This window comes from Cibotium barometz, chromosome 35 (assembly GCF_041138505.1).
Source record: "Cibotium barometz isolate CiBa-2024 chromosome 35, ASM4113850v1, whole genome shotgun sequence".
NCBI lineage: Eukaryota > Viridiplantae > Streptophyta > Polypodiopsida > Cyatheales > Cibotiaceae > Cibotium > Cibotium barometz.
This window is the reverse complement of record NC_141080.1, coordinates 3,586,386-3,730,564: the sequence shown is the minus strand read 5'-3', so window position 1 is coordinate 3,730,564 and position 144,179 is coordinate 3,586,386. Positions and strand designations below refer to the sequence as shown.

At 44.7% G+C, this 144,179-nt stretch overlaps 2 protein-coding genes across 2 annotated transcripts; one reads left to right on the top strand and one right to left on the bottom strand.

Moving 5' to 3' along the window:
• The first annotated feature begins 32,818 nt into the window (after nucleotides 1-32,818).
• Nucleotides 32,819-138,098, top strand: LOC147618065 (uncharacterized). Its single transcript, XM_086775309.1, has 31 exons — nucleotides 32,819-33,079; nucleotides 33,181-33,676; nucleotides 51,197-51,380; nucleotides 51,532-51,750; nucleotides 51,877-51,966; nucleotides 52,340-52,433; nucleotides 52,537-52,600; nucleotides 75,449-75,508; nucleotides 75,616-75,791; nucleotides 79,176-79,293; nucleotides 79,400-79,535; nucleotides 92,276-92,587; nucleotides 92,981-93,066; nucleotides 94,275-94,303; nucleotides 94,465-94,660; nucleotides 94,768-95,007; nucleotides 95,230-95,469; nucleotides 96,353-96,542; nucleotides 97,221-97,375; nucleotides 97,458-97,526; nucleotides 110,318-110,460; nucleotides 119,968-120,031; nucleotides 127,642-127,858; nucleotides 127,950-128,162; nucleotides 128,283-132,292; nucleotides 132,440-132,980; nucleotides 133,088-133,732; nucleotides 133,827-134,316; nucleotides 134,405-134,651; nucleotides 135,266-135,406; nucleotides 135,504-138,098. The coding sequence occupies exons 2-31, from the start codon at nucleotides 33,359-33,361 to the stop codon at nucleotides 138,036-138,038; spliced, it is 12,222 nt and encodes a 4,073-aa protein (XP_086631435.1). The 5' UTR covers nucleotides 32,819-33,079; nucleotides 33,181-33,358; the 3' UTR covers nucleotides 138,039-138,098.
• Nucleotides 110,573-113,530, bottom strand: LOC147618066 (uncharacterized). The gene is made up of 5 exons (XM_086775039.1): nucleotides 113,197-113,530; nucleotides 112,329-112,548; nucleotides 111,924-112,245; nucleotides 111,492-111,794; nucleotides 110,573-110,683 (listed from the first exon to the last, which is right to left on the bottom strand). Exons 1-5 carry the CDS (start codon nucleotides 113,528-113,530, stop codon nucleotides 110,573-110,575), a joined length of 1,290 nt encoding a protein of 429 aa, XP_086631165.1.
• Nucleotides 138,099-144,179: the final 6,081 nt, after the last annotated feature.

The following is a 144,179-nucleotide window of genomic DNA, read 5'->3' as shown; positions in this document are numbered from 1 at the left end:
CTCGCAATTTTTCATTCTGAGGCGACCACGTAACCAAGAAAACACCCATGGCAACTCTCCTACCAGTCGGCACCACATCTTGCCATAGCAGCCCATCGAAACAAAAAGAACCTGCTCTTACATCACCAGCGCCAACGCCACTCTGCGCTTCACACCAGTCCACATGAAACACAACCACCTACTCTTTTTTGCAGCCCCAGTCCCTCTTTCTTGCTACCATCAGTCGCCAGCAAAGAACTCCATGTTTTGGAAGAACCCGCCAGCCTGGCCTTGACGTAGTGAACGCTTTCCTCTTCTCTACTATCGACTGCAGTTGGCGTTACCACCTTTGCTACTCAGCAACCCTCAATAGCATATCCCGGCGACACCCTCCAGCTGCGATGGCCACGATCAGTTCCCCTGCTCGCCACATGTACTCTGCGCTGCACCTCAACTGAAGGCAACCATCTGCTGGTAGCCACCATCCTCTGCCAGCTCCCCTGGCAAAAACCCAGCAACCCCTCTATCATCAACTCTCTCTCTTCAGAGGCGGCCACCACCAACAACCCATCTCCCTCTTTCTCTGCAAGCCAGTGCCAAAACAACTCTGCTCGTCGGCTCTACTCCTTCTATTTGTCGCTCCAGCCCCCACCACCTTGGACGTGTTCTGGAAGAGCCCACCCACTTGCCTTCTCTGTAGCCCAAAAAACCAACGCAACCCTTCGTCTCACTGCATCCAGCGGCAGTCTCCTTCGCTACCAGCTTCTCCCTCTGCCAAAAAAATGAGAACTAACTAGAAAACTCTCCCCAGCCGTCACCACCCTTGTGCCATCCTTCTACCATGTGCTTACTAATTTTAGCCCAAAAATCCTTTTGCTACTATGGCCGGCGACCATAGTTATCCACCAAGAGCACCGCATTCCGCGTACATGATCACTAGAGCATATGAGCATCTTCCAAGCATCCCCTTGGCACAATATCATTGTGTATGCTAGTGCCTCTTGCAAGACCTTTGTTCCGGGTACAGGCCACCATAAGTGAGGCCGCAAGGGCATCTATTTGAGGCTTTGATAAGGTAGTACCATGTCATGGGTCTCCTATAAATACTTGACTTCTGAGCTCTTCAATAACCCAAGATGGAATATTCCTGCTATCCATCCACTTCAAGCCATCCTCCTGCTTTTCCAAATGTCCTGCCAAGATTTCACTTATACCACATGCATCCCGGGGGAATCCAGACCATAAGTAAGCCCCTGGAGCCATACAAGGCAATGTCCACAAATAGAGCTTTGGGCATCCTTTCAAAGCAACCTTTGTCGGCTAAGAAAAACAGAGAAATCACCAACTATTTACACTGTACACGTCGGTGAGCTAAAAGCTCGCACTTCATGTGCCAAAGAATCTCCATTCATCCCATGCTAGGAGGGTTTCCTTTGGCAAAAAACACCCAACATATTTTGCCAACCCCCTTGTCTGCTAGAGCATTTATGCTCAGCAGCAAAAAGATAAAGTCCAATAGCTATCCACCAGGATCAAAAGGAAACTGCTGTAACTCACCATCCCATTAACCAACATCTATGAAACACAATTGCTGAATCACTACATACCAAACATCAACCATATGTGTCACAAAATCATTTTTGTCCATCATTTGATAAGCATTCACAAACTCTGACCACACAGCATCACCCTCAAGCCTTTGCTCTTCAAATAAACCATAAGAGAACACTTCACGCACAACAAACCTCCTTGTCTTCAAAACCTGTGGCATTGAAACATCTAGCATCCAATTCATCAATACCAGTGAAGGCCAAGTTCCAACATTTTGACCTTTATGCACACAAAAATCTAGATTCTTTCCAACAGCAGTGTCCACAAACACTTCCAACTCTTGTAATTCAGGCATCTCTTCATAACCATATAACTCAACTGGTTCAGAATCCTTGTCATCTATAGACTTTGTTGTTAGCATTTTAACAACACGCAAAGTAGCCTTAGTTACACTCTCGACCATGTTTGCATCCATGTCTTTTTCTGGCTCCTGTTCATCAAGGCTAGCAACTTCCCACATATCATCCTCAAGCACAATACTCACATCACAACGCTCTTCATCAGCCCAATCTACATGCATACCTTCTTGAATGTTGCCAACCCCCCTAGTATCATCGTCCAAAGACTCCTCAGCACATAATGCATCAAATGGAAAAACATCCACATCATTCATCGCAAGTACCAGACCACCATCAAGCTGTCCAAGAAAATCCATAATAATAGGATCTTCCTCCATGCTCTCCACATCTGCATTGCAAACCATCTTCACTTCATCACAAGTCTCTACCCCATCCTCCTCCCTTGCAAAATCTGGCAAAGAATCATCCTCAAAGCATTATGTATCCAACTCCTCTTCCTTCTTATCGTCAGCCAATCCCAAGGCATCATCCTCTTTGCTTCCATGTGCATGCATGTCATCGAGATCCGAATGCAAATGATCTTCAATAGAAAATTCCAAATCACTGTCATGCATAGCCATGACATCCAAATCCAAAGAAGAATCCACTGGCAACTCCTCATCTGCAAGTCTCAAACCTTGACCTAGATTCCTCATCCTACTTTTCATCCACCTTCACATGCTTTAAAGACTTTGGAAAAAAATCAGAAGGCATATAGAACATCCCCCTTTGCACCTGTATAGGCCTTTCCCGTTGTGTAATTGGAATATCGGCTATGCGTTCAGCATAGCGAATAGCAGCTGCAAGGTTGACTGGGTCATATTTGTGAAGATCCGTGCGGCGCAATGTGGGGGAGTAAGTTCCTCGACAAAAGCATGTAGTTTGTCTTCTGGGGACAATGTTGAAATCTCCAGTACCAACTAGTAAATTGCGAGATATAAGAGGCCAATGATCCAATTTGGGCCAAATGGCGTAAGCGAGATCGTGCTTGAAAATCTGCATTAGCAGGTATGAACTACTTACAAATGATGCGCTCGAATTTTTCCCACGTGCTGACGGTCTTCCCATCCGACAATCGTTATTGCCACCATAAGAATGCATTGTCTTTTAGCAAAGACGCGACGAAGATAATCTTTCTTGCATCGGTGAGGTCCATATAATCGAAGTACAAGCAGTGCAAACTTTGCATAGAACTCTTATCCACCTCAACCAAATTTACATGCATATCCCTTGTAGACACAACACCTTCATGCGAATAAATACCCATCTCCATCTGCTTCAAAATCTTGCCTTCCTTTTCCCTTGCAACCCTAACTGCATCATCAAATGACTTGGGATTCTTCAACTCAACCCTGACCTTCAAATGGGGTAGTAAACCATCAATAAACAAGCTCTTTTTCAGAAACATAGGAGGAACAAGGTCTTTTTCAGAAACATAGGAGGAACTTCCTGCTTCAATGTCATACACCACTTACCCCACAAACATATAAATACCTTCACAAAATCATCCCAGTGATTGTCTATGGACCTGCTTCAAGATGCTCAACTCCTGCCAAAGCACACTAGGCTCCTCTGCTTGTGCTGAAAATGCTCCAAAAGGCCTTCTTTCAACCTGTCTAAGTTCAAAACACCATGTAGCTCATATGTCGCATCCTGTACTTCAAAATCCTTAAGCTAGCTTCGAGCATCTCCCTTCAAAAAAATCTTTACTAGCTTCAAAACCTGCTCTTTATCTGTAACATGGTTGCTAATGCATGCCAACTCCATTTGCTCCAAAAAGTCAAACACATCTTCACCCTTCCTTCCATGAAATTCTGGATAAGACCACATCATGAAAACCTGTAACAATCCTTGAGCTATCCTCAGTGGGGGCACCAGAATGCTGTCGAAAATTCTGGACACGGAATCACCTGCCTCTATAGCTGTCCATCCAACAGCCTTGGAAATACTAACACCAAAGAGGGCACCACCAGCCACCGACTGGAACACTTCTCTCACGGTTCACCACACCACCCACACCAGAAAGACAGCACAAAACAGGGGCACCATAATCAAAGTAAACACCCAGCAAACACATACGCTTCCACTGTGAGCGTGACGAGGTAATCGAAGGCTGGCACAAAGTGCGCTGTGAGAGTGTAAAACCGTGGACTACACCACCAAACACGTCAATCATGCCTTCTCCTGCAAATCAACACACACAGGATACCAACACACAACCATAGCTAGATACATCACCAGTGTCATTCATCTTTAATTCCAGACAAACACTTCATACAAGCTTCTTCCGACACCTTCACATCAACACACAGGATGTATACTCACAAGGCTATCCCCCATTCATCTTGGCTAAACCCTCTCTCACCTCCACCTTGCTGCAGTTGATATCACATCATCTCTACTGTAGCTCCGGCCACCCACCCCTTCACTCTTTTGCTTCTCAGTAGCCGACCCCTTCGTTATCCCAAGCGGCCCCCTCTACACGGACTCCTTCTTCCTTGCTACCCCCAAGCGGCCCACGACAAAAACCAAAGCAACACCTAAACCTCTCCGCATATCAAAGGCGGCAACCTCCATAAAAGTAGAAAAAAACTCTCTCACTGGCGTCGTCAGCATCCGCGTACATGATCACTAGAGCATATGAGCATTTTCCAAGCATCCCCTTGGCACAATATCATTGTGTATGCTAGTGCCTCTTGCAAGACCTTTGTTCCGGGTACAGGCCACCGTAAGTGAGGCCGCAAGGGCATCTATTTGAGACTTTGATAAGGTAGTACCATGTCATGGGTCTTCTATAAATACTTGACTTCTGAGCTCTTCAATAACCCAAGATGGAATATTCCTACTATCCATCCACTTCAGGCCATCCTCCTACTTTTCCAAATGTCCTGCCACGATTTCACTTATACCACATGTATCCCGGGGAAATCCAGACCATGAATAAGCCCCTGGAGCCATACAGGGCAATGTCCACAAATAGAGCCTCTGGGCATCCTTTCAAAGCAACCTTTGCCGGCTAAGAAAAATAGAGAAATCACCAACTATTTACACTGTACACGTCGGTGGGCTAAAAGCTCGCACTTCATGTGCCAAAGAATCTCCATTCATCCCATGCTAGGAGGGTTTCCTTTGGCAAAAAACGCTCAACACTGGTAAAGCCAGTGGTGTTCTGGGTGCCGGCAGTTGTGCTACAGTTTGGAACGTTGGATACATGCACATGGAGGTGTCATGATTCCCTAATTTTACACAATGAGCACAAGAGTAATGGCCTTACTCTTAACTGTGGGCATTCAGTGGTAGTGTGATTCAATCTGCACATAGAACACCATACCAAATATCTACGAGGGTAAAGATGCCCATGGCCAAATGTTTCTCTTTCATCCTTCACCTTCAATTTGTCCAGTATGGCATTACTGAGTTTGTTCACAGTCATTTTCCCAGCTTGCTTACTCCGAGTTCCTATTTCTTGGTGACTCAAAACTCGCGAAGTCGTCGTTGCCAAAGATATTTTTACATCTTCAGGTTGTGGTGATTCTAGCATATTATCTTCATATTTGATTGCCAACTTACAACATGCATCCAGAGTAGCCGATCGGACTAATACTAGATAATCATGCATTTTGTGATCTCAGAGTCCTCTCCGGAAGCATGGCAATAACTGATCATCAGTTAGCCTCTCTCGTAGTTTACATCTTGAATTCAAGTGCTTTAGCCGGGACACATAGTCTCGCATAGACTCATTTTCTTTCTGTTTGATGTTATGCAGTTGTGCCATAGGACTCCATTTGTCGCCACTTTGGGCAAAGCTTGGCACAAACACATTCTTAAGCCGAGTGAAATTGATCTTATCTTCTGGCTTGAGGGCTTGAAAACATTGATGAGCTTTTCCTTCTAGAGTCAGTGAGAAAGTATGAATCATGGTTACATCACTTATTGGCTCATAGGTTTCGCATGTGGACTCAAAGATCTCCACATGTTGGATCGGGTCCCCATCCCCTCAGAACTTTTGTATGAGCTTTGAAATGATGTATGGCTTCATTTGGGATGGTCTGGATTCTAGAGCAATGCCTAGTTCCTTGACCATTCCTCAGCCCATTTTCGCAGGCATATTCAATAAATCTGTCCTTGTGGTCGCATTAGGATCTACATTTGGATCCACCCTTGGTCTTTGAGGAGCTACTCCCCCCCTAGCTAGACCTCATCCTCTTTCAACATTGGCTCTTCTAGGCATTTCTGGTCTATAGGTTGGTCGTCCGGTCACTTTCATTCTGGACTAGCACATTATTAGCAGCCTCCGTACGCCTTTGTAGAATCAAGAGCTCCATGTCCTGTAAGAATGTGGGATGATTGATCATTTGCTCAATGTCCTTCTTGGTGTACAAGCAGTCTTCTACTTCACCAGTTTCCCTCGATAGGTTATCTCCTTCATCTTGGGTCACAAACCCTTCCTCCACTCTTGGCTCTTCATTAATGGGCTCTAAATTTGGAATGTCTCCCTTAGTCATGCCCATAACTATTTTTGGTTCCTTGCCACATGATTGAAATTGATCCAAATTTTCCATTTCCTTTTGTTGAGCCCTAGCCCTTCGAGTATTGAGATCTTGTTTCCTTAAGCTCAATACTCACAGTTTTCGTTCTGCTTCAACCCTTTTCAAATCTAATTCCACTTCCTCTGAGGTTGGGAAAAATAATTGACTGGTCGCTACGCTTTCCAAGTCTCTTCTCATTATGGGGGTGCCAGTGTTAGACAACTTAGAACTTGAAGGTTGGGTTGGTAATTCTTGCCTTGGTGGACCTAGTCCAGGACTGGTTGACGGACCCCATGCCCACAGATTTTGCTTCCTCATCGTTGCTGGTTTGGAGACCGAAAAATCCCCGGGCTATATCAATGATACCACTAGATATTTTAGGAGAGGGTTAGTTATCTGTGCATGATTTGATTATCAGTGGTGGTAGTGATGCTGACATATATGATGTCAAGAGGCTTTTGAAGCAAAAGTTTGAGATGAAGGATTTGGGTGAGTTTCGGTATTTCTGGGGCATAAAGATGGTGAGAAGGATCTGTTGTTAAGCCCAGAGGGGGGAAGTTTCTGTGTGAGCTTACCTATTATGTGAAAAAATATAAAGTTTCAATAAATACTCTTATAAATCAAAGTTTATTGGAAATAAGCCAAGACAAAAAGCTTACCAATTCATGATGTTGTATTCATAGTTCTACTTCCACATAAGGCATAAGTGCACTCAAATAAGTCTCCCCACAAGAACTCTTTCGTACGACTCCAGGAAACTTCACATGACTCTCTGCAGGTTTCACCCAACATTGGCCATCATGTGCTTGCTCCATTCCTTGCATTGGAGAGGCTGAAGGATCATGTACATTCGGCAACTTAAAAGCCACATTACCATTATAGATTTGAGGAATCTCTTCTACTTTCTCAATATGTGTGCTTACTAATAACAATCTACGAAGAACATATTAAGAGACTAAGGTTATGTAAAAGGGGAGGAGAAGGGTATGTGTGTTAAGGGACTTTTGAATTTGAATTTCAAATTTGGAGGAAAGTGAGTGGAAGACAACTAAGATCCCCTCATTAATGTAAGGTAGGTGGAAAAAGGTAAAAGTTAGAGGTCACCTCTAAATTAGTGCTTTTGACTAATTTAGAGGTACTCTAACTTAACTAATGATTAATCTTCTTAATCCTACTATTAATCACCTTTTAACCTTCTTCTTTGCCCTCTAATTACTCCTAAATGGTGAGGAGTTTAGGGATGGGGATTTAATAGATAGATTAGTAATGTTTAAGCTAATCCAAAGATGTGATCACCCTTAATTAATTTCTTTAATTATGTCTATAATTAATTTCTCTAATTAGTCTATAATTAACCCACTCAAAAGAGAAAAATTTAAGAAAATGAGACCTAATTAGTGCTAATTCTTGCTAATTAATAGCTAATGGGAGTGGACTAAACATGGATTTGGGTCAAGGCAAGTGTTTATAACACTAATGTCACTCCAATTAGTCTGTTTACAAGCAATTAGGCTTAATTTTTTTATTTTTTGCTCTTTTTAAGTTTACTAATCACACTAATCAATAGATTAGTGATAATTAGTTAAAAAATAAGAGATAGTTTATGGTTTTTTTTTGGGTTTTTTGGTGGATTAGGGTTCTATCTAATAATGCTAACCTACCTACGTAAAGTAATTAAGTCAAAAAAAAAGATTAAGCTAAAAATTAAGAAAATTAGTCTAGGTTTAAGCAAAATCCTCTTGATTAGACACTCTAATCACCCAAATCTCAAGTTTTTTCACTAAAACAAGTAGTATTCCTACTCTAAACACAAAGCTGTGCATGAATCACAATAAAAACCTCAAAAAAAAACCATAGCAAATATCAAAATACATCAAAAAACCAAAAAACCGCATGCCAAAGAGCTTACCTGGCACTGGGCTATGGAGACTCCATCGGATTCGAATTAAAGATGGCTTTGACAAGTAGCAAATTGGCGCTCCCCGATAGCGGCGCCAAAGATGTTAAGGAAACCCTACCCTAACGTGTCTTGGGAAGTTGCCTATCCGCTAGGCTTAAGAGCTCCACCATAGTCGCTCATCACGGCCATCCTCCTGCACTCGATGTCACCCTAAGGGCGATTGCTCTAATCCAATGGGTGATGCAACCTCTCTCACAAAGATCGTGTGAGATCTCCGATCGCAATGGTACCCTAATCACTCAAGCAAGAGGGAGAGAAGAAGCAAGAGGGAAGCATGAGGAAACAAGTGATTAGGACTAATCACTCCCAAATCCTAACCCTAAGCACACCCACATGCTAGATTAGAGTTGCAAGAGAGAGAGAGAGAGAGAGAGAGAGAGAGAGAGAGAGAGAGAGAGAGAGAGAGAGAACACTCCACTTCTATTGCACAAATGGGAGAATCCATTACAAATAAGAGAAATTGACTTTTATAGTTTAAGCCTTTTTCCACTAGGCCACCCGAGAGTAAGTGACCTGGGGCACCCAAAACATAGTTACAAGGCTTTTCTTTATGGATTGGCCAACTGACCAAGATCCTCTTGTATGTCCTTCAAAGCTCAATACTTGTTGGGAGCGTCTTTAGGGCATTTCCCTTATCAAATGAAGGATTTACAATATATAGTGTTGACGCCCATTACATAAGTGTGTGGACATAGGTTTCATAGGAATGTGTTAACCAATATGTGGTTAACAACGTATAAGTAGATTATTTAAGGCACAAGGGCTATGCATAATTATATGGTTTGGACTACGATGAAACCTTCGCATCATTGATTACAAAGATGGCAAATAATAAGGAGTGTTGTGGATATTTCATCAAGCAAGGTTGGATTTTACATCAACTAGATGTCAAGAATGCTTTTCTCAATGGTTATTTGCACAAGGAAGTACATATGCATTAGTCTAAAGAGTTTGTAAAAATGTCAAGAATGCTTTTCCCGATGGTAATTTGTAACATTGACTGGGATGCAAGGACTACCACCCTACAACTAGCCTCAGGCCAAGTTACAGTCTTAATGAAAAATGGACGAAGAACCCGTGCTCGCTGCTCCCTCATGCCAAGATGATACTCCTCCCCTCACCCCACCGTTATCCCACCCTCCATATCGCTTAAAAAGAGACCGCTCCCCACTCTTCTAGACACACCACTGTCTCACATATCCTCCCCACTCTTCTAGACACACCACTGTCTCACATATCCTCCCCACTCTTCTAGACACCACTGTCTCACATATCCTCTCAACTACCCCACTTGGCCATAGTCCTTGGCCGTAGTCCAATTCAAACTCTCAAAAGCCACCACCATTGCTGACCCCCCCCACACACACACACACAAAACAAACAACACTAACCCTTCTAACAACTCTAACAAATGCACACAAGGAAAGCATTCTCGATAGTGGGTACCTAAAAGGCTTCCAACAATGCAAGGGTAGTATGAAGGTACTTCCACTCTATGGATCCCTCGACAATCTACTTCCTATACTCATATACCAGCGATACAAGCTCCTTGTCCCTCTCAAAGGCAACCAATTCGACAACCCCAAGCCCATAGGGTATAGGACAATCACCAGCCCAAATTCTCCCCAAGGCTAAACTATCCTCGTTCACACCCTAAGCCTTGCCCAACAACAAATTATCGGTGGATCAAAAAACCTCTACTTCGGGCTCATCATTACTATGAGGACAATCACCAAATTTGGGTCCCCAAATCACCAAGGTACAAACTCCCTACTCTTGTCATTCCGCAGTTACCAACCCTCCAATGGATGCCTAAAGTGGCCTTTTCCCCACTAATACTGCACAAGGGAAAGGCAAGCAAAAACTCAACAACAACCCCTTACCCTCCAATAGAAGCGTCCATAACCATGATATACCCTCGACTTTGGCTACTCCCCCACCCGTCATTATAAGGCTACCTTAGAGTACTCCCACTTAGCCCTTAACCTCTCCATTCTCAGCTACTCCCTTGATACAAGCCTCTGAACTCCCCAGGGACATACCAACCTTGCCATCACCCAATTGGAATCGTCTCCTCCATTTGGCAAACTGAGCACGGAGTCAATACAAAACCCGCAATGGGGTGTTGGCTACATAGCATAGGGGTGTTTTGCAAGGTGCCAAAAAAATGCCATGGCCGTCCCATTTTCATCCAACTTTGCCACGGCTATACCTCAACCTTGCCACGACCGACCAAACAAAGGTATATGCCCATTCCTTGAAGTTGCCACCGTGGCCGTACCAACCTCAACCTCAACTAACACAACCATACCATTCTCATCCAACTTTGCCACAGTCGTACCATTCTTCATGTCAACCTTGCCATGACTGTATCGAACAAAAGTGTATGCCGGTTCCTTGAAGTTGCCACATCCGTACCAACCTCAACCTCAATTGCCACCACAGTCGTACCATTCTCATTCAATTTTGCCATGGCCGTACCAACCCCAGCTCAAAGACATGGCTTCCAACCTCTACCTCCAATGGCATGCCTATACCATTTAAATCATAGGCCAGTACCCTGGAGCTTCCATGCTCGTACTAACTTCTACCATGGTCGTGTCCTTCTAAAAGCCATAAATATGGGCCCACGACTCCCATTTCCTCACTTTTTACTTTGAGCCTACCTAAACTCTTGCAAAAAAAATCTTGAGCTCTCACTTCCTGTCCCCCATCCTTTACCCCATGGTAAAGACTTCTGACTCCTCCTTGGAGGTTCACAAAGCACCCCACCGTGTGAAAAAGAAGCACCCAGTAGGAGGATGCTTTGAGAAGTATGGCTGCCATCCCACCCAGCTGTCACATCTCAGAGAGAACCTACTGAAGCAGGGTAGTGGACACATTGTCCACTCCCTTATGAAGAATAATCATAAGGTGTCTTTCTCGATGACATGCGAGAAAGCTATTCCATGCAATTGGCCACTATGCTAATGACAACATGCGAGAAAGCTATTCCATGCAATTGGCCACTACACTAATGACAACCCAATGCTCATCTGTAACATTACCTTCCACTCCTCCCAGGCCCCAATCCTTACTAGTGGCACCACCCCAAACTAACTACTTGCACAAAGCGCCACCATGACCTTCACCAATGCCAATCTTTCCATTCCAACCGTTGCCTCTCTAGGCAAACCCTATTGCTCATGGAAAGATTCAAACCAAGTCCATTGCTAAACTTGTGGAGCCCATGTGCTTCGCCATCCTTGAGGCACCCATAAACACCTCATCTCCCTTTGTCGGTGCCTCGCATGGACCCTAAACCAATTGTTCACACTATAGGTGCACCCGCCAGGGAAAACACCTCTTTTGTGTTTCCTCTGCCAAGGCCCCCATAGAGTGATTGAATGCCCTCAAAAGAAACACCTCCCAAAATGAGACCACAATGTCATGGCTATGGAATCGACCATTACTTCAAAGATTGCCCTTTGTAATCATTTTCTCACTCCATAGTTAAAGGCATGCCATCCCTCAACGTATTGAGCATTCAACATGGGAAGATATCCACTGTCCCATTAAATGTCATCACACAGTTGCAGGCCAAGCTAAAGAAGGCCACATCCCAAAAGAAACAACACTCTAAGCACATTGGCCATAGAGAAGATCGGGTTATCATCCGCACGGGCTCAACAAAGACCACATCCTCCTCCTCCAAGAGCGATGATCATGCTGAACCACCACTCCCCCATGCAGCCCACCAGAAACTCACCAAACGGGAAAAATGACTCACCATACATCCCGATTCCATCCTTGAGAAGCAACATCTTCAGAAGGCCCAAGCATTGGTAGATCAATACGAGGCTCAACTTGAACCACCACCCGTTTTTGTCACCTTTGACCCAGTGCCTGAGTGCGCACCGTCCCCTAGAGAACCTGAACTTTCACAGGAGCCCTCGCTTATGCTCAAGGCTGAGGAAGATCTGCTCGCCAACATGATGATGACAAATGAAGATTTTGTCCCACATGCGCCTCCTAATCCTCCAGTGCCTACTCCACAAACGGCCAAACCCAAATCCCACGTTCACATCGAACAACTCGTTGAAAATAGTGACACAGAGTCCGACACAGACTCACATGGTGCCCACACAAGATTTGGTAAGGTCTTTTACCCTCCTACGGCACCCAAATCTCAACCTCCACACCCATCAAATAAGGACCAAATTAAACTTCCATATATTAGTGCTGGTCCACCTTATGATCAAGGCCCCATAAGGGGAGCACCCAGATTCATCCAAATACGTGTTAAACAATTGGGGATGTATTTTGAGAGTGATGATATAAACACCACAATTCCAATGGGTACCAAGAACTTGTTATCCTAGACGGTGGTGTAGGTGTGAGCATTATCCTCACAAAGCGATGTTGGGAAAACTGGGGAAAACTAGAGTTGGAAAAAGAGCAGACCTAATCATTAAAATGGCAGATAGAACATCCTCAAGACCAATGGGGTTATTGAAAAACATTAGGCTTAAGGTCTTTTCATTCTGTTACCATCATACATTTGTTGTAATGGACTTTATGCACCAACCAGATCCATATGGTATTATCTTGGGTACACTCTTCATGAGGGAAGCCAAGGTGGTGTATGATTGGGCATTAGACCAAGTGTACATCCGAAAGGATTTGCAAATTTTGAAGATCGATCTCCATACATGGAAGGCACACCCCATGGAAGGAAAATTGTTTGGGAATGATTAGGTCACAACTGAATGAACCACATCCTTGCAAGTTGCCAACCAATTAAAGAACACTCATGGGAAGAAGAAGATAACAAGATACACACATCACTTCCACCTCCGGACTTTAGTGAAAACTGGATGCATGTACTTGCCACCATAGATGTGTTGCCTCCCAAAGGAATAAAGTATGTTGAATCGAGAATGATTCCCACAATCTCAGTGTGCATGGTGGATGCGCAACTCATGGAAGAGGAAACGGAGGATGAAGCCTCAAGCACATAAGTACTTTGAACCGCATGGTCACAACATTACTCAACGTCTCATGAAGTGGCGGAAACAAAAGAGGTATATTGCTCGACGCAACGCCTTGTTTGCAAAGTAAACCCACAGACACCCAGTGGTGGCTAAGATATGTCCAAGTCACTAAGGTGCACGATGAGTTCTTTAAGAACTAGGGTGAGGAGATAAGTAAGATAACCTTGGAAGGAAAACAAGAGGACAGAGTTACGCTTCAAGAGCCTGATATGCTTAAACTGACTAAGTCAAGATAAAGAAAATGAAATAAGGCTCTAGCTGAAGCCGAGCAAGAGGTAAGGAAGGCGATGGCTCGGACAAAGGATGATGAGGACGACAAGAAGCCATACCTACTCTCAATGCCGGACCATTTCAAGAACTACACCATTGATGAACAAAAATTTGTCCAATTGATGGCCAAAAGAGTAAAGGAAAATAGCCAATCCATGTCTTACAATGGGCCAGCAAAAGTTAAGGAGGTAGACATTACAGAGCCGAGGGAGGATCCCAAACCTGTCTACATCGCTAATGACTTAACTACTACTGAAGAAAAAGAACTCGTTGCTCTCCTAAAAGAGTTCAAGGATTGTTTTGCTTGGAAACATATGGAAATGAAGGGTGTACCACCTGAGACGGTTCAACACACTATTTCGATCATGGAAGGATCTAGACCATCCAGGTGAAAACAGTATCAGATGAATCCTAAATATACAGCTATTGTAAAGGAGGAAATTGATAAACTCATAGCTATAGATTTCATCTATGAGATTGAGCACACAGATTAGCTATCACCAATCGTAATTGTGCCGAAAAAGAATGGGAAGCTAAGATTTTATGTTGATCTCAAAAAGATCAATGCAGTTACCCAGGAAGGACCACTAGCCATTACCATATACAGAGCATGTATTAGAATGGGTAACAAGTGAGGAAGCCTACAACTTCTTAGACAGGTTTTCAGGCTACAATCAGGTGTTCATTGCACCACAAGACCAACACAAGATGGCCTTCAACACGATGTGGGGGACCTATGCTTATAAGGTTATGCCTTTTGGCCTCACTAAAGCACCAAGATCTTTCCAATGATTGATGTGCACGGCCTTTAAGGACTACTTGTTGCAAAGGTGGTTTGAGGTGTTCATTGACAATCTTTGTGCTCACTCACGATGAACAAAACATCTGGCTTGCTTAAAGAAGGTGTTTGAGAGGTGTCGATTATATCACATATCCTTAAACCCTTTAAATGACAATTTTGGGTTAAACATGGTGTTATCTTTGGGCACATTGTCTCTAAGAATGGTATTTCCACTGATGAGGGCAAGATGAAGTTGATCTTGGAATTCCCCCACCAAGAAACTATAAGGGTGTGCAGCAGTTTATGGGGCACGTTGGGTATTATCGATGATTCATCATATTCTATGTTGAAATTGCCAAGCCATTGTACAAACTACTCATCGTCTTTGAATGGACTAAAGAATACAAAGAAGCATATGTCAAGTTGAAGAAAGAACTAGCTAGTGCACCAATTTTGAGACCACCCAAATGGGATCTCGTATGCCATGTACACATTGATGCATCATTTTGCTATAGGATGCGTATTGGCACAACCTGGGGAATTCAAATTGGATTGCCCATTTTTCTTTGCCAACAACCGACAATTAAATGATGTAGAAATAAACTACACCACAACTGAGCATGAAGGGTTGGCCATAGTTTATGCAATTAAGAAATACAAACATTATTTGGCCAACAATTTTATATTCTTTGTTAATCATGTGGCCTTATTATATCTAGTGAATAAGCCATGCACCACAGGGAGAATCACACAATGATTGCTTTTACTCCTGGAATTTGACTTTATAGTTTCACGGTAAGAAAAGGAACACAACATGTTTTGGCAGACCATATGTCTAGACTTCCAAATGGAGAACCTGCAACCAACATTGACGATGATCTCCCAGATGCATGTCTATTCAAAATTGATATGGTGCTTGAGTGAAGTGAGGAAATATCTGAGTACATAGCTCATGGTTTTCCACAAGATCGGCCCTTAAACAAGAATCAGATGCATCGGCTTATCAAGCTGGCCACACCATATCAATTGATTGTTGCGGGAGAACTATACACCATATTAATTGATTGCACGAGAACTATATAAGCTTGGCATAGACAATATTCTCATGAGGTATGTGCAAGAAGATGAGTTCGTCTCACGGTATTAGAAGAAGCACACTCGGGAATAGCCATAGGGTATTTTGTTGGAGAAGTTATCTCTTGCAAAGTACTTCAAGCAGGGCTATGGTGACCTACGTTATTTGGAGATACCATAGAATTTGTGAAAATATGTGAGGAATGTCAACGATTTGCTATTCTACAATAGAAGGACAAAATGCCACTTACCCGTTATGTGATCATGGCCACTGATTATTTCACCAAGTGGGCAGAGGCAAGAGCCTCTAAAAAGGTTGATGCTCAAACTACGGCCAAGTTCTTGTATGAACAGATCATTTTCAAATTTGGCTCCCACTAGAATTAGTCAGTGTGACCAGGGTTCACATTTCATCAATGAGGTGATTGAATAATTACTCACGAGATTCCTTGTAAACCATAAGAAATCATCACCTTATTATCCACAGGCAAATGGCCAAGCTGAGAGCACTAACAAGATTTTATGTGCTATCTTGACCAAGACCTTAGAAACTAGTTGAACGGATTGGGAACACAAGCTAACTACAACACTATGGGCCTATCGTAATACAACACTATGGGCCTATTGTACGTCGTATAAGGTAGCAATGGGATACATTCCCTTTGGTCTAACTTAATGTATTGATGCGGTAATGCCTATGGAATTCTTAGTTCCGAGCGTGCGTATTGCAATACAAGAAAGGCTTACAGAAAATGCGTTAGCCGAGAGGTTCATTAACTTAGAAAAACTCGATAAAACCATGCTTATTGCATCACATGGGCTTATGGTCGAGAAATTACGGAGAAAACATTGGTTTGACCATAACCTAAAAAGCAAAGAACTTGAAAAGGGGGACCTTGTCCTCATGTATGGTGTTGGAATTACCAAGAAAAAGAAATTGAAATACAGACGGTTAGGACCTTTTAGAGTGTCTGAAATCACCCCTCAAGGGTCAGTTCGAATCGAAACCATCGATGGGGTGGAAATGAAGGGGTATATCAACAGAAGTAAGTTGAAAAAATATTATGTACCCCTGACCCAAGAAATGCTAAAACAAGAGCATCTTCTGAAACAAAATAAAGAGCTAGCAAAGGAAAAAATTAGACAAGCTCAGGAGGAAGCCAAGGCAAGGGAAGCCAAAACAAAATAGAGACTTCAAGGAAGAACACTACATGTAACCATGGATTCACTCACCTTGCTTGAAGAAGATGACCTGCATATTGAGCCTACACACCTCAATGTACATGTATCTACAAAGGGTCGCCAAACAAAGAGCATTGCATTGATTGATATGGGGTCAAGTCATAACTTGATGCCCTATGAAACATGGGTAGCTTTAAACAAACCCAACCTAGAGGCAACTAATGCACACGTTCGCAGTGTACATCTATCAGCTACGCAAACAATGGGATTTGTGAATGTTAACATCTCCGAAATGTATTTTTTATGCTTGCAAAAATATTGGAAGAGGAGATGATTATGGAATGATCCTGGATTTGCGCTAGCAACTGTAACATCCAATGGGAAAAACGGACAGTACAACTCAACGATGGCAATGAAACCATGACGATCCCATTATGGAGTCCCTTGAATAAGGGAAAGTAGGCAATTACATATGACATGGAGCCACCAATTCCAAGCAAAAGGAAGAAATCCATAGAACAGGCATCCTCCTCGAACCAACATCATCACTCAAGAGGACCGCAACAAAAGCACTATATGTATCTAGTACGACAACAATGGGTTCCCAAATCCCAGCTTCAAGCCTAAGGATACTATGATAATGACAAAACCTCATGGGTGTCAAGGCAGAGAAATAAAGCTCCATGCAAAAGTTATGAGAATCAAGCCAAAGAGAGAAAGCAGTGACCCAAGCGCACCCGGCATTCAAAAGATATGGGTAAGGAAAGACTTACTAGCAACGCATGGGCTATTATTAGGGAACGTCAAAAGTATGGGTACCAAAGGACAACATAAGATCCATTGCGGTGCTTACCTCCAAAAGAAGAGAAGAAAACTATAGGCCCAAGCAAAATCGAAGCCCAAATATGTCAAGTGTCAAGACAACACCAAAACTGGCTTGGACAAAGAAAGCTAAGCACACCCAAGTAAACAAGGGAGTGCAACACCACCAACGTCACCGCAGAAAATAATCAAGCAAAACCAAAATCTTGAAAATGAAGTGAACCCACATACACAGGTAGCACAACAGGTTCACGAAGATTTGATAGATGTACTTCTCCACTGGGTGAAAGGGAAACTAAGGAGTTCTCACTCATAACTAAAGCATCTACAAACAACACATACTCACAAGCTCCAAATTACCAACTTGGTTCCCATGGCAATAAGAAACAAGGAGGGCTACAAAAATTACGTAGATACTAGGTCAATCACTTCAATTGTTAATGGGTACAAGGTAAACGGTTAAGTGTTCACGCTAATGCCTACCCCATTTCATGCCGTGAAACAAGTTCATACGTTTCACGTGCTCAGTTATACTCCTGTAAATGTATATTCCTTGTTGTGGAATGTTTGAGCATATAGGACTCCTTAGGGTATCAACAATTGCATGAGGGAACGCGAGTTATTTCACTTCGTGAAACACTCCAATTCAATTCATGCCGTGAAACGGTCAAAAATCAATCAAATCATCTCTGGCCACATGGCATGCCCAATTAAGGCGGTCGACAGCTAGAGCATAAATATGTTGATTTTCCTCTTTCGTGCACTTCTGCTTATCATCATCTTGTTCGTCAATCTTCTTCTCCCGTGATCTTTGCTCGTCATCTGTGCTTCACAACCCTAGCTTTTTGTCGCAATACATTCTCAGATAAGGAGCTCTACAGTCTCCTTATGTGTGCTTCCATTGAATTCTTAATTGGAAAACCTCGATAATGCTTGCACAATATGTTTTCCAATAATACAATGCTTGTATTGGTTTCTTTATTCTCCTTCTTAATATTTTTTCCCATCATCTCTCCTTCATAAGACACTAGGACTACCTTTAGCTTGTTCAAAGAATAAAAATTGCATAGCGTCGTGGAACAGTAGTCTGATGTTTCATGACTTGAAATAGGGCCCTACACTTTCACGAATCATATACTAACTAAGAAGTCACTTATTACGGGTTATAAAATCACAAACTTTCCACTGTCACAAAATTTCACACCGTGAAAGAGCAGACGGTTGTTTCATGGAGTAAACTCTTTCACGATTTAATAGTTCACGTAATAACTTTTTCACGCTTTAACATTTCATGCCGTGAACAACATTCCGTTGTTTCACGGAATCACTCTTTCACGGAATCACTCTTTCACGCAATAAAGTTTCATGGACTAAAACATTCACACACTAACCATTTCACACAAAAAACCTTCACAACGTGAACATGCATTCTGCTAGTTCACAGAATAACAACTTCACAACGTGAACTTCCTTGTGCTTGTTCACGAACTAACTTCTAAGTCACGTATATCTTCTAATTCACCACATCACAACACTGTCCATCTTGATCACCATACTGACACTCTTCCCATCATGCATAAAGAGCTCCTACCAGTCAAGGGGGGACTCGTGATCTCTTGCTAATATTACAGATGGCTACCACTGAGGACTCTGACCCGGAGTTCGGCCGTGACTCAAGCTAACACCACAGGATTATCGGTCGTGAAGAAAAAGAAAGAACCACGGGGCAAAAATAAACTAACTTATCTGGGGCCTTATGCCAAGGATCTCAATGGTACCAAGCTCCAGGAAGCCATCCAAATAGAACAGGGCAAGGTTCTCTTTCAGTACCATAGCCTAGAATGCCTGAAGATCCTGGAAGATACAGATGTCCTATATAAGCTGGAAAAGGTGGGGCTGGGGAAGATGGCAGAGATACTCCCCCACACATTCAACCAATCCCTATGTGTGGAATTTCTAAAAATACCAAAAGGGGGATGATCACAAAGTCGGATGGATCCATAGAACAAGTACGCATCTCTGAAACAATGATACGAGAGGCGCTTCAACTGCCACCTTCCATTCCATCACATCTTCATCACATCAATCAGATGCCAATGGAAGATATGTTAAAGAAAGTTGCCTACAATTTGTTATATGTACATTATGTGTGCTATGTTATATACACATTATGTGTGCAGATACTAGGAGGCTAACCCACATTAGGCTTGTGAGCATGGGAGCATGGGAACAAGCTCTAGTGGAGCATGGGTTAGGACTAACCTTAAGGGTTAAGGTTAGGGTCAGGCATCCAAGGGTCACACATGGGAAATGGAAAGTCAAGAGTCACTTGAGGGCCCTCCTATATAATAGGGGCATGGGGCACACTCAAGGGGGCTTGGAGGCTAGGAAGCTTGAGGCTTATGCTATGGTCTCTTGTGTAGAGGTCCATATCTACTCATCTACCATTTCACACTTTAGCTACATGCTATTGGATTGGAGTTATACCTCTTGATGGTATGGGACATCAAGGTAGAGGTATCATGTAGTTCATTTATGATTCATGTGTGCATCCCTTGGGCTCGGGGGTGGTTGGGTGGTTGAGTTATGCCTGATTTTATGCATGTTTATGCATAACAATTATCTAGAGAGATCTTAGGGTTTTAACAGTGGTATCAGAGCAATCTCTATTTAATTGTTGATTTTTTTTAGTAAATTTTAATATTTACTAATAAAATGTTATTTTTTGTTGATTTGTGTTGATGAATTGCACGTGGATCATCGATTTGGTGATTGAAACGTGTGTAACTACAATTCAATGGACGAATCGACGTTGCGGGGAATTCCGTGATGAGTTAATGCTATTTTTTCCTATTTTTTATGGTTAAAATCAAGCATTAATGGAAAGTTTTTACAAAAATACCATAGAGTTGATGGTGGATATTTTTGTAGAATGGATTCCCTGAATTTCTAGAATTTCTAGAATTTTTTTTAATTTTTTAGGAGTTTTTTGAGCATTTTTTATTTAAAATGTATTTTTATACATTTTTTGCAGGTTTTTTCCGCGGGAATGCGATCAAATTTTTGTCAATTTCTACTGAAATTCAGTAGCTAGGGGACAGCGTGTTGATGCATGAGATGCTCTCGTGTGTGCGTGGGACTCTCTCCACCTCTCAAATCTGATTTTTCCTTCTTTTTTCATGAGAAAATCTCTTTAAAATGATTTTTTTAAACATTAATCATAATTAATGATAATTATGATTTAAAAAGTTTAATTAAAAACTTAATCATGGATTAAGTTAATCTCTCTGATTAAGAGAGAGAGAGAGAGAAGAGATGGGAGGAGAATGAATTGGAGAGGAAAGATAATGGAGAGGGTGGAGAGAAGAGACTATCTCTTCTCTCTCACATCTCTCTATGCGCAGGCGACGGGAGGGGGGGCTGCGCACAGCAGCCGGCGGAAAAAAACGCCCCCCCCTAAAAAATCAAATTCTAATATAAGCTTTAAAAAAAGCTTATTTTTTCATTTTTTTTAAAATGAGTTTTTTTAATTTTTTTTAAAAAAGCTTTTTGATAATATTTCAAAAAAAGCTTGGAAAATACTGAAAAATATGGGATTTGAGAAAAAAAAATCTCTGAAAATTCCTGGAAATTTCTTCTTGAAATTTTTTTGGCTTTTCATCTTCTGGAAAACCTTTGGCTTTCCGTTTTTCCGAAACCTTTTGGCTTTCCGAATTCCGGAAAAACTTTTGACCTTCTGTATTCCGGAAACCTTTGACCTTTCACATTTCGATTTTTTTTGTCTTTTCATTTTTCCAAAACTTTTGGCTTTCCGTATTCCGGGAAAACCGTTGGAATTCTGAAATTTTTTGACCGTTCGTATTCTAAATGCGTTCGAGGTAATTTAATTTTTTTTAAAATTCCTAAAAATTAGTGAAAAATTAGACAAAGGTTATTTTAAATTTTGAAAAAATGTGGGGTTGGTGTTTGGCATGTGGTGTGTCCATTCGGGCACCCGTGACCATTCAAACTCCTTTAAAAATATATTTTTAGACCCAAAAAATTAGAAAAATCCATTAAAATTAAAAATTTTCATTGGATTTGAGAATTCTCCCATACATAAGCATAGAAGAGGTACATGCACTAGAGTACACACACTCTCTCTCTCTCTCCCCCCCTCATACACAAGACAAGACAAAGAGCTCTCATAGCATAAAGGGGGATTGTGTGTGTCCATTATGAGAAATTTCCTTATATACAACTGGCCCTTATTCACACTTAAGCGCCCAAAACTTACTAACTAAAGCCTTGGCTGGCCAATATCTCATAATGTACAACCTTTATAGTGCCTTTACATAACACTTATTAATGTCCTCAAATGGAGGAGCATCTTTGTTAATCCAAAATGGGATTAACATCCCCCCTACCTGATGCAAGTTCTATCCTCATAACCTTTACTTAGGTTGAAAGACGTGGTCGACAAACTCATGTCTGTAGAAGTTTCAACGTGATTGAAGCTTTTTGAGGGTTCTTCTAAATGCTGAGTGTGATGTCTAGAACCCGGTGTTTACCATGTCTTCAAATGTGACATGCATGTATCTTGGTAGACACCTGAGGTGATGATAATAAAGCATCATTCCACGTTCATCGGGGCCTTTGTTCATGTCGAAGCATAGCTGCTCTGCATCATATCCATCATACCATTCCTTTGGTTGATTGATAAGAACTATGATCAACTTCAAAAATATTATGGCAACCACTATGTCGGCATCTGGTATTCTGCGCCATGCTCGTATCCATGTCAACATCTGTTTTCTTTGACTCGTTATATCTTGAAATGTTGATGGCGAGAATTGAGGGAAGTTGTAGCAAACGTGGGAATCTCGTTGCTTTGCTTCATGGAACTGTAAAGGAGTGAGCCACCTTTTGATTGGCATGTGTAGTGGGTCCACTCTCTGTGTTAGTGGGGTGCACTGGTATTGAAAGCTGTAATCTCGCAATGTGAGATACTCATTTCACTAGCCATGCTATATTCCAGGCGAAGGTTGGTATCATCTGTTACTATTGTTGTATATCCACCCTATGTACGGACTGGATGCTGCTTGCACCACCTACGAAAACAATAACTAATCATAAATGTGACGATGAGTATTTCCAATAAGTCGGCCAAGTGTGGGTTTGCCAATTTGGTGTGCCTTGCCACATTTTTCCACAAAGTGCCTTCACCGCCCATTGGTAGTAACTCTTCTAAGTCTAGCATTAGGGCTCGGAGAGGATATGGCACATATGGTTGCCGCCTGGACTCCATGGTAGAGTAGGCCTCTGGTAAGATTTTTCGTGTTGGCTCAAAGGGTGTAATATACATCAACACCTTGAACATCAATTTGGGCTTTAGGAGGGGATTCCCTGCTCGTATGAGGCCCTCGTATTCTGCCAGTTGATAAAGACTCAATGACATTTTCATCAGTAAAATTTTGTAAATCATCACGAGGAGGTAGATTACGTACCTCATCGAGCTGCCTTGGTGGTGGAGATAGAGTAGTTGTCGGCAACTCCTTGGGGTCGAGAGGGTTAGTGGGAAATTCAACTGAGGGGTAAAAGAGTAACAAGAAAATATACAATCTGCCTCAGTTTGGTTATGTGAGATATACTAGGATAGGGATTTAGCAATTTACTTCAAAAGGAAGTAAACAAGAAGTAAGTTACAGAGGTGGAGGATCCTAGATTATCTTCTTGCCCTTCCCCTGAGCTAGAGGTGGGGGTTGTGGGGGTTTCACAGTTTTGATAAACTCATGGAGGTCTTTGATCTCTTCTTAGGCTATAGTTGGATATTCAATATGTTCACAATCAAAATCATATATAACATTAGTTAACATTGCCTCCAAATGTAGATAGTTTTATAATACTGAGGGGATGATATAAGGTTGATTCAGATAGATTTAGATATTGGCGTGTCTCATAAACTTCAACCCACCCATGGCTAATGATCCACTCGTAGCTTCGAGCAACAACCTCATAGTTGGCTGGTGTGGATTGCATGTCATCTGGCATGAACAGGTCAAGTTTGTCGACACTGTCATCCAGAATGACAGAATGTTATAACCCGACACCAACTATAAAGGTTGAGCACGATGGGGTGTAACTAGAAAAAGAAGATATCAATTGGGTTAGTAACAATTACGTCTCCCCTTAGTATTCCCATTACGAGTGTAGGGTCAGCATCTCTCTCTGTATTCTGATGTATAAGGGTTAGATCTCCTAAACTGAGGTCTTATGTGAGATTAATTTCATATTGAAGGAGAGAGAGTGTTAGTGTAGATAAAAACAAAGTTGAGTTTAAGGAGGGGCCCGAGGAGTCACCAGCAAAGAGCCTATCTCCAAAGCATGCTCGATGAGTTGACGAAGCTCGTCTCCCGAGGAGTCACCAACAAAGAGCCTATCTCCAAAGCATGCTCGATGAGTTGACGAAGCTCGTCCTTTTGGTCACTCCCTTAAGGGCATTCTTGGATTGCAAGCCTTCATTCCAGTTCCTAGATTCTAGAGTCCTTGTCATTGAGGACCGTGGAGATGGCTGCTTCACGTGCATCCCTAGCATAGCTTCTAGTTCTGTGTATCTTCGGTTGGCTTCTTCTTTAGCACTCCTATTGGTGGTGGCTTAAGCTTGAGCCTCCTCTACCTACTGTAGGTGCTCCTATGCCAAGGTGCATCTCCATATAGTCTAAGAAGGACATTGCACCTTGGATGTTTTTGGAGTCTAGTCTTCTTCTCTTGTTGGGGCTGGGACCTTCTTCATTCCTTTTGCGCTTGTCAGCCTCTTGCTCTTGTTCTTCCCGAGAAACTTCTAGATGCTTTGATGAGGCTTCTTTGTCCTCCTTTGCTACATTCGCTTGTGACAATTGCTATTCCTTCTGTTCTTGAGGCGCACCTATTTTAGCTGAGGTGGGTAGATCTAAGAGTACTGGATCATGTCGAGGTGATAGGTTTTGAAAACCAAAGTGGCTAGGCTAGGAGGGGCTCTTGGGAGTACTGATTCTTGAACCACGGATTCTGTGGGACAACTTTTATGTGAAGCTTATGCTTTCGATTCCCAATTTTGGGTCAAGGGTGGTGGTTACCTTCAATGGTGTTTGTTGTTTTGCCAGCGCTGCCTGATATGATGCAATATCCTTGGAAACCTCCTCTTCCAGGCGCTTGGTTTCCACTTCTACTTGCTGCACATTGCCTCTCATCTTTTTTAGTTTATGTGGCTTCTTACCTTCCTTGACTCCTTTGGTTATTTCCTTTAGAATCTCTTTGGTATCTTTAAGGACTTGCTGCATGTCTGCCTGCTGTGAGGTGTGCAGGATCCGCCATGACCCCCTATTGCATTTGGGTGTGTGAAATTTTATGTTGGTGAGTTCCTTGGGGTATTGGGATGTCGCTTACATGGCAAAGTATCTTGGTTATTAGGAGGTAAGAGTTGCACACCTTTGACTAGTGGGACTTGAGTTAGTGCTCCATTTCTTTATGTATGAACCAAGCCCAATCCTCTTCCTTGTCTTCATGCACCTTTGCTATTTGGTGAAGAGAGATTTTGTTGTACCTATCCATCAATTTTACCTACATGATCATTGACATGGCTCTGCAGGCTCTTTCATCTATCTCTTCCCTAATGTTTTTATATTCAACACCATTTGAATTGTGTTAAAACCCTAAGATCTCTCCAGATAATTGTTATGCATAAACATGCATAAATCAGGCATAACTCAACCACCCAACCATCCTCGAGCCCAAGGGATGCACACAAGAATCATAAATGAAATACATCATACCTCTACCTTGATGTCCCATACCATCAAGAGGTATAACTCCAATCCAATAGCATGTAGCTAAAGTGTGAAATGGTAGATGAGTAGATATGGACCTCTACACAAGAGACCATAGCATAAGCCTCAAGCTTCCTAGCCTCCAAGCCCCCTTGAGTGTGCCCCATGCCCCTATTATATAGGAGGGCTCTCAAGTGACTCTTGACTTTCCATTTCCCATGTGTGACCCTTGGATGCCTGACCCTAACCTTAACCCTTAAGGTTAGTCCTAACCCATGCTCCACTAGAGCTTGTTCCCATGCTCCCATGCTCACAAGCCTAATGTGGGTTAGCCTCCTAGTATATGCACACATAATGTGTATATAACATAGCACACATAATGTACATATAACATACTTCCCCTCTCTCAAAACATTGCACTCTTGCAATGAAAAGAAGGAGAACTGCGCTGAACAATCTTAACCGACTCCCAAGTCGAATCCTCAATTTTCCTATCTTTCCACCTAATTTTAACCTCAAGGATAAGTCAACTACAAAGTTTCCTTTCCCTAAATTCATGTACCATATCAGGTTCATGTGGAACATAGGATAAATCTTCGACTTCAACGAGTTCTTGAGGATAGTTTTAGTTCTTACGCAACCGTGCCAATCTGATGTATAACTCGAAATGGACCACAATATCTAGGAGATAAATTCGAGAATTTTCCCATTGACAAAGTCTGAGAATATTTAGGAACATTAAAATAAACCAACGCTCCTGGTTCAAAAGACCGAGATGAGCATCCCCTATCAGCATAAAACCGTGCCCTATCATGAGCACTCCTGATAGAATCCCGAGCTTCAGACCGACATCAATAGGTACCCTGGGTTGATACCCATACATAAGTATGCACGGACTAAAAACCAATAGCTGTATATGTAAAACTGTTATTATAGGCAAATTTCATCATTGGAAGATATTTTTTCCAATATGATGATTTTCTAGAGACATATACATGAAGCATATACTCTACAATCTGATTCATACACTCTGTTTGCCCATCAGACTGCGGATGATCAGAGTAATTCACATTCAAAGTAACTTCCTCGTTGTAAACCATTCGGAGAATAAAGTAGGAAAACATGGCATTATAACAGCAAAAACCAGGGATTCATCGGCGTCCCGACATACCCACATCTGCATATAGAATAATCGACGTCTCGAGTTACCCATATCAACATAGAGAGTCATCAACGTCTCGATGAGTCACATATGTCAATCCGTAAACAATCAGGTTGACTATATAAATCACCTAAAGTACGGAACTAGAGAAAAAAAATGCCAACAAAGGAAGAATCCAAATTTCCTTATCCGAACACAACAAGATAAACTTGTTTGAACTCTAAAGAAAGAGATTTCAACAAGTGAAAATGCCGACAAGATTACCCTCATCAAAACATGCAGGCTATAGATAAAAGAAATTTATCTAGAGAATGCCCACAATATAACTTCAAATTTAGAAAATAAGATTGTCTTTGAATGTTGAGATCAACATGCTAAGTGATGTCAGCAAAGCAACAATCTTGAGCCCAAATTATCCCATAAGATAATATATGTGAGGGATCACTAGCGTCCCATACCACCATGATTTGAAAACTCCCTAGTATGCCGTCTAGGAAAATATGAATAAAATCCTGTATAAAAGGAATAAGATGGCCTTATCTAGACTTTCACATACTAAACCTGTCTCTATATACTTGAGACTACATCAAGAAATAACCCTTATGGAGTACATCATTAGAAAAGAATTTTGAATTATTGGTGCCTTTCTAATGATAACTACCCAAAACACAATAAAGTTAGGGTAGAAAAATAACTCACCTAGATACATAAGCAACTATGTATCTGAGTTGGAATATATACAAGAGTATAAGAAATATACTCCAAAATTACGTGCAAAAAACGAAGGCAAATGCTACCTTCAAAGCACATGTAATTATTCAAAAGATCAAAAGATCCTTATAAAACCATGGATAAAAGCATAGAAGCTCCTCGAATCCATAGAGACCATAGTTGATCAATGCATACCATCTAATGGACATTAATCATGCCAAAAGAAGCATCTCAATAAAAAACCCCTAGACACAAGTGATCTAGGTAGAACTTGACGAGTCTATATAAAACTTGGAAAACATCAAATAAAAATCCACCAAAACAAATCGCTTAAGAAATTAAGCACAAACCACACTTAAAAAAGTGAAAAAATAAATTATCATGGAAAAGTGTCAAAGGTGAAACACGCTTTGAATGTAAATTATAGCCATCAAAAGAAATTAAGGAACATGTCCAAAAAGGATGGCTAAACAATGGTAAAAAATCATGAATACATCGTTTAGAATTAATCCAAATATAAATATCCATTAATACCAGATATAATCGTATTAATAATTATGTGAATAATCCGCATCTATCTAATGTCAGCACGAGAAAACGTACTTCTCAAAAATATTAAATTCTCGAGAAAAAAAATTATCATGATTTTTTTCTTAATTTTTCCTAATTTTACAGGGTCTCAAAATATCATAATTTTGAATTCCACCAAACCTATCTTATGGCATTCCAAACCTATATTTTTCCAAAAAAAATTTAGCAATTAAATTTGCCAAAATACCATTGATATTTTAAAAATACCAATTTTAGGATTTTTAAAAATAATTTCAGAATATTCCTAATTTTTCTTGAGAATCCCATCGTTCACGAAATTTTCAATTCCGCCCGACAATCAAGGGTGGAAACCCTAACTTTCTAACTTTAGGCCTGCATTCCTTCATCCTACTTTGTCGACAAATATCAAAGCCCCTAAACATGGAGGATACACATCGTTCCCTTACACCCACTTCCCCTTCAACGCGGGTCTAGCGTAGCTCCTGAGAGACAGGAGGCCAGCACACCCTCCGACGTACCAAGCCCAAGCTCTTGTTGGGTTGTGTCATGGTCCTCGTCCCCCCAACTGAAATTCTTGGGACATAGATGAGAAATAGCTGGCTGATGCATGGGTTAGAAGTGGTTTAGAACCAATATCTCCCTAATAACTACTTTTGTTTTCTTTTCCGCACAGAAGCTATGGCCCTCAACACCTTGGCTAATGCATGGGTTAGAAGTGGTTTAGACCCAATATCTCCCCAATAACTACTTCTTTTTTATTTTACATACAGAAGTTATGGCCCTGAATACCCTGGTTTGTGGGATGATAAAAAATTTCCCTCTCTCCCTCTTCAAATGGACACTTGATTTCTACCCTCATGGTCCCAAGCCCATTAGATGTCTAGTCTAATATAGAGTTGTCTGATCTTCCACTTCATCTCTACCCCCTTCTTAAACTGATTGTTGACCTGCTAGGGCCAAAGACTTCCAAACAGACGTGAACCCGAGATGGCATCCTCAAGCATTGGTTGAAGTGGATATTAGTAACAGCAAAGACCTCCCTCTAAAATAATTTATGGATCTTGGGAGCGAGGTTGGATCCCTTGAACCTCCCTAATTCTTGCTTCCATGGTGGAGCACAAGGGAACTACATCAGAACTTGCCCTTCAAAATTGGGTAACAATGTTCAAACCCAAGAAGAAGAGAAGTAGGCAGACCCCCCCAAAGAAGTGGATGTCGAAGGTTTTCAAGCTGTCAATAGGAGAGGGAGAGCGCCCATGCTCGGCAACCTCCCAAAAACCCTTCTCGACAGAGAAATACCAATTGCTTCTCTCCCTACTATGGTAGATTTAACAAACCTGGCCCAGCCTACTAAGGAGCTAGAATCTAAAGATGATCTGGAGATGGTTCAAAATATCCAACCTAACCCTCCACCAATAGTCACTGAGGTATTGGAAAAGGAGGTGGATGGTATGGATTTTTAGGATGCTAAAACCCTCCTCTTTGAGGAACAAAGTCCTCTAGCTGAGGAATAAATCCTCCCCAGAGAACGAGTCAAGAATAAGTGAAGTACAAGTGCAGTGATATGATAAGGTCACTTACACATTCACCCACAAGAGTGAAGTACAAGTGCAGTGATATGATAAGGTCACTTACACATTCACCCACAAGAGTGTGTACACATGCTCGGGGGAAAAGCCCTTGTTTGAAGGGAAAAGGTGTCCTAGCCCATTATTAGCCTACATCCACACATCACTACCATATAAATACACAATAATTGAAGTGAAGGCATACTCACAATGGGACATAGAGTGTAATGAGCATTTTGTGTTGGAGTCCTCAAACTGTCAAAGAGGTATGTAATTGTTCAATATGCACTAATGGCACCTGATAGTGCAGATAGTCTCATTTGATGAGCCATGGCCTTCAAGATGCATGTTGACAATATACTTGATATTAAAGATCATGGGGAGCCAAAGGGTGTTGAGTCCATCCATTCTATGTTTAATGACAATGAACAAAGGCAATCAAGTGGTGTAAGGAAAAGCTTTAAAGCATCACCTTTTGTGGAGGTTAATGGTTCAGAGATCATTGACTCAGAGAATAATAAGGTATTTCAACAAAGAATGAAATAATGTTAGGGCATCAGAAGCTTCACAGTTTGGGGTGTCGAGTGGCAAGATAGAGACTCTCCATATTGACCTTAAAGAAGACATTGAAGTTAAAATGATTACCAGGTTAGTTAAAGTATTATGCCTTGGATCACAGAGAATAATTCAACCAACATTTTGAAAACAAGGATCACAAATATAAGGAAGAGGGTTCAAGTGAATAAAATACCAATGGGAATATTATCATGGAGTTTCCTCTAACCTTTGGAAAAATCAATGGCATGGATGGGATGGACTCATATTGATGATTTGCTGAGTCAATCAGCAGCTGAAGAGTAAAGATCTTCTCTAACCATTGATACATTCAAAACTACCTTCACAAGTCGCTATGGCCACTATGAGTTCACGGTCTTGCCTTTTAGCATGACAAATGCCCCTGCAACCTTCATGTGTCATGAGTAATGTGCAAATCATGAGTATCTAGATGATTGCATTCTTGTTTTCTTAGATGACATCTTTGTTTATTCTTCTAAGAACAAGACTGAACACGAGATTCCTTAGATGACTTCATTCTTGTTTTCTGAACATGAGTATCTAGATGGTCTTGTTTTCTTATTAGAAGACATCTTTGTTTATTCTTCTAAGAACAAGATCGAACATGAGGTTCCTTGAAGGAAAGCCTTGTAGAAGCTTAGAGACCACATACTTTATGCTAAAATGTTTAAGTGTTTCTTTGCTAAAGAGAAATTTGTCTATCTAGGCCGTGTGATATCCATAGATGATATTCACATGGATTAGGAAAAATTTAAGGCTATCCTTGAATGTCCAATTCCAAGTGTGCATCACAGATGTGCGAAGCTTTCAAGGCTTAGCATAGTATGAGAGAAGACACATTAGAGACTTCGCAAAGATAGCTAGCCCCTTGACATGTTTGACCAATCATAGTTCTATATTTATTTGGTATGACAAATATCAATAAGCTTTCTAGGTTAGAAAAGATGTGATAGGCTAAGAATTGTATTCTTAAGATTCCCAAGATTAAAAAGCCATTTGTTGTCATTTATGATGCGAGGGGGGATTGGATAGTGCTTTCTTAGCATGTGAGAGTCATTCCATATAAATCTCAAAAATTCAAAGACCATGAAAAGAAATGTTCCACTTATTGTTTCAAGTTAACCGCCGCAATAGTACATTGCCCTAAAGCATTGGCACTTCTTGCTTAGTGTGAAGTTTGAGTTAAACCGATAACCAAAGCATGAAGTACTTGTTTATGCAACCTAAATAATCGTCAAAGAAAGTCGATGGAGCTTCTTTACAATTCTTCCTATTTTTTTCACATCGATAGATGATTACAATAGGAAGATTTGGGTGTCTCAGGCTTTTGAAAAGTTTAAAGAATGGCTTGCATTGGTTGAAGCTAAGATAGGAAACATATTGCAATAGGAAGATTTGGGTGTCTTAGGCTTTTGGAAAGTTTAAGGAATGGCTTGCAGTGGTTGAAGCAAGATAGGAAACACATTGAAGCAATTTAGAACAAATTGAGGGGCATAAAGCAATAACTCACTACCACTCACACTACAACAAAATGTGTTGCAAAGTGCAAGAATAGTGTTGCTATTGTGGATATGTAAAGGAGCATGCTTAATGGTAGGAATTTTCATAAATCCTTTTGCGATGAGGTAGTTAACACCAACAAAAGACTGTCAAGGGATGAATCTATTGTTACAGGCCTACTAGGGTATGAAACCTTCAATTGCACACTTGAAGGTTTACATTTTATACACGTTTCTTATGCTGAAGCCCAAGTATGGATAAATGGTAAAGGATGAGCTTCAAAAGCTCATAAATGTGATATTTGTCTATGAAATTGAGCATATTTATTGTTTGCAAAAAGAACAAAAAACTCAGTGTGTGTGTTAACATCAAAAAGATTAACGCCGCTTTGTTAATGTATTTAGGATCACACCCCTGAGTCAAGCAAACATGCAAGACACCATAATATCACGAGATCGTCTCCTAAAGGAGATCCCAACATGGAGATGTTGTCACACATACGAGCACACTAAATCCAACGCTTAAAACCTTATAGCCCCAGGACTACAAAACAGATTGCACGGAGACAAGGAGGTTTAGTGCTAAGATCATCATGCAATAATGAGAGGTCTAGAGAGAGATATGTGCTAGGGCCCAGGGGACGTCTTCTTACTATAAGCACCTGAAAATGCTTTTTTGGCTTGCATTAATTAATTAGCATCGTGTAATATTAATGTCAAAGGTTACACCATAAGAATGTAAAAACAACAAGTTTCTTATTTTAGCAACAAAATCAAGAACAATCTACACATGTTCTCTAGTGGTCTCTCTCTCTCTCTCTCTCCTCTCTCTCTCTCTCTCTCTCTCTCTCTCTCTCACACACACACACACACACACACACACACAAAAGCGTCTGAAGTAGCCGTGCGGTGAATGAGCAAAATTCCTAGGATAAGGAAATGGGTGGGCTCGACAAGGAGAGGTGGGTGGCATGGAGAACGTGAATGTGGGCATGTGAAAGGTTGCACAGCCCGGTGAGAGGGAGAGGGGCGGGTATAGGGTTGTATTAATAAATGCCACGTCAATTGAGATAGATGTTGTGAATATACAACCCAGATAGAGATTTCAAAGATTTTGACAAAGCTCATAGAAATCAACGTGTCAAGTAAGAGGTTAATTATGTACACTCGAACTTGGCAAGAGACCGTCACTTGTAAGTTGTATGGGGTTGATAAAAATAGCTGGTCCGATTCTCTTGTAAGTTGTATGGGGGTGATAAAAATAGCTGGTCCGATTCTCCCAAGGGGTGGAAAAAAAAAGTGTGTTCCTCTTCATCAGAAAAAGAAAAAGGTTGCATGTGAAACCGTCCGAGCCAGGAAGCCGTTCCACGTGGCCAGAAGCGAGGCCTACACTTTTAGCGGGCAAATTGTCTTTGAAGCTGCTTCCCATCGAAGGTTTTGCAGTACGCCTGTGTTTCTCGATCAAGCCTAGGGTTTCTTAGAAAGACGACGACAGATTCCGTCTTCATTGTAACTCTACACAGCAGCAGCATGAAGTTTCTGGTTCCATCATGATCAAACCCTTTGAATACTCGCCATAGGCATACCCAGCTACCAGGTACTTAGTCTTCTTCACCGAGTTTGGTCTCTTCGCGACATGGCTATCAAGGTCCGATGTCTCTCTTCATCTCAAGCTTTGCTTTAGTCCCCGCCTGCATGAAGATGAACCGACTGAAACCTGTATGAAACCCTAGTTTTTCTTCTCTGCAGCCTCCTCCATAGCCAATCCTATTCACGGGCGGTCTCATCGGAGCGCTTTGAATGATGAAAGAGTGCTTTTCTGGAAGGACTTCCTAAGCTTACAGAACTGTTATTCATGGGAGGCTGGTTATCATCCGACCATGATCAGAGACTTTGGAAAAACTTTGTGACAACTTTTTGATTAGCAATGGATCAAAAGCTTTTACGGTATTTTGCATCCCTCAGAGAGGAGGCAGAAGCTGCACAAAGAGGCGCTTCAGCTGACGTTGCTGAAATCATAAGCGATATCTCACGGCTATGTGAAGACTTGGTCACAGAAGAGGATATATCCTTTGCATTAGCTGCCGTGTTTGATCGGACCATTGGAATATTTGATGTGGTAGAGAGGTTGCTGCTCAACCGTGACAGGAGCATACAGAAAGGGCGAGAAAGTTGTTTGGTCTTTGTTGCCGAGTTCATAAAAAAGACGAGCACACGGGCTGCATCTTATGCTCCTTTCATAAAGGTATGCACTTGTCTATACATATATTACATTACACCTGAAGCACTCACTATCATCATGTAACATAAGTCTGCGTATGAGGTCATGTACAAAACGTTACCATAACATAGATTGTTAGATTTGTATGTATTTCTTAGCTCATATAGTCATGGTGTCGGATATTGACACACGGTTATAGCCTGATCTAGGTCCTGATTTCCTAGGAGTTCTGCAATGACAAATCCACTCACCGACTTGGAGTCAGTAATAAAAGCAACAGCTAATAAAAGCAGTCTTAAATCACTTCACACTGAGCTTGATAATTTTAACCCTAACCTTGTTCATAGTTATCTCCATTGGACACACAGATTTCCACATAGAACTATTGTGCAGGTGAAGAGGATGTTTGCGTGGCTATTTTTGACTAAACAACTAGATCTTCCAATGTCCAAACTCGGCCATCTACGGTGTTGTTGTAACCCCGAGTGGAGCGGAAACACTTGACCATTATGCAATTAAATACTTAAATCGGCCACAACCTTAAACATATGCCACTTAATTTCACAAAATTGTAAAAGAGAGATGTGCACATCTTACACCACATAGAGGTCGAGACTCGGAATCCCCCCCCCCCTTCCCTGTGCCTTGCGTGTGCCCTTGGAATATTCTATTACCCAAAGAGAAAAATATCATGTACAAGCTTTGAGGGTCTTACTCTCCCCATGGGAGATACGGGATTATCCTTACATGAGAGCTATCATCAAAAGAAGCCTCAAAATACCATGAGTGTGTAAACCACCTCTTCTCGTAAAGGCACCGATCCTCCCCATGACTACGGGTCTTCAAGATGCCATCTGTGGTAGAAAAACTCAGCTGACGCAAATAATACTTCCACATATACCATAAATCCAAAACACCGGTAGACAGTCTCATAAATAAAATATAACTGAAAGAATCCAGGTCCTAAATAAATGGGCGAGACTAAATCGGTCCCCATAATACCAACACCAAAATCATGTCCAAATAAATGGGTGAGATAAATTAGTCCCATAAGTCGAGATATCATAACCATGGTTCAATTAAATGGGCGAGACAAATCAGTCCCATAAGTCGAGATATCATAACCATGGCCCAAATACATGGGCGAGACATTTCAGTTCCATAAGTTAAGATATCTAACCATGGTCCAAATAAATGGACAAGACAATTAGTCTCATAAGTCGAGATATCATAATTGTAATACCATCGGCTAGGTGTGAACGTTGCTGGTGGGCACTGTCTCATGAACAACAAGCTTGTCAACACTTAAATATGGACCAAACAACAATGCAACGGATAGCTGAAAATACATCACACATTGCTCAAGGCAATACTGTTGTATATTATTGGAATATTTAATATGTATACAAAGTTCCAAGCGCTTTCTAGCGAGATGTTTCATGCAATGGAAATAGTGTCTCACCATTTGGTCCCTCACCCGTCTCGACCAGTGTTTTATACACTAGGTGGAACCAAGGTGTGAACGGGGAGTTTTCCACATAAGAAAGCGGGAGCATATACCGGCGAAGTTTTGGCCTCAAAGATGGACAAAAGTACCATGGGCTTTTCATCATTAAAGGAAGGAGATAGTGTTTTCCACAAGGGGAGGACATATTATTGTTTTTGGACAGGTCTGTGTGGACAAAACAAGGCGCTTAGCTGTAGTTTTTGGAGCAAGTTTGGGGGAAAAGCTTAAAAGGTACTATTTTAAGCAAACAAGGTCACTTTTGGCAAAAAGGGGATATTTTAAGCAAGCAAGGCTACTTTTGGCAAAGAGGAAAAGCATGGACCATATTTATAGAGCTGGCTGACTCTATCTTGGGGGGGGGGGTGCTGCTGGCTGTGCAGATCCTTCAAGCAACAGTTGGCGTTCTCTCTCTCTCTCTTGCGCTTAGACCTTCAGCCAGCAGAAGCTATTGGACTCTTTCTACAGTGCTGGCCGTACAGGGCCTCTGTTTACTCTCTTCGCCCAGTCTTGAGCAGACCGGTAGTTTTCTCATTCTATGCTGATCGTACAGGTGGACTGTGGACAGCAGGCCGGCAGTTCTCTCTTCCCCTTACACTGGCCGTACAGGTGGACATCAATGCTTTTCCTTTTCCCCCTTGTGCTGCCTGTACAGTGGACAGTTGTGGGCAGCTCCTTCCTTCTCTTGTGCTGGTCGTACTGTGGACAGCAGGCAAGCCAGCTCACCACCTCTCATGCGCTAGTACAGGCTGCAAGTACAACAGCATGGACAGCCACCTTCTCCCTCTTCTGGGTGACTGGCGGGCAGCAGTTTGACATTCTCTCTCTTGTTCCTGAAGTGCAGACCGTACAGTGGTACAGTGGTCGGGCGGATTCTTCTCTCTTTGCTCAGGTTGTACAATAATGGTATGGCAGCTGGGTCTTCTCCCCTCTTCACCACTCCCTCTTGGGCATTGGTTCAGGGGTTGTGTTTGGAGGTTTCAGGGACTGTTTTTGAGAGCTTTTTCGGGACTGTTTGAGAGCCTTTTCAGGGCCATCCTGAGGTTTTTAGAGGGACCACATCACTTAGACAGATTTGGGAGAGATTGGACTAGAGACAGCTAGGCAGACTACTACTAGCACTATAGAGACACAGGGACATCTTACTTCAGACACCCGCACATCATAGCGGGGGAAGACAGTCCCAGTTGACTGACTTCTTCCAGAGATTGGCACCAGTAGCCTAGCCACACACATTGGGAGTGACATCTCAGCGAGCGGAGGAGATTCGAGCTAGGCGACGACCCAGACTAGCCGGCTACCAGACACCACGGCTACACCACAGAGAGATCGCGGCCATCCGGTCTCGACACCAGCAAGAGGTCCAGGAGCAGCTGGCACATTTTCGCTCTGATCCAGGACGCATGTTCCAGACATTTACGGCATCCTCAGATCGGATGTATGACATTGTACCCAGACTATGGGACTGGATGGAGTTAGGAGTAGATAACATATCATACTTGTATCACCCCTTCAGCATATAGAGATGCATTAGTAGCCCTAGTACTCCATCCACACCCTCTCGTTTGTACACCACTATTGAGTCCCCTATGGTCGTGTTGTCATACTTGTACATTTTATTCTCACTCCACATTTTCCTCTTGATGGCTGGAGGAACATCATTGTACTACTTGTTTGTCTCATAGGCCAATTTTGGCCTTTTGCAGACGTTAATATATCTTTCTTTCTTTCTTTCTTTCTTTCTCGCTCCTCTCTGCTTGCCTGTGGGAAGTAGTGCGGAATAATCTCGAGGAATGGCTTTGAGTCTCCAAGAGAAGCTTGAGGCCCTCGAGACGGCAATGAAGGCACTAATCAAGGAAAACAAGAAGACATCCGATTCCAACCTCAATGAGGTGGAGAACAAGTTACACCGGCACATCATGGCCCTCGAAGTACGGGTCACGGAACTTGAACAAGAGAACACGGCACTCAAGGAAGAGGTGAGTGCATTGAAAGTGGAACCGGTAGCCATCAAGAACACCGAGAAAGAAGAAGGGGAGATCAATGGCAACACTCTCACGACCATCAAAGCAGAGATCTCCAAGGAGATCACAAAAGACATGGAGGGGAAACTCGAAGCCAAGCAATCAGGATGGGACGAAGCTCGGCTACAGGGAAGAGGATCCTCTCCCCTTCACCAAAGCATGGAGAGCCGGGAAAGACTCAACGTGCAAGCGAGCCCTTATCCTACAGTTTGTAGGGGAGACGGAGAGGGCCACCTTCATGAGGAAGAGGGTGATTCTACGAGGATTACAGGGAGATCCCATCTATTTAGATGACGACCTTACAAGGATGCAGATAGAACACAGGAAAACATGCATGTCGAGAGTCCTACAGGCCCGGAAAGAGGGCAAGAGAGCATTCTATCGTGATGGTCGTGTCATCATTGATGGCAAGGCCATCGATTAGCGCCAGGCAGCCTATGGGACATCGGCTGTGGAGGATCCAGATTCACAAATACACATAGCAGTTTGGAACTGCAATGGAGCACTTTGGACACATCCTGGGAGGATGGAGGAGGTCATGGAGGGACGGGACATCATACTACTTACAGAGACACACCAGAGCCCAGGAGGGGGCTACCCAAAGTAGAGAGTTATCAATGGGAGTCTACACACAGGGGGACCACATGGCAGAGCACATCGAGAGGATCTGGAGGTATAGCGGTACTCTTCAGGCGAGAGCTACATGAGCGCCTATGGGTGGTAGCACGTGACCAGGAGGCTAGATACATGTGGATCAGACTGCAGCTCTCGGCAGAGGGTGTTATACATTGCTCTATGCTACTTCTCTCCTAGAGGATCGAGATATGCTGTCAAGCAGAGGAGGAGAGTAGAGAGGAGGAGGACACAGGGCCATTGGGAGAGTCACCATATGCAGCCCTTTCAGATGAGATCATACACTACTCCAACTTGGGGAAAGTCCTCCTTATGGGGGACTTCAATGCATGGACACAGAGCCGATAGTGCGACATTTATGATTTTGAGCACCCTGAGGTGATGCACATACTAGAGGTGGAGGACACGGGAGCTTGCAGGGTGTCAGAGGACATGGGGCCGGATAACACTAGATATGGTCATCACCTACTTGAGTTGGGAGCCCGACACCATCTCGTTATTTATAACGGGATGAGACAGTGGCGGGATTCAGGAGCACTGACATGCTTTCCACGGTCAGGGGGAGGTACCACAGGTGGACTACATCATGGGGTCCATGGAGACCACACAGGCAGTGACATCTTTCACCATCCCTCCCTGTCCTATCGGTGCGGATCACACGTACCTCTTGTTGTCATTGGCAAGCTCCACACCAGCCCCCACACAGCCCACATAGGCATCGCATACCACTTTCTACTTCACCCATGACCTGGCAGACATATATGAGCATCATGTATATGACGGGCTACTCCAGATGGATCCGTTGTCATCCCTAGACACACTCACCACTCAGATGTCATCTCTACTACACACGGCCGCCACCCGCAGCTTCCCCCATCACACACACATTGCGCACACAGATAGATCTGGGAGCATGCCCCAGAATCGGTGGTATGATGAGTGCAGAGAGCTCTAGAGACACCTTCGTGCCCAGAGAGCACTGGGGACCATTACACAGAGACAGGTGAGTCGACAGATACGGACCCTCACACGCCGTAAGAGGCGTGCATATGAGGAGGCACATTACTGGGATATGTACCACCTTCTTATGAGCAGAGATACAGAAACTGCATGGCGCAGGATGAGAGAGCCTCGCTCTCGTACCCCGATTGAGGATCGGCACACATATGGAAAGAGCCTCGACCATATCCCTGAGCAACCGCCCATACCACAGCCACAGGAGCCCCGTCCTACCACCACCTCTACTTTCTTTACCGCCTCGATGGTAGAGAGAGCTATCCGTCGGTTACAGCATGGGAGATCGGCTGACCACACATACAGAGTGAGCATCTTATTTATGCAGCTAACACACTGGCACCCTTTGTTGCTCACCTCTTTAATAGGGCACTAGTGGAGGGCCTACCAGCTGAGTGGACTATGCACACCATCGTGCCTCTCCACAAAGTGGAGACATGCTAGACCCCAGCAACTACAGGACTATCATGATTAGTCATACATTGGCCAAACTTTATGGCGCAGTGCTCGAGGCAGAGTTGAGCTCATATGCAGAGGAGGAGGGATTGCGGCACCAGGGCAGGCTGGATTCCGACATCTCAGGTACCACAGTCCACATTATGCTATATGCAGATGATATTATTTTGGTCTCTGAGTCGCAGATGGGACTACATCATCATCTCCATGCACTCGATGACTTCTGCACACACAGAGGAGACTTACAGTGAGCCTTGGGAAAACCAAGGTCATGATTTTCCACACCTCAGGGCCGGTTCGATGACAGGCTATCTTCACACTAGCAGGAGGACAGGTAGAGGTGGTAGACTGATATGTGTACTTGGGGATTACGTTCGCGACTCCGCCAGGAAGATTTACTATGGCACAAGCAGCCAGGGATAGACTCACACGAGGGTATGCAGCTCTGGCCGTGCTAGAGAGACAATGTCACCAGGCACACTTCCAGGAGCCTCGCACGAAGGGGTGGTTGTTTGACACACTAGTCACCCCTGCTTTGATGTATGCTGGAGCAGTATGGGGACTTGGGCTCGCCACCTCCACATGGTCTCAGATAGAGAGGCCTTAGATTCTCATGCTCTCACGGATGATCCGCAGCAAACCCTCTGTCCTACATGACATTGTCCGAGCGGAGTTTGCTGCACCTCCTATGCTAGTAGAGGCCCTCTTCAGACGATCTGCTTCATACAGAGGATCAGAGATATGCCATCAGATCGACTCTCACATAGAGCTTTTGAGGCGTCCAGTGGAGATAGGAGATCATGGTATTCACAGATGATATAGTGGCTCACTCAGCATGGTCTCAACATAGATCACCTGCCACCTTTCCAGTATGATATACATGCACCACACATCCAGCTCTCTCACAGTCAGAGGAACAGAGTCCTTCGGCAGGATTTATGGCAGTGATACACTTAGGAGACTTGGATTACACCTAGTCAGCCTCTACCGCCGAAGATGCTATACTACAGAGATCAGTTTATGCGTATCTCAGTGGATGGATTCATTCAGTGACCCGGATATATGGATGTGTACATGCCTCACAGTGCCCGAGTGGTGATTGGCCAGCTTAGAGTGTCATCACACCAGCTTGGGATTGAGGCAGGTAGGGCAGCACGGATCCCCAGAGCAGAGAGGCTATGCCAGGAGGAGGTTGAGAGTGAGGAGCATTATGTATGCAGATGCAGAGCATATAGTGTCATTAGAGAGAGAGACACCACCATCTTCAGTGGACGTCCCTCACTCCGCTAGATCATGGAGTCCGCAGACCAGCGCAGATTTGGCCAGTTCTTGCTAGAGACAGCGTGCCACAGAGAGATACTGTTACGGACTCATACCACAGGGAGAGGTGGGCGACAACTCCAGCTCACTGATTTCTTCCAGAGATCTATCCCAGTGCCTATCTTGACACAGGAGGGGGTTACACTTCAGCGCGTTGTGGACCTCCGAGCAAGACGGAGACCGAGAGCACCAGGCTACCAGACTCCCAGACTACATCAGAGGGAGATCACAGAGATATGGATTCGACATCAGCACCATATTCAGGAGCGGCTCGCTCACTTACACTCACACCCGGAGATCATGCTCCAAGGGATTTTTGCCTCGCCATCGCCTATGTATCACATATTACACCCCCATTATGGTACTGGTTGGAGCTATACAGATATGCATTGCATTCTTGTATACCCTACGCATATAGGTTGCATATTGAGCCTCTAGTAGTAGTAGTACTTTCATAGTTTATTTCATGTTCATTTTGTCCTTTTTTTTGGACATCCAGAGGACATTGACAGTTGTACATTGATTTGTCTCATAGGTCGAGTTCGGCCTCTAGTAGACGTTAATACAACTCTCTCTCTCTCTCTCTCTCTCTCTCTCTCTCTCTCGATAGTGGATTGCTAAAGACTCGTGAAACTCAGGATAAAGAAGGTGGTGTGAGACTTTGTGTGATAGGATCCTTCATCTACGCATAATTCCGTTGCATGTTACAGCACTAGACATGGTCTGCAACCATTTAAGTGCCTGATAACTTGTCTTAACTGTGAAATCTCTCCCGTAAAGGAAATGTTTCCAATGCTTAAGTGTTGTCATCACCCCCAATTGCTCTTTGTCATACATAGAATAATTCTTTTCTACATCATTTAATTTCTAGTTATAATAAGCCATTGGGTACCCTTCTTGTTGAAGGACAACTCCTATGGCTAGATTGCTGTTATCGGTAATCACCTCGAAAAGAATCATCCCATGAAGCCAATTTGAGAACCGGAGACTCAGAGGCAACTTTTTTCATTGCATGAAATGCCTCGAGTGCTTTGTCCGTGACGGGCACCTTTTGTCGACGTGTCTTCACGCCCTTGAGCAGATATGTAAGAGGTGCTGCAAGGTCAGAAAACTTGTCCATATGGAAACTACATGCTTGGCAGAGGCCTACAAAAGAGTGGATCTCCTGAGCATTTTTGGATCCCGTCTGGTTCTGGCCTTTTTCCCCTCGAGGTGTTAGCCTTGGGAGTAGCCTGTTGGGAAGTCGTGGGCTTTCCGCCATTGTGCTTCATTTCAGCACTCTACGCAAGCGAGAGTGCGTCTTCGAAGGTGGCTGGCCTAAACATACGCACCTCATTTGCGTGTCAAGGCCATAAAGGAATTGCCCTTTCTTGTTCGTATCAAATAAGCCCAACTGCAAACATAAGTTTGAAATTTTATTGGCAAACTGAAGGATTGGCTGCGCGTTCCGACGCGCTCCCCTAAACTCGTCTTCGAGTCGCTCGAGGTAATGGGGCGGTAGAAACCGCTGCTTAAGGTTGAGGACAAACTCATCCCAAACATAAGCTGCCATACCTAATCTGGTGTGGGCAAGAGCCCACTGGGTCCACCAAGGAATGGCCTCTCCTTCCAAGTACCAACTAGCTAAGATCACCGTGTCAGTATCACTTTTTCGATCTTCGGCAAAGTAAGTTTCAAATTGATGCAACCATGAATAAAGAGTTGGGGGGTCGAGTTTACCATTATACTTACTGAAGTTCATTTTCTCGGGAAAATGACTTTAGGAAGCCGCTGGTGTCAGTCTTGCGTCCAAAGCCGCAAGGTATCGTTCATGTTCCACGCGTTGCATGGCGTCGTCTTCACGTTGTCGAATCTCCACTACACGCATTTGCAACTCAAGCATTGAACTCGGGTACGGTCGTGACCCTTCGAAAGGGTCCCTTTGTAGAGGATCTGGAATTTGGGAAACGGAAGGAGCAGGAGGAGGAGACTGAAAACGTAGAGCTGGAGAACGGGTGCCGTCTTCCAGAGCCAGTATCTGCGGCCTCTGCTCTTCCAATTTGGTCATCTTTTGGAACATCTCTAGTACACTCATGCCTGATGCCTTAGATGGATTGCTTGGTGCACTTCGGTCCCAAGGTTCTTGTTCTTTCTCGTCGTCGTAGCTCGCCATAGCAGGGAAATGCACTACCTTTCCGGAGCGCAATCTGACCATACACACCGTGTGTGTGGGAGACTTCCGGAGGCTGAAAACCAACCGTCCTTCGAGGGACAAGAGTCACTCCGAAAGGGGTGGTCAGGAAACCAACCACACGAGTGTGAAAAAATTTCTGGTTTCTTGCTGAATCTTTACACATGAAGTAGGCTCTAATACCATTGTGACGTGCAGAAGCTTTGGGGTAGATCGGTAACGTCAATGCTAAGAAATCAGCAATAGTTTACGACGAGAATAACACACAAAACTGAAAGTAGATGTGCAGAAAATAAAGAGAGAGAGAGGGAGAAGAGGACACAGTATTGGGTCCCGAATACCCTCTGTAGGGCCCCCACCTTGAGTAGCTGCAGCACTTTGTGAAATATGAGATATGAATGAACTGAATTATGGCTGAGCTTTACGTACCCCTTCATGTATCCAGTCGGCTGTCCTACAGGAGTCGGGTGGCAGAATTATTCTCCACGACTGGGTAAAATAGTAACTTATGCTAATGAATCAGCGCTTTCACACCTTATGAAAGGCTGGCCACTTGCGCATGGCCCAGCCTGTGTGGGCTGTCCCACACCTGGCAGACATCCCCTATAAGGCCTGGGGCACAGTCGGCTGGCTGTCCTATGGCCATAGGGTTGGCCAACAGCCCCTCCTAGCCCATCTCATGGCTGGTGGGTACAGTCGGGGCCCTCCTGGCCTCTTGGGGGTGGTTCTCACCCCCATGCCCACATAAATGATCTTGGGGTAGCCCTATGGGCTATCCCCATCTCTACATGCGAATCCTACATGCCTACACAGAGGTTTGGCATCCAATATCATACTAGATACACAGAACCAGTGACATCATTCCATAGGGAGCCTCACAACGTGGATTGGCATTGCTTCATGTGCAAGACAATGCACACCTGACCTCGGACGCATGTGCAGGACAATGCACACTTGACCTCAGACGCACGTGCAGGACAATGTACACTTGACCTCGGATGCATGGAGTGGAACCTTGGCCGACTCATCCCGGACTGGGCTCGCATGGGACCAGTTTTCCACTCCAGATCCTGCACCTTTTTGTTCAGATATGTCTACGTGGCATCCAAGTGCGGGATGCATGTGACACAGGAAAAAGCAAAAAGTCAAATAGGGTTGACCGCGAGCCAAGGACACCATTGGAAAGAGGAGACTGAGCCGGACCAAAAAGCTAAAAGTCGCTTTTTCAAAAAGCAGTTCTAGGGCCAAAAAGCAAGGCCCTGAAGCTAGAAAAGCAAAACAAGAACTTTTGACTAAAGTTGAGTAATATTTTACTATTAAAAAGACCAAAATCAAAGTATTAGGCAAAAGCAAAGCAAAAGCATCACTTTTTGGCAAAAAGCAAGGCTTCTTGAAGACTGACGCTTGTTGCCTAGGACCGCCCTAATGGCTGCCGATTGTAGGTTGGTTGCCTCTGATGGCTGTGGGCTGGGGTCCAGACCCTCCATGATGATGATGGTGATGAGGATGAGGATGAGGATGATGATGATGATGATGATGATTATGTTGATGCTATGATGTCTATATGTTGTCCTAATTGTTGGATTAGTTAGGGATTAAGACTGTTCATGGAGATGATTAGCCATGGCACGGGTGTGTACGTGACATGGGAAGCCTCCCTAGACCTTGCACATTCCATGAGATATTCCTCATGGTAAAGAAGTTGTTTTGACTCGGGATGAGAGCAACTGCTTGGCCGGAGGTTGAACTTGCCTCCCATAATGTTGGAGGAGGGGGGAATCCTTGGAGAAAAGTCCATTGTTAGCATGTTCACTCTGTCCCCTAGACTCTGCATATGTGCGCGATGCATGGGTGCCTTGCCATACATCTTGTTGTGCATCCTTCAAGGCCTCATAAGATGGCATCGTGTTCTGTGCATCTTGCATATTGTCCATCCCAAGCAAGGACGACTCAACACAGTATTTTTGATATGATGTAATGTCCTTGTGGGAGGAGGATTCTGCAAACTCATCACTCTGACCCAATACATCATCACTATGTACATTGTCTTTGGGAGAGGCATCATCCTGTGCCCTGCCCATTTTCCAAGCAAACGTCTGTGTACTGAAGAAGAAGAAGAAAAAAAAGAGAGCCTCGCATGTGAACAACCCCTTAATAGTTTGTGTTGGAATTAGGGTTGCAGGAATGCACACACAACTTCAAGAAGATGAGGAAGCTTGAGCACAACACAGTAGTGTATTATGAGTGCCAAAAATGAAAGATAACAAGCCCTAGAAGATAATGGGCGTATATACAATGCACGGGGGAAAAAACCTCCTAGTGAGGGAAAAAGTGCCTCGGCGGTCCTAAGGGTGTTCACACACATCACTACTATAATATGGTAACAAATCCCCCCTGGAGTGATGCGGTGAACAAGAGCTAGCACTCATGTATAGGGAAGTGTCTAGCTATGTGGACGAATCCACAAAAGGGAGTAAGCCCAAAGCTTTGCGAAAAGCTTCGAACTTCTCACGAGGCAGAGCCTTTGTGAAAAGGTCTGCAAGGTTATCCTGTGTTGGCACATAAGCCAAACTGATCTCTCCTGCAGAGAGTCTCTCCCTGACATAATGGTAGTGCACCTCAATGTGCTTCGTACGAGCATGGAACACTGGGTTCCGCGCAACTGCCAATGCGCTCTGACTGTCAGTGAAGATGGTGGTGGCAGATGGCTGCCCAACACCCAAATCAGCCATAAGGCGTCTGAGCCACACACACTCAACCGTAGCTGTGAAAGCTGCCCTGTACTCAGCTTCACAACTAGAAGTGGCCACAGTAGGCTGCTTCTTGCTCAACCATGATATGCATGAGCTTCCAAGCATGAAGCAAAAACCACTCGTGGACACGCGTGTGTCATAACAACCAGCCCAGTCAGAATCTGAAAAAACATGTAAATCTGGCGGCAATGATCCCCCCTTGGGATAAAACAACCCAAGATGCCGAGTACCACTCAAATAGCGAAAGATACGCTTCACTGCCTGCCAATGCTTAATGCCTGGGCTATGCATAAATCTGCTCACCTGTGAGACTGCAAACTGAATGTCTGGCCTCGTAATGCATACATAAATGAGGCAACCAACAGCTGTCTGATAGAGTGTGACATCAAAGTGATCTCCAGCATCATGAAGACTCAACTTCAAACCTGTCTCCATTGGAGTAGCAATAGGCTTGCAGTCTTCAAGGCCAAATCTCCGCAACAATGTTTCAATATACTTTGTCTGACACAAAGCAATACCTCCATCACACTGCTTAAATTGTATCCCTAAATAATGATGCAAATGCCCCAAATCTGACATCTCAAAAGAGGCATTCAAATCAGCCTTAAAATCAGCAATATGACTCTCATTTGGTCCTGTGAGCAGCATGTCATCGACATAGAGAGCAATGATTAGATGTACACCATCCACACGTTTAACATACAAAGTGCTTTCTGTTGGACTATTCTGAAACCCATGTGCAGTCAAATATGCATGTATTTTTTCATACCAAGCTCGTGGAGCTTGCTTTAAACCATATAAAGCCTTTTTTAACCTGCACACTTTGTTTTCCTGCCCTCTTTGAACAAAACCACGAGGCTGCGATACATACACCTCCTCATGCAAATCTCCATTTAAGAACGCAGTCTTTATGTCCAGCTGATGTACATTCCAACCATTATGAGCTGCTAATGCACAGATGCTACGAACAGTGGTCATACGACATGTGGGAGCAAAAGTCTCATCAAAATCAATGCCCTTCTCTTGAGCATAACCTTTTGCAACAAGCCTAGCCTTATGGCGATCCACTGTGCCATCAGGCTTACGCTTCAATTTGTATACCCACTTAGTGCCAATGGCCTTCTTGCCAGGGGGCAAGTCACATAAAGACCATGTACTATTCTTCATAATAGCATCGTATTCTGCTTGCATAGCAGCCATCCAATTTTCTGAACTTTGTGCCTCATCAAATGAAACAGGCTCACTTTCATCGCACATACTAGAAACAGCCAATGCATAACAATCTGACGCATAAGAGGCACCATGAGAGCCAGAACGAGTGCGACTAGACAAAGGGGCATCCAACTTGCTGTCACGCAAAGTCTGCACCAGCCATCTAGGCATGTTCCTAGAGCCCTCAATCTCTTGTCTCTCATCCTCAAGTGCATCATGCACATCTGCATCAGATATAGGCTGATCTGTGCCATCATTTAAAACCTGCATAGGCTGAAAAACTGCCTCATGAGGTATTGCACTTGACTGTGCACCACTGAAAAGAGGCAACAATGTATCATAGACATCACGTGAGCTGATATCTGTCTCCTTAGTACATGAAACCAAGGGCTGAACTGCATCTTCCACAAATACAACATCACGGCTAACCAAAATGCGCTTTGTCTGTGGATGATACAAACGATAGCCTTTGCTCTCAGCACTATATCCAACAAAAATACATTTGACAGCTTTGTCATCCAATTTTCTGCGATGTTGCACAGGCACTAATGTATATGCCAGGCAACCAAAAACACGTAAATGGCCAACAGATGGCTTGCGGCTATGCCAAGTCTCATATGGAGTGACAACCTGTAATGCTTTGGTGGGACACCTGTTTAGTACATAAGTGGCACACATGACAGCCTCAAGCCAAAAACCATGTGGTAGACTTTGACTCTTAACCATACATCTTGCCATTTCCATGAGAGACCTGTTTTTTCTCTCAGCCACACCATTTTGCTGTGGTGTATACGGCACTGTACATTGGTGTTTTATCCCACGCTCAGCCAGAAATGCATTAAATTCTGAAGACATATACTCCCCTCCTCGATCTGAACGGAGGGTGCCCATCTTACTTTCTGACACATTTTCAGCCATAACCAAAAACTGTTTGAAGCACAAAAACACTTCGGACTTTGCCTTCAAAGGATATACCCATGCATGCCTGGTAAAATCATCAATGAAAGTCACGAAGTAAAGGTAGTTTCCAAATGATGGAGTTTGCATGGGACCACAAACATCACTGTGAACAAGCTGCAATCTGCGTTCAGCTCTCACTGATCCATCTTTGGGAAAGGAAGCACGCTGCATTTTACCCAATATGCAGCCCTCACAAACATGCTTGACAGGTGCCTCAAGCTTAGGCAAAGAAGACACCATTTCAGATTTCTGCAGGCGCAGCAAACTTGCAAAATTCAGATGACCAAAACGTGCATGCCACAGTTTTGCATTTGAAATAGCCTGCGTATCCATAATAGCACATGCTGAATTCTCTACACATTTGCCATCCATATTGAGCTTATACAGCCCTCGACATAGTGAACCAGATGCTACAATGATGTCACCACAAGAGAGATCATGAACAGTACATCTGTCATCCACAAATTTTACAACCAAACCTGTTTTGGCAAATGCGGAGACTGACAGCAGATTCTTTTTGATCCCTGGCACATACAATGCATCAAAAAGTGTAAAGGTGTTGCAATTTGCAACATTCAGCACAATCTGTCCAACTCCTTTAACGGGATAAGAGGAGTTATTGGCACAAGTGACAGTATTCCCTGTGGGAGCAGACTCAAGGAAAGTGAATAAACTGCGCTGCGAGGTGATATGCTTAGTGGCACCACTATCAAAGTACCATACATTTGAATCTACTGCAGACATACATGTGTCATGCAAAGATGGGTCATAACTGCACTGCGCATTGAATGCCCATTCTGTATCTTGAACAACATTAGCAGATTCATTGTTAGAAGGAGAGGCATCTGCAACAGCCATACCAGCCTCTTTCTTCTTAGCCTCTTTCGCAGCCAGCTTAGGACACGCTTTGATGACATGATCATTTCCCTTACAGTACTTGCAAAATGTCTTCTGTTTGTCACCCTTCTTCTCATCTTTGTCTTCCTTCTTTGGTTGCGCAGCATTTGCAGATTTCTGCTTACTAGAAGAAAAGCCAGCTTTACCTTTCTCGCTTCTCTGACTAGCAACGAAAGCTTGATCTGCGACACGCATAATATTCCTGTTTTGCCTTGACTGGTCTTCTTGCAGCAAAACAGAAACTAACTCCTCAAATGATAAGGCATTGGGATTGCCTTTCATCATCAAGCGAAGAGTGGAAGCAAAACCCTGATAAGAATCTGGTAGACCATTCAAAACAGTCTGCACAAGTGAACTGTCTGACAGGATTTCATCTGCAGAAATGAGCTGCTCTTTGAAATCCTTGATCTTTGTCAAAAAGCTATCCATAGAATCACCTTCGTTCATATGCTCACTCTCCAACTGTTTTCGGAGGTAAGCAACACGAGCCTCATTTCTTGCCTGATACAATGTGGCAAGTACATCCCAAGCATCCTTAGAAGTCCTGCAGGAGCGAATATGTGGGATAATGGTACGTTTGACAGACAGCGCAATCAAGGCATGAGCCTGCGCATCTCTACCATCCCAACGAATCTGCTCTGCTGAAAGTGGTGGTTCTCGAACAGCTGCTACAGCACTTGTGCCTGCACCATCATCAACAGTACCTGTTTCTGATGTGTTTGCAGCATTCCCAGCCACAATAGGACGTGCATCAATACCCTGCACAATGTTCCATAACCCCTTTGCTACCAATACATGTCGCATCATATATGCCCACAATGGATAGTTGGTGCCATCCAACTTATCCTCAGCAGCCAACATGCGGAATACATCATTGTTGTCAGCCATGGCCAATGACTGTACTACTAGATGTAAATGCTGTCTGTAAGAGGTAAACCTGTATAAAATCGACCTGTGCTATGTAGCACAGCCCAAAACAGACGAATGGGCACCTGTCCTGCAGATTTTAATCTTGACAGAAAATCTGCACAGTAGGACGATTTTGCCTGCGCAGTACTTGGAATGCAAAAACGGAGGGCGAAATGACTTCAGATCAAAATTCTGAAACGAACAAGCCCTATGGGTTCTCCCACGGCATATACTAACCTGCAGACGCTCGTGAAACCTCGTCGCAATCGGAGGAGATGAAGCGGCAGGTGCCGGTGATGCTGCCCGGGAGGAGGAAGCCTGCTCTGATACCAATTGTTGGAATTAGGGTTGCAGGAATGCACACACAACTTCAAGAAGATGAGGAAGCTTGAGCACAACACAGTAGTGTATTATGAGTGCCAAAAATGAAAGATAACAAGCCCTAGAAGATAATGGGCGTATATACAATGCACGGGGGAAAAAACCTCCTAGTGAGGGAAAAAGTGCCCCGGCGGTCCTAAGGGTGTTCACACACATCACTACTATAATATGGTAACAGTTTGTAAGGTATGAAGAGTGTAGACCACTGTAGATTAAAATAATAATAGTAGTAGAGTCTTATCCCTTCAGCGACTTCTTCACTATTGACGAATTGACGTGGAGGAGCTAGGTTGCAAGTTAGGTGTTGGCTCTTGATTTTCTTTAGTTGCCTTAGCTTCCACTTCCGCTTCCTTCTCTTTTTGGGCCAACTCTTTGTTCTTCTTTTGCCTAGCGAAGTGATTAAGGCTTGGATCGTCGCGGTGACATCGATTTTGGCTATATCAACTCAGTGGAAGGAGGGTTGCAATACATAACTTTTTGTAATTCCTCTCCCCAGTGGGAGTGGTACTGTAGGCTTGGGGAAAAGTCTCAGTTGTGGGGTTCTTCATGATTAGTGTTTGCTAAATGCACTAAAATATTATCATTAAGGTAATCAGCCACATTGGTAACAATTGAAATGATTGAGGGTTTACCTGCCAGCTATTGGTAGGGCAGCCCGTGGTTCCTTGGGGGCCTGATTGTCAGTAGAAAATTCAGGTTGTAAGAGGAGAGGAAGATGCTACATTAGTTTGCCCTTTAGTGTTAGTAGGTGCAGGGGTTTGCCCAAGGGATGGGAGGAATTTAGAGGAAAGAGGCCTTGGAGAGGATATGCATATGGATAAGTTTCTTCCCCCTCTTTATCCTTCTCTGGATTTGGGAGAGAAGGGGCCCCAACGTTCCCACTTGGAGGGCAGCCATGAGAGACGACCCGCCACTCTTGGCGAAAAGCTGGCCGAGGTGGAGCATTAGGCTGTGTTGCCCGAGGAGCACGTTTGCGCCGCCTCCTATGATCCCTAGCTCTAAGGAAGGCCAAAGTGGTCCATTTGGTGTGACAGACCCGGCATTGGTCATGTCTACTTGACATCTTCATATGTTGCTTCAAGGGACCATTAGGTCTCGGAAGCAGCACAAAATCCTTAAAAGACTCACTGTCATGAGCCAACACCTACGCTTTTTCTAATTGTGTGATCAAATTTGTGCCATTGGGATGTTTCAGCTGTATAGGTTCTTACTTCATTTCTAAAGAAAAAGAAAATTACCCTAATTATGTTGCTCCCCTATTGTTTAAATATCCTTGCTGTTTCTGATATGATGTTATCATTGGCATTGCAGGAGCGATGTGTTTATGTATTTCAAAGGGATGAATCAAAGTCTGTGCAGGCAGCTGCTTTGCTTCCTTTGATTTCCCTTCTTGAGTTATGCATGCAGAATTATGTTTCTTCCAACTTCTGCTTAGAATGGAGCACAGCAAAGGTTTTTTTGCAGGAGTATAGGAAAGCAAAGTCTTCTGGAACATGTTTGTTGCGGTTCCACTCCCTTACATTTACACGGATTTGTGTTAGAAGAGAGTAATGATGTAAAAACTCAGCATGCATAACCATGGTCCTTCATGTCTGCATTATTTCATGTGATACAAACGATTTTTTTATAGTGTCTTCTTTCTGCAGTGAGATCAAATATACTGATTGTACTCGGTACTATGGTGGAATGCTTCCCTTCCACTTTTGAAGAGGACAACACAATCACTATTTTGAATCTGTGCCTTGATAGTTTGGATGAACAGCTGCGACAGAAAGGAAAAGATCCTTTATATGTCCTGGTTGCGGGAGCAATGAAGTGTTTAGATGGACTTCTTATGTGGTTTGACAGGACAGTACCGGCAGGGGGTATGCCATTTCTTTGTTATTATACACAGTATACTCCTGTTTTAGTATTATTGTTCCAGTGAGTTTAGTCTGGCTATGGCTGCTTTACGTAACACAGGTAAGCAGGCATTAGTTCTTTATGTGCAGGTTCAGTTGAAGCTGCAAGAAGAGTCTACACATATCTTGAGCAAGTCCTTTATTTTCGAGAGGATCTGAAAAGATATGAAATGGTTAAAGGTTAGAGGGGGGCAACTGCTCCTTATGCAATCCACCTCTTTATATTTCTGATGTCTTCTTCTACAGCACTGTCTGGATGGAGGATGAGGAACTTCGATCTTAGGCTCTCTATATACAAATCCCTGCCCATCATCAGGTGGTCATGATGGGCCAGCCAGCTTTGGCACGAGCATGTCTGTAGAGCTCCTTCGTACAAACCTGGGGCTTGGCAGTGCCCAATATAAAATTTTGCCTATTTCTCCTGACTGGATAGCAGAGCAAATTCCTATCTTGTTTTAGCTGTTTATTATGGCAAGGTTCTTCTTTCTTTTACTTTTTCTAGGTAAGCAAATCATTAGAATGCCTGAATACACACATCTTATTGTTCATGCAGCTGGTTTAAGGCTTCTCTCCAGGCATGCTTGCCTTTTTCGACTTCGTCTTTTAGATGACTCCATGGTTTTCCTCAGGTGGCTTGAGGCCTATTGGTAAAAAACTCACCTTTTTAAAGAATGCTCAATAAACAACTACATACTATGTTTGTGTTTTTGATAGGCACTCATGTGTCCTTGTATTCGCTTCTTCTTGTAGCACCCATTTGAATGCCCAATTGAGGGATGCAGCACTGCAAGCCTTCAACGAATTTATATTGCAAGTATGGTATACAAACCACATTAAATTACATCTCTGCTTACCTTCGATTCCCTTACAATGCTCAATCTGTTTGCACAAAGCACATGGGATAGGATTGGATGTGTTGGAGCTCTTAACTATGGGCGAGCCATTTGGAAGCGATGAAGCTTGTTGTGCTTCTCACATCTCCTTTTTCCAAGGGGATATGTCTGTTCTTGAAGGATCGTGTGTGTGTGTTGAAAGGATTATCATCACCTTGGACTTTGGGAAGATTAGTTAGACAGGGTTGTCCTTTGAGCTTTTGTTGTATGCAATTGCCACTCATCCTCTGCTGATGTTTATGGGTATCCTTACTTGGGAAGGAGAGTTACATGGATAGTATAGCCAAACGGGTCATCAATGGTTGCACAGGCATATGATGATGACTCTTTTTTCTTCCTGGCGAATACTCCAAGGGATTTGACAGCGATTATGGAAGTTCTACAATTGTTTGGGACAGCAGCTGGGCTGAAAATCAACTTTAGAAAATCGAAGTTGCTACCACTAAAATAGGTGGATTGGCATAGTATTCTCTGGCCAGGAGATATATTACCCCCAGGCCAAATCACTAGGCATTTGGGATATCCTTTGGGTTTGAACATATCTTTCAAAGCGGCAGTTGCATGGGTGCAAACAAAAGTCAAACAAAAGGTTGATTTAATGGCACTTGTCTACATGGTCTTTGCATGTCAGGTTGTGAATAGTACAATCCATCATAATGGCATACATACAATTCTTCTTGCCGTTGCTGATTTGGGATAAAAAATCCATGTTATGAGCAATGGAACTGTAATGGAAAACAAGCACTGATAGGAAGGCTTTAAGGCTATTGAAAATGGAGCATGTATGCAACCCTAAAATGCATGGTGGGCTGAATATCATGCATTACCATGTACTAGCTCGGAAAAGTATCACGATAATAACTTTCGCGGGACAAGGACAGCCATGGGCACCGATGCTGGCTACAATGTGTGCGTGTTACAAGGTTGATTCTTTTGGGCATTGGAATCTCTCCTATTGGGATATCTTGCTAGGTCAAGTACAAGGAAAAATCCAAGGCTGTCCCTACTCTTCTAGATTGTTGCAAGATTGGAAGTCGTTGCTCATACATTTGCATTGGGCACATAGCCCAATACCTCTTGGCTCAGCTAGTAGGACATGGAGATATGTCGTATATATCGGTTGGGCAACAACAAGATGATTGGGTGCTAAAGAATAGCCAACCAAGTTATATTACAGAGTTTCCTCTTTTGGGACTGACAATGGAAAGGACATATAGTTTACTGCTTCCACAACCATGGATAAAGGGACATGTGGATCAGGTGTGGCATATGAGCAAGTCCTTAGGTTGGTGGAAAAGTAATTTGGGAAAGATATATCAAAGCAAATTGCCTTAAAACATAAGGTTTTTCTATGGAGATGTCCCACAGGAACACTCCCGGTATGTAGGAGAGTATTTGGCAAAGTCGAAAATTGTGGCTCCAAATTATTTGCGGTGCCATCATCAGATGGAGAGTATTTATCATTTGCTCTGGGCATGCACTGACACAAGCGACTTTTTGAATCGCCTATTTTTGGATATGCGAATAAGATTCCTTGGGGTGACATTTGGGAAAATGTTTTGGATGTTTGAAAGATATCCTTCCAGACTGCAAGAATATGCTCTTTTCTTTGCTTGGGAAATATATTGGGCTATATGGACAATATGGTTGGATCGTAATTATGAGGTGTTTGCCTTCGATCGACAAGTATGTAGACTTCTGTTGATCATTACGTGAGTCGTTGCATTACAGGTTTGAGCTGCAGCAGATTGATCAACAGAACTAGGAAGTGTTTTTCCTCTGTTTTTAGATGTACTTTACTCAGAGTCTCTTGCTTTTAGGGTTCTCGAATATAAGATTTGACAGTGTGTGTGTGGTGGATGTATGGGTTTTCTTTGACTACACTATATGAATGTGTACTGGTGCATGTAGCTTGTGTGAGAGTAATTGCCCACAATTTAAGGTCACACCATTAGGATGTTGATTATGCTCCTCCTTACCAACTAGCAAGGTCACCGTGATAAAGGGACACAGACTTTGAGGATCCTGGCAGTATGATGCACCCATAACTTATTATAGTAGGCACAATGGTTTGAACTACAAAAGTTTGACACGCTTTAGGATTGACAGGTAATATTCTCCACTTTTTTCCCAAGAGAAATATCCTGTCTATTAGCATAGGCTTTTCGTGTGCATTCTTGGATGTGTGTAGGGCCACCAGAATCTTAAGGGGTAAACTTGAAAGGCTACCCTTGCGGCTGGCCGCAAGGGTAGGCGGGGGGGAGGGGCGGGGGGTTGTGTGAATAAAGGCTGCTTGCTGCCTTTGAACAGCTCTGGGGTCTCTTTGCCATGGTTTGTATTGAGGCCAATCCTCAATTGTGACAATATGAGTATGCTCCTCACCATAGTGGTTTATCGAATACTAATTCAATGTCTGGCTGTGTCGACAGTCAACTAGAGAAAAAGGAGAACTCTTTAAAAGTAGTCATTGCTGGCAGAGACACTCAAATGATGTGAGCGATAGAGAAAGGGGATATAGAATGTTTGATCTGGTCTTGCAGTGGTTTATCGAATACTCATTCAATATCTGGCTGCGTCGACAGTCAACTAAAGAAAAAAGAGAACTCTTTAAAAGCAATCATTGCTGGCAGAGACACTCAGTGTGTGAGTGCCAAATAATCCCAGAGATAGAAAAAGGGGATATAGAATGTTTGATCTGGTCTTGTAGTGGATCCCATTTCTAGTAGGAGAGAGGTGGTGGGCTGAATGAGACTGGAAAGAAGCTCCTCCGCCTCCGGCTCTATCAATGAAGTTTGAGATCTCATCTATGTAGAGTCCGAAGAGAGTCGGAGATAGTGGGTATCCTTGTTTCACTCCGACTGTGGTAGAGACCTCAGAGAGTCCTCCCGGGCATCTCACCCCATCTCACCCTGCCAATAACTAACGAGAGAAAGAAAGTTATATTAAACATCTTCTAAAGACCCAAGACCAAAGTGATACAATGCTATCCATGGTATGTCTCATCATGGAAAAGGAAAACAAAACAAGTACAACTAACATAGCTCTTTGAAAGTAGAGGTTGATACAATCCCTTCGCTAGCCTCCCCCAGAAAGTTATCAGCTAGGGCTGGCGAAGAAGTTGTAAGCTTCTGGAGAGCAAGAAGAGATGCCGTACGGTGCATTTGGGAGTATGTGATATATAAGCACTAGTGCAAGAGAATCTCATCATGGTGTGCCTGAGAAGATGAAGCACCAGGGGCACATCATCCTCCAGTAGAGGGTACAACCCTCAAGTATGTCGAGCATGGGGTTACTGACCATGGCCGAGAGGTCCTCTTCTGTCACCGTACGTGAGAAGGTGGTGTGGTGGTGGTGGAGCATGTCCTTGATATAGAGCGGATGGGAGGATCGTGGTTCATGTCCTGTGGGCTTGGGACGCTGGGTACGTCTTAAGTGCGCAAGCCCTTTCCGAAGTGACTCCTCGGGGATGGGGCAGAGCTGACGTATCCTGTGGTGGACTCATGGGGTCCACTATGCTGGTGTCCTTTCCCTGGGTGTGGAAGAAACTGGTGATGGTTGGCTAGCGAGGAAGGAGGGGTAGTGACACTCTCTTAGGAGTCTCTCTTTGTGTATATGAAGCTCCAATAGGAAGAGTCCCGGGCAGGAGGGGTTTGGGAAGTCCATGATATTGGATCCTCATGGAAGAGACAATGGTACCTCTTGTGGATCTCATGGTACATTGCCCCTCTGTCTCCATCCCTATGTGGCATAATCTGCAGATGGTCTCCTCTCGATGTCTCTGTATGAGCTTTCTAGCTCTGAATATGTGCTCTACTTGCCCTCTTGTGTTCACCCGTAGGTGGTGGGAGGATACCCATAGCTGGCCAATCACGATCTGCATGCAATGTGACATGTGAATGCTCAGGTAGCGTGGCTGCTAGATGAAGCCATCCACTGTGAGCATGAGGAAATGATCTCTAGAGAAGTGCATCTTCGGTGGGAGCTCCGAAGGTGTGATCCATGTGCTGTGTATGTGAGGCTAAGGAGGTCAAACCGGATAATCCGGTTGACGTCCCCATGGGAGATCCAGAGAAAAGGGGAGTCCAAGCAGTACTTACGTGCGAGTTGTCGTGAAGATTGTAGGGAAGCCTTGGGTATCTGTGGGGACTCATCATGCTATTGCGGTGGAGGTAGGTGACTGTCGAAAAAAGTGTCCACCACCATCGGGGCTGTTGTGGAACTGATCCCATGTGGGACCGATGTTTTGCTGCGAATCATGCAAGAGAACATCATGACCTAGGGCCTCTCCACACGCTGCCAATCTGGCTCTGATAAATATGGTCCCTAGAAAGGTGCTCCATACATGAACCTTCATCTTCAGCTCTTGGAAAAGGAGAGAGAGTAAAAAATGAGAGAGAGAAAGAGATGCCATAGTAGACGAGAGAGATTGCACAACTCAAATGATTCTCATTATAATAGAACCACTCAAGTACATGCTTTTATAGGCATCAAGCCTTATCTTATGACCAAAACCAAATAAGGACTCTTCACACCCAAAGAGGGTGTTCACACCTACTAACTCCGAAATACCCAGCAGTTACGACAATTTTGTTGGGAGGTAAAGTAGTGACGAAGTCCATCAATATATCCTGAAAAGGTCCTTCTAGAATAGGCAAGGGCTGAAGTAAGTCTTGTTGTTTCCCATGGGGAACCTTCTCACACTTGCTCTTTGGACACATAGTCAAAGACATCTTGCTCTTTGGTGCTAGACATTCCTTGATAACCACTGGTGGTGGGGAGAAGATGTGGCTGGTACGCCTTAAGAACACAAAGACGGTTCTTACATAAGAGCCATCCATCAAGTATCATGAAATCATATGGCTTCGTGATTGCTGCAGCTTTTGCCCGATTGAGTACCAAACTCACCCGAGCCCGGATACTACCTGCGCATCTCGTGAAGACGCTCCCCTTGAGATCTAGCACCCGAACGATACGCGATCACGAAGACTCAATGCATCGGCCCTTGGATTGCGGCCCTTGGATTGGCCTTACTTGGAAGATGCTTACTTGATCATATCACCAAACTATTGAATGATTTGACTCCAGCGAGCCTGGTGGTCACTGCACTGAGCACTAGGCATGGTCTGTAACCACCTAAGTGCTTGATGATCCATGCAAACAGTGAATTCGTGCCCATATAGAAAATGTTTTCAGTGTTTCAAGGCTTGGTTTACGGTAGCAGTTCTGTATCATATCTAGCTTCAAGCAAGGCACTTTGGAGAGGGCCTTCTTGAGCTTGTTGAAAGCAATCAATGCAATGGAAGAAAGCTACACTTTCTGATTTCGGGTCTTGATATGTTAACGAACTGTCCACATCAGACTGATATGCCTCGCTAAATCCCAAGAAGGAACGGAATGTCATCAACCTTGGCAAGTACCATCAGAATTAGTGGTTGGGCACAAACCCTAAGTGCTAAACCATAAGCTTCATCATCTTAATCTCTTTTTATGCAACATCCACTCACCTCCCAACCACGACAGTCGTGACAAGCCCACAAGTCTTGGTTGTCCCCACCGAGCCACGAGCTGAGCTAACTAGATGGACGTACCGACCAATCTCTACCTCGTGACGTCCCATACCGCCACGAAGCTACCCTTGCGGGCCTCGAGACTGTTGCCGGTCTCGGCTGCATGAAGCAGGTGCATGTCTGCACTAGATCCAGGCTCCTGACCATAGAGCTCTCACAAAGACACGCGAGACTCTATATGACTAATGACTAGCCTTGGCCACCCTTTTATAGGCTCTTGGCCGGTCATCGGGCGTCCACACTTGGATGCCCGCTCGTCCATACTTGGGTGCCTGCCCGCTAGTCTATCCCTAACTCAGCTCGCCAATCAGCTTGCCTAGTTCCAAGCTCCCCAACCTCGAAGCTAGTCGTGTGCGTGTAGCACACGGTAGATACACACTGTGCACATGACACGAACCGTGCGTGTGAAATTGTCTGCTGACATGGTTATGTGGCATGTGACAGGTGGTAAGTGTTGATCATAAACCTAGCCTTAGGAGTTAGCACTAATTTATAAGTGAGTGTGTACACACTTCATTAAGTTTTGGGTGACCAAAACTCACTTATAAATTATGACTAGCTCGGTGTTCACACACACTGGTGTCCCGAGGTGGACATAACCCAATGTCCACCGCCCAAACCTTATCCCCTTTGTACAAGGGGAGTAACCAGCCATGTGTCCACTCTAGCTTGCTCCACAAAGCACGTGCCTTGCACCTACACTCGACAACTCACCACCTGGCTCCTCTCTCTAGAGATTGGCGCCTCCTTCATGAGGGCTGTTGGGCTGCATTTTCTGCACTTTCTCCTTCCCAACTCCATTTCCAAGCTTGCTAAGGTGTTTTTCAAGCTTCCAAGAGTGTTTCCGGATGCTAATCACTCTCCTACACACTCCCAATGATTGAAATTCACCAAAACAGCTCTCTTTATTGCTGTAATTTCTAGTCTTTTTGCTGAAAACCCTAATTTCAGCTCTCCTTTCTCAAGTTGAACCTTAGGGGAAGCTTTCCCAAGGTTCCCTTTATCCTCTTGAAGACTTTTGTCGCGAAGAAATGTGACAAATTGAAGATCTCATCACTCCAAGGACTTCCATTGCGAAGACTTTCGTTGTCATCCACTTTATTTGTGATTGGTAAGCTTTTATGCTTAAATATGGAAGCAAGTAGCAGGAGGGAGGAACCGGATTACAAGATCACACAGCCTGTGTAGTGTTCTCTTGTCCTACGTGCTCTCTTGTAGATTGTTGCTACCATGTGTTGGTGGACAATAGAGAGCAGATGGTAGGGAACATGGACACTCGAGAGGGTAGTGTGGATTGCAAGTCTACATCGACAACCACTTGTTTGCAATACTGTATTCATATGCATTGGTATGGAAATCTGGTCAGAAATGCCCATGACACTATGTACTTGATTCTCCCAAGATCAATATACTTTATTTGAGGGAGGGGTCGGCCGTTCTGGCTCATTGTGTATCTCTTGTCAATTCAGCAAATTACTTCTTGTATTTGAGTAAGTGTCCATCAAATCTTAGTGTATTTAAGTGTATTGATTAGCATTGTGTTCAACCAAGTCACACTGTCCCCATGTCTTCTTCCACTTGTCTGGTGTCTGGGCATGGGTTTCATCATGTGAAATAGAGCTAGGAGGTCCAAATAATTATATCGAATGTGGTCGGGGCATTTGTCAAACCAAAAGGCATATCGAGAAACTCATAATGCACCTTCTCACTCCGGAATGCCGTCTTATGGATGTTTTCAGGGGCTACACAAAAGCAAAAGGTAGCAAAGGCCGCAAAAGCAAAAAGTGAGGATGCCCCCCTCGATATGCTGGCCCTGCCAATCATTCCACCAAATGGTGGCATCACCTATGATGTGCAACGATGCTAAAACAATTTTATGATGGTCATCCTTAAAAAAATACGAAGTAGATTGATGCAACCATGAATGAACAACATTGGCATCCATCTTACCATCATACTTCATGAATTGGATCAACTCATGAATGACAATTGTCTTTGGAGTCCTTGTCGGTTCGGGTCGTACGGTAAGAAGGAAGGCTTCGAACTCTTGTGGCCGAGTTTTATCCATCTGCTGAAAACATTCATGAATGATGGCTTGCTGGCTCGTTCTACTGCGAGGAAAGCCCGTAGCCTCTCAAGCTCAATCTCTTGATGAATGGCATCGGCTCCTGTGGATGCCTCACGCCTTTCATCCGCCTCACGAGCTTCGGTAAGGCATTTGGTCTCCGCTGCATGGAACTCCTCCTGGAGAGTATGACGGAATTGCTCCAACTCCATGGCTCTTTGTTGACAATTAGCCTAAGTATCTGTCACTTACACGCTCATGCCATGGCTAATCTTCAAGCATGAACTGGCTTAATCCCTGATTCGTGCAGCGGATGAAACAAGCATTTAGGTCAACATCAGTAGCAGAAGCATTAACATCTCCGTCAGAGTCATCAGTATTAGGACCATCATCATCAGGAGCATTTGGGCATAGTCGACAGCATATGGACACCTCCTATCATCAGGCGGTCAACTTCGGGAAGTCGTGAGAACCAGTCAGCCAGCATCAGGTGGTCATTAGAACCAGTCGGCCAGCATTGTGGAGCAATCCAGCATTTATTGCCGGCCCGCCTAGCATTATATTTTAGTTTTATCATTTTTTTGGGATTATTCAGCAAGCCGACAGCTTTACTGTTGGCGGACTGCTATCCTACCCCCATATATAAGCATAGCTCTTAAAATCAGCCAAAGACATTCAATTATTCAGTTCCTAAGTCATCATTCAGTCATAGCATTCATGTAGAAGGGCTAGGGTCAACCCCCATGGGGCTGACCACGAGCTTGAATCATGTACAAGCATCAGTTACCTTTTTGTACCATAGTAATAAAGAAAACCTGACACCAAATACTCTCTTCTTCTCTCTCCTCTCTGTCTTAATCATATGATAATTTGCATCAATGTTCTTAATTAGGCTTACGGTTGTGGATCAGTACAGCAAGGCTTCCATGCATGCAACATTAGTATTATAGGATTGAGGCTTAGTCCACTAAGCTATGGCCCAAGGAAGGTGCACAGTTTGAGCAGGAAGGATGCAATAGGGTAGCCGATGGTGTGGTCTGCAGGCGAAGCCAGAGGAAGCATTCCTTGAGGGTAGATACACAGACCCAGTACCTCAGTAAGCTCTCAGATTAGTTCCAAAGGCCCAGCAACATGCATGGTTAGTTCTGGCAGGTGACCCAGTACCTCAGTAAGCTCTCAGATTAGTTCCAAAGGCCTAGCAACATGCATGATTAGTTCTGGCAGGTGACCCACCGCTGTGTCAAGCTTAAGGGAAAGCAGGCATGGGGACATCAGTGAACAGATGCTCAGTTCTTCATCAAAGACTTGGAAGTGAAGATTAGGTGTGAAGGTGCTGAGACCAAAAATATCAATCAGTTAAAGTCAAGGTCAGTAGAAGTCAAGGTTAGTAAGCTGTAGCAGTTCAAGGTTAGTAGAAGTCCAGGGAGGAAGGATGACAGAGTCTTCACCCCGTCATCAAGTTTAGCAGAAGGGAATGTCACGTGCACGCTCGTGCCATGGCTAATCTTCAAGCATGAACTGACTTAATCCCTGATTAGTGCAGCAGATCAGATAAGAATTTAGGGCAACATCGGTAGCAGAAGCATTAACATCAGCATCAGAGTCATCAATATCAGGACCATCATCATTAGGAGCATCTGGGTATAGTCGGCAGCATATGGACACCTCCTATCATCAGTCAGCTAGCTTCGGGAAGTCATGAGAACCAGTCGGCCAGCATTGTGGAGCAGTCCAGCATTTATTGCCGGCCCGCCTAGCATTATATTTTAGTTTTAGCATTTTCTGGGAGTATTCAGCAGGCCGACAGCTTTACTGTTGGCCGCCTGCTGTCCTACCCCCATATATAAGCATAGCTCATAAAATCAGCCAAAGACATTCAGTTATTCAGTTCCTAAGTCATCATTCAGTCATAGCATTCATGTAGAAGGGCTAGGGTCAACCCCTATGTGGCTGACCACAAGCCTGAATCATGTACAAGCTTCAGTTACCTTTTTGTACCATAGTAATAAAGAAAACCTGATACCAAATACTCTCTTCTTCTCTCTCCTCTCCGTCTTAATCATATGATATTTTGCATCAATGTTCTTAATCAGGCGTAGGAGTACAGCGAGGCTTCCGCGGGATCTCCATGTAGCGGGGATACCTAGGCAGAAGGCAAAAGTAACTACTGCATGTCTTGTTGCCATTGTATCTGATGTTGCATCTGCAGCTGTTGCTGCTGCATCTCCTACTGTATCAGGGAAAAAATGAATGTCATGGAAGGCTTGGATCCAGATGAGAAGGATGCTTTGTGGGAAAAGATGAATAAAAGGGGAGTAATGAGCTGCTCCTGTGGTGAGGCTGAGTCTTCCAGATTACTCATGGTGGGACTGCTCATGTTCAAGCCCAAGTGCAAGTTAACCATCCATCGCAGGTGTGGGAGGCTATCCAGATTCCTCATGGTGGGACTGCTCATGTTCAAGCCCAAGTGCAAGTTAACCATCCATCGCAGGTGTGGGAGGCTATTTCACTGGCTTTTCAGGTAGCCTAGTAAACCAACCACCTATGAGAGATGGGAACCACACGCTGGTACTTGGCGCGCCCCCGGAGCCTGAAAACCAACCACAAGGAAGAAAATTTTTAGCACTCTCTCTTTTACCAAAAGCCAAAGCTTTGGTACCACTGTGATTACGATTTATGCGGAGTATTCTTTCAATGGACTAGAGAAGAGATTGCTTTAAAATCATTGACCCCACAGGGCTCTCTTGGTACCTTTGTGCTCCATATTTCTTGAGATCACCCTACATTCTGGGATGAGAATCCTTTGTTCCGGCTTCTAGCCAGGATTTTGTATGGAATTTGGGACCCAAAGTTCTGAACGATGTGGGCAGCATTGGTATCCCAAGCAGTGCTTACTGCAGTTTGCTGACAGCAGGGCAATCTGATCAAGTTCTATTCATACTCAATAGAAGTCTCCTTCCTATTTTTTATTTTTTATTTTTTATAAAAAGTAACTAACTATACATACATGGTGGATCAAACTAAGTCAACTAACTAACTATACATATATGGTGGATTTGGTCATTCATACACATTGTTTGAACACAGACACAAGTTTTCCTCATTCCATACGAATGGTACACATGACAAGAGTGCATTGTTTTCCGCACAGAAGGATCAAACTGGGATACTTATGTTGAGCAAAGACATTATTGGTTCCAAGGGCATACTATTATCAATGTCTATTATATTCAAAAATGGAATGCTTAGAGAGAATTTATGTTTGGCTATAATCTTGTTCAAGATCAGGGAAGCATGTGAGCTTCATTTATGTGGGCCTCTACATCAACACTTTAGGTCATATCGAAGAATTTATTGGGTCATTAGCTTTTTGGAACACCTCCTAAGATAGTGACCCCTCGTTAAGTCATGGATCATGACTATTGTGGCATGTCAACTAGAGAGTATATTAGGGTTATTTGAGAGAGAGCCGTGAGAGCTTAGGAGAGAGTCGGGGAGACATAAGGAAACAAGAAAAAATTTTCGACCAGCTCGCTGAAGCTCCCGCCTTCGCCCCCCTGTGCTGCTCGCCCATCGCCGCTGCCTTCGTTTCTTGCTCCCCCCCCTTCTACTCGCCGTTGCGCCCCCCCCCCCCCCCCCCCCCCCCGTCTTGCCTGCTTGCGCCCCCCCTCCTCGCTGTTGCTGCGCCTCCCCCCTCCTCGCCATCTCATCCCCCCCCCTCCTAGCCTCTTCGCGCCGTCTAACCCCCCCCCCCCCCCCCCCTCCCTCTTCGCCTTTTCGCCCTCCTCCCCCTTTTTCGCCTGATTCGTCCCCCCCCTCTCCGCCTGCTCGCGCCCGCCTCCTCTCAGCAGTGCCCCGCCCCCCCCCCCCCCCCCCTTCTCGTTGCTGCCGCCCCCCCCCCAGGGCTTCTCCTTGGGGTTTTTTCGCCCCCTCCCTGCTCTTTCGTGCCTTTTTCTTCCGGTCTTCCGCCTCATCGTGTGCAGCCCGTTTCTTGCAGGTTTCCCGTTTTCGCCTCGCCTTCGCCTGAGCTTCAGACTCTGATGGAGACTCCTCCCGCCTCGCCTCAGAGGGACTCATCCGCAGCCCCCTCGCCCGCCCCCGAGGACATCCCCATCAGGCTTTCTCTTTCGCCGGAAGAGGAAGCGAGCCTCACCGCAGAGGTGGAACGCCTCCAGGCTCATTCCACCATCTGCCGTATAGTCGGCACTCGCCCCAGCAGAGGGGAGATCAGGGATCTTCTTCAGGCCCGCCTTCTAGCAGATGTGGGCAAGATCCTGGATGTACAGCTCTTGGGCCGGGGACATTATCAGATCGAGTTCGAGGCCGCCCAGAGCGTTGCCAAGGTCCTTGCCATGAGTCCTCTGGACATCAGGGGTGCTCGGGCTTTCTTCAGGCCTTGGCAGCATGGATTTGACCCAGCTGCGGCGGAGCAGGGAGAGCGCCTCTTCCATATTACAGTTTGTTTCCCTGGTCTCCGCTGGGAGTATCTTCCGCTCCTCTCCAGGCTCGGAGCATTGGTGGGCTCGGTTCTTGAGACGGGCCCCTCAGCAGCTTCAGTGGTGGCCAGAGCAGCTGGGCTACCTTCGGTCAGAGTGTTGGTATCTGACATCTCCTCCCTTCCTAAGGTCATTCAGCTACCTAGGATAGGGGGGGGGGTGGATAGATCAGAGAGTGGAGTTCTCGGGGCTCCCGAACCAGTGCTTCATTTGCAGGCAGGTCGGTCATCTGGCCAAGGCCTGCCCTCGCAGGAGACCCCGACCCTCACCACCACAGCAGCAGGCTACTGATGGCCCGCCCACAGATTCGGCTCGGCAGGCTGCCTCCGGGACACCTGCTCAGGCCACAGAGACCTCGGAGTGGCAGCCTGGACAGGGGCGCCGCCGAGGGAGACAGCCACAGCAGCACGCCCAGAGACCGCTGCAGCAGCAGCCACAGTCTCAGCCTCACTGGGTTCCCGTGAGGAACAGCTTTGCTCCCCTTCAGGAGGAGACCCCTGCAGCGACTGAGGACCAGGAGATGCCAGCTCCCCCTTCTTCACCCCCCCCACCCCCGTCCCCTCCCACCGCCTCGTCTCCACCTTCGCCTCCTCTCGCCTCCGCTCCGGTTTCGGCAGCGGCTCCCTCTCCACCTCCCTCGCCTCCCCCTCCTCCCCCTCCGCCCGCCTCACCTTCCCGGGAGACCCTGGCAGTTCCCTGGCGCTCACCTGCAGTCCGGAGAGCGCTGAGCACTGACCTCGCTCGAGCATCACAGAGGAGACCTATGCCGATTAGGGCCTTACGGATTTCATCTATCCGCAGTCGGCTGAGTCGCCTTGGCATTAGACAGCGCTCGGAGGCCTTTGATTATACCTTTACACGGCTTTTTTTGGAGCAGAGGGCCCCCATGAGCCAGCACCCATTCGAGTTCATGTAGTGATACCTCCGGCCCGCGGGGAGGAGGCACTAGACTCAGCGGTGGCCTTCTCGTTCCCTCTATGTGGACCTTGTGATCGGGAGTGGACTCTAGAGCTCGCTCTCAGCACTTTGAAGACTCAAGCAGTTGAGTTTTCTCACCACATGAGCGATCTGGAGGTGATTGATGTGATAGGCCGACTTTGGGAGTTGGCTCATTTTTTCTTGGATCCCGGGAGTGTGGATACCTCAGGGATTCGGCATTTGGTCGTACGCATAGTGGCAGACTTGGCGCGCGACCCTGGATATGTGAGTATACACGAGGTTTCTATGTCAGAGCAGGAGGCAGTCGCCATGGGCCACAGCCACACTGGCGCCTGATCCGGGATTCTTGCAGTACACCGGGTGGGCAGATTCGCAGCCGTTCGGATGGGGACTACTCTCCATCCAAGCCGCTTGCGAAGGCCCGCCGTACGGCTGAGACAGCATCCACCTCAGCAGGGCATCCATGAGGATCATCTCATGGAATGTACAGGGCCTTGGCGGAGCACATTTTATACGCTATTGAGGTTGCTTGAGGCAGGAGCTTCAGAGATGCCTGGTTGGTGGTAGCATTGACATTTTGATGATGCAGGAGCACCACTTGGGTGAGAGCAGGATCCGGAGATATGGTTCGGTGATGCCTGGTAGATGGGACACTTTTTGGTCTGCAGGGTTTGGTCCTTTGGGTGGACAGGGAGGAGTATGCATGGTTATTGCAGATGTATGGCGGCAGGCCATTGTGGATCGAGGGATCATTGTGCCTGGTAGAGCACAGTATGTCATTCTGAGGATGCATGATGAGCTATTGGGTGTGCTCAACATCTATGCGCCCAATCATGCTAGTGCCAGAGCAGAGTTTTGGACTCAGGTTACAGATGCATTGCCAGAGGCCGCACATTGGTGTGTTGGGGGAGACTTCAACATGCTCGAGGACCCGGCAGATAGGGTGGGAGGCAGTCATGTTACAGTGCATGGCACGGAGCTTGCAGCTTGGGACCGGTTTTGCATGTCACTGAGGATCACTGATGCATGGCAGCATGGGGCTTTCTCCCGGTCTAAGGACAGTCTTAGTTTCTCTCGGTCGGATCGCCGGCAGGGAGGGACTAATCTATCTCGGATTGATCGCTTTTATGTGGGCGATTGGTTAGGGGAGCGAGGGGGCTCCGTCGGCATTCTTGCTGGCACCTCATTTTCAGATCATGCGCCAGTTATATTGACATTGGAGGAAGGGACACGGGAGCCCAGCTTGCAGTTGAGGATCCCAGAGAGGGTACTTGCAGATCCCAGTCTCGCTGAGGACATTGAGAGGATTTGGCATGATAGTCAGTGCTCTGACCAGGATGCAGCGGGCCAGTGTGCCCAGGGACTCATTGATCTTAGCTCTTTTCTACATGCTGCAGCTTTGACACGACTGGGAGAGATTCGCGAGCGGGAGCAACGGTTGAGACGCAGCCTTGCTTCGCTACAGCGCCTTCAGGAGCAGCAGCCTGCATGTGAGTGGGTGGCGTCGCAGCTGAGCCAGGCACGCCAGGAGGTTAGAGAGGTAGAGGAGCAGAGACATGAGTTTTACTATCGTCGTCAGGCCTCTCAGTGGACGCAGCTTGGTGATAGAGTGACTCGGGAGTTTTTTGAGATCACTGGACCCCGTCATGCGCGAGCAGGAGTTCGCCAGCTTGGTAGACCGGATGGATCGATAGCTACTGAGCTCGGGGAGATCAGAGCCATTGCCACTGCTTTTTATAGTGACCTGCTTTCAGCGGAGCCAGCCACTGAGGATCGAGATGTGTGCAGACAGACTGTGTGGGCCCATGTGCAGAGGAGGGTCACAGACCATATGCGCACAGTTCTAGGTGCGCCTCTGTCAGAGATTGAGCTTGCCGAGGCCTTGAGGGTCCTGCCGCGACATAGTTGCCCAGGGGAGGACGGACTGACGCCGGCCTTTTTTATACGCTATTGGGACCTTTTGGGGCCAGGCCTCCGCAGGGGCTTTCAGCATGTTTTGGACACTGGGGTGATGCCGCAGAGCTTTTCAGAGGGCTTGATCTATCTTATCCCCAAGGGGGAGGGAGTATCGGATGACATTCGGCATTGGAGGCCTATTACGATCCTCAATACTGTCTACAAGGTCTTAGCAAAGGCCTTGAGTTTGAGGATCCAGCCCTTCCTGGGGGAGTTGATTCATGCTACTCAGACAGGTTTTGTCAAGGAGCGCAGTATCCTTGACAACATCTTTACTTTCTGGGAGGCGACGGCCCGAGCTAGGTTTCTTGGCGAGGACTTGGTCGTGATGCTTCTCGATTTTGAGAAGGCATACGATAGAGTTGATTGGGGATTCTTAGAGGGCACTATGCTACGCCTGGGCTTTGAGCCAGGATGGATCAGAGGGGTGGCAGCTTTGTATTCCACAGCTCGCAGCCAGGTGCTGATTGCAGGAGGTCGGGGGCCGAGTTTTGAGCTGACCAGATCAGTCCGTCAGGGGTGTCCTCTCGCCCCTTTCCTTTTTCTCTTCTTTGCGGAGGCTATGAGTATGTATTTGACGGCAGAGGAGGTTGGTTTGAGAGGACTCCAGCTCCCAGTCCGGGGGGAGGATTTGCTTGATGCTGAGTTTGCAGACGACACGGGCTTATTTTTGCATGGCCAAGAGGCCAATCTTATTCGGGTAGAGCAATCGCTCCAGGTTTTTAGTGCAGCTTCGGGAGCATTGATCAATTGGCGCAAGACAGTGGCCTTTTGGATCAGTAGTGCTCCCACTCCGGCATGGAGCCCGGACCCCGGTTTTAGATGGATTCCTCCAGGCACAGCAGTGCGGTATTTGGGATGCCAGATTGGCCTCGATTTGTCACCTGAGCAGCAGATTGCCCCGCTTCTTCTGAGCATTCGGAAGAAGCTATTGTATTGGAGTACAGCTCGACTATCCTTGGCTGGGAGGGTGGTGGTGGCAAATCAGGTGCTGTTAGCGACTATGTGGTACATTACGTCTTGCTGGATTTTCTCGAGCTCTTGCATCAGCCAGGTACAGAGGTTGATCAGGAACTTTCTGTGGTCTGGGCGGGACGGTCAGCCAGCTCGGGCAAAGGTTGCATGGGCAGTTATTACACTTCCGCTGGCTCAGGGCGGTTTGGGCATTATAGATCCAGTCGATCAGAGTAGAGCCTTATTGGGGAAGCTTATTGTTCGGGGGTTGCTTCCAGGCGCTGAGCCTTGGAAAGAGCTCCTCTTGCAGCGATTGCAGGCCCGGGCGCCTCCTGCAGGGGGTACTTGGGCACCAGAGATTCGCTGGATCTTCATAGAGATGAGGAGGACAGGCCTCAGTAGAGGATGGGAGGACAGATTTGCTTTGAGTATCCTGAGAGCTTGGGAGCTGCTGAGACCGGGGCTCTCTCAGCGGCCTCCTTCTTGTGTTGAGGAGCGGGCCAGGCAGTCGCTCATCTGGAGCCCAGCGGTTCGTACAGAGCAGGGTCATATGCTGGGTTCTCGGCCTCGTCTAGCCTGGGGACCTTTAGCGGCAGGCCCAGCTCGTAGTTTTGGAGACTGGCAGGCTTTCTGCAGTCTTCCAGAGGAGACCCAGGTGGAGAGGCTGAGTCACTTCAGAGGGGGGTTGATTATGAGGGATGATATTCAGGAGGCACTTACAGAGGAGTGGTTCACACCTCTCGAGCCAGTGGCCCCACGGTGGATGGGAGCCTTTACACAGTTGGAGATCCTGATTGCTGTCAGAGCTAGCACTGAGGATGGCAGATGCCTCTATTATGAGATTCAGGATGAGGGCAGACTCCAGAGAGTGGAGGTGGAGTCGCCTTTGGTTGCAGAGTGCACCTTTCAGAGGATTCGGGTAGTGGCTGCCGCTTCTCGGAAGTGGCATATTGACCCCGACCCTGCTGACGTGCTCCCGGATTGGCGCATATGGGCATATGCAGCGCGCCCCTTGGCCCGGCTACAGTGGGACCCCGGGGAGTACGAGTGGCATGATCCTTATGCATCCCTTGAGGCCACAGAGGTCACCGTTTTCCAGTATACTGCTCGGCTGGGACGGCATATTTTGACGGCGAGGAGGACGGTTTCTCCAGCGGCAGCGGGGCATTGGCGATTGCAGGGACTATCACAGGAGTTCCTGGAGGATTTCTGGGCTCGGCTCTGGGCTAGTCGACAGGCCCGCAGGATCTCGGCTTTTCAGTGGCTGGTCGCCCACAGGGGCTCAGCAGTTGGCACTTGGCTTGTTTACAGCGGTCTTCCGGCAGCCTGCGTCCGATGCGGCCACCCTATGGAGACACAGAGACATTGCCTTTGGGACTGCCCTCAGGCACAGCAGATTTGGCTGCGGATGCTGCGTATTCTGGCCCCCCTCTCTCCAGAGGGTATGTTTACGTGGGGTGCCGCTGCTTGGTCGACTTCGTCAGGGCCTGCTATGGGCTATGAGGTGGAGCAGGGCAGTCAGGCCATCAGATTTATTAGGGGCCAGCCTCGCCTAGTTCCGGCACCGGATTTCTCGTCCGCCAGCTGGACACAGGAGAGGGATTTACGATGGGAGCTCCTCAGCAGCCTCACCATCTGGTTCACCTGGAGGGCTCGGTGCTTTACGGCCTTTGAGGGGAGATTAGAGCCACCAGCAGAGACTGTTCGGGGGATTTGGCAGGAGTTGATCCACACCCTGCGAGGACAGTACGACCGCATCCGGGGAGACTCGGATGAGGCGATCTTACGGCGCCAGGCCTTTCACACCACTTGGCGCTGCGGCCCGTTCTACACCCTACACACGGGATCCCCCCGTTGGCACTACAGGCCACCTGTTTGGCTATTCCCCCCCCCTATTGTATGATTTAGCCGCTCAGTTCTTTAGACTGATGCTTGTATTTTGCAGCACCTAGGGAGAGTCTCCCGGGCTGCCATGATGTATTCACTGCTCTTCTCTCTGTTAGGAGCAGGAGAGATCTCTTTTGTAGCCCTACGGGCGTTTTTTACATAACTAATGAAAGGATCTTTTCTCGGAAAAAAAAAAAAAAAAAGCTTAGGAGAGAGTCGAGGAGGAGGTTTAGGAGCCCTAGATTAGTGGATATCCTTGTACATGAGTAAATATTAGATAATGGAATAAACAAAAACTTTTGATTCCTTTTATCTTAACAACGTAAACTTCTTGTAAACTAAGTTTCTAAATTGTTATATGAAAAAGTTTATAAAATTGCTATATGGTCCTGCAAATAAGAATTTGATGAATATTGGGTAATTCCAGTGCTTTTGAATTCTTAAGGAGGCAAATGGGTTTAGTCCCTAAAATAATTTAAATAAATGATTCTATGTTTCTATACTTAAGAAATCTAGACTATACTCATTGCATGGAGTACACACGTGTACTACTCATCATAGAGAGTAGCCACCTAGACATGGAAAGAATAAAGCATCGTTTGCATATTGTGAAATCCCAGAGTGTACGTCACTCTAGACTAGGATCCTGATGGTCGACTAGACCATTGGCGATATGGGACGTTCGGTGGCATTAATCGTGCATAGATCCTAATCAATGACCTAAACACGTTATATTTAACATTTCTTTTTATTGTGTTCACACTAGTACTACAGATAGATAGCATGACATTGTAAACTTTAAGTTGGACATGAACTCAAGATTATAGTTATAGATAGTATCTAGTATCGGTCTGAATCCTCGAGAACTAGGATAAAATAGGATCATTTCTAGGTAGATAGGCAAGCTAGGGATGTATTTATGGGCCTGATTTTGTGTTGTGAACACATGGTTCTGTCACCTCGATGATAAGTTGTGGTACACTTCAATAGTGATGAAATTTCCTATGTTTTACACAAGTGAATTTCATGTTCCTATTAGAATCTCAAGAATATAGATGTGAGTAAAGATAATTTCCTCAAAAAACTACTTATTGCAAAAGGCATGTAAACAATACTATATTTTGAGTTGATGACAGTCTTATGAATATTCCGGTGTGTTCCTAAAGATTTAGAATCTTAAGGAATGAAAGTCCTCCCCAAGTTTCCTCAGAAAACTACTTATCACAAAAGGCACATAAACAATACTATATTTTGAGTTGATGACAATCTTATGGCATTTTGAGGTTGTAGTTGAATATGCTTGTGTGTTCCTAAAGATTTAGAATTTTAGGGAACAAAAGTCCTCCCCAAAACGTAAGGAAATCTTTAGTCCTCCATATAGATATTTGAACCTATGGATTCTCACATGAATCTAGACAAAGTACATCCGTTCTTCCATCAAAGCCAGTCTTACTGCAAAAGAAGCATGTGGCATGCAAATAAATGCTTGACTAGAGTGGAAGGCTATGAAACCCAACTTCCCTTGGTATGAATGGGTCGATTCTGTCGCAAAGAAATCCACCACAGCATATGTGAGCTTACGATTGAACTACAAAGAGAATTCCTATACTCATGAGGACGTGAATAATTTTAACAGGGAAGCAATGTTACATTCTAGACTAACTAATTGGAGTTAGTGGCTAACTAGGGTTAGTGGTATACGTACTAGGATGCGGGAGTATCCTAATGACAGATGCCTAGGCTCTAGGGTTTATATTAATCCTAGATTGTTAGATTCTCAAACTCGGAACTGTGTATTCCATGGGCATCACCGCATCAACCCCATAGATTAACCGAAACGGGGTATACCCAGTTGCTACTTTATATGATGTTTGGTAAGCCCATAGCGTGGCTGTAAGCTTATGTTCCCAATCCATTCTATTGGTTTGAACGGTTTTTGTTAATATGCCACATAAGATTTTATTCTTCCTCCTTGCCAGGCCATTGGCTTGGGGATAGTAAGGTGACAACTTTCTGTGAACTATCATGAAGCCTTTCATGAGACAATCAATTACCTCTTTGACAAAGTGTGACTACTCACTATCTCGAAAGGGCATCCAAATCTAGAAATGACCTGCTCATATAGGAATTTAGCAGTGGTATGAGCATCAATGCATGCTGTGTAACTTTCTGCACTTGGCCTCCTTTTCATCATCCAAGCTAGTTGCTTCTCTATTATGCTTTCATTATTGCTGGTAGTAGCATCCATAAACACCATAGACACTGGCATGAGAGTGCTGAGTTGAACATGTTCCTTTCATACTCTATTAAGGCATTCTGTGATCAGTCTACTATCTCACTCACATCCACTTCTAGGGATTGCATAGCCACTGAGATAGTTGTGTCTGCACTATCCAAGATGTAAGTGAGTGCTATGCTTTAGTTAGGCACTTCTACACTGGTAGCGCTCTTGTTCATGAGTTCGACAATGCTAGTGGCAGATCCAATGCCACCCTTAGGTGAGACTATTCTTAGTATGGGATGTGGATGGTTTCTCAGCTCTGGCCAGAAGTTCGTGTGGATTCTTCTAACTGAATTGAGCTCGTTCGCTCTACGATTGGGTGGTGGTGTCCCTTTGAATTTTTCAGTCATAGAATGACCTGTAGGTTTCTCGGCTTTTGGTTAGCAGTGCATGTGGATTCCTCTAAGCTCATTCGGCTCAACAATGGGGTGGTGAGCTATGATGTCGTCCGCTTGAATTCTGTGAGACCCAAAGGGCCACGTACAATACCACACAACATATCACCTCTAGGAGGTATTCTTGTTTGCATCCTTTTGTATGCTGATGATATTGTACTCATTGCAGATTCTGAGGAGGGGCTATAGAAACACATGCATGCTTTCACACGCGTCACTCATGGGCTGGCCGACAGGCCCCTGCTGCTGGCCGACTGGGTATGTGTGTCCTACAGGCTGCTGCCTTGCTGCCCAGCCCTCCTATGGCTGGCTGCTTGGGCACGGGGGCCTCCTTGGCCCTTAGGGTACCAGGGGCTGCCCACCTTGTAGACAAGGTGTCTAAGGCCTTATGGGGTGGCCCACAGGGCTGCCGTAGATGCCCAAGTGCCTCCTAGATCTGGTGTTGAGGCAAAGCTCGGTACATCTCTATAGCATTCCGGAGGGTGACTTTGAGGACATGCACTACTTCCATGTGCGGGACAGGCACACCATGTACGTGACTTGTACACCCGACCATGGACTCTAAAGTGGATCTGTGGCTGACTCGTCCCAGATTGGGGCTCACAAGGGGCCCGTTACCACTCTAGGTCCATGGCCACGTGGCATCCAAGGGCGGGATGCACATGACATTGGCCTTGATGTCAAGGCAATATAAATCAATGCTCAGGTTTCCTTTGCAACACACAATTCACTCGTTGTGGTCTTGTTTTGTACTTCATCACAGTTTCATTTCCATGTTGCTGCTAATCGTGTTGTCGCCTTGCTATACTTGGCCATGAAAGCATCCTCTGTAGAAGCTTCTAATCTCCTCCTACTCACCTGCTTGCACATATCACCGATGTCACCTTTTCTTCAAACACTCTGCTGCAGCCTTATGTTTTGGTCAATAGGTGGTATTAAAGCATCAATAACTGTGTTGTAGCTTCAATAGGTAGACATGTTAACTGCATTGCTATTAAGCTTTATGCTCAAAAAACAATTTGCACTCTTGTATTAATCGTTTTTTTTCTTAAGTCTCTATAACAACCTTGATGAGCTTTTATATGAGGTTTGCCATCAAAAATAGATTTCTAAAAGATATCTCAAAAAACAAAGCAACGTGTCCTAAAAGAGACTCTTGTGCGTACACACTAGCGGACACGAGAGTAGCCTAGATGTAATGCCAAATTCCAATGCCTTCAGGCTTCTACATGTCATTGCGGGTGGGCAATTGACAGGATATATGTGCATATGTGCATACTTCATACACTACCTACTTGCAAAATCTTGGAACAAATGAAATTCTAACAATGTGTTTAATTAAATTAATGGTTAATTGTTCCAAGATACTCCCTCGTTGTTACATAATGATTCAAGCTACAAATCCTTATTTGGGCCAAGGCGGTAAACTTTGTTGTGCACATTTTCAACTTGAGGGTTAGAATTCCAAGGAGAAATTCAGCAGCTTGGTAGAGATTTTTTTTTTCTTTTTCGGGGGGGGGGGGGGGGGGGGGGGGGGGGGGGGGGGGCTGCTTCTATTAAATATGAACAAACCAATACTAATTCATGACATTAGGCGGAAGAAAAAAATCATCCCAAAATGCAAGGCATGTTACATGCAAGCATTTCGGGAGCTGATGAGGGAGTATGGGAAAAGAATATCTGGTGATCCCAATCACTTGGAAAAGGCATTACACTTTTCTTGCGGAGATCTGGAGGATTGAGTCCAAGTGGCCTTAAAAAAGAACACATGGTTTATTAATCGAGGGCCACTTAGTAGTCTACATACTCAACAACTATTTTAAGATTCCTTGCTCAAGGAAAATTTTAACCATATTAGTTGAAATATTGGCGATATCATTCTTGTCAATTGGGGATGAAGAAGAGTTAATTCTTGATTCACTTTCTGTTCACAAATTAGTGCATATTTTGCTAATAACAATGCAAATATTATCTTTTTTTGTCTTCTTAACATTCTACATAGCCTTTTGTTTTCAATTTGTGTTCCTTTAATATTGCCATCAAATGACAGGTTCTTGTGTAAAACAATAGGAGTAAAATATATTTCCAAAGGGTTTGTGTAAATTTAACTGTAAGGATTATTGAATATAAGAATGAATTTAGGTCTTTAGTGAGAGCTAATTTGGATTTCTAACCAAAAGCACTTCAAAGTTTGTATGTCAAAAGCCCCTTGTTTGTGGACATTACCAGGTTGCGACCTGCTTATCTTCTGAAGACCATCGAGTTACTAATGCTCAAGATGTGTACAAGGTATATGTTCAAGGGAAAGATTTGTGTTTTTGGAATGATAAACATATCAACTGTCAGCAATAAGTTGTGGGCAAGATAGTTACTAAGAGACAACTTTTTGGGTGCAGAAATTGCTTGCACATGCTCTAGGCATATTAAATGCCCAAGATCAAACCTCAAAACTTCTGTCCCTCGCGATACGCATGGTGGGCAAGCTATCGCCTGTTATCGTGAGATTTTCAGGGAAGCATGTCCTTCAGCAAGCATTTCAGAGAGTAGTTGCTTTTGGATTCTTCTCACAAAGGTTGGTTTCAGTGGATTATTTTCAAATAAATTTACTTAGTCATTATTTACAAGTGCATTTACATTCCCTTTTTTTTTCTGGCCATGTCCATGGTCTTCTGTTGTTGTCTTTCATCTTCCAGCTATTTCTGGTTCTTTTTCTAAAAAGGTAGGGATATAGTAGATGAGTATGTGTATCCCAACACTACATGCATCCCCTATCTAAGAGTATAAGAAAGATGCTTTTGCCCCATTTAGCAACATGTGCCCTTCAGGTCCTGTTGGCCCAACATTACATGCATCCCCTATCTAAGGGTATAAGAAAGATGCTTTTGCCCCATTTAGCAACATGTGCCCTTCAGCTCCTGTTGGCCCATTAATTTCATGAGAAAATAAACACGGACCATCTATTAGCAATGATTCTTGCAGGTTAGCTGTTTTTTGGTCCCATATGCCTTCAAGGCATTCCGTGGATGTTAATATGACTCTCTCTCTCTCTCTCTCTCTCTCTCTCTCTCTCTCTCTCTCTCTACACACACACAAGGCTTTCTTGCATTTTGTCCTTTATAGTGTGGACTGACTCTAGCTCGAAGTTGTGTTGTGCTACTTGAAGCTTCTTGACTGCCTGCTCTTCTGATTCGTGACTTTCGCCAGTTGAGTGAGTAGGGAGGTTTCCCTTTCCTACATCTGCAAGGATGCCTTATCCACATTACTTAAGCATTGAATGGATTCCTACACCCAATCTTCCCAAATTGCACAAAGAAACGTCGGGGCTGCAGGGAAATTGGAGGGTACTAGATCAGACAAGGTACTCAAAGATTTTTGTTCGAGGTGTACCTCCTTGACATTTGATTTGATATCTTTAGCACCTATGCCAGATACCTCTGGTAAATCTGTAAGCCCAGCGGGGCGTGTAGTGACAGACTCAAACACGTGTCCAAGAGATAAAAATATAAAGAGAGAGAGGGGAGAGAGAAAAGGGAATGGGGATCTTGCACAGTACACCACATTGAGCAGGGAACAGGCCCTGCCTCCTTTCAGGAATTTATTCAGGAACAATCCACGGCACGCTAGCCAGGATCAATACAATCAATGAATACAAAACAAATAAATATGCTGATGTAGGATATCCAAGTTGATGTCATGTCGACGTACAAGATCTCTGATGTCGAGCACAGCACGGGGATGACCCACAAGTATCTCTCACCGGGCTAGAACCAATCCAAATCCAAAACCAATGAATCCAAATCCAAATCCAAGTCGAAGTCCAAGTCCAAGTCCAAGTCCAAGTTCCATGTTCATGTCCAAGCTTCATGCCCAACCTATATGTCCAAGTTCCATGTTTATGTCCAAGCTTCATGTTCCATGTCCAAGCTCTATGCCCAAGTTCTCCATGTCCAAGGTATATGTCCGAGTCCAAGAAACACTCGCTCATCACATGAGTAATCTCCACAACTCCTATAGCCTTGTCCTTGAAGAAAACCATGGAAAAGCTCTTTCTCGCAAGAAAACTGATATAAAACCTGTTTTAATGGTTTTTGGGCGATAAAAACATCCAAAAAGCGGTTTTTAGGGTTTTTGGAGCAGTTTTAGGGTTTCTGAAATTTCTGCTCGTATAGCTCCGTACATGCGTCCGTATCGCCCATGCATATGCCCATACAAGTCTAGGGTTGACCGTACATCTGAAAAGTAAGTTGGAGAAGGTGTTGATGGCGAAGAAGAAACTCTTTATGATCATAATGATGTCCACACACACTCCACGATCTCCTTCAATCTTCAATGATCTTGTTCATGGTACTGCAAGAGAAGTCCAATCCTTTTTATACTTGTAAGAGACACTGCTTTTTGCCAAAAAGCCTTCATGCTTTTGCTTTGCCTTTTTATGCTTTGCTTTTCTCTTTTTACTTTTATTAATAAAATATTACTTTTTACTTTTATTAATAAAATATTACTCAACTTGTGGTACTTTGCTTTTTTGGCTTTTAAGGCCTTAGAGCTGCTTTTTGACAAAGTGCCTTCTAGCTTTTTGGTCCAGCTCAGTCTCCTCTTTCCAATGGTGCCCTTGGCTCTTGGTCAACCTTGTTTGACTTTTTGCTTTTTTGTGCTTTTTGACCAAGAATGGTGCTTTTTCTTAATCAATCCTTATGGACCTTGTCCCCATGTCTTCTTCCACCTATCTAGTGTCCGGGCATGGATTTCATTATGTGAAATAGAGCTAGGAGGACCAAATAGTTACAAAATCTACCAGGGAGGGGATATCGTGTTCGGCCTCTACGATGGAACTGTCTTGGAGAGGCAGGCTACAGCTGATCAATGATGTCAATGTGGAGCTCCAATTACCCAAGGGTTGGACAATACTTTGACGTTTCTTTGCATCGAATGTCAGTGGCGCTCCACGAGGAGGAGAATTGCATTTGTTCTAGATGAGATAACCAAGCCAACTTCCAACAGATTAGAAAGTTCAGGGACTCCTACCAGGAGTAACAAGAACATTAGCAGAGTATGATGTTACATTTTCAGGTGTCACAACAACATGATCGAGGCAGCACGAGTAATGTTCCAGGATAACTGCTTAATGAGCTTGCAAAGCCTGTGTTTGTTGATTTGAAGATGTGGCTTGTTGCCTTTACCACTAGGACACACAATGAAGGTACAAGCAAACATCCCTGGCTCTGGGAAGATTAAACTTGGATAAGTTTCTTTTGTTGTTTTTAAGCTTTCTAGCTCTCTGCTTAGTCACAGAAAGAGAGCCTGTATAACGAACTTGCTGAAGTTTAAGTGTCTTCAATCTCTACGATCCTCCAGAAGGACTGGCTCACCTATATAGGAATACTGGCAGAGAGGAAGGACAATGAGAACCACTGGTAAATCCCCCGTCTGATGATGAATGCAACATATTTCAGAACATTGGGAATAGCCAGTGGAAAAGCTATGCTATTAGACACCTGAAGCTTCAAGACTAGAGACCCAGTAGATGACCTTCTGGTAGTAGTTTTTTTTGAGGGGGAGGAAAGGGGTGGGGGGTGCAAAGACTGGTAAGGGTAGGGAAATGTGTGGGGCTTCTACTTGAAGCTAGATAAAAGCTCTATCACTAAGGACACGGTAAAGGCTTTCTGAAGATCAAGGAGCTGCTTTAATTTTGAGTCATGTATGCAATACCTGAATCTGTGCGTAGGACCAGATTCATTACAAAATCTGGAGATTAAGTAGTTTTCTTCACCTCATTTTCTTATCATTACGCATTTCAATCTATTCCGACTTTTTTGCTGCTTGTCTTTCAGATGTAGGCTTGCTTTTCTGTGCAAATAAGTGAATACCTGGTTTTATGATGGATGCATCTAGTGTAAAAAAAAAAAAACAGAACAAAAATGCATCTAAGATTGTTTTTGCATTGTATGATTAACAGAGTAAGTGACGCTCAGGAAGAATCACTGGGGTTCTCAGTGACGCTTGTGGGCGCTGTTGCAGACATCATTGGGAACCTTGATGATGTTGACAATTATATTGTTACTGTTGTTACAGAGGTATCACACAATACATGTTATTTGTGAATAGAACAGTTGCGGGTACTGACAGTTATTCCTTCGTAGTATACTAGCATTTACTGCTCATTGTGCTATTCTCTTGCAGGCTGTTGGCACCATCTTTTTCAATTTTCCTTATCTGTTTCCGAAACAAAAGTTACCGGTTTATGTTACCATCCAAGAACTGTTTAAGGCTGTGGATAAAAAGGGGACCATCTTTTCTGTGTTTCTGAACAACATAGGTATTGTCTCTATGCAATTTGCTGGTCCCTACAAATAGACTTTGGGTTGAATCTTTGTTATCGATAGAAGAGCTTTGTTAAAAAGTTTGGACTTTGGTGAGCCAAGACTGTCCTAGTGCAAAATCACTAGAGCTCACAACGGTGACCTGCGCGACCCAAACACCCCCCCTTCCCTGCGCCTTGCTCGCGCAGTGTAGCTGAACTAGTTGCCAATGAAGGGAAGCGAACAAGAATATGGGACTTCTATAGGCTAAATTACAACCATTACGGTGTCCAAGAATGGCTCAATATTCTTGCCTTCACAGACCCTAAGTGGGGACACTTATTTTCAAGTAATTTTTTATAAAACCCCTAATTTATAATCTTTAATTTTTCGAGGTCTTTGTGACCTAATATGGAATCTAATTGTTGCATGCTCTTACTCTTCCCCGAGTGGATGGTTCTTTTCAAAATGGTGAAGAGAGCTTACCAAATTTTACCATCGGTAGGTGGCAGGTGGCAGGTGGCAGGTGGCAGGGGGTCTTGTCGGAACCAGGACACGGTGCCGAGTTAAGCAGTCGTGTGGTGATGGTCATAATCCAAGATGCTTAGGCTTAGGTTTTCCGATGGCTTATTATAGACAACCAATAGAGCTGACTACGGAAGCCAAGAAGACGGATTGGAGTGTGAACATGGTGGCATCTTTCATCCTTGGGATTACATTGACTTTCCAGTTTGACCTTGGTGTTTAGAGAGGAATTCAGCTGCTTCAAGGTTGGGTTGTAAGGGAAAGTTGGCCATTCCACCTATTATCATGCTTCACAGGGGTTTTATGTGGGGTGTGCTTTGGTGGTATGTAACTCCAAGTAGGGCAGAGGTTTCACATAAAACTTGACCATTAATGCAATCAAACACTTAATTCCACAAAATTGTAAAAGAGAGATGTGCATATGTAACTGCACATAGAGGATGGAATGGGCTGACCCTTCTCTTGGAGTATTCACATGCTGCCATGAAAAAGCCCATAAACCCATATGGTTAAATCATAAGCCCATAAAGTTGTCATAAACCCGTTTGGCTGAATCATAAGCCCATAAACAAGATTAGAGAAACCAAATAAAAGGGGTGCAGAGCCACCTGAATCCGTTTGCTTTTCCTATTCCCAGAGCTCCCCTAGTCCTGCTCGATTAGTCCCTAACCCCAAGGGTTAGTGCTAGGTACGTAACAATCCTCTCCGCTTAGGACATTTCCACTCTTGGAAATAAATGAAGAAGAACCTAGATACTTGCATCAATTGTCTCCGAAATCAGGTTTATACATGTCTATCAAATCAACAGCCACGTATCAAGGAACCATCTCAATTGAAGCTGCCGTTCTTGTGGAAACAAGACAAAAAAAATAGAACTATCTTTCAATCCTCCAACTCCTCGGGGAATTGGAAACCTAAGATCGCCAGGACAAGTATCTGCTAGCTGCAACATAATACCCAGATCTGGTAAATCCTCATACCCAGGGGATATCATACCTCCCTCTCAGAGACTCCTAACTATCAGGTACCACAACGGTGTCTCCTTCAAGTTATGAAAGTCTCAGGGAATCTCAGCTTTAACCCAACTCCTACCAAAATATTCTAGCTATTGCTAGAACCATATGCTCAGTAGTATCATAGGCAAACTCCTACCCAACTCCTACCAAAATATTCTAGCTATTGCTAGAACCATATGCTCAGTAGTATCATAGGCAAACTCGACCATATGGATGTACCTCTGCCAATAAAATGGTTACCTTGAGCCGTATGCACAAAGCATAACCTCCAAAACTTGATTCCACCCTCTCCGTCTGTCCATCAGGCTGAGGATGATAAGAAAAATCACAAGTCCATCGAATATCCAGATGAGCTGTTGTAGGAGCGTTGCGACAATCATAAGATATCGCTCCCCTAATCTCAACACAATCCGGCACACAGACTATATCATCATGGAACAACAACCCGTTCCGAATATAGTACCAACTTACCTTCCACTCACAGGAGGAATGATCCCCAAGTCTTGATGTAAATCAATGGAGCTTGATGCTTGGACCTATTGCCAATATACTCATCGACAGCAAAAATCTCATCCTTAAGTGCGTAGAATGGGTGGCAATACCACTTTGACATGCATGATCTCAAAAGGAGCCTTTCCTGTAGAAGCATGTACCGTATTATTGTATGCAAATTCTACAAGTGGTAGATACTTTTCCCAAGAAGATTTTTGATCTGCCCCACAGCATTTAAGCAAATCCAATACAGTTGAATTTGCGGCGTCACTTTGTCCATATGTTTGAGGATGATAAGCCGATGAAAAATTTAGCTTGGTGCTCTAATACCAATGGGACTCCCCCGTTGGGGGGTTGAGCACAATCTTGCCTTACACTTAAGCAATTAATGCAATCAAACAAGTTTAAAAAATGGCACCACAAAATGAAGCTTTAAAAAGCTGAAAATTGAAATCACTTGCACACTGCACTAGGGCGGGAAAGGGCCGACCCCCCTTGTAACAGATTGCATTATCAAGGTTCTTGTTACAAGCTTCACGGACATTCACATGCCAAACTGTCCATAGGCATTCATGCAAATGAAAACAACATTGCAAACATGGTTGTTGATGCGGTTGATTGCTTCCATAGTTTCCATTTGATTTCACAGTCTCATTCCTCGATCCCTCATAGCTAATCAAATGCAACTATGCTCCATTGGCATCCATACACAAACATTGTGTGTGCCAAGACCGTGACATAGGATCATAATGACTAGTATTTGGATCTTGAGTCGGTGAAAGAGAGCTTAAACGAGCTCTTATCACAATTCTGGTTCTTGTATTTGAGTACAACCATCGTATGGTTGATGTCCACGCTTCCAAGGGTCCATTTTCACTCCTGTTGAAATTAGCCTTTTTGTAAATTAGGGTTTTTAGCAGGTATTTAGACTCCAAAATTAGGGATTTTCGGTGCAAAAGATGCCCAAAGCAAAAGACTATAGATGTATTATGGTTGCCCCAAAGTTAGGGTTTTTGAAATTAGGGTTTTTGACAAAATTAGGGTTTATAGAAAATTTGGGGGCGATAAATACTTAGGAGGCTTCAAAGTCATAAGTAGAAGAGAAATTTTGCAAATTGGTGATTATATGGAGACTATATAAGTACAAGGCAAGATTTCTCAAGCTTTCATGGCTATGGGAAATTGGAATCATAAAAAAGAAGAAAATCAACACGTGTGTGTCCAAAAATGAAAAGGGAAGTCCCCATATGGTTGGCATCCACTTCTGGAGAGAGGAGAGAGAGGAAAGATAAGCCTTCCCAACATGTAGAGGATGAGTGGAGGGTGCCTATTGGGCCACCCGTCCAAACCATCCCTCCTCTTGACATGTGGGAGGCCGCCCAAAACACACAACATACAGAAAAGGGCGCCTGAATATGTGCTTGGCCGACCGGGAGTGGAAATTGGTCCAACCTCTTTATGAATTGTCTGCCCGAACTTTCATGAAGTGTGGACTTGCAAAACAGAAAAATTTGCCATTTTCTCATAAAATGAGCAACATAGAGTAAAGTAGTATTACTTATTACATGTCTACATCCACAAGAGAGATCAGAAGACAGTTTCACTCGCACGGTTCACAAGAGGGTGTCCCGAACTCATGAACTACATGCATGCAACAAAACAATTCATGCGAAAACAGGTTCAAAGTCTTACACGCATCAATGCAATGCAAGAATGCACCATCGAATAGTTTCCCATTTCATTTAGCTAGTAACCATAATATGGATATGGGCGCGGATCAATCCCCAGCCTACATAACCAGCCTAGTGACTCTTGGTGTTGACAACAAGTCCTTGACCATGCCAATCCATCTTATGGAACTCATCCATAAGCTTGAAGCGCAGAGAATGTCCAAATAGTAACAGTTGCAACACTACAGTCCATGCAAAGTGACAACATACACCATGCAAGCCACAAATTGCAACGTTGACAATTCAGGGAGAACCTAGGATTTCTGTCAAAAAAGAGGGCTTTTTGGGGACAATTTCCACCTACACGCATGCATACAAATCTCTCTATAGTTTTTTGTGGCTTCGGTGGGGGGTCGATTTGCAAACGATCAGTTCGAGAATTCGTGAATTGCCTATTGAATCCCCCTTCCTCCCCCTTCTCTCAAAATCCACATGAACCTTATCATGCCAGCAAATCCTAAAAAAGCACTTACCAAGCTTTACAACACCTTCACATTCATTGTACAATCTAGAAACAGTTTGCACTAATGTCTTTGTAGGCTCGAGGATTGGTTTGCCCAACGAGATCCACGTCTTTGCTCTTATATCTAATAGAGTAAGCTTGGCTATACCTTTTGCACTTTGTTGGGAAGTCCAAGCAAAGTCTTGTGGGCTTTACGTCTTCTTCTCCATCATCATTGTCCATTATAGTCATGTGGATAGGTAGAATGCCTATCTACTGTTTAGCTTTTTCTCATCGTGAGCCTTGGCTTCATGTCGAGCTTTTTTCTTCCATTTGATTTCCTTCTTTCTTGTTTTGTCAGCCAAGTGGATGGCTTCAAGTTGTGCATAGGAGAGAGGTTCGTAGAATTCTCGAAGTTTACTCCTGCTGACGAATCCTTCCATTTGGACCACATCCAATGTTTCTAAAGAGACTGCTCCTCCCAAAGTCATTTCATAGATCCTAAAAGTACCCATTCCTCTTAGTTTAAGAAGAATCTCATTGTTCTCCTTCTTGATTTTGAGAAAGCCTATGACATAGTGGACTAGGGCTTTCTGGAGGGGACGATGTGTATAATGGGGCTTTCTGGAGGAGTGGGTCCATGGTGTTTTTGGATTCTACTCAGCTTCACGCAACTACATTCTCATTCACGGAGCCGGAGATGATAGATTTCCATACTCTCGCTCGGTCCCACAGGGCTGTCCACTAGCACCTTATCTTTTTCTATTTGTAGGTGAGGCCATGAGTAGTTTTCTCTTCGCTCGAGACAGGGCTCCAGGAATTGCGTCTTCCCATCCGCGCGTAGGAGGAGCTGCCTGATTCTGAGTTCGCTAATGACACAACAACATATGTATCTGAAGACGAGGGGAACCTCCAGAGATTCACCGAGGTGATAGAGATCTTCTCCTGTGCATCTGGAGCGTAGATCAACTGGCATAAATCATGTGGATTTTGGGTTGGCTCATCTCGCCTGCCTTGACTTGGTGTCTAGTTGAGGGTTTTTAGTGGATCCCGAGGAGCACTGTTGTTCATTATCTTGGATCCTAGGTGGGCATCGATATCTCCCTTGAGCAGCAGCTAGCCCCTCTTCTTCTGAGCATTCAGAAGAAGCTGTTATACTAGAGTTCAGTCAAGCTTTCCATAGCTAACCGGGTCGCCAAGTTCTTCTCGCCATGGGTCTTCTCCTGGGCTTGTATTGGTCAGCCTCAGCATTTGATCCGCAACTTTCTGTGGGTTGGCAACGATGGGAGGCTTGCTCGGGCCAAGGTTTCCTGGAGAGTGATCATTCAGCTGTGACGCAGAGTGGGCTTGGGCATCATCAACTCCTCCATTCAGAGCTGTGCCCTTTCGGGCAAGTTTATTGTTTGTGGCCTTATTATAGGTCGCGAGCTCTGGAAGGACTTCCTCCTGGCTAGGACCTCTGCTTGCATCCCGATTTTGGGAGGCCCTTGGTCCTTGAGAGTATGAGATGGATTTTCACGGAGATGCGGGCTCGTGGCTTTAGCCCTGCATTTGAGGAAAGATTTGTAGCCAGTCTCTTGCGTGCTTGGGATCATCTCAGGCCGGCTCTTCAGTAATCAGCTCCTGTTGCCTCTGAGGAGCGTTTCCAATAGCCTCTGATCTGGAACCCCTTGATCCATTTGCCTAGTGGTCACAAGCTTGGGGCCCGCCTGCACGTATCGTTGAGCATGGGTCCCGCTAGGTCACTTGGAGATTGGCTTACATTCAAACAGTTTTCCCTAGAGGCTCGGGAGAGGGGATTCGGGGTAGGGACAGACTCAAACTCGACATCGACTCTGCCGCTTTGCTTGTGCCACCCTTGCGCGCACCCCATTTCGCCTTGTTTATTGCCCCCCTTCTTCGCCGCCTTCCCCTTGAGCCCCATTCGGCCTTTCGACTGCAGCTCGTGTGCACGCTCTTGCCTTGCCTCACCTCACCTCACCTTTGCAGTCTCTTCCTTCTTGATTTGTCCCATTGCCCAAGCACTCGGTTGGAGTAGTTCGAGTTCCCGCGCCTGGTCATTGATCTCATGCTCTATCCAGAGTTGGAGCCTATCCCTAGTCTATCCGTCTTCGAACTCTATGGTAGCCACTCCCTCATGGCTGCTCTGGCTGCTCTGTATTTTCTGATGGGGACATCCAATCTTCTCTTCTTCTATTCAATTGTTGGAAGCCACCACGCTTGTCTACAAGCTAGCTGAGAACAGAGCCGGCCAGCATGCGGGCAACTCCGAGACCTCTTGTATGCAGTTGTCATTGGGGACTAGGTGGAATCAGTGACATCGAGTTTTTCGGCAATGACTACATTAGGATTGACTTTGACTTGGTGGAGGCTGTGACACTTGTATAGGGAAACAAAGATTTCCTCTTTTATTTGGCTTTCTCTACATGGTGGCCTCGTCACGAACCAGTGGAAATCAATCGTTGCTGCTAGCCGAGCTTGTCTGAGATGTGCATGAGCTTCAGAGACAGTCTACCATTGCTTATGGGAGTGCGTGGAGGCACATAGGTTTTGGATTGCAATAGCATACCTTTTTGGAAGGATGAGAAGAGATGCCTTCATTTGTTTTGGTGCTATTGTTTGGTTGACACATTCGGGCCCACAAATCAAGTTTGAAGAGAACGACAGAGATATGGTCATGCAGGTTACTCAGGGAGTGGGTCGGCGGTGCTGTCTTCAAGACATGACAGAGTCGGGCTACGTACCTCCAACATAGAGATTGGACATTGCATGGGAGATCATTGCGAGCATCACAACTTGGCACATCTGGAAGTCTAGATGCACTAAGGTTTATGATACACAGTGCATTTGCAAGATCTAGTGTGATATTATCCACATGCTCATGGCCACTTGGGCCAAGATTCAAGGATCTTCGAGGGCTGCAAAGAGAAAACGTGGCCAATTCATGAGAGAATGGGATCATGTCATCTTTTTCTCTTTCTCGTATGGGACCTTGTTGGCAGCACAAGGCAATAGTCTGGTTGAGATTTCTCCCCTTGTCTGGTATGAAATCTCCCTTGTAAATTTTTTTCATACTTCATAGAAGTCTCTTTTTCGAGGAAAAAAAGAAAGCACCCTATCGGGGAGTCCGATCTTGATTTGAGAGGCATAGGCCTTATTTGGCAGATGGAGCCACACATTCTCTCTGGATGCAGACCCTTTGGGAGGAGTTACCAGCTTCATGGTCACCGTTTACTTCCCCCAGACGATAAGATGCATCTTGGGACAGGTGGTTGAGCTGATAGAATTGCAAGGGTGGTTGGGCTCCCCAAGCTCCGGAGGCTTGTAGCCTCCTTTGAGAACTTGTTCTCATCACTTGACGATCCCTCGCCTCGATGGCTCTCATTTTTTGTAGAGGTTGTTCTTTGGGCTCTCGGGCCAATGCTTCATTTGTTGACAGATGGGACACGTCGCCCACACTTAACCCCATTGTCGCTTTGTGGCATCATTGGCATCTTGCACCCCTGAGGCAGTGGCTCCAGGCACAAAGCTCGCCCCTTTTCCTCCTCACAACTAGCCTCCCCTCTTCCACTCTTAGTGATGTGTTGGATTTTGTATTGTCACTTTCGTAACCCCCCTAGGAGCCGATTCAACCTCACCCCCCTCAGGATGTGCCAAACACCAGTGGTCAGCTCGCCTTGCCACACCCTCCTCTCCTCTTGGCCCACCTCTCTCACAGCAAAGAGGGGAGATTGGTGTTACATCTCGAGTCCCAAGGAGAGTTAGCAGGTAACATAGCTAGGTTGACGTGGCTAGGCATCTTAAGGGGAGGTTAATAATCATGAGGCATGGGCCAAATATCTTGGTTTATAGGAGGTCTTTATAAGTCACTTTGGGAATCAGTTTGACGGAGAGCTCCTTAGAGTTGGACTTGAGGGCATGAGCACTGAGGATGATCGGATTGAAAAGGTGTTAGATTTGTTGATTTCTCGCATGGTTAAGCATCTTTGTTCTTTTTTGGTGCTCACTATCTTTCTTCGGAAGTCAATGTGATACTATTCTAAGCTAACCTTGCCATTGACGAACTTTCTCAAAGGATGTGGAGAAAGTCTAATAGTTCTATCGATTGGAATGAAAAGCTAGATGAGGCTTTCTGAAGCTTGAAGCTGAGGTGAAGGATTCACCTGAGCCCTACCGGACCTTGGCAAACATATGGGATACCTTACTCAAGAGAAGGAACTTTATGTTGTGACTCATGCTTTGAAGATTTGGAGACATTATTTTGATGGCCCGATTTGTAGCTATGTCATGAAGTGTCCTTAAGTGTCAAACCGAATGCCTCAAGGTGGGAGGATCGTTAGATCCTTTGCATATCCCAAGTGGTAAAAGGGAAAGTGGCAGGCGATGATCCTCCCACCTTGAGGATCGTTAGATCCTTTGCATATCCCAAGTGGTAAAAGGGAAAGTGGCAGGCGATGATCTTGGAAGATCCTCCAGGCCTCCTGACAATCCCTCCCAAGAAATAGCTGGTATAGCTCCTGCTCAAGCCTGGCTAGGTAGGCTCTCTTCCTCCTCTGTGTGAGACGTCAGAAGATCACTCGCGCTTGTTGGTGATGAGTGGTGGATCCTAGCGCCACCTCCCGATGTAGATGAGCTCGGGTATGACGACATTCCTCGTCGTACCAGCTATTTTGTGGGACAGTCCCTCTTGGTGATGTAGGGGTGGCTCTGGAGTGCGGGAAGGCGGCTGCGCGGACGTATGGAGGGTGGCTGCAAGCTGTGTGGTAAGCTCATGAAGTGGGATGTGGGGGTCGAGGTCAGAGAGGATGTGGTAGACGTGATCAGAATAGATGGAAGAGGTCTCTCTTGTGTGTCTTTGTGTATAAGACCAAGTCTCTCCCTCTAAATTTCTCCTCGAACAGACCTGCATCTGTCCTCAAGGTTCCAAACCGCAATCTCTACCTTAGTCTCATAGGTCTCGAACGGTCATTGGACACGTCGCTCGGTGATGATCACCCTCCCATTTCTGTACATTGCCTTTTTCCTCGCCTTACGTGCATCCAAGATGTGTGACAGGCACTCCCTCCTATGTGCCACCTTTGCTAGTGTGAGATTGTCTTTGAGGTAAGTCTTTTCTCCTTTTAGTGCCCGCCTTTTGGTAAGGAATGCTTGCCTCGCCTCCAACCCCGCAAACTTGAGGATGAGTGCGTTCCTTGGTGGTGTCTTTGCCCAACCTCCATGCCTCCACGAAGGAGGTATCTTGGATTTCCATCTTTCTGCATAGTGCTATGGCGTCTTCTTTCCGCGAATGCCCTAATCTTCCTTCTTTTCTCCTCTTCGAGTATGTCATTGATGATGTTTGGGGATGATGGTGGGTTCCGTTGCTTCTTGGCAACCTCAATCCAGCTGCCCTCTTCTTCCACTTGTTTCTGTGTCTTCTTAATCATCTCGGCCCATGTGGTTTCCTCGTGTGCCTTCTTCTCCTCTTGTTCTTGGAGGGTCTTCATTTGCTCTCCTAAGTGTATTCAGCTCATCATTGAGAGATGGCTGAATTTCTCCTTCTTCGAATTGAGTACGTGCCCTCAAGGTCTCATTTTCCACTTTAATGGTAGCGACTTGGGCCTCCAGCTCTGTGATTAGTGAGGCATGGTGGCTGGTTTTTGCATCCAACATTTGGGGACCATTTCCTCCTGCATCTTGCTTAGCTGAGTTGCCATGTGTTACGTGTACCTGCATGTCTGACTTCCACCTATCCATCTCCTCTTGCATGGAGGCACGCAACCCATGCCTAAGGTCATCACTATCCTTGTTCTCCCCGAGCTTCATTTGTAGGTGCTCAATTTCCATATCTTGCGTTTCGCATACTTCTCTCATGGTGGTCAGGCATGTTTTGATATGCAGGTCGCCGATCTTCTGTGTGCTCGCCCAAATCGAGGTGTATTTCTCTCCTTCTCACCTCTAGTCCTTGTTTCCTGCGAGCTGTCCATGTTGGACCGAAGGGGTCCCCTTTCTAGTATTGATTCTGGTCCTTAGCTGGTGGCTCCTGCTCCCATAGGTGGCGAGCTGCAAGTGGGGAGGCAGGTACAAGCAACAAGAGGAGGAGAGAGGAGGCGCAGGTTGGAAGAGGCGGCAGCGAAGAGAGAGAGAGAGAGAGAGAGAGAGAGAGAGAGAGAGAGAGAGAGAGAGAGGCGAAAGTGGGGCAGCGAAGAGAGAGAAGGGAAGGGAGCAGTGAAGAGAGAGAGAAAGATAGACCACCAGCCGCCGCGAGCAGGCCCAGGGGGGGGGGGGGGACTTGTGCAGAGAGAAAATGAAATGAAATGATATATTAACGTCTCTGAGAGGCCATAATGGCCTATGAGACGAAAACTGAGAGTACATCTGAAGTTGGTGTCTCATCAAAGAGAACAACCAAATGAAACTAAAAAGTACAATAAACTGACTGTCTTACAGTTCTAAGAACAGTTGTAAGTAAGACTGCTAGATGATACTGAGTAGAAAATAGTGGAAAATGTATATCAAGTAGATCCATGTATGCTGATCAGTTGAAGTGCTGGCCTCTCCTCTGATCAACCATGGGGCTATCTAGAATGGAGAGGTCGTAGAAGCGAGATAGGCGCCTTCGATGCCGAGCAATAATGGCTCTGATTTGGCAATGGTGAGGATGCCGTGGTTGGGATCCTGGTGGGTGTGGTTGACGAGCACGACATAAGACGACTGCTCTAGCAGTGGTGACTCCCTGGGAGCGTTGCTGGTGCCCTCATGGCTCGATGGAGGAGGTATCAGGAGGTGTGTGAGCTAGGCTGCTGGTGCTGGTGCTGGTGCTGGTGCCGTGCTGAAGAAATCTGTCAGGATCCTCCGTCTAGGTACATCATGGCTCGGTCTCTTGTCGGCCAAGAGGTTCTCTCTGTGTCTCTTGAGCTCAAGTAGGAATAATCCCAGGCATCTCTGATCCTCAAACTCCATGACCCTGCGAAACCCTCTGGGAAGAGGCAGTGATATCTCCCTCGGATCTCCTAACAGACTGTACATCGGCAAATGTAGTGCTCCTCTGTCTCTGCCTTGTGGTAGCATAACTGACAAATGCGGTCATCGGAGATCTGATGCATATATCGCCCCGTCTCAATCCGTAGCTAGTGTGATGAGGTCCGGATCTGTCCAATGGCCCTATAATTTTCTCCGAATCATGCGGGCAATCATCATAATAAGTGGTCTCTCCATTTGCCTCCATCCCTCATTTGTCCCTCTCTGAGATCTGTGATGTATGCTGGGCCCCCAAATTGGAGCTCCGTACAGGAAGGTTGGTGTGACAAGTGTATCAAATAGCCACAATTTAGTGCAGATGTCCTCCTCTAACTTAGCTAGGTAGGCTCGTTTCTTCCTTCGCACCAGGCGCCGAAAGATCATCCTGGCCAATAACTGACCTCCACTGATTGGTGGCCAGACCACCATGAAGAGAAACCCAGATAAAGGAGGAAATCTTTGGCATTCCTATAAGAATGCCACAATCTCCGCCAAAAAACCCTCTGAATGTCAGTCGAAATGCCATAAGATTTCCAGTGGGGTCTAAGAGTAGGGACACTCTGAATGTGTCCCAAGGTAAGATGTCTGGCATTCCGCACCGTATAACTGAAAAAAGGCATGCTTTTCAAGGGGTTACAAGCCTCCTTCCACACCCACTCACCGGGGTCCCAATGCAAATGTCTGATAGGGCAGCCACCATACAACCAAAGGCTAACACTCTCTGTGATCATCCCTTGGGGGGGGGGGGGGGTCAACAAAGACGTGCTTCCCTAACCTGCCAACAACTCTGACTGGACGAATCTGGGGGCCCTCAATAAGGTCCTGCACGTCACATCTCTCCAACTGCCATCCATCCTGTACAGAAAAAAAGACCGGTACAAGTATGTACATACTTGTATATAAAAGCTTCTATACAAGTATGTAAACTTTCAAGAGAGTTTCCTAAACGGTGAGGCTGTTACGGGGAGGATGAATGAGGGGCACGTTGCTCCCCTTTTTACTACGTGACTATGTTTGCATCGAGTTTGTTTAATTATCTAAAAGCTTCTATTCAAGTATGTAAACTTTCAAGAGAGTTTCCAAAACGGTGAGGCTGTTACGGGGAGGATGAATGAGGGGCACGCTGCTCCCCACTTTCCGATGATGGTGCCCAAACGGCAAAAATGGGTAAATGGTCGTGCCAATGGGTGAGAAGCCAGGCGGCTAGACTTGGAACGACATGCTAAGGGTACAAAGACCAGAAGGGAACATGGAGCGGGGTAAACACAGATTGTGTGCGGTGCTATTGCACTACTCGACCTGGAGATGTCTTGAGGACGTAACAGAGGCTGATAACATGTATTCTCAACAAGGAAAAAATATTTTCTACTAGGTATTATGAATTTTGGAGCCTGAATGGTTGGATCGCATGGTTGTTGAAGCTATTTGTCTTCAAGTTGCATTATCAAAAGCATTGTTTTTTAATAAGTACTGTTACTTATCAAAGGAGGTTGCTTGTGATTCATAAAATAGCTTGAATTGCTCTTTAATTCTTTGTATCAGTTTGTGAACAGTGTGGTCATCATTAGAAAGGGCAATGGAACCAGTCAGAGTGGATCGAGGAGAAATGGGGACAGACTTGTGGAAGAGTTATACAGAGCTCTGGTCAAAGCTTATAGACTTTGAAGGTGCAGACCCTAACCAAAGAGAAGAAAGAGAGGAGGCCTCAGAGGATGCCTCCAAACATGTAGCAGGTTCACAACAACTACAAGAAAAACTTTTTGATGCCGTTATTAAGTGTGTGATGAAGGCATTAAGGGAGCTAAACCTTAAATATAGAGTAAAACGGGCAATGGCGGACAAAGAAAGTTCAGATCCAATGGAAGGTACATTATCTTGTCCATCCAAATCAGTTTCTATGCCATTGTGCAAAACTCATATCCTGATGTCATTACAACCCTTCAAATACATGCTTTTATGCCAATAATACACATGGCAAATAGCATAATGCCATAAGTTTTTTTGGGTTGTGTCACCAGAATCTAGGAAGGCAAGTCTTGTCTGTGTAGGAGTATTTGGTGGCGAGGAGATCATGTTGCTTTTGTGATCCACTCCTGGGTTGTGATGTGTCTCCTCCGGGAAAAAGAGGGTTGTGATGTGTCTTATAAAACTGTCTAGTAGTAAATGACAAATAGTGTGGTAAAAGATCTCTGGATTAGGCTAGTTTCATTAACTCAAATGGCTGGTCTGATGCTTCAAAACGATTTGTCATGGTGTAGATGCCGAAGTTGTTTTGGAACCAGACAGCGACAAAAACCCAATTGAGCCTCTGAACGATAAAGATATGAAGAAATTTTTGAACCTGGTAAACCATACTGCCTTTCTGTTAGGTGTCAACTTACACACATGAAAGAAACATCTTTTTCGAATGTTGTTCTGGTGATCATGTTAGAAATCAATGCTTCACCATTGGTACATTATACCGGGCGTCCAGGTAGCTCAAATATGGCTGCTGCTTCTCGCAAAGGGATCTTAACAAACATAAAAGCTAGCCGGATTCCGGGCACAACCTATACAGGTGGTCAGGTGACCAGGATCTGGTTGGTTCAGGTTCTCATAGTCACAAAAAAATGCTCTTTGATGCAACGAAACACTTGAAACATAGGAAAGAAGGTGCAGAATCTCTCAGAAATGGGCAGTTCACCCAACTTTGGGATACTTTTTTTAAAATCGTTTTTGAGCCGTTTTTGCCAGTTTGACCTCCGTCGGTGCGTTGCTGGGCCTAAATCATTGTCCATTTGACCTCCCCCATCATGATTTGCAGCAGCGTGCCGCAGCCAACTCCTCTTTCCCCCCATCCCCATCTTCTATCCTCCAGGTTGCTCTTCTTTCCCCTTTGTCTTCTGCCCCCATCAATTTGCCCTGATTTTTGCACCAATGTTTCCCAATTTTGCCGCTTTGCCCCAATTTGGCCTCAAATTTTTGCCAAACTTATCCATGCGTGCCAATTTTGCCCCCAATTTGCTCAATTTTACTCCGTTTTTACCCCAATTTCGTCATTTTATTTTTTCCTCACCATTTTTTCTCAATTTTCCCAATTTGTCCTGAATTTACCAATTTTCCCCAATTTGCCTCAGTTTTGCCAATCTTTTCACTACACTACGTTTTCTAGTGGTTTCTATAATTGTTTAAATATTTAAAATTTATGAAAAAAATATATTTTTGAAACCTCCTGGTTTTGTTGCTGAAGGGTGAAACATTTCAAAACAAAATCTCAAAAGCTTGAAACACAGAAAACCTTGAAACGTTTCTTGTTGACCATCGGCCTGCTATACGAGGAGCAGCTATGTTTGAGCAGCCTGGACACCTGGCGTAACATAGTGAGGGTGAAGCATTGATTTATAACCCCTTCACCCCCTTCACCCCCTTTCCCTGTTCTTCTCCTTGCTTGGCCCTATTGATGTGGAGGGTGAAGCATTGACTTCCCAACAGTGTTCATAGCTACAGTCGCAAGCTTCGATTTTATGTTCTATTTAGAAGGTGCTTTTGCAAACCAACTGTTTTGCTTTATAGGTGGAGTTTGTTCAGGAGCTTTTATTAAGGTATGCCATGTATCAACTTTATTGTAGAACTTTTGTGGTTAGTTTACACCCGCATGAGCCTGCCTGGTTCCCTCTTTTTTTTTTCAAGTTTAGAAAAGCTTTCTATATATCCTTACGGTTTTAAGTATGAGCTTTTGGGTCCCTGCAATTTTTTTTTGCAGCCGATCTGTACCCTTTTATGCAAAGTGGATTCTTCCGTTTGGGCGGTGCCTTGTGGAACTTTCAAGTTGCTACCCGCTTCTTAGTGGATTTTATAAGCTACTTGCTGTAATCATAAAAATAGCTGATGATCATGGCTACTTCAAGAGTGCAGACGAACCAGTACCAGCCTACTGCAGCATTACTCAGAAAGGGCAGGTTTGCTAATCTAGCATTAAGCCTGCAAATATTGAATGCTTAGTAAGCAGTATTGCCTCTCTCAGTTTTATAGGTTTTTAAATATTTTTTTAAAAACTTTTTATCAGAAGCAAACGAATCCTCTAAGCATAGACAAAAGGAGAATTGAGGTTTTAGAAGAAGAGCGTACTATATGCCAGGATCTACTTCGACGGTATTTGCAGGAAGTTCTTATTGCCAGCAAGCGCTACAAGCTGGAGCTATTGGCATCATGCTTACGCCTTTGCTTGTCAGCTCCACCTTCCCTGATAGGCATGTCCCTTTTGGTCGAGCCAATAAATGTTGCCTTGAAGATGGGCCTTAGATATCCGTGGTTGTTCCTTTTTTTTTTGTTTTTTAGTGTCAATTATCAAGGTCACTAGAAATGTGATGTTTATTGTCATCTGCTTTTTGTTTTGGGATCCACTATCAGCTGGCAATCTGGTTACACTTCCAATTGGCACTCCAGATGCAAATTGCTTTTTTTAAAGGAGTTGAATGGGTGCCATGATAGAAATGGGAATTTTAAATCCTTAACAACTCATACATATAACCCTTTGGCAAATGCTGCTATGGATGCATTGGAGAGATGGATAGCATTCAGCAAAAGTGAACTGGAAGTGTGGCTGGATCATATTGTGCCATGCTTCAACAACTACCTCTCGATTACATTGACAGCTTCAATCTCAGAAATCGAACCTCAATCTTCTCCTCAAGGTCCTCTTGTTGGCCCGAATACTAGAAACCTTTCCCTTCGGAGGATCAAAAGAGAAAGGACAGAGCTGGTCCAGGTGAGCGAAAGTTTTCTTTGGATGAATGGTCTTTCTTTCCAATAAAAGGAAAAAAGAAGATAGTTATCCTCGAGGTTGATCTTTTAAAGGCCAGTTCTGTAATCAATGATCTCTATATGCAATTCTCTGCAGGCATAGGCTCAAAGATACACGTAGGTTAGAGTTTACCTCTCTTAACCAATTTAAGGCATTCACTTTAGTTACATTATGAAGAGTTTATTATGTGAATCTTATATATCCCTCCTATTTCCTTATATGGATAGTATGGCCCTCAAATGTAAATGCCAGAAGTGAGCCACATAGCTGGCATAGAATGAGTCATCAGAGCATATGCAACTATTGCTGGTCCAATATGTTTCCCTGAAAATCTCTCTCTTTTTAGTCTCATTTAGTTGTTCTCTTTGATGAGACACCAACTTCAGATGTACTCTCAGTTTTGGTCTCATAGGCCATTATGGCCTCTTAGAGACGTTAATATATCATTTCATTTCATTTCTCTGCCTAGTTCAGTTCACTGCCATGGCTAAATGCAAAGCTTGAATAGAGTAGATTAGAAGAGGGCATCCTTCTCACCCCAATTTCAGTGGTAAGCGCCTCTGAGATCCCATCCGCTCTTCACAATAAATTCTCTTACAGTGGCAACACATTAACTTGAGTAGAAGTTCATCTTGCGAAATCAACAAAGAAGCAATAGATTCCATCAGCAATAGTTTGCTTCATGTGAGGGGCCAGGAGTGCATTCTTGTGGCAGAGCTTTTACTGATTGTCAGCAGTGGAAATATTGGTGTAATAATCAGCTACTTTTAATCTTAATGACGTTGTGTTTATGATAGTGGTCTCTGAGAGCAATGTCATGCCATTATTTATGTTTGCCATCCTGCAGCCAAATGCTTTCCGGCTCACACAAATCAGAATACAGAGATTTCTGGGTCGTATAGGGAAGCATGCCCATTGTCTTGTCCCAGATGTGAACCTTCTTCAAATTGCTGGAACCGGTGGGCTAGCATGGGACACGACAGACCAGCTCAGGTTTATACTTCCATTCAGGGATGATAAAGCAGATATATGGCTAGGTATGGTTCTGGCACTAGGTGCACAAAAAAGTTACTTTGCCTTATCTTGTACATGTTTATTTATTTATTGATTTTGTTACTGGATTTTTATAAGAGCTGCCATAACTGATTGTTATGATGTGTGTCTTGCTGTGGTTATGCAACTGCACCATGGAAATTCTGTATTTAGGCAACTGCCACTGCATTTTAAATCTCATAGCATATAAAGTTAAAGACCTGTCATTTCCTAGTTGTTTCCTTTCCTAGTTTCAGGCCGTTTCTGTTGCACAGACAGTGGCTTTTCTGTTATTGTCTTTTCTATGTCATGGTGCCTCTAGGTATCCCTTGATATCTAGGATAACATGGAAGGAAAAGGTGACTTGAAGCAAGTGCATCTGATCACCAGACTTTGTTGTTTCTTCCATACTTGTTTGTACATTGAATGTGCTATAAGGTGCCTGGTTTTTAAAAGCAAAACACTTTGAGATCAACTTCACAACATTGAAGGATTCATAATAATGCAGAGCCAATTTTCTTTTTGTTGAGTTGGGGGGGGGTGTTGGTTTTTTTTTTTTTTTTGGGGGGGGGGGGGGGTCGGGTTTGAACTCACACCCACTTTTGGGCACTATCGTACGATAGCCACAATGGGCTTGCTAACAAATTAATACTGACTTTCATCGCTTGAGTTGTTGTTTTCAGACTCGCTGTTACCAAGGATTGTGGATCTAGCACTTTCTGCAAGTGACCGGAGCACTAAAGTAGGTGCTTCTGAGCTTCTTCATGCCATGTGTCTATTGATGATGGGAAATGCTGCGAAAGGTCCTGCTCGCAAACAAAATGGAGAAAGCCCTAGTGTATGCTCCTAATCGCATCTCAAATTTATATATTGTCTAAATTGTCTTGTCTTTGAGTACTGATGCCATGATTTCCCATCAGGTACACTATGAAAAGATCTACAGGAAAGTGTTCCCTGCAGTAATCCGCCTAGCTGCAGACGTGGAACAGGTAATCTCATTAGTTTTTTTCTTTTTTTTTCAAAGAAGAGACTTCTATTAAGTATGAGAAAAGCATACAACAATCACGGCTATAAGCCGGAATATGATCACCCCAATATGTAAGGTGATCCGCAACTGTTCTATGAGCGTAGTGATACAAACATTGCTATTCTCATTCGTAGAGGTATTGCTAAGTATGGTTTGTTGTAGGATGTCCCTCATTCACATTATACACCCCTTGACAGAGGATTGACACTTGTTGGGAGATTGTCCAGTACTATAGCATGGCAGATTTGGAGATCTAGATGCACCGAGGCAATTGAGGGTGTCCAGATTTTTGAGTCTCGGTGCATTAGTACTATATGGGGTGATATAATCCATCTTCTTATGGTTACATGGGCTTGTATTCAGGGGTCCTCTCGTTCCGCACAAGCAAAGCGTGTTGTATTTATGCGGGAGTGGGACCATGGCATTTTCTTTTCCTCTAGTTGCACAGGTCTTTCATAGCACCATGATGCTCCTCAGTGGTTGAGACCAGACTAGGAAAGCCAAGCAACTGCACCCCAAGTAACATACCTGGCGCAACCACTCAATTTGCCCATAAGTTGGGCTATATAACCCCAAAGCCGCTTTGCAATGTTGCATCCCCATAAACAATGCTGTACAGCCTAAGAATTTGCCGCACATCTCGGGCAGGTAGGTGCTACACCGAAAATCGATCTCCACTGATTGGTGGGGAGACCATGTAAAAACAACCAAAGGAAATGAGAGATCTGGCTCCTTCTGTATGAATGCCTACGCCAATATCTGTGCAGTGTTTTTATAACTCTCCCAATGAGGCCTGAGAGTAGGGATTGTGTGACAACCAGTCCTAAAAGTGCATTTTATGTGATATTTTGTCTTGTGCTGCTCTCTCTGGGCTGACCAGCAGCCCAACCACATATATAAGCAATCGCTTCATAATACAACAATAACACAACATAATAATCAGCATCAGCTGCCTTTGCATCAGCTTGGATCATCAACGTTTAACTGCAGCAGCTGTCGTTAGCTCCGGCATCCTGCAAACAGTAGCGTTCCTGTCCACACACTAGTCTGATGTCGGCTCTACCTCCTACAGCAGCAATAGCACCCCGGCAATCTCCGGTTGCTACAGTCTCATCTTCAACTTTTGCGTTTTGCTCCTGTACAGTCCTTTGGCAGTTGCCCAGCCCTGCACCCCTCTAGGTACTGCAGCACCCTCGTTACCGGAGTTTGCACCCCGCAGGTACGGTAGCACCCTTGTCACCAGAGCGTGGACCACTACGTTTCTGTTGCCCACTACAGACATCTACTAGGAGTGCCACCGCATCCACCACTGACGCGAGTCTTCGACACCGACTACCTCACGGACTGCCACCGCTATCCCCGACGTGAGCCTTCGTCACCGACTGAGCCCCTTCCTTTGATATCGGCGTCTTCACGGAGTGCCATCGTGGTCCTCAACGCGAGCCTTCGTCACCGACCGTTCTTCAGCTCCGACCTCATCTTTGCTTCTTTGCCGGTCTACTACTCAGAGTCACCTTACATTAGAGGGTCTATTGTACAGGATTTCATTCACCATTATACATAACACTCATTCATCCATTTTATGCTGTGTTGATTTGCTTTGATCTCTCGCACATGTGGTCTTTTCGTCCTTTTTTCCTCACATGGTATTAGAGCTATTGTGAGCAAAAGGGATTGAAGACCTCAAGAGTACAGAGCATGGATCGTCTACCCATGATTCCGGAGGACCATCCTTTGTCACCAGATGTTGGTTCAGGTTTGCAAAGGAAAGCCCTGCACTGAATATCCGGATCAATAATATTCAACCCCGCCTCTCGTCTGGGCTGAATAATTGTAAGCCAAGCCACCCTAGCACGTGGGTCTGTGGTGTGATCCAAATCCGACCAAAGAAAATTGTGGATCAACTTTTGCAACTGACCAATGCATGCACGAGAGAAGGACCAACAAGAGGCAATAAACCAAGCTGAGGGAGGCAAGCAATACCTGATTAGGCACCAATGCTATGGAGGCTAAATCCAATGTCGTGGAGTTCCAATGAAGAAGCTTCTTCCGAATACTCAAAAGTACTAGGGCAAATTGTTGTGCAGGAGAAATATCAACCCCAACCTGGCATCCCAAGTATCTAGTAGTGCATTCTGTGCTGATCCAAGTAAAACCAAGCTTTGCACCCCAAGCAACTCTCAGCGAGTCATTAATCCAAAAAACGACAGATTTGTGCGAATTAATGAGGGTCCCTGTTGCCAAACAAAACTCTTGCAATGCCACCCGGAGGGAACATAAACATGTGTGAGGCCTCCAAGAACATGGATGTGTCATCAGCTAACTCGGAGTCAACTAGCTCCTCTTGACTACGAAGAGGCAACCTCAGTTGAGAAATACCGGTAGTGGAGCGGAGGAAGTTGCTCATGGCCTCTGTGACTATGATATATAATAATGGGGCTAAAGGGCATCTTTGCCGTATTGAGTGAGAGATCTGAAACTGCTCACCTCTATCGAGCACATTACTCCCCTCATCCATCTCTGAGAGAAACCTATATGGCTAAGAGTACCCTCAAGGAAGTCCGAATCCACTCTATCATAAGCCTCCTCAAAATCCAAAAGTAGAATGGCTAGGGCTGATTACGTGCTTTGACCCATTCCACGGCCTCCCAAAACGAGAACATGTTATCAAAGATACTCCTCCCGTGTAAGAATCCATTCTGAGTATCATGAATGACATCCTGCAAAATTGGTTGCAATCTAATGCTCACTGCCTTAGCAAGTATCTTATATGCAGTCCCAAGTAAGGTGATAGGTCTCCACCGTCCAATCATGGTCGATCTCTGCCCCAATCTCATCCCAAAAGTGATGAAAAAAGCAAGGGAAAGACCATCTTCCCTTGGACACTTACCATGAGGTAAAGCATGAAGAGCATGACTGAACTGCATAGAGAAAGGGGCATCAAGAATGACACACATCTCCTCAATAATCAAATGTGGCAATGCCCTATGTCTCAAATCAAAATGAGGCTCAGTGCTAAGAAGCTTACGATAGAAATTAGTGGCAATGTGTCTAACCATAAGAGGATTTGAATGAAGAGTGCCATGTGAATCCTGCACAGCAGAGAGGCTCTTAGAGGGTTTGATTCATTTGATTCCTAAGGAGGGTGGTGACAGATTCGAGATCCAGCAATGGAGACCCATTGGGACCGCCTACATGATTCCTAAGGAGGGTGGTGACAGATTCGAGATCCAGCAATGGAGACCCATTGGGACCGCCTACATGATTTTGGCTAGGGCCATAAGCCGGAGACTTCAGCCTTTCCTCCTGGACTTGATCCATGACACTCGGACAGGTTTTGTTCAGGATCGGAGCATTTTGGACAGTATCTTCACTTTCTGGGAGGCCACGGCTTCGACCAGCATTCGGCAACAGGACCTCATTGTGCTCCTGCTAGATTTTGACAAAGCTACAGTCTCATCAGACCATGAAACTTTCTCCATTTGCTTCCATTCAATTCAGAGTCAAATGGAACACCGTCTTTGACCATTTATCTGTAGTTCGGATTCATAGGCTCTCTTTTTAGAGGGTTTTGTATCTTGTGTTTCATCACATCCAGAGGAATTCCCTTCATGTCAGTGTATGTCCAACCGAAAACATCCTGGAACTCTTGGAGTGTAAGATCTTTGGCAATGAAAATTAGCTTAGGTTCTTCACTTGGGCTAGCAAGATTTACTTATCCCTACCGGCCGAGTGGTGGTGGCGAACCAGGTGGTCCTTTTTTTTTTCTTGGTAAAAAGATCCTTCAATAAGTCAAAGAAAAACAGGCGCAAAGGGTTAAGTACAACCACGACGGGCTAAATATAGCCTCACCTCATATAAGGGCGGGAGACAAATGATCAAAGGGAAAGAGATGCTTCTCCTCCGGCTGGCTGCTCTATGGGGAGAAGGCTATCTCATATGGGGGGCGCGGGGGGGGGAGGGGGGGGGGGGGAAACAACCATATAGGTGGTTTGTAATGCCAAATGGGGTCACCGCCTCTATCTGTGAGCAAAGGGCCAGGCCTCCAAAGTCTCAAGAAGGCTTCCAGCCGCTTCCGCATGCAGTTAGAACCTCTCTGCAGCCTCCTCCAGTGACCGCGGAGGGGGGTGAATGATATCGAGTCATATGCTCCTGATGGTCTCAGCCGGCGGAGTGTGAGTACCCTCGATGGCCTCGCTACATCTAGCATGCTAGATGTGATAGGTTGCTATGCTACTGCAAATCTCCCATCGTTGGCATGAGCTTGGTCGCCAGACACCTGTCGGTAGGGCTGTGACTGGTGCTACTCCAATACGATGGTGGGAGACCTGAAGGGCTAGTCCTCCCCCATCCTCCTCGTAAGTCCTGACCACTCTAGCCTCGGTGGCCCAAACGACAATACCCCAATTGATGATCTGGGTCGATTCCCTGTCCATAGTGAAGATGCGAAGAATCCGTTTCCAAATCTGTTGAGCCTTCGGGCAATCCGAAAGGCAATGTCGCTGAGACTCCTGGGGGTGGCCGCACCTCAGGCAAGCCACTGACCGACCTCCGACTACCAGCCAAGTACCAAATGCTAGACTCCTATGTGCTGTGAGCCAGAGGAAGAGAGTGATCTTCCTCGGCTGAAAGCCGTCCGAAAGCCTCTTCCAGAAATCTGAAAGGAAGCACTGTGATAGGCCTTGAGATTGCTAGTGTGCTGCTATTTCCGCCATCTCAATCCTGCGGCGTTGTATATGCAAAGAAAGGGGCATCCAGAGTCTCCACCCGATTTGTGGGGTCACCAAGTCCACTTTCCAAGGTTCCACTGCAGCCGCGTGAGAGGTCGGCACTCCCAAATCCATAACCGTCAAAGTCTCTCCTTGGCCACCTTGGCCCATGTTGGATCTATGTGCCATGCCCGTGCTCGAAAACCAATCACCCTCACCCTCTTGCAGCCTCTGAAATCCTCCAAGGGGTGCTGTAATATCTCTAGTCTGCCATGTAATCGAATAGAAAAGTGAGCAGACCAGTGTCCTCATCTGCACCATGGACCGCCACGAGGATATCGTGTTTGGTGAACACCCCTAGCCAGACCCCGGGGGGGGGGGGGGTCGGGTCTGGAATAGGAGTCAGTCACTCCTGAGGAATAGCTGAGTCGACGTCGATGATGCTGAGCCTGTCTTTACCCTACATCCCTGTCAGGCCTCTCTCCTGCCCCGCCTGAGGTAACTGCTTATGTGCAATCCAATCTCCGAGAGACCTGGTTGGTCCCATGCTCAAGGTGCCCTAGGATATATGCAGTCGGGCCCCTAGCATGTGGCCACTGGGTAAATGGATCAGGGGGTTCCAGATCAAAGGCTCCGAAGCTGCTCCTAGCTGAGGCCACTAGAACAATCTGTTTGAGGGTTGGCCTAAGATGATCCCAAGCACAAAGTAGACTGATTGCGAATTTGTCCTCAAAGGCAGGACTAAAACCATGGGCTTGCATCTCTGTGAATATCCATCTAGTACCCTGCGGCCACGGGCCTCCAAGGCTCGAAGTGCGGGCTGAAATCCGGGCCAAGAGAAAATCCTTCCAAGGCTCACCGCCAGGTAGGAGTCCTCTGACAATCAACTTGCCCAGCAGGGCGCGGCTCGGTATAGCTGGATCGTAGAGGCCAAGCCCCCCTCTGTTACGTGGGTGAATATGCCACCTTGGCCCTAGTTGGCCTCCCATCAGTTCCAGCCCACAAGAAGCTCCAGATCAAACGCTATACCTAGCCAATACATGCCCGAGAAAAGGCCTAGCATGAGGTGATGTAATTCATGGTGGCAAGCAGTACCTGGCCACGCAGCCTGCGAATACCGTCTCTCCTCTTGTGTGGGCCAGCTATCTCAAAGAAGTCTCCAGGAACTCTGTCACCGGCCTGAGTCCAGAATGAAGCCCTGGCATGGTATCTATACTCCACCCTCCTCTCCTCAATGGACCAAATCTTCGTGCGGGCGGCAACGATCTGAATCTCAATCCATGGGTTGTCTGGGGAACTGTCCTGAAGACACTATAAAGAGGCTAGGCCCCTCCTCAGACTCCTCTCTTGCTCCCGAAATCCCTCCAATCTACTTTGGGCTGCCTCTTGTAAGAAAATACTTATCTCCCCAAGGCCATCATCCAAAGTGCACGCCTCAAAGCCTGAGGAAAAGTCGAGTCCCGCCCATATCTGCAAGATCCGGCTGCAGATCTCGGGGTCTTGAATGAGGCTGTTTGGAGTCTTGAAGCTCGCATGTCTGTCATGCCTCCATGGATCCTCTAGGGACAGAATAACTGGGGCATGATCTGAAAATGTAGTGCTTGCCAGAATGCCAACCATGCCTCCACGGCTGCAATCCACTCGTCGACATAAAACTTGTCCAACCGAGTAAGCTTGGCGAGTGCTCCGCCTATCCGTTTGAGAGAAGCTAAGACTCCCAGGGCTACGGCCAAACTCTGGAAGATGCCAAGGGTCTTGTCCCCTAAGAATTAGTATCATCTCCTCCCATGCAGAGTACTCCACCCCTGAGACTGTGGCTGTGCCACCTCCAAGTCCGTCCTTTACTGTCTCTATCATGTTGAAGTCACCGCCCATGTACCAAAAATCAGCCTGGGGCAAGGCTTGTTGGATAGTGCTCCAAAAGATAGCTCTACCTGCAACCGCATTCGGGGTATAAATGTTGAGGAAGCCAACACTATCCTCTCCAATCAGAATGGTAACCCATTGAGCACGTCCTGGAACTATGACTCCTGATCCTATCACAGACCGCAGAAGCTGCTCATTGAAAGATAGATACACTCGTCCCTTTGTCCTTGAAGGGCCGAAGGATGGAGACCAAAAAGTATGACTCCTGCCTGGTAGAATCTTCCCACAGCGACAGGTACGCCCCTTAGTAAGATGGTGCTCGTGGAGGAAAAGAATGTTGATAGGTCCCCCCACCATAGCTCGTTGCAGCTCTCCTTTAAGGACGCCTTGTCCCTGAAAGCACTGAGACCCCCCTAAGCCCTGAATTTTCCATGAGACAATCCTCATATCAATCTCTGTTGGAGGTGGACTGCCCTCCACTTGAAGAGTCTTGGGCGCGGGCTTAGAGGGGGACTAGTCACAATCTGTCCTAGTGCGAAGTCGCGCCAAGTGGGCGTGGATCTTGCCCTCCATGTATTGCCAGTCTGCCCGAGTGTGAGAGTATGCATACTCCATGCTCCATCCATCACAACGGAGATATCTTTAAGAAGGGGAGAGAGGTACTGCGAGAGAGGTATGCATGAACACAAAAAGTAGCACCTCCAGGCAGGAGGTCACCATCTCCCCTCCCTGGTCTCTGTGGGCTTATCCACCAAGCTCCATCCTAGCTAGAGGCCAAAGATGAGTAAGAACATCGGTGATGCGAAGATCTTGCAGATGATGCGATAGCTCAACTGCCTAATCCTGAATGGTGGTGGCCACTGACTTTGGATCCCACTTTGTCTCGGGGGCTGCGCTCAAGGGAAAAGAGAAGATCATTGTGCCATTCTTTGGCGTAGAGGGTCTAGAGTGGTGGAAGACCACACATACCCGAATAGGGGCTACGGTCTCCTCGAACTTGTCTGTCCCTTCCGTTGGAAGACACCGGAAGAAACTATAATCCATAGGATCTTGGGGAGCTCGCCTGGAGACTCAGGTGGGAGAGCCCTCACTGGTGACGTCACAATGGTCATCTCCACCAACTCTGAGAAACGATGAATCACGCGACGAATGGAACTCGTCGGCTGTCTCCTCTTCGGATCAAGGGCTATGGGGGGCTGACGGGAATGCTATGGAGAGGCGGAGAGGGGGGGGGGGGAGATGGTAGGCACGTAGGAAGAGGAAGGGGCAAATTGAGCGACTGCACGTAGAGTCGGAGGCGAGGGCGGGGGAGGGGGGGGGGGCGGGAAGGCGGAGAGGCTGGAGGGTGATGCTACTGAGAGGTATCCAGCGGAGAGGAAGGCTGCTGGGGAAGGCTCGATGAAGAGTGGGTGGGGTGAACCTGCCCCACTGGGAACTGAGGGCCAGAGGAGAAGAGTGGGTGGGGTGAACCTGCCCCACTGGGAATTGAGGGCCAGAGGAGAAGAGTGGGTGAGGGCAGGTGCTGTGATAAGTTTTCGAACGGTTCTATGACAGAATCGAATCCTCCTGCATGCTGCCAGCTTGGTGCACACAGCGGCAATGCTCAGCTTTAGTGCTCGGCCGGCGACCGGGGCGGGGGCCAACCGTCCACCACTCTCCGGTCGATGGGTCACCATGGTCGGAACTTGGTGCTCCGCAGCTTGGGAACTTGCTCCTCCCTCGGCCCCCTACTGAGGATTTGAGCGGGAAGGAGGAGGGGTAACCACCCGGGATGGTCTCCCAGTCTGACGCCAAGGGAAAATTTTGGCCAGATGACCCATCTCCCTACAAATAAACATTGGCTTGGAAGGCCAGAATACTCCACTCTGTGTAAAATGGGGTCGCCCCGAAGGCTGGGAATTGATATCGTGTGAGGCATAGAATCCGGCGAGGCAACACAGATGCAGAGAGATGGAATCTCGGCTGCTCGTGCGAGGGCTGAGGCAGCGGTAGGGTGGGATTCCATCACTCTCCCGATGGCACTACCTATCACTGGGAGAAGAGGAAGGTATTCCTTCTTGAGGTCTCGAAAGTAGACAGTCACGGGAAAGCTTGAAACTCCAGTGAGAGGGTCGGATGTCGGGTCGAAGCGGTGCTGCCACCGTGTAGAAGAGGCTTGCGCCGTACGCAATGCAACGGGGCTCAGTTGCATGACAAGATCAGATGCGTTGGCGAGTCGAACTCAACCTGGTAGTAGCCACGCCCTGCAATCTTTGCAGGTGCACCGAGGAGGCTAGCCTGGAGAAGATCCCTGAGTTGGCCAGGCACGGTGGCTACCGACAATCTTGCAAACCAGAGTGGACGCCGCTAGGGATGCGACAGTCGTAGTGAGAAACTATAGGTCCACTTCAAAAAACAAAGGTAGGTAACGGCGGCCTCGGTCGGGGGAGATGGGCGGCTGCCATGGAGTCCTCTTGGGGGCGAAGACCAGAAGAGGTGGAAATTAAAGAACAAGCCCACAAGCTGAGGGTGCCACCGACGACAAAGGAAGAAAGGGGGCGAAAGAACAACCGGGGGTTTTGGGGGGGGGGGGGGGGGGGGGGCGCAAAAATGCCGGAGGGGAGGCGCGGGCACGACAGAGAGGAGGGAGGTGGAGTTGGTGGGCAGGAGCTTGGGGCCCGCGAGAGGGGGGGGGGTCTGACAAGAGAAGGGGGTGCGAAGGTGGCGGCAAGGGAGGCAGAGGAGGGCGAAGGCGGGGGCAAGGGGAGAGCAGGGCACAGATGCTCAAGTGGGCAAGGGGTCAAGGCGAAGTGAGAGATGGCTCAGGCGGAGAGGGGGAGACAGCGAAGGCGGATGGTGGGGGAGAGCATTGAGGGGAGGGTGGCTCAGCCGCGCAAGACCCGCGGGGGGGGGGGGGGGGGGGGGTGTGTTTGCAGGCAGCACCAATGAACAGGAGGGGGTAGCGCAACTTCACAACTCGAAATCAGCAAACTACCTCGAACCAGGTCCTCCTTGCCACCGTGTGGTACATTACTTCTTGTTGGGCCTTCTTCGAGCATGCATTGGTCAAGTACAGCGGTGGATCCGGCACTTCTTGTGGGCAGCCAATGATGAGAGGTCTGATCGGGCCAAGGTGGCATGGAGCAAGAAAGAAAAAATATATTAACGTCTATGGAAGGCCAGATTGGCCTATGAGACAAATTTGTATACAACAAGTCCATGTCCTGAGTATCATGGAAAGAAAAATTGAAATGAAAAGCTAATCCTAGTCATATGCAGCTCACTATGCAATCACTATCTAGCATGCTATAGATAGAGAATGATTAATCAGCCGGGACCTAGGCATCATCGACCCTGCCATTTAGAGCCACGTCCTACCGGGCAAGTTGATTGCTAGAGGACTTCTTCCAGGTGGTGAGCCTTGGAAGGACTTCCTCTTGGCCCGGATTTCAGTCTGTACTCCGAGCCTCGTGGGCCCCGGTTGCAGAGCACTAGATGGATTTTCATAGAGATCCGGACTCGCGGCTTTAGCCCAGCCTTTGAGGACAGATTTGCAACCAACCCGCTTCTTGCCTGGGATCACCTCAGGCAGGTCCTTGAGCAGTCATTGTCGGCAGCCTTGGAGGAGTGTCTTCGATAGCCCCTGATCTTGAACCCCGTGATCCGTTTACCTAGTGGCCACATGATGGGGGCCCGACCTCATGTATCATGGGGAGCGTTGAGCATAGGACCCGCTAGGTCCCTTGGAGATTGGATTGCATTTCAGACAGCTTCCCTTGGAGGCTTAGGAGAAAGGCTTGGCTGGGATCTGGGGTAGAGACAGACTCAGCCTCAACATCGACTCTGCTATTCCTCAGGAGTGGTTGACCCCTATACCAGACTTGACCCCCTCGCAGTAGTTTCGCGTTTCTACTAGGCATGATATACTCTTGGCAGATCATGGCGCGAATGAGAGCTGTGGTTTGCCCACCTTTTCGATTGGATTCCATGGCAGATTAGAGAGATTAGAGCCTTCTGTGGCTGCAAGGGTGATTGGCTTTCAGGCACATGAATGGCACATTGATCCTCACCTGCCGGCCAAGGTGGCCAAGGAGAGACTTTGGCATTTATGGAGTTCGGAGAGGCGGTCCCTCACGCACCACGAGTGGGACCTGGGGGAGTGGACTTGGCATGATCCAACTGACAGGGAGGAGACATAGGGCACCCCTTTCTTCGCATACACTACGCAGCCATGTTGCAGGACTCAGATGCTCGAGGTTGAGAAAAAAAAAGGAGAGAGTACATTATGATGAAAATTAAAGCCCAACTGTTGAGGCATAAGATGTGTCCAGACTCCAGAGATCACATGCATCCAAAAGAGTGATGGTTGGATTCCACATTTGTTTCTCAAAGCTCATCATATGAGAGCGGCGAGATGAATTATCAGCATAAGTAGGTGAATTGTTAAAATCCCTTGTAAATAAAATCATTCGATAGCCATGGATATGTTTGAAGAGATTGCCACAATGCAACCCTGGATGCTGAAGCTTGTGAGGCATAAACACTTGTTAAAATCCCTTGTAAATAAAATCATTCGATAGCCATGGATATGTTTGAAGAGATTGCCACAATGCAACCCTGGATGCTGAAGCTTGCGAGGCATAAACACTCGCAAATCCATAAAACTCACCATCAATCATACATTGCACGATAGTCCATTTTCCATTGGGATCATTGTATGCCAAATGAGGTTGAAGTTCATGTCTAACCATGATAAGAGTACCAGAAAGGGCTTGCTTTCCCGCATAAAAGATGTGATAACCAGAAAAAACCCCATGTCTACCAGCAAAAGCATGCTAATTATGCTCTTGCAAACAAACTGTATGTGGCTGCATAGTAGTTACACAAGACCAAAAAAGCCCATTATATGTAAACCATTTAACTGGTATATACATATGCACAACAAGTGTAAACAAAATAGGTTACCCTTCAACTTGTATGGCTGCCTGTATCACTATGCAATGCATAAAGTGGAATATCATCGAACATTGCTCGCATGTAAAAGATTGCCAAAGCCAACAGATACATCAGGATTTGACACAGTGTGTGGAAACAAGGGGTTACCCTCACAATTGCAGCCCACATTTTGCCCACACTTGTCACATCACCCGAGATATTAGGCACCCTAGAAGTCTGCCCTGCTGTGGAGGTTCCTTCTTTCCAATAACGAGACACTATAAGTCTCCCTCTAAGAGGGACATTTTTTTTTGGGTGTCTGCTATACATTTGGTTCCTGTTTTTCCTTTTCTTTCCCTTTTGTAACAGGAGGGCTTGTCGTGCCAATTTTCACTTTTCCCTTATCTGGTGCCACATTTTTCCCCTTCTGTTGCTACACGGATAGAGCAGGAACAATCTCTGAAGGTGGCATTGCTACTACTGGCGGTTGCAAAAGAACCAATGGTGTCAAGCTTTCTTGATCTCAGCAAAACCTTCTTCAAGGGTGTCACAGAAATGTTGTAGGTCGAGAAAGGAGAGGAGAGCAATTCAGATCCTTGAGAGTCTCCTCCTGTGTTTCTTCTTCTGGACTCAACAGAGGGATCTTTGCATTCCTACACTTCTGTAGGGGAAGCTATTTGAGAGAAGCAGAAAGTATGAACAAGAAGAAGTAGGCTCTAAGGCAAAGAAAAGAACACGAAGCAAGCACACAGCAGAAAAAGCAGAAGGTAGCGAGCAGGGGCAGCAAGTGCAGTCAATAGCAGCAGACACAAGCCTGTAAGAGCAGCCGATAGCCAGCTGCAAGGGTGGAAATCAGATGGCGAATGGAGAAGAAGAAGGGATATGGACAACGAAACGGGAGAGGTGGACGAGGTCAACGACAAACATGAGCAGCAATAGACAGGCGAGCAGCACGCTAAGTCTTCATATAGGTCGCAAGCGAGCAACTACCACATAAGCGAGCAGCTACCAGACCACCACACACACACACACACGTGTGTGTGTGTGTGGGGGGGGGTGGGTGCATGTATATATGTATATGTATGCATACCTAGGTGTGCACGTTCATGTGTGTCTGCATGTATGCATGCATGCATACATGCATATCTATATATACATGCATACATACATATACACATCAAAATTTTTAAGGTCCCAGAACAAAGCATTGTTTTTTTAAAAGGTTTAAAGACTGGCTTACTCAATGGAGCTGTGTCAAATGCAGGTCACCCGCGAGCTTTTTAGCAGATTGGTGATGCAAATGATCCACTGGTTCACTTCTAATGCACAAAAGGAGAATCCTGATACTATGGCTCTCTTAGACTCTATTCTAGAAGGGCTGGTAGATTGTGAGAGTGCTTCCTTGAGGTATTTAACTTTCCATTTCTTTTGTTGATGATTCAAAATCTTGGACTTTTATATACTTTTGATTCTGTTGCTCCAGCTTTATGCTGGTCACCCTCTGTCCCGAAACTACCACTTATCTGGTCACTGCAGGCTGATTCCCAAAACCGCATACCAAAAGAGTGCCCACAAGGGTGTTTGTTTGACATCTCAAAAAGACGGTCTCGCAATAAACCTGATTTGCCATCTGTGAGATTTTCATATACTCTGAAAGCATCCGTGATCCACATTTTCCTGGCTATTTTTTTGGGGATTGCGCGGGGGGGGGGGGGGGGGGGGGGGCAGCCTGCTCTCCACCATTTGTAATCTCTCATGGGATTATCCAGGACCTTAGTCTTTCAGCGTGGACAGGAGCATGCATGGAAACCAAGTGCTCTACTCCTTGTCTGACCTTGCTGTTGTTCTTTTTCTTGAAGGCCTTGAGTATTGGAAGAGACACTATTATGCTCTCTAGTCTTTTTGAGACCATAGTTGCCAGGTGTTTCAGAAACGGCAGGTATGAAATGGGTTTCATACGTTTTGAAACGTTTCATAAAAGGTAAGAAACGGGTACAAAAAGGTTTCATACAAAACAGAAAAAACATGTATATTTTTTACTTGAAATATACAAAAGAAAAAACTGTTGACATAACTTATAAGAGACCACATTGCATTCATTTCAATAAAAACAAAATACATGTAAGATATGATGATATCACAAATCACGTGGGTGAAAGCATCACCACGTGGGTGATGAGTCGTGACTCAAAATCCAAGATCAATATAAATAACATGTCCAAAGTTCAAACTAAATAACATGTCCAAATAAAATGATACTGGCAGCTGCTAGCTATTATCTGCATCCTCATCTGCATCCTCATGCTCATCCTCATCCTCATCCTCATGCTCATCCTCATCCGCATCTTCTGCCTCTGCAGCCTCACTCTCAAGGTCACTGCCGGTAGCCGAGTTCTCAAAGGCCTCATCCTCTAGAGGTGCAGGTGCACCACTAGTACTAGCCTCTCGAGAAGATCGTGTAGTGCGAGCCGGAGCCATGATCTCCTCATAGAGCATAGAATGTCGGGAATCTCCTTGCACTTCATGATATCAATCTTATCTGGATTCACTTGGCGAGGCTCAATGGGATGACCCTTTTGTTCTAGCAATCGGAGATTGCAATGACAAAAGACAAGCCTCTCCAATTGTGTTGAGGAGAGTCTATTTCTCTTTTTCGTGTGAAAAAGAGCCCATGTACTCCAGTTTCTCTCACAAGGCCCTGAACTGCAATCCTGGGAGAGAACTCTCAATGCAATCCGTCTCTACATTGTACAAAAAAGAATGTTAAGTTAGAGTCAAAAAGAGAGTAGCATTTGAATGTAGATTTTGAAAGAGTAGGACTCACGAGACAAAGATACAAGATACAAGATTCAAGAATCAAGAAACCTTACCAAGTTGGGTGTCCCAATACCGTATTTCTCCCACCAAGACACTGGCTCCAACTGTGTCTCCCTGAGCAATGCAGTAGCTCGCCCAAACATATGGCTACCGTTGCGGTAAATGAGAAGCTCATCCTCGAGCTTTCTCATCAGCTGTATATCACCTCCCACTCCCACCAACTTGGTAATGTACTCGATCCATCCTGACTCTAGCTCCTTATTGAGGTATTGCTCCTCATTCCTCCAAAGGGGATGCAAAATGTGAGCAACAGCATGGATTGGCCTATGAAACCAATCCCAACGCCGATTCCAGATCTCCTTAATATCTTGAACTCTACATGTAACTTGAAACATACATAAGAGATCAAGATTTATAAAATAACTCAAAGACTAAAGTTAAAGCCCAAGGGTGAGCACCTGTCACGCGACAAGGTAGTGAAATCATTGAGAGCTTCACCAATTCTGTCCATGAACTCATAAAGCAGCCCAATGGTACTTCCCTCCATGTCTGTGAGCCGAAGGACACTATACATGGGCTGAAGTACCATCACAAGTCCCTCTGCATCCTGCCACCAAGTATCTCTCATGACCATACGAGAGAATGCTATAGACTTGGGCTTATCCTTGTCCTCCCATGCTGTCCATTCACGACACACAACAGTGCATAATAAGCCATGTCGCACTCTCACTAGTCTCTCCACCACAATAAACATGTATGCAAACTGAGTTTTGGAGGGCTTTAGAAGCTCAAGATCACTATTGGCCCTGTACATGCTCAAAACCTTTGGCCTCTTTGTGACAAAGTTCACCATGGTAGATGCAGCTGAAAATACATGGCTCACCCAATCAAGCTTCCCCACATCCTCAATCATCAAGTCAAGGCTGTGTGCTGCACAAGGTGTCCACACAATCTTGGGGAACTCCACCTCTAACATCCTGCCCATGGATACACAATTGGACCCATTGTCCGTGATCACCTGCACAATGTTATCAGGCCCAATTTCATTGATTCCCTGGCGCATGTGGGACATAATGAACTCCCCTGTAACCACTATCCCTGGCACCGATGCATCTATGGCATGAATGAACATTGTGCCTTTGCAGGAGGACACAAGAATGTTGTACACATTTCTCTTCCGCGCATCTGTCCATCCATCACAAAGCAAAGTACAACCATACTTTGCCCAAGTGGCCTTGAGAGGCTCCATCTCCATCTCCACAGCCAGTTGCTCCTTGCGAAGCTCAGTAGTGCGCAATGTCTCGTAGGAGGGGCCATCCCACTCACACCCAATGCGGGAGATAGCTCTCATTGCCTTCTTCCATCGAGGAGTCCTGACAATGTGGAAGGATAATCCACATTGAATAAATAACTTTATCAACTCCCTCGTTGCCTCTTTCATGGTAGCCTTTTGCATCCCTGCCTGTAAATGTCCTTTCTTGAACACTGGAAGACTAGTTCTTTTGGCTCGAGGTGCCGAGCTAGAACCACCTGCAACACCACCTGCAACCTCACCACTGGTATCTTCCTCTCTGATACTGCGAGTCCTCTTGGAGACACTTTGACGTGCTTCAGGCTCTCCCAGATTGGGGATATCCTCAAGGGGGATACCTAGCTGCATGGCCTTCCAAGCCTTGAGGCTATCATAGATTTCTTGTGGCACATGCTTACATGGCCCAATGCCGAAACCCTTTGTTTGTGACAAATGTGCCTTCAACCTGGTGACACTGCCATGGTGCTTATGAGCACAAAAGTTGCATTTCCACTTTCCGGAGCCTGAGCCACCATATCTAGACTCGAAGGTGACATTGTTCCAAAGAGAATCACCTGTTCAAGGCATCCTACAAGGCGGGGATAAATGCAGATTGTTGGCCCTGCAAGTGCGACACATAACATAAACTAATCTCAATAGAGCAAGGGTGGACCGTGGAAGATATGCCATAAATATTGATGGAAAAGAAAAAAGTGTGTTGCTTTGTGAGTTGTGCAGAGAAAACCAACTTAAAGCAAAACATGACATTACCCCTTTGGAAGACCTCCCAAGGCCCAAGGACACTAAGGAGCAGGGGGCCGACACAAGCGATGGAAGGAATCGAAGGATGGCACACAAATCGGCAAACTCACAGGCGGCCGCCACTGGGAAGCGTGAATAAATTGCGCCGTACGATTCACGAAAGGAAACGTTTTTTAAGGTTTTTAAAAACTGCATGATGTATGAAACGCGTTTCATACTGTACGAAACGTTTCGTACGTTTTGAAACTGTATGAAACGCGTTTCTATGCAACACTGTTTGAGACCAACCCTCAGTCCTCACCAGGTTGTTTCAGTTGAATTTGAGGCATTATTGCTAAAGGTTGATGATATCTTTCAAACATCAGATATCTGATCTCTTGCACCTGATTGTGTCCAACCTGCATTTACTTCATCCATACAACAGTCAACTAGCACAAATAATGGAACAGGACTACCAGATGACTTCTCTTTAGAGGCGTTTGTACGGATAGATTATGACCCTTTTAATATGAGCTTGATGCCTCCAACCTTGGAGCTAACTAATGGACATGCTCTAGCTACATATCTCATTGAGCGACTCTATTTCCCCACAAAGATGCATGGTAAATTCCATTGGTTTTTTGGGAGAGTTTTAGGCCTCTCAAGTTTTATTCAATATAATCATCAAGGGGTAGGCCATCATTTGTTTGGAGATGAGAAAGCATAGTGACAGTCTACTGAGGGGGGCTAGAGAAACTATTTAAAGTGACAGCCTTTTTACCTCTTTCTACAAGGCTAGAGGATTGATGAGTTCTAGGATGTCCCATGATAGTGCAGGTATACCCCCTAGAGGGCTATGATGTTTTGTTGTACCATGCTTAGTAGTCACAGGCACTCGTAGGAAGGTCCGTATGCTTTTGGAGATAATAAAAAGAATAATTATGTTCAGGGTTCATATGGTGTGCGTTGCTTCTGTGGGTCCTCAAGTTGTGACAAACGGGATTTACAGCATGAGAATCGAATATGTATGCACCTTGTAGGGCCATTAGACTTGCATGCACGGCTCGGACAAAGGAGTGGCTTGCAGGAGCATGGATAGAGTGATGGTAATGGAGCCTTCATGCACAAAGGCTTCTGGGATTGTATGGATTCTTGGCATCGTGGTTATTTCCAATTGAGTGGGAGAGAGTGAGAATCCTGTATATGAGAGGGAGAGACCTTGGTTTAGTTTGTTTCTTCTAGAGAGAGAAAAGAAAGAAGAAAACCCAATGGGCCTATGAGACCAAAGTGATACACTAATGTCCATGGCATATCTCATCATGGAACGGAAAATAAAATAGAAACAAAACAAAGCTACTCTCAGCATGCTGCCTCAACACTACATCCCTATGTCGTTGAACTCCATCAAGTACATGCCCAAGCACCTTTGATCCTCAAACTGTATCACCAGTGTGAGTGGTCCGAATCCATCTCGGAAGAGGCAATGGAATCTCCCCCGTATCTCATAGTAAGCCGGGCAACTGAACATATAATGGGCATCATCCTCTACTGCTTCTGTGATGCATATTGTGCATGTCCTCTCCTCGTGTGGGATATCCTCAGCTCTGCCAGTCTCTACTCTGAGGCGGTGGGAGGATACCCTGAGCTGGCCAATCATGATATGCATAGCATGTGACATGTGTATCTGTATGTATCCTAGGATCTCAAAGAATCCATCCTCGGGGAGTCTCAAGAAGTGATCTATGTAGAACTCACACTTCTTACCAGTCTCTGATGGAGACACCCATGTTTGGTGTATGTGAGTCCGAGTAGATCTAACCGGATGATCCGGTTGATCTCTTGACGTGAGAGATCAAGGTATGGGGAATCCAAGCTATCCTGAAACGGGGGGAGACAGTCCATTTGTATGCCATGTGCATGAAACCACTCGACTACCTTAGAGTACCATGCTCGGTGGTGGTGGCCGTGTCGCTGAGGAGGAGGGCAGCCCAGCTCATCTCAATCGCTCCCTCTTCCTCTTGCCGTATAATTGCATAGAGGACTCTAGTGCTAGTCGTGGGAGGCGATCTCTGTCAAGCGTGTATACATGCTGAATATAAGTGACAGTCTGAAAAAGGGCATCTGTAACTAGTGGGGCCACCCCAAACTCTACATGTAGAATGTCATGTGGTACAGATGGCTTACTCTTGATCATGCGTGACAATATCATCACCTGTAGCCTCTCTATGCTCCTCCAGTGATCCTTCCCTAGGCCTGGCCTCCAAAAGGCTGCACCATACATAACCGCTGGTCGTACTAGAGTATCAAAGAGCTAGCACTTAGTGCGAGGTTCTTGGAAATGTGCCTGGAAACACTCTCTCTCCATACGGGCTACGGAGGTGTGCCCCCTCGCAAGTCGGTCAGTGGCAGCTGTGGTCGTGCAGAACAAAGGTCCTGTAAAAGTGACTCCTAGATACACATACTTTTGCACAATCTCCACTGGGGCATCTCTGTATATGAAAGAAAATCGTGAGGCGACTGCATGAGATGTGTTGAAGACCATAACTTGGGTTTTGCCCAAATTAACCATAAGGTTTCTCCCCCTGCAAAATCTATCCAATGCATTTAAGTGTTTCTGTAAACCCTCGGCTGAATCTGAGATCAAGACAATGTCGTCAGCATATAGCAATATGGGCACTACTGTTTGAGCTAATGGTGAACCTCTACCTCCACAAATACTGCGATCTCATCAATGTATAGGCCAAAGAGTGTAGGTGAGAGTGGGCAGCCCTGCTTAACCCCAATGGTGCTACATATATCTCCCGAGATCCCACCGGGTGCACGTACTCGGCCGAGTACTGCCTCATATAGTGCCATCACACCCCATATCATCTCATGTGAGAACTGGAGCTCTTGCAAGCGTCCTATCAGATGAGATCGAGGGACGAAGTCAAAGGCTTTGCGGAAATCTACAAAGCAGCAATACACGTGTCTCTTTGAGGACCTTGCCTCCTCTGTGATAGCCCATAAAGTAAAGATATGGTCCAGCGTGGAGAAGTTTTTCTTGAAGCTTGCTTGGCTAGATGCTCTGTTTCCCATCCTCTCTGCCATAGAGCTCATCATGTCCTCTAGTACAGCCCCATAGATTTTGGCCATTGTGTGACCAATCATGATAGTCCTATAGTTGCCTGGGTCTGTGGGGTCTCCTGCTTTGTGGATGGGGACAATGGTGTTGGTAGTCTAGGAGAGTGGGAAGCCTTCACAGAGTGCTCAGTTTAAAAGACTAGCAAGAATGGGAGCCAATACATGGTGCCCGTGGGCAAAATGTTCCGTGCGTAGATCCTCATGATCTTTTACTCTCCCATTATGCAGCTTTTTAAGAGCCCTAGTGACATTGGGGGAATCAAAGAGATAAGATGTAGGCCTAGGGATGTGTGACATTTGTGGTATAGGCTGGTTTGGCACATCATACAACTGTCGTGCATAAAGGCTAGGATCTGTGATAGGTGTAGATGCTCTTTTTTCTTCTAGAATGCGCCAAGCGTCTGAGTTGTCCTCGCTCAAAAAAAGAGAGAGAGAGAGAGAGAGAGATGAGATAAAAAGGAGACTGGAGTATTGCACGACTCAAGGTGTATTGGATTGAGATGTTTTATACACCAAGGACAATGCCTTTTATAACCTTTGAAGGTCCTTCTGCATGACGTAAGCTGTGATGTCAAGCAGGTATAAATATCTAGATATTTATTGAACCACTATAAGAGTGGGTTCACACACTTCTAGCACACTTAGCCTTCTAAGAGGCTGCTCACACATAAGACACTGAAATTCCCAACAGTAGGCATCATCCCTGTCCTAACCCCAATTTCGAAACATTGCCAAGAATCACCTCACATGGTCATTGTCATCTTCGTGGCAGAACCCTTGAAGGTTGGAAGTTTGACATTGACACGAACTAAAACAGAAGACCCTCGCTCAGGGCCTTGAGGTAGAGCAAGACCCCCTTAGATTATTCTTAGCCTTGGAATTTCCAAGGCTAGCTACATTGGCCATCGGCAAAGGAGGATGGGACTTCAAGAAGACACAAAATTGACCATCTTTCTACGTCCACAATAGTGTGGGGATACTGGACTTTCAACTAGCTTGCTTCGAGAACGTGTGTTTGGGCATATAGAGACTAGACTACTCAGAAGACTAAGACTATAGAACTCTTGATGCTTGCAAGTACACCAGCAGAATCACCAAATTTTTAGCGTACCTGTAGGCTCGGTTGCCCAAATACACTAAGTGGAACACAGTGTTGAAGTGTTCTACTCCAGGGCAGTATACCCTTAGGAATCGCTACATAGGCTAGGGAGATGCATGGCTACTCAGCCTTTCTTCACTAGTGGCTCTCACTACCAAGAGGAATACAGGGACAATAGATTCATCAATAGAACATTGCTAGCAGAGTACACACAATGACATAGAATGAATACACAATGAACTCGGGGATCTATTGCTCACAGAGTGTTACTATCACACTCAACTTTTCATGAATATAAGTCTTGGCAAATTCCCCGTATTTGTCCAAGGGATCCTTGACCCTTCAGAGCATGCAAAGGTGCCAGCCGTTACAGGAATACTGCCATTTGGCGTGACAGTGCTAATGAACCATTCGATGAAGATGCTCCAACTAGTGCAATGTATTGTTGGCCACCTAAATGTGTCAATTGACCACCAGTCCTCCTTAAATGTTCATATGGTTTCCCACTTGTTGACCAGGTGCCTGTAATTTGTTGACTGGACCTCATTCCACACTTTCTGTGTGACCTGTCCGGGATTCACAATAGTACCCATTTTTTGTAAAGATATGAAAGAAAAACTCATATCCAATAGAAATATTAAAGCGAAACAATAGCTTGATGCACACCAATCTTAGGTAGCTTTGACAATGCAAAAGATGGTACAAGGAAGAGTATATCTTTGTTCTGTACAACCGATCTTTGTTCTGTGCAGCTGATAGATATTTTGCCTACAAGCGGGCTATGGATGCTATTGTATTCCTGATGATGTATTTCTGAGGATGCTACTTGTATTTGTAGATAGTAGTCTTTTTCTAGTGTTTTTTTTTCCATGAAAGAGACTTCCATTAAGTATGAAAAAAGCATACAACAATCACGGCTATAAGCCGGAATAGAATAGAATCAGCCCAATATGTAAGGTGATCTCAACCACCGAAGAGCATCATGATGCCATGAAAGACCTATGGGAGTAGAGGAAAAGAAAATGCCATGGTCCCATTCCCACATAAATATAACGTGCTTTGCCTGCGCGGAACGAGAGGACCCCTGAATACGAGCCCAAGAAGCCATGAGAGTATGGATGATATCACCCCATATAGTACTAATGCACTGAGACTCAAAAATCTAGACGCCCTCAATATCCGTTGTGCATCTAGCTCTCCAGATCTGCCATGCTGTAATATTGGCAACAATCTCCCAATTGGTGTCAATCCTGTGTCTTAAGGGTGTATAATGAGAGCGAGGGCCATCCTGCAATAAACCATGCTGGGCAATACCTCTACGAATGAAAATAGCAGAGAGTCCATATCATTGCCCTCGTAGAAAAGCTGCGGACGAGACTGGGAAAGCCAAGCAACTTCCCCCCGAGTCACATGCATGGTGAGGCCACTCAATTTGCCCATAAGTTGGGCTATAGAACCCCAAATACGCTGTGCAGTGTTTTATTTTTCTGTTTCACAGGACCAGTGTAACACTTGGATACTTTGTAACACCTTTTTTGTCTCATAGACGCTAGTGATCTTTTGAAGACGTTAATAGAAGTTTCTTTCTTTTTGCGCCTTGTGGCTTGAGCTTAGAGAGGAGCAACATCGTTGAGTGATTAGGAGGATCTCAAATCTCTGTCCTGGAATTAGGCCCACTGGTTTACGGAACTGTGTCAACATTTTTCATGGTTGCAATAATGATTGTGCAGCATCATCTGTCTTCTTGTTCTATCTTTTGCTATCTTGTATATGTGCTACACAATAATGTTTCTCGTTTATGTGAGTTTTTGACAAATGTTTGTTGGGTGGTTTCTGAATGCAGAGAATATTGTGCGGAATGTTTTGAGGAATTTATGCGCTGGTCAATACGGCATGCAGCTCCAGAGGTAGACTCTTGGTTTTATTTGGTTCTTACTATGTTAGAGCCAATGTATCATGATTTTTTGCTAAGTGTTACATGAATAATGTCTTTTTGATCTGGCTTTGTTACCATCCTAACACAAATCTAAGTAGCTAGTTTGGGGTGAGGGGGTTTCAATTTGTTGGTTGTGTCTCACACAATAATGCCTTGGAAACGTTTTTTTTATCATTTCTAGTTGAAAGTAGATGGTTTTTTTATATAAATTTACTGAGACACATACTAAAGGATATTTATAGGGCCAAGTGGTGGTGTATTTATTACAACTTCCTACATCTGAAGCTGTTGCATAGAATGGTTTGGCTCCTTTTAAGTGTGTTTTCCTTTCAGAGCACTGATTGAGAGAGTTGAGTGGAAGATTGCAAGGGTTTAGGAACCCTGATGTGGGCATGTGGATCCTTAGTTTGTAAACTTGGATCCAAGCGCTTAGAGGCAGCTAGCGGTCTGGGGGACTGGCTTTGGTGGGGGTGGCCATTCTAGATGGGAGCGTCTCTGGCTCAATCCATGTCTTGTGGATATATATCTGCTGAATCTCATCATGTGAAGTGCTATATGGGATACTTCATTATACTGTAGTGATGGCAGCGGATCAAGAAAGCACTCAATGCTCATGTGAGGTCATCCATCTAAGCATATTAACAATTTTCTACTGAGGCGCATAGATTATGTGAAAGCAAGCCACTATCTATATCTTTTGAGTGTAGCTTCCTCAATATGCGTTTGACCAACTGGAACGAGGCATCCATGTGAAGGGGGAAGACTGCAGTCTGTGTGGGATAAGGGGTTCACTGTGTGAGTCTGGCGTGTAGGACCTTAGGGCAAGAGTAGCTAAAGAGGCAAGTGGATAGGTGGTATGGGATGCCAAGGCGTGCTATCGGGGCTTGGCTGACTCTTTGGCAATCTGACCTCAAGCTTGGGTGTGTATCTGCCAGGCTGTTCTGCTATCAGGCACCTTTGCTTTTAGGATGCTGGTCGGTTGGAAAGTACCATTGGATTGCTTGTCTATGAGGGAGGAGACTCTGACTCTGGCTTGAGAAGGAATGCATTTGGGCCCTAAAAGGAAGGTGATTTGTTCAACAACAAACATAGAACTTCTTGAACCGCAAGTTTTGGATATATATATATATATATGTATGTATGTATGTATATGTATGAAATTTTAATTTATATGTACATAGTAGAGGGAAGAGAGAGGAAAGAGAAGATCAGGGTAAGGAGGGCAAAGAGAGGAGGAGGAGGAGGAGGAGGAGGAGGAGAAGAGGGGGTAGCAATGGAAAGTGCTCATTGCTTAGAGGGCACAGGGGGCAGTAGTCGGTAGCAAGGGGCACAGGGCGCAGATGTGGGGCATTGGGGTCCCCGGCAGATGTGGGGCCTAGGCGTATCAGCATGGAGACTTACAACAGACTCGCACGAAGGTGAGGCGGTGATAGAAGCGTGCAACGGGCAAATCGGGGGCGGTCGACAATCGCACGCATTTTTGAGAGGAAAAAAACAAAAAAAATGACTTTTTAAAAGTGAACGAAACCTTTTGTTAAAGGTTTTGTAGAAACGTTTAACGTTTCGCAAGTTTCGCGAGGCCAAAACGGGTTTTTTGGAGACTGTGGTGGGCAAACTAGGACCAATGATGCCTATAGGCCTTTTGTTGTATGAAGTGGTTTAAGGATGTGGTGGAAAGAGATCCTAATGTAACAATCAAGCGTCATGCAAGTGGCTTTGTGACCATTATTGACTCTACAAAGTTTTGGCAAGGAAAGGATGGGACTCTAGTGCTACTACAACATTGTGAACATGTACATATAATTATTGGTAATTACAATATATACATTTACAGATAGTAGAGATGTAATTTTTTTGTATGATGTACCTTTGTGCTTGAATAGGTTGTGTATCAACCAATAATTGATAATAAGAGATGGTGGCATATAATCCCAATCTCACCACGTTCAAGAGCCATTTATAGTACATTCACCCCATTGAGCATATGGAAGACGGGAACCAACCAATTGACCACGGATTGCTCACGTGTGTGGGTGCGGGATGGTCAGGACCTCACTAACGGCTACGTGGGTGTGGTCTAGTTGCATTGAGAGTAACAGGAAAGTTCTCGGCATCAAAGATGGCTTTAGGCGGTTTGATTTGCTTAACTTTATCTTGCAAATATCCGCGAGTACTTGGATGAAAAATCACCCACTGCCCATAGAGCTTTGTAACTTCTCTTTTTGCGTATACACTTGATAAATACCGCATCCATTCAATGCTGGATTGTGTCGTTGATGAAACTCGGGCCACACTCCCGTTACAAAGTCAGTGTTACTTGTAAACGCACAGATTTGCGCTCCAACCAACTGCACCTGTCATGGATCTTATCATATAAAATCCAGCAATTGTTCACGTAGATCTAAGAGAATAGAGCAGAAAGAAAGGATCCCGCTCACAAATAGAAGAGATGGTGCGGGTTGCATCAGATCGGATGGAGAAAAGACTGTAGATGTGTGCGTGCGCATGCCGGGGAGGGGGGGGTCTTGCACATCTACATACTTTATTATTTTGCATTGAGTCGTTGCATAGTTGTCCGCGGGATGCATACCGCAGCACCGAAATGTCAAGTACGCGACGGGGCGAAACGACCGGAGCGAAATGTTGGCGAAACGGTTTTCTAGCCGGAGGACATTTCGTTGAACCGAAACGAAACGAAACGAAACAGTCGTTTCGTTCAGTACAGTATGGTATGAATGCAAAACGGTCTTGAAAAAAAATGGCCGTTTTTACCCCCTTTTTTGCCCGTTTTTTATCGTTTATTTTGCGCCCGTTTTTTCTCTTGTTTCTTTCGCCCATTTGTTGTAGCCGTTTTGGCATGTGCCATGGCCTTGGATCCCTTTCACCTCCATGCTTGTATAAGAGCTCTCAAGGTCTCTCCCTCTCTCATCATTCAAGTTCAAGCTATGCACCCTCTGTGTGAAACTGAGCTCTGATCTCTGTCATCTCTCTTTGGTATAGGCGTGGTGTTCGAAAGCCAGGTGTCCTCTGTCTCTTGCGGGCTCTGAGTGTCTCTGCTCTCTAGAGAGTAATTCCCTGCCGTGTAGGGGCTGGGAGTGGGATGGAGCTAGCTAGGTTGCATATCATGATTGCATACTCCATGCATATAGCTTTGCATTCTCCTAGTAGTAGAGCTCCATCCCCTCTCCCACTCATTGTACTTATTGCACACCTAGATTCAGCTTTTTAGTTCAGTACTTTTTCATTTTGTTGGGACGACAGAGGATACCCCATACAGGTACACCGATTTGTCTTATAGGCCGAGTTCGGTCTTTTGGAAGACGTTAATAAAATCTTTCTTTCTTTCTTTCTTTCTTTCTTTCTCTCTCTCTCTCAAGGCTCAAGCTCTCTCATGCTCTCTCTCTCTCTCTCTCTCTCTCTCTCTCTCTCTCTCTCTCTCATAGGCCGAGTTCGGTCTTTTGGAAGACGTTAATAAAATCTTTCTTTCTTTCTTTCTTTCTTTCTCTCTCTCAAGGCTCAAGCTCTCTCATGCTGTCTCTCTCTCTCTCTCTCTCTCTCTCTCTCTCATTTCATTTCTCTCTCTCTCTCTCTTGGCTCAAGCCTCAACTTTCAAGGCTCAAGCTCTCAAGCTCTCTCTCTCTCTCTCCCCTACCTCTCTCCCTCTGCCGAGTCTTGCCCTCTAGGGTCTACTACTTAGTACCTAGAGGCTAGGCTCTAGCCTCTCCCTCTAGGCTCTCTCTCTCTCTCTGCACTACATCTGTCGCTGCACAGCATATTATGAGATTCAAGGGCGCTACCATTGCCTTTTCAGAGAGGGATTTGGACCACTGGCTAGAGTTATGGACTATTGTGATCAGCGATGCTTGGGTTTTTATCTCCTGGAGATCCGCAGGCTCAGAGAGTCCATCATCAGAGAGTCCATCATCAGGAGCAGATGCCCGACTGGCAAGGAGTCCACACAGAGACAGATTACTGACTTCTTTAGAGGGACTACCCGGGAGGACACACAGCCGACAACCCAGCAGTGGGCACCCCGTGGGACTCTAGTTGAGAGAGCTATCCAGTTGGGCAGATCTAGACGCCCGAGGGTTCGCGGATCCTCACATCGGAGACGGTGCCTACACCGGAGGATTCAGAGCATCATTGCGAGGCATCGGGCTCGTTTGACCAGGCATCTCACTATGGCAGATATCCAGGCCATCCGGCAGAGACCCATGCTAGAGCTCCTAGGATGATTACGACTCCAGCCATATACTGCTGTACTCATTGTCACTTTTGTACTCCCCCATATTCATGACATTCTAATTTCTAACTCTCTTATTTTTCATAGGATTGCTCTTCGGGGGCATGTGAGAGGAATTGGAGTTCCTACTCACTCATACACACAAAGATACAAAACCGTCTCAGCACCATGTAGTTCGATCGGCTTGTATATTGCCATGCTAACATGCGCTTGGTGGAGAAGATGCATGACATGGAGATCTCCAAACAGGTAGAGATCTCCAGAGTTCAAAGTTCGACTCATTAATGATGATTTATAAATGCATGACTTAAGTCTAATAATTTATAAATGTTTGAACTTTACTTTCAGGTGAATGTTGACCATAGTTGTCACAGTATGAAAATACGATACCATACGATACGATACCATACGGAAATTTTTGGTACGATATGAAATTTTCGGATACCGTACGATAAAATACGGTTTTTATTTTTTACACTTACAACCTATGGAGCTTCAAGCTTGAATGTGAGGGAAGGTTGGGAGGGGAGGAGTCTACAGTGCTTGAGGAACCAAAACATGGATATGTGTCTCTCCCAGTTGGATCTCCTGATTGTCTCCAGAAAAGAACCTGGATGGGTAATGTAATACCAAAGGTCTCCTAGTGTAGCGTTTATGACTTAAGGGACCGTCCTTGCACAAATACAAGTAGTGCATCTAGGGTGATAGGTTTAGGGACTCCTCTCTAGATCATGATAGGTTTAGGGACTCCTCTCTAGATCAAAATGGCCCTGTCCAAATCTTCTCCCTCGTACATAACTTGAGAATCTAATTGTCTAGCCTACCTATACCAGGGATCTCCAAGTGATGTAACAAGATTCTCTCATCCTACCAATCAAGTGTACACTACCAGTCTACCTCGCCAGATTTGCTAGGTCTCTCAACAACCCCATATGGAATACTGAGTGGACACGAAAGTTGCGAAGTATTGCGAGCATTTGGGATCTTCGTTAAGCACGGTTTCTATATTTTTTTACAGCATTTGGAATTTTTTTTTCAAGGAAAAAAAAATTTGGGAAAAAAAAATAAAAAATAAAAAAACATACCGTACGAACCATACGGTACGAACCCATTCGTACCGGTACGAGAAACAACTATGATGTCGACGAGTTCAAGTTGACAGTGGACACTCTTAAGAGTGTCCACAAGGAGCGAGATCCAAATGAGGAGGCCATATATGCCGATCTCTACAGGGAGCTAGAGGAGATTGACCGTCGAGTTTCTCGTACTTGTATAGGTCGCGCAGCTAGAGGTGGCACACAAGTAGGAGTCCACGAATGCACTGTTCAGCGCCCTACTTCGACCCTAGTGGCTACATATGTGAGGCGTGGCTCTGGCTCGACTTCGAGGAGCACTTTAGCACCTATTGTTGAAGAGGAGGATGCTCCTATTGTAGGCATCAGAGAGCCCGAGTACGATGACGAGGGCAATGTCCTTTTAGCGAGGGCAGTTTTGGGTTGGCCTCTGATGATGGGAGCACCTCTAGCGAGGGCATTGCTCCCCCTAGTGATTTCTCTGAGGAGGAGGACTAGAGTCTAGACTCTAGTCTCTAGAGTCTAGACTCTTAATCTACATTGTCAATAAGCTAAAGCTAGGATAAATATTGGATGCTTAGCTTTGTGCATACCTCGGGCAATGAGCATGTAGTCCCACAATTTTTCTCAAAAGTGGAAACTGCGAAAGCTTCTAATGGGATCCAAGATTACCCAATTGATACTATGACCTATTTTCTATCACCATTTGTTGGGTCGTAGGAAACTGGTACTATGGTATGCATGACTTTCTGACCAAGGCTAATTTTCCTAAAGGTATGAAGGAGGTCATAAGAAAAGGTTATCTTTGAAGAGGAAGGGCTACACTACGATAGTAAATGGTCAATTATGAAAGATTGGCATTGATCCGATCTTAAGAAGGTGTGTGCCAGATCATGAACATGATGTTGTGATGACATAAGCACATCAAGGCATTAGTGTAGGTCACTTTAGAGGAGAAGTGACAAGAAGAAAAACTTTACAAGCACGTTTATGGTGAACCACACTCCAAACGCATGCATGGGGTCTTACAAAGCAGTCTTACACTAGATGGGTGGAGGCAAAGGCCTTAAAGGATAATTTCTCTACATCAATAGCCAAGTTAGATTTTTACAAGGTTTGGATGCGCTATAGAATAGGTGTTTGACCAAGAAAAGCATTTCATAAGATATGTGGTGAAGAAATTGATAGAAAACCATTTTATAATACACAAGATGTAATTAGGAGAGTGATTAGTGAACTAAAAGTGCAAACAAAACTATAGAATAAGAGGTCATAGTGGTTTTTAGGTCAAAGTGAGCGTAGAACTAGTGATTTTGAGTGCATAGAAGTATTTGGACGCATTAATGCACACAAAAAAGATCATCAAGGACATTTTTCTTAGTGTTGTGACTAATCACAACACACGTTTTTGTATTTCCTATTGTAGGCTATGGGCCACGACTCTTATTCATGGCATGTTCAGTGTTCATTGTTCATGACTCTTGAGTTTTTGCGCTAGTTTATGACAAATTACAACTTCTCTAGACTTTGCATCTCTAAATGTGTACAAATATCTTTTTTTCAAGTGTTTTTTAAAGTGGATCGTACCTCAATCGAACTTAATTTTCAAAATTTAAAAGTCCCGTACCGGTACCGTTTTTTCGAACCTTTGTTTCGTACCTGACAACTGTGAGTCGTTGATGCAGTTACAAAGATAATGTTACCCCAAACACTTGTAAAAGCAGGGATTCGCACTCCAACCAATCTGTACTGACCTGCAACTGTCATGGATCTTGTTTCAAATAGAAGAGATTGTGCGGCTTGTGATCAGACCGGATAGAGAAAAGACTGAACATGATATGTTCAATAGCCTTTGTACAAGCACTCTGATGTTGCTTAGCTCCGAAGCTTAGGTTTGAAGTGAGACCTAGAAAACTTTGTGAGGGTCATGCACGGTATGGACAGTTCTTGTCAGATTGCCTTTATGAAGATTGCTAAGTTTTTATAGTATGGTCCTCTCTTGATATGAAACATACGCAATGCCATCATGTTCCATACACTTTGGGCCTCTATGCCATGCTTTGGTACCCGATTGGCTGTAGCCTGCTCTGCTGGTAGCTAATCACTTGCATCTTTTTTATGATGTGGGAAGAAGGAAAATAGTCTTCAAAAGACTAAGTGATTTGGGGGAGGAAAACAAGCAAGGTTAACTAAGAGAGGCAAAAAATAGAGCATAACTTCACTTTTACATTTCAACTGCATGATTCATTCTGTCTCTTTCTACAGGTTGACAATTTTATGAACGTTACATCAATGCTGCGCCGCTTGTACAATCGTCTGGATCATCCAAACCCATATCATAGATTAGGTTCTGCTATGGCTTGTAGCCGATTATATCGTGTTATGCGTGAGAACAAGTCCATTGTGGACAGGCAGTTGCTAGAGATTCTCTTCTTCTGCATCAAGAGCTTGCGTATTGCAGAAGCTGACCATGAACAGATTGGTAAGCTTCTTCTTGGGCAAATTTTCCTCAAGCACCCATTGCCCACGTGCTCTGGGTATTCTTGACTCTGCTTTGTTGCTCTCTGTCTCAGGTACCGTCAAACAAATAAGCAAAGTTTTGGACGAGTTGCAAAGGTTATTGAAGCGCAATATCTCTAGCTTGGTGCTGAAGAGAAAGGACAGGACAATGTTCCTAGTGATAGATGATTTTCTAGAGTGGCTGTTCAAACAAACTACAAAACCTCAAGAGAAATGCCGCAGCAGATGTATGTACCTTTTTAGCTCAATATGTGAAGCCTTACCAGGTAAGGCTGCTGCCATGCTCATTGTTTCCATACACTTTTTAGCATTTAAGCTTGGATGATTTCTAGAGAATGGTCATATTTTAGATCATGTTCTTACATTCCACTGATCCTTGTGTGCAGTTGGTTCTCCTTCAAGCTGGCTCAAAGCGCTTAAACAGTCTGAAGCACTCAATCATGCATTTGTCCTTCTAAATACCAAGTTGAGTTTCTCATTGCAAGAAGATAGCAGGTCGTCAGCTGAAAAACTGGAACAGGCAATGAGATGTCTAAGTCGATCTCTGCATTGGTGTGAGTGGGCTTTAAAAATAGATCTGACTCCACTGGAGGAGCTTGCTTTGAAGACATATCATGTAACTACCTCTATCAAAGACTTCTTGAAAAGCTTGTTGAATGCAAAGAATTCAAAGGTTAGTGGCTTGCTAACTCCCTCAGAAGTTGAGCATTATGAAGAAGTTAGATGCAAGGCAGTTATGTATCTTCTAAGCTTCACAAAGGAGACCATCTGCAATGGATTTGGAATAAAGGATGACGATGTCCAGCCTCATAGTACAGATAACATTGATAGATACAATGTTGTATCCAAACTTGTGCCAATCAATGACCCTGGGTTTGTACAGCTTCTCTGTTTGCTATTATTATCACCTCAGGAGCTCGGTTTTAAACACATCCAATCTTATAAAGGTGATACTTTGTCAAGGCTAATTATGAAAGTAATGAAACTGCTGATAACATGCTCTTCAACCTCCAAAGAAAAGGTGGTACAGTGCTTGCAGGACTTGGTGGTAGGGAGACCTGAGTTAGACCTGGGTAATCTGAACATTTCACGTGAGAGCTTTGAATCTTCTGGATCTTTTGGATTGGAAAATGCCAAGTGCCTTCTCAGAGGGTACCAGCAACTTTTACTTGCAGGATTGTTGCTTCCTGTTTTGGGCAAGGAGAGGTCTTGCTCTACAGCAGAGAGGTTGTTGATGACAGTCTTTTCATTAAGTAAAGACTGCCCTACTATACTGGAATCATTTGCTGCAGAAATCCTGTCTCTCTCCGTGTCTCTGGGTGTAAAAGTTGAGAACCTACTTGAATTGGTCTTTGATCAAACACCAGTGTCAAACACTTCATCACAAGGTGCCCATTTAACTGTTGGAAGTGTCTTCTATATGAATTTTCGCAGGGTCTTCATTCAGCAAGTCAAGTTCTCCTACAAAGAAAGCCTTTCACTACTGTTGCGAAGGGCCCCTGAAAACTTCACAGCACGGCTAGTAGTAAGTGCACTCTTGGACGACTACCTTCGTGCTAGGACAGAAGGAAATATGATCACAATGAGGAGCTTCCTTAATGAGTTTGTCAACCAAATTTCATTCCTCAGGCCTTGCTGCAAATCGGATGCCCCTTACAATGACAAGTTGTTCTTTCTGGAGGTGCTTCATAAGCTTCTGATACTTGATTCTGATTGCCAAACAGTGCTGTCTTTCAGTCACCCTTCTTTTCAGTTTATTGTGGATAGCTATTTCTCCTGTCTGAGTGGATCATGCATTGTTGACAATTTGGTGTCCTGTAATGCTGCAAACAAAAACATGAACCTTGTGGTACAGAATAGTGCACTTGCCCTGACGCCTTACTTTCTCAAGGCTGCTAGTGCACATCTGTTCTCCCAACGGTTTGCAAATGCATTGATGAACATTGTGACTACTTCTTTGCTGGTGCGAGAAGCTGATTTACCACCTGGATCAACCCAACGAGCCACATATCTTCAAACTCTGGATAGGCTCTTGGAAGCTGTCTGTTCCAGTAGAAATTCAGAACTTTTGGAAGTGTTGTTTCCCATTTTACAAAATTGTAAACCACCAACCAAAAAGAAAGTTGTGAAAGCTCTTGAACAGTATGCCGAGAACATTGGAGATCAGAGGACCTCTGTTTGCACCATGTGCTTGCAAACACTTTATGATGTAAGTAAAGTTCCTACGTTAAAGCGGGCTGTCATAGAGCTTGTGCTGGTTCCCATTCTTTATGCAGCACCTTTGGACTTTGTAGTGGCTTGGTTTGCAGAACATATCAAAGGGTTCTTCGTTGCTATTTCCAAAAAACTAGAACTGGATCAGCAGCAGAATATGGAGCAAGAAGAGGACCATCTTGTGGTCAAAATATGCAATTATTTGATTATCTCCTGCCTTTTCATGAAAGTGAATGCTTCTGTGATCCGAGACACCATCACCCCTCTAGTCTTGAATCAACACCTCATGCAAATAGCTACAAATGACTCTCGTGCAAAGAATGACCCTCCAGTGTATCCATTCCCTGACAATAGTGTGCTATGGAGGGATTTGCATGTTCAAGCTTACAATTGTCTTGCTGCAATTGTGATGTGCACTCAAGATCAGGAAAAAATATTTACGATTCTCTTCAAGGATTTTGCAGGAAAGCCTCTCTGGCAGCACCTGATTGACTGTAGGAAGGTGTATAATAGCTTTCCTGTTGAGATCTCCCAACTTGGAACATTGCAAGAGGTCACAAGAAATCTGCACTCTGAAAGGAAGGATTCTAAGAAAATGGATGGGGTTTCTCCATCTATATCATCTCAGTATCTCATCGGTGCAACTCTCAGTCAAGAGCCATCTCTGATAGGTAGTTTTATTGGTGGTGAATCTCAGAAAGAAACAGAAAGTTTGGAGCATCATGGAACCGGAAAGAATCAACCTGGTATTGAAGATGGTCTTATTGAGATGGACATGACAGATCAAGATGATTTTGATCAGCATCCCTGTTTACACATGGTATTGAGGTTAATTTCTCACCTGCATTCAAAATTTAAAGGGTCTATGTCCCATGAAATGCCGGATTGGATGAAAGCACTGCATTCTACTCTTTCTAGTGCTGGTACACCTATGAATATCTGTCTCTTCATTATAAAAATCGTCATCAAGGCAAGGAAGATCTTTGCAGCATTTGGGAATCATTGGATACAGCCTGTTTTGCAACCATTTCTGAGAGACCCTGAAAGCTCAGGTGGAAAAAGCTTTCACTACATGGTCAGGGATATATGCATTACTATCTTGGAGTGGAGCCTTCCAACCCCACCAGATACAGGTGTGGCATCAAGGTTTGTGAATTATCTACTAGAAGTGGCACCACATGGATCAAATCAGGTCCTACGAGCCAATCTTGAGATTATACGGCACTTTTTAGCAAGGTGGAAGGCTTCTGTCGCCCTTGACATTGGTATCATCGCTTCTTACTTGACTGCAGGAGGAAAGAATCTAAGCTCATCAGACAAGATAGTTGCTATGCATAGAACTGTTGGCCTGCAGTTGTTGGGTGCAATGGCATCAGCAGGGCTCACATTATATGATGATGCCAAATTGTCTGAGAGAGACCTGGTCAAGGCTTTGCTCTCTAACATGAGCTTCAAAGTGAAAGGTGTTTATGAAGCTTCTGCGGAGTTATTGGGCATGCTTTTACAGCAACACAAAGACCTCCATCATGAACAACATTTGGAAACTGGTTTAAAGCAATTACTTCTTGGGCTTTTCAAAGGAGGAGAAACCGGTCAGTATTTGAGTATAATGGACAAAATTACTCTACACTGCCCATCCTTCTTGGAAGGTTATTCTTCCATGATTTTTGATCTTCTCCCACGTGTACATGGTGTCTTTAGAGTCCTTTCTCTGAGCATCATTCTCAGATGTCCTACTGCTATTCCCAATCTTTTTACCATGGTTTTACCCTCTCTGTCAAAACTGCTAACTCACAGGGATGAAATTGCTCAAATTAAATCTCTCCAGTTGGTTGCTGAACTTGTCAAGGATGCAGCAAAGGAAACCATTAGCGAGCAGGTTTTACCTGTGTTGTATCAAACATTCAGCTCACATGACAGTGCTGAATGCCGGAAGCACTACTATCAAATTCTTATCTACCTTTACACGACAAGGAAAATGGATGAAAATGAAGTGTTAACCCGCAGCCTGCTTGGGGGCCTTTGTGATGATTCAAGTGTCATAAGGGAAAGCCTGCAAAGCTTTTGGCATACACAGCTTAGCAGAGATCCTCGGCGAAGGTTCCTTGAAATGATTACTCGAGTTTATGACCCAGTCATTGAAGGCCATTGGGTACACATAGCAAACTCCCTTTTGTTGAAGGTAAATGCAAGTTCTAACCTGTGGCTTCAAAAAATGATTATGTGATAATGATTCAAGTATGATAAATTATGTGGTGTGGCAACCTAACACTTACTTAAGGCTATCAGAATAAATGGCTGCAAATTGAGTTGTTTTTTCTGTTCACAGCTCTGTGAAGAAGCAGTCGATTTCAAGAGGCCTATCTTCAATGCACCTCTGTCTGACTGCGAATTCAAAGAATACACTATCGACACATCACTCCTGAGTGGGACCTTGCCTATGACACCAATGTTCTTAGATACTCAAACAACTGCATCACAACTTCAAATACAAGATGTTGATGATGATGATCAAATACATCCTAATAAGCATCCTGGCATGATAAGGGCAACAATGTCACAGTCACAAACACTTGGACTTTCTCAAGGACAAAGCTCTCCCTCTACCTTCACGCTAGGAGAAGGGGAGAGCTCCTTGTTTGCATTGTCACAAAGGCAAAGTAGAAGAGGCTTAGATACTACAATGCAGGGGAGTTATTCTCAGGGTGATATGTCAACAACAATCAAGAGAAGACTAATCCACCCTAGTGCTTCCCGCCCTCAGATAATAAGAAGTGTATTCAACACAATGAAGAGAAGAGAAGCTCGGATTGCACAACAAACTTTAGAACGAGCTAACAAAATTCAAATACTGAGGCGATATCGCATAGGTAGAGAATGTCCTGGAAGATCACATTCAATGTGCAACTTTTGTATAGATATTCATTATCTTAACAGTCCTTAGGTTCTCTCACTTGTTTACTCTATTGATTTACAGGAGATCTACCTGACATTGAAATCAAGCATGAGGAGATCATCAGCCCTTTGGCTGCACTAGGGGAACAAGATCCTATTTTCTCGCGTTTATTGCTTCTGGTTCTGTGTCGTGCTGTTTATGCTCTTTCCCCTGATCAGTACCTGGACGGTGAACATGACCTTAAGGCTTTGGTCACCAAAGGAATTGAAAATGTCTTTGAGAGAACTCAGAATAATATCTCCTTTGTGAGCTGTGCTCTGTCTCTTTGCCTGGAAGACAAGGATTCTTGGATCAAACCAAAGTTAGTAGGATCTGTTAGTATCAAGTCCACCAATTTCCAATCAGGTATATTATACTTGGAAAATGCAATTTTAAGAGACAATATACCATGGCAGTATCTGGGCAATTCTAGGAAACGCCAGAAGGGACCACGAGGACAACCAACACTTGAACCGAACACCCTGGAACAAGCATGGTTGGAGCTTGCAAGTCTTTATAGATCAATTGGAGAGAGTGATATTGTACTTTCAATCTATAAACAGCACCTTACAAAAGCAAGTATAACGCACCATGCACTTGAGGCTGAGCTCGGAGGTGAATCAGTAAGAGCTTTGAAAATGTATGACAAGGCCATTGATCAGTTTGATGAAGTCGAAGGAGCATCAGGTGACCTCTTGACTGGCGATGTTCTCTAACATTCCTGTGGAGGTATGGGCTTATGAAAAATGACTATTTTTTACTTTTCTTTTTTGAATGGCAGTTATCCCCAGTGAGGTGGAGCAGGATCTATGGTTTACTCGAAGACTTCAGTGTCTTGCCAGCTTATTAAACTGGCGTGCTGTCATGGATGAGATTCTCTTTCAAATTGAAGAGTCATTACAGAGGCTCTGGGAGCCTAGAGTTCAAGATTCTTACTTGAGCTTATTTATTAGGGCAGCCATCAAGATGCCTACACATCATTCGAAGCTTACAGAATTTCTGCAACCGATATCAGAAGACACTTGGAAAAAAGATCTTATTTTGAATGAGTTTAGCACACAAGTGGCTACCTTAGCAGTTTCCAATGACCAACTTGATCGTGCACGGTTCTATATTCACGAGTGTTATATAAGCTTCATGAAGCACTGGGCAGAGTTCCATCCTCTAGCAACTAGTGCCAGACGTCTTCAAATAAGGAAGCTTCAGAAAACAACTGAATTGAATGAATTCGTGGATCATATGGCAACTAATGAGCTTACTGACTGGCCCAGGTTTCTGTTTTTCTTAGAATTTTCTTTCTTTTGTAGGGATTTGTGTATGAAAATTTCTCATGAAGTGTCTGAATTTGAAACATTACAGATTGATGTCAGAATGGAGTAACCGCTGGCCCTCTCCAGCCATGGATGATGCTGAAGCTTGGGATGATGTTGTGCAAAATAGATTGCTGTTTTTCCAAAAGCTGCAGAGTGCATTCAATAGCCATTTGGAGAAGGGAAAGGAAGAAGAGGGAGGGAAGTTTGCATGCCAACTTGACGATGAACGTGCACATGTTTTCTATGCAGCTTCAAGAGGCTTGATGAAACAAGGAAGCTATGAAGCTGCAAAGGTTTGAAACTATACCCTTTCTTTTTGTTTAACTTGAAAGTGGGTCAGAGATTTGATGATTTGCACATAGTTGTGGCTCTTTTGATTGGGACAATCCAAGTACTCCCGAAACACACTACTTGACAATTTTTGTTTAGTCTGTGGAGGTGCTTGTAGCCCTTTCTAAGTAAGCTTGTTTTTAATTGCTATAATAACTTACGTTAGATTTTGTACTTTTTAATTGTGATGCATGTGAGGTCATATACATACCGAGAGGATATTACACCTAGAAGACACCGCAATAAGCAGGCAGAAATCCTTCACCAGGGATACTTGTACATGATAAGACCTATCTTTTTAGGTTGTAAATGAAAAAGCTTACTACATGCCCAAAAAAAGGTCTACAGCATGAACTCTGTGGCTGTTTGTTGTGTGTAGTCCAATTCTATCAATTCAAAGAACCTTTCACTTTAGCTATAACATGCAGAAAAGGATGAAGCATATGAAGAAATTGTGGTGCAGAATGTGACAAAATACATGTCGGGGTTTTTTTATATATTTTGGAATGATTGTGCAGCTACTGTACTCTATTTCTAGGAGTCATTTCACCTGCTAGCTGTGTTGCATTTCTGGCAGGGCTTTATGAACCAGTTTGTGGCATTGCGGAAAGAAAAGCTAGATTTTGGATCATACAAAACTATAATTAAGCTGCGTTGTCTTGAAGCAGATCGTGTTAGTGGTACGGATCCACATAAGGCCATTGACATGCTTCAGCAGGTTCACTTCTGATCTTCTTCCTGTATCTTGAAAGATAGGTTTTTAAGTCTCTCCATATACTATATCTTGTTAACCTAATCACTTGTTTGGTTTACAGGTCCTAAGCTACATTAGCAGCACCTCACATAAACATCATGAACAAAAGCAATGGCAAAGTGGGTTGAAGCTGCTGGAGGGACGTACATATGCCCAGCTTGGTTGGCTTACTGTGAAAGTGACTCCGCGAACTTTTGCAGACGTTGAATCCATTGACATGTGCTTAAGCCAGCTAGGATCAGGATTTGCTGCCTTCAGTGTCGGGCTACATGAAATGGAAGGTGGAATAGAAGTCTCATCTCGTACATTGGCAAAGTCTGTATTGAGGTTTGCTTTCTTCTGTGATGAACTCCTTAAGTCTGCTGAGGGTGCAAGATGGGGACCTCAAATCCAGGAGGCAATTCAAAGAGGTAGCCACACGACAAATTTACCAGCGGCATCTACCTACCCAAGTTTGGTTGTGAAGAACATCATGAAAGCTGTGCAATTAGACAACTCTGTTCAAGCACATCATGGTATTGCAAGGGTGCTAACACTTGTAGGGCAGTACAGGGACACATGCAAAGAATTTGTGTCTGCTGCCAAAGATGTAGCCAGGTGGCTTTTTATTCCCTGGATACCACAGATGCTTTCTGGCCTTGATAAAGATGGAGAGTGTTTTGTTGCTATTCTGGAGGATATTTCCAGAATGTATCCCCAAGCAATTTACTTCTCATATAATGTGAGCAAGCTAGATTTTGGTCCTGTGGGTTGTGATAGAGCTAGGCACCTGGACTCCATTCTGAAAAATTCTATCCTAGAGAGCTTGGTTAGGAGCTTAGAAGATCTGACTTTCCCAGAACAACGGCTACGGGATGGGCTTTCTTGGGTGAAAAATCTCTTGGAAAGTGGCAATCAGGAAAAAGCCAAAGGATATTTCCACAATTTGATCGACGACTGCTTAGATGTAAAATCCATGATGAAGGATAGTCGTCGTTCAGGAGAATATAATTTGAAATTTGCTCGAGAATACTCCAAGCCAGTGATTGATGCTGTAGGGCAACATGTTTTAATGAATGAGAAGCAGTTCACACAAGCTACTGGTGCCATAATGGCAAACTTACAGAAGGCCATGAAAAACCTGCAGGCTGGTAGCTTGAGTTTAAACTCATTTTCTAAATGGATGGCTGACTTTGATCAATTCAAGGACGTGTGGTCTTCACAGGAGGACATATTATCTGGCGAAACTTCTGGCCTAGCAATCAGCATGATTGATATGTTTGGAAGTTACAATGGTTTCCAGAAGCCAGATCCAAGCTCCCATGTAAAAGTTGTCAGCTTTGATCAGACAATAATTTCTTTAAACTCCAAGCAGCGTCCCAAAGTCTTGAAAGTGAGAGCATCTGATGAGCTAGAATATAAGTTCATTGTAAAAGGAGGTGAAGATTTGCGGCTGGATCAGAGAATAGAACAGCTGTTTGAGGTGATGAACTCCATTTTGAACAGAGATCCAAGTTGTTCAAGAAGAAAGCTTTCTGTTCGCACTTATGCAGTCATTCCTGTATCCCGGCAATGTGGATTGCTTCAGTTTGTTGAGAATACACGTGCCTTGGATGACATAATCAAAGATGGACTGGCATGTACGTTACCATCATTGGGATTGCCTGGAAAGGCTGCACCCGGTGAGGTCATCTCTAATATAAGGATAAAATATCATGAATGGCTTGAAAAAAGAGGGGGATCAGAAAATGTGGTGGACTGTTATAGAAAGATGTATTCCAAAGTTGAATTCAATGAGGTGGCAGACAAGATGAAAATCTTTGTTTCTGGCATACCATGGGATACTCTTCGAAATGGTTTATTCAAGTTGACCACAAGTGCGGAGTCTTTTCTAGCACTTCGCGCACAGTATCAACGCAGTCTTGCAGTGCTGAGCATCTGTGGCTATGTTGCTGGTGTTGGTGACAGACATTTGGCAAACATTCTGGTTGACACGAAGGGAGGCTCTCTTGTCCCCATTGATTTTGGCTACAGCTTTGGAACGGGGGTGATTTTGTTGCCAGTTCCTGAGCTGATTCCCTTTAGGATGACCCGTCAATTCACCAATGTATTGCTTCCTCAAGATGCTGTTGGATTGCTACGGAATGATATGATCAATGTAATGAGTGCATTGCGCAACAGCAAAGACATCATCTCTGCTGTCATGGATGTATTTGTTAAGGAACCTTTAGTTGACTGGAAGGCAGAAGCTATGAAGACCTCTAGTTGGCGGAACAGTGGAGCTCCTCAAGGAAGGAGAACAGCGGCACTCGAGGGACAAGCGACCTATGAACAACAGCATGTAGCACTAAAAGTAGACTTTGCCCATCGTAAGCTTGATCTTTGGAATCCTGCAGAAATCACCATAGCTGAGCTTCACTCATCAGTTCACGCAGGCAAGCCATACATGCATGACCTAGAGATGATTGTCCGGGGCCACCCAGACCGTAACTTGCGTGCTCGCATTGCTGGAAACCTCTGTGAATCCGTACAGGAACAAGTTGACTGTTTGATTGATCAGGCAACAGATGCTAATCTTCTTGGTAGGATTTGGCTAGGATGGCAGCCTTGGATATAAGCCATCTATATTTGTGAAGTGGATTTTTTGTTTGAAATGCAAGTCTGTTCTCTTTTCTAATGTCTTCCTAAATCCTTACCAGCCCTGGCTCTTACCTTTTTAAAAGGAGCCTTGAAATTGATATGCTGTGAAGATGAAACACACCCATAGACAAGGGTCTTCCAGGTCCTCTAGCTTTTTGCTGGCCTGCTAAACAGATGTGGATGAAAAGGTTCAATGCCTATTCTTGACATGTTTCAAGGTAGGGGAGGAAAGGATGATGAGTCGATACAATCTTTAGGAGTCCCTGTAAAAATTGATTCCACTCTTCTTGAATCTTCAGCTCTTCAGAGGTGTGCCATCACTCGCTTTCTCAAATCCACTCTCTCCAGAACACTGTTGGGCCCTCAACACTGTTAAGGCCTAGTTGGAGCCTGGAATCATATGCTGTGGCAGGAACTTTAAGCAGCATTCATGTGTTTTGAGTGTCCTTCAAGTTTCATCCTTTTGCAGTAGATATTCCAGTTGGCATACTTATGCTTTGGGACAATGACAAGGTTTGTAGTAGGTGTGGCAGACTCCTTTCTTGGGTCAAAGGTATAGTTACTGGAGCTATTGAGTGATTTCATTGCTGGTAGTGGTGGCTGTTCTTTGAAGAGTGCTTTTTTAACGACTGTTTAGTGCTGTCGAAGACACATCGTTTTCTCTCTCTCTCTCTAGCACCTGTACATAATTGACCAATTATTTAGCTCTCTTTTTTTAGTATTTCCATGCTCTCTTTGCAATGCCACCACTTCCTTATGATCTTTCTCCTTCTAGCGCATAGACTCTTCCTATTAATCATTAAGCTTCTCTATAGCAGTAGACAGAGAGAAGCGTTCTACACCAGATGGAACTTTTCTTCTTAAGAAGTTGAATCGTGGCAGCATCCAACTTTTTTTGTTCAATCATTTCTACTAGATTCTTTTTTGGCTACTACTGGTTCAATGACATCTTCAAAGCTAAATTTTCATAAGTGAGCTCCTTCACCCTAAATAATGCTCTTTTAAAAGGGTTAATTCTTTTATGTGCTTAGCCTGATCTCCAGAGATACTGGTGGTGTATTAACTATTTGCTTTCCTTTGTCATTGTTGGTGGGTGTGGTTGAACCTAAGGTAGGTCCTACTGGGATCATGGTGGTAATTAGAGTCTAGATTTTGAATGGACGCGGACACATTTGGATCCGATACCGCCACCACCATCAGATCCTCCAAAATCATCTTTAGGATTTTACTTCTATAGGTAGTCAACATTTTAAATTGTTTAACAACCATGCATACAAGTTGCACTTAAGTTCATATACATCAAGCTCTATAGCTAAAGTATTATATACTTATGTAGCACATCTACATACTCCAGAGGCTTCGGTTGTTTGCCTCAATGCCAAGTGTTCTGATTCTAAGGCACTTAACCTGTTGGAACCTTGGTCGTGCCTTCTAGAGTTTTCGTTGAAGTTGGATCTCTAGAGAATAGTTCCGCCTTTGCAAGTGCTTCTGCCACTTGGGTCACACACTACCCAATGTATTTGCAGGCTACTTGAACCAGCTCTGCATCATTAACTTTCTATGAAAAAGTAAAAGATGTTGCTCCTATCTGTCTGATTGGCCTTTCTGCCTCTCTCCTACATTTACCACCTCTAGGCTGTGGTGTCTTTGGTGCTTTTGCATGCTACAGCTATATCCTTCGCTAGTTGTTTCAGCTTTGGCAACCTTACCACTACCAATCTTGACTTTATTTAAATTACAGTGTTTCCTTTTATCTTGATGCAATAGTCAGAGGAGGTACTGGGCTTGGCACAGAAGGAATACCTTGATATAGAAAATGCAAGTATCGGGCAATCTTAGTTTTGTTGGAGTTGGGGCTAAGATTAGTTTCCTCAATTTTGCCATAAACTATACATGCAAAATAGTAGCCCTAGAAAAAGTTGTCCCCTTTGTAAAAAGATAAATACCGAAGGCCCTCTTGGATAAATAAGTTGTTTATTTTGGGTAAACATGACCATCTCTATTAACAAATGGAAATGAAGTCGATTCATCTGGTTAGAATGACATGTCATCTTATACTCCTTCATAATTCCCTTCAAACCACTCTATATCTTCTTCAGAAGAAAGATGAATTCCACCTATTACAATACATCAGAGATCCTCTTGGATCATCATTTGACACATCTTATACACAAACATTAAAAAAACTTATGCTTTATTCATGTGAAAAACGTATAGTTTTCATTATCCATGGATTTTCACATCTAGTTTTCATTATCCATGGATTTTCACATCTAGAACCTAGATGTACTTGATCCAAAACCCCTTAGCGTCTCAAACATAGGGTCATCAATTTTTGCATGTGAAAAAAACTTGATTTTTCATGCCATGAGCTGGAACTATGCTAACAAAGTCTAGTGTTTGTTAAAAAAATCGCATTTGCTAAATCGTAGAACTTCATAAAAGTGCATTATGTGACCACCTTGAGGGGGATGATCACTGTGGAGGGAGCTTTTCGTGGTTACCCTCTCTACTTTGAACTCTCTCTAACTCTTCCCACCACCATCTCCGCCTACCACCTCCCAGCCCAACTCCCTCCAGCACCAACCTTGCTCCTCGTTTTCTCTCTCTCTCTCTCTCTCTCTCTCTCTCTCATTTGGTTGTTCTCTTTGTTGAGACGCGAACTTCAGATGTACTTAGTTTTGGTCTCATAGGCCATTATGGTCTCTTTGAGACGTTAATATATCATTTCATCTCTCTCCCTCCTACCGTATCTTTGCCTCTCTTCTAGCACTCTCTTCTCTCTCTCCAATTGTCTCACATCTCTTTGTATCTTCTCTCTCTCTCTCTCCTCTAATATACTCTCGTATCTCCTTGTTCTCTCTCCAATCGTCTCTTGTCTTCCTCTCCTCTCTCTCTATCTCTCTCCAACCATCTGACATCTCTCCGTTGCTCCTCGCTCTCCCTTTAGTCTTTTTTTCTCTCTCCATCTCTCTCCTACCATATGTTTCTCTTGCCCTCTCCCACTCTCATGTCTCTCTACTACCATCTCTTTCTCTTGCCCTCTTCTCTTCCTCTCCTTTCCGTCCAACCATCTCACATCTCTCCGTTGCTTCTCTCTCTCTCTCTCTCTCTCTCTCTCTCTCTCTCTCTCTCTCCCGCTGTGCCCCCCCTCCCGCTGCTCCCTTCGCTCTCCTCTCCCACTGCACCCCCCCGCTGCCCCCTCCCCCCCTCCCGCTGTGCCCACCCCCCCCGCTGCCTGCCTCGCCCCCCTTCGCTCTCTCTCCCAATGCGGCCCCCCTCCCGCTGCCCCCCTTCGCTCTCCTCTCCCGCTGTGCCCCCCCTCCCGTTGCGCCCACCTCTCCCGCTGCATGCCTCGCCCCCCTTCGCTCTCTCTCCCCGCTGCCTGCCTGTGCCCTCCCCCTCCCCTGCCCTGCGCCCCCCCCCCCTCACATTGCCCACATCTCTCCCTCTCCTCCTCCCTGCCTGTGCGCCTTCTTGCCTGCCTGCACCTCGCCTTTTGACCCCTCTATCTCTCTCTCTCTCTCTCTCTCTCTCTCTCTCTCTCTCTCTCTCTCTCTCTCCTTCTACACTGCTCGTCGCAGATCTGCGTTTTAGGGTTTGGCTGCACTTTTTGAATTTCATATCTACAATCTCTCTCTCTCTCTCTCTCTCTCTCTCTCTCTCCTACACTGCTCGGCGCAGATCTGCGTTTTAGGGTTTGGCTGCACTTTTTGAATTTCACATCTGCAATCTCTCTCTCTCTCTCTCTCTCTCTCTCTCTCTCTCTCTCTCTCTCTCTCTCTCTCTCTCCTTCTACACTGCTTGCAGATCTGCGTTTTAGGGTTTGGCTGCACTTTTTGAATTTCATATCTGCAATCTCTCTCTCTCTCTCTCTCTCTCTCTCTCTCTCTCTCTCTCTCTCTTCTTCCATGGCTTCCCCCTTGTGCAACTCGACGAAGGTGACCTTTATGGTCACAAACAAGAGGATAATAAATGTGGAAAAGGAGATAAAGGAATGGAAGGCGGAGATGGAGGGATGGTGGAAGGAGAAAGCCAACTTTCTCCAAATGGTATTCAATGAGGGTAAGCGGTGTAAAGAGGAGAAGGAGGACCTCATAGCAGAAATCAAAGACGTTCACGGGAAAGTCAACCCGCTCAAAGGCGTAATTTCAGCTCTTTAGAGGGAGCTTGCAGAGGCTAAGGCAAATGGTGGACTTGAAGAAGGTGAAATTCAGCCATCCATGATAGAAGAGCTCAAGGTTATCAAGGAACAAGTATGGGCAATTAAGGAAGAAGAGAAGCAACACGAAGCAACATTAGGGAAAAAGGGAGCTCATTTTGGGGCCCTGTAAGAAATTCACTATTTTTCGATTTATTTCTCTCCTAAAAGACCTCAAAAATAATAAAATATGGAAACGTGGCTCAGAACTGTCAGTAAGGACTACCGAACTGTCAGTTTAGAAAAGAATAAGATAATCTTTTGTCTAACTAACACGATTTTGCATTAAATATCTCCTTAATTTTTTTTTTGTTTCTCGAAGATTCCGCATCTCTTTTGACGACGTGTGCAGGCCTCTCATAAAGAATCCATCACTGAACTTAATGATTGTATGGATACCGCCACACTTCCACGATTCATGTTACAAAAAGACTATGAGATTGACAAGCAAACTTTGCAACCTCAAAAGCACAAAAAATGGCCGATACTAGTGAATTACAATCTCAGAAGAAGCGATTACACCATCTTCACATCGACTTAGAAGAACAATATGCTCCAGCACAAAAAAAGACGAAAGGATACGGTGTTGAATGCTCAACAATGGGAAAATATGAGAAGAGAAGGGCTCCAACATATTGACTTATGGTGTGATGGAAGTATATATCCAAAATGTCTAGTAAAAAACTCTACACCTCCATTTGTCAATCCAACCACACTACTGAGGTTTGCGGGCGATGGACAAAATGGACTTCTTGGTTATATTTCAGCATAGTCTGCATTTGCAGAAACATATAAAACAATGTACCTACAAGAAAAGGGGGCCAGGATTCAAGAGATAGCTATTCGTGCAAAATTGGAGCAGTAGTTGCAGAATGAAATTGAGGAGCATTCAAAGAGTAAAAAAGAGTTGACAAGATCAAGAAGGAAGAGAACCGTGCTTGGAGACAGACAACGAAGCAGGAAGATTAAAAACATTGCAAATTTGAAGGCTGGGACTGGTGGATGCAAGCGAAGAATTCAGGAAGCAAGGCTAGTTTGTAATTTTTTATTTTTTATACTAAAAAATGCTCTCAAATGACTAATCTATTTTGTCCATTAACGCAAAACAGGATTGGAAATGTTGAATAATATAGGCATATTGTGTTGTTACTATAGGAAACTATTGGAGCCTGCAAAAGAAAATATGGATCCCAACCTTCTTCCAGTTAAACAAATGAAAGGATTGCTTTCTTGTGGTGTAGCAAAAGGTTTGATTGAAGAAAAAATACAAAACAATCAAACGCAATGTTGTAGAGGACTTTATATCCAATAATCAAGTTGATGGTACTACAATCCAAGAGGCTCTTGATGTTAGTGGAGTTAGCAGCAAGGGATATAGTTCGATTTTCCATGCGATATCCTCAACGTCATTTGAATGAAAGTATAGATGAGTTTATTAGACAATATATCCATATTGAAGAAATATTTCATGGTGGTAAAGGAACCACTGTGTATGACCCTTGGAACAATATATTTGTAGATCTACAACAACTTCAAAGAAGAATGGTCGAGTTTTATGGAATAACATTTGAAGAGTGCAAAGGCATTTTGAAATTTGCTATTAAACTGGATGAGTGTGAGGTTGTAAAGGAAAAGAAAATGGAAAGGATTACTATTACATTGATGAATGGAGCACTTGATACATCATTGACTGAAGCGAGTTCGAAGTATTTTAGTGTGCAGTCGGAGAAACACATATGGTGGTTAGGCTCGTTCCAGGCATGATCATTTTTTGTTTCGTACTTGATTTTAGTCAATGTTTTCAAATCTTTTATAGTAAGACTTTTGTTTTGTATAATCACAGGTGAAGACAGAAGACCATGAAACACTAGATTGGGTGTTTCACCACACGGAAATACCAAGAATAATTAAAAGACA

What these genes read in the sequence shown, in the direction of transcription:
- LOC147618065 (XM_086775309.1), top strand. Translation starts at nt 33,359, where the DNA reads ATGGATCAAAAGCTTTTACGGTATTTTGCATCCCTCAGAGAGGAGGCA. An exon ending in AAGATATGAAATGGTTAAAG is followed by an intron (nt 51,967 to 52,339) that starts GTTAGAGGGGGG and finishes TTGTTCATGCAG; the next exon opens with CTGGTTTAAGGCTTCTCTCC. An exon ending in GTTCAGGAGCTTTTATTAAG is followed by an intron (nt 94,304 to 94,464) that starts GTATGCCATGTA and finishes TTTTTTTTGCAG; the next exon opens with CCGATCTGTACCCTTTTATG.
- LOC147618066 (XM_086775039.1), bottom strand. Translation starts at nt 113,530, where the DNA reads ATGCAGCTAGGTATCCCCCTTGAGGATATCCCCAATCTGGGAGAGCCT. An exon ending in AGCTATCTCCCGCATTGGGT is followed by an intron (nt 112,549 to 113,196) that starts GTGAGTGGGATG and finishes GTGAATGGACAG; the next exon opens with CATGGGAGGACAAGGATAAG. An exon ending in ACGATCTTCTCGAGAGGCTA is followed by an intron (nt 110,684 to 111,491) that starts GTACTAGTGGTG and finishes AAAATCTCACAG; the next exon opens with ATGGCAAATCAGGTTTATTG.